The sequence below is a fragment of the Pinus tabuliformis genome, chromosome J (assembly GCF_031772625.1).
Source record: "Pinus tabuliformis cultivar Carrire ecotype Pingquan chromosome J, CPIR1, whole genome shotgun sequence".
NCBI lineage: Eukaryota > Viridiplantae > Streptophyta > Pinopsida > Pinales > Pinaceae > Pinus > Pinus tabuliformis.
The window spans coordinates 341,183,241-341,327,419 of NC_142295.1; the positions used below are offsets into that span (position 1 = coordinate 341,183,241).

General features: G+C 36.7%; 1 pseudogene across 1 annotated transcript; it reads left to right on the plus strand.

The window, feature by feature from the left end:
* Window positions 1–49,305: 49,305 nt before the first annotated feature.
* On the plus strand, window positions 49,306–100,610 carry LOC149227134 (putative LRR receptor-like serine/threonine-protein kinase At1g56130; annotated as a pseudogene). Its single transcript, XR_016248312.1, has 11 exons — window positions 49,306–49,327; window positions 49,521–49,565; window positions 49,871–49,932; window positions 92,356–92,741; window positions 92,989–93,187; window positions 93,583–93,732; window positions 93,854–93,972; window positions 94,543–94,753; window positions 94,845–95,067; window positions 99,818–99,968; window positions 100,062–100,610. The product of XR_016248312.1 is annotated as a putative LRR receptor-like serine/threonine-protein kinase At1g56130 (transcript).
* Window positions 100,611–144,179: the final 43,569 nt, after the last annotated feature.

The following is a 144,179-nucleotide window of genomic DNA, read 5'->3' on the forward strand; positions in this document are numbered from 1 at the left end:
TGAAGATAGTTTAGTAATAGCTTCAAGTAATTTGGGCACCTGGACTCATCCAGGGATGCATTGATGCATCCGACTATTCAGTGATACGAGATGCATCGAACTGTTTATTGAGTGAAAAGTGGTTGATATCGGATCAATCGGATTTATCCAGGCTTTGAGGTCATCTAGGCATTCGATCCTCTAGGGGTGCACTCACTAGTCACGTAGTTGGAAGAAGCAGATGTCGAATTAGCTCAATTTATCCAAGCCTTGATGACCTTAGTACATATGACACCTCCATGTGGCAAGTGACAATGATATGGAGATAGATGTAAAGTACACATGGTGGCAGTGATGATGTCACACGCTGAGGTATGGACACGTGGCTAGTGGATTTTGGATTTTTGGGTGCCCAAGTGGCCCTTTTCCGAGTGACACATGGAAGTGATGTGGCATAATAGGTGGCAAGGAACTGACGTGAAAATGAGGTAGCAGTGACCTGACGGCTGAGGTGGTAGATTTTTGGTACTTGTGCTAGAGAGAAATTTTGCAAGGCTCTATAGCATTAGGAAATTTCATTGATAGGAAGTCAAGCAATAGTTGGAGCTGAGGTAGAAGGCGGTGGTTAATAGACAAAAGATTTCAAAGCATATGATGATTCTATCTATTAGACCACTAATTGAGGGTAGACAGGGCTCAATCTGGGGCAACATGTGGTGAGTGATAAATAGGGATTTCCCCATCATATGAAGTAGGTAAATTTGACGAAAGGTAATGGTTTTATCCATCCAAGAAATGTTGGAGGTAGATGTGACCAATGAGTGGTGACTAGTAGCCAAAAGCTAAAGCCTAGGTGGTGGGATTACAAGTGCCAAGTTTCATGTCTCGATCACATGGGGATTAAATGCTAGCAACAAAGGACCTATTGGAAATTATCCACTTCCCGTCAGTGAGGGAACATGGCATTGTAAATGCTCGATCTAGTAGCAATTAACAAAGTAATTTTTGAGAAAATATGTTGTGGTCTGTCAAATGATTGAAAGCAGAGCCCCCCCTTTGTTATAGTTTGGATAGTCAGGGTGGCCTGAAGTATTTTCGTCGTCATTGGTTTTGGTCGAGGAATGAGATTTGTTGGCACATATTAACAAGGTGTGAGTTATTTAATTGCATATATGAAACTCTAGCCCCCCTCCCCCCATTTTGATAAAGCACCACATAGACCAGCACAATCAGAGCCACGTTAGCAGTATAGACTGCTGATTGGGATGTCAATTTTTTACAAAAATTCGCCTATTTGGGAAAGTGAAAAAAACATGATTTTGGGAGCATACAATGTCTATTTCGCATGAAATGAGTTGCGACACATTTAGGATGACGAGCACTATGTGGTTGTTCAGGTTCCACACTGATCCAAAAACTTTTAATTTTGAGCTACTTTTTGAGCACCTGATCATTCCTCCCCACTGGAAGCCTTTTGGACCCCAAAAGGTCACTTTCAGTTGTTCAGAAGGTGAGGGTACAGTTCCCTCACCTTTCCAATCTTGATCCATTCATCACCGACTTGGAACTTGTGATCTACACGATGCTTGTCGTGCTTTGCTTTGTACTTGCCTTTGCTCTTTTCAAGCTGATCTTACACTGTTTGATGTACCATTTGGAGTCATTCAATGAACTCCTTGGCTTTCTCCATGTTACTGTTGGTGCACTAAGATGTCTTTTTACAAACAATTTTAATTCCTACATTAATTCTCAACCCGAGGCAAGTCTTTTTATTTCAAGAGTATCAACACTATATATGCAGTGAATTCAGATGTTAACTAATACAACTCGTTGCAACTGCTAATGACTATCTTCTTCAAAATCAATCCAATCAGTTTTGAAAGAAGTAATTCTGAAAGAAATTCATAACGCGTTCTGCAATCCTACTTAACCTATCATGGAAGCAAACAAATCTGAATACAACTTGTAAAGAATCATAGTTGGCAGTTTTAACTAAAATTGAAGCTAACTTGCCCACGCATGAAAGAGAACTGTAATAATTATCACTAATGGTAATTGAACAGCAAATACTAAATAAACAACAAATCCTAATTAAGCAACAATTCTGAATTGAAAAGCAATTCCAAATTGAACAACAATTCTGTATTTAACAGCAATTCCGAATTGAACAACAATTCCAGATTGAACAACAATTTCAAATCGGACAACAATTCTGAATTGAACAGCAAACGATACAAGAATATCAAACATTATCTAATAGAAAATGACTGTAGAAGCATAGAGCGATTAATTCTATCTCTGAAATAACATTACTTGAAAGGAACGACGATCTGAGATAGAACTATCATAACTGATTCAATCGAAAGTATTACTCGCATATAACACACAGATCAATTTAAATCTCAAATGAACAAAAAATGAAAACTGAATCGTCAATGTTTACAATAGTTAGAAGTAATATTAACTTAACATTAACAAGCAATCAAGAATGAAATAGAAAATATAATGACACAGGTGAAGCAGTAGATCTTCTCTTGACCGGGCCCAAAGTCTCCAGAAGTCTCCGCTAAGAGGTACTCAGAATATAAAGACGAATTAAACGCAACCTTTCTTCATTAATGTAAGTAACCAAGTTACAACATGCAAGATAACAGTATTATATGTCAAAAATAATAGTTACAAACGGTGTAATTTTGAACTTCTTGCAGTTTTTCCTTTCGGCCTTATATATTACATTTAAAAAATAAATAGATAAAAGAGAATCCTCGGGATCAAGGGATCCTGAGGATTTCGCTATACTTGATTTGATTCTGTCATAAAATAGCCATTGGTTTGCCCGGCCTTCTGCTGTCCTACCTTGCCTCTGACGCTGTCTCTTTCCATTGTGAGATGTTTTCATTCTATCAATTGGGCAGCCATCGCTCAATTCATGACTTCTGCACATAAAGATAGTAAAAATTAGTTTTTCCTACTTAGATTCATATAATTTGTTACTGGTTACTTTTACTCGACTTTAGCTATTATTTCCTCTACTTATATTCATAAACAGAGATAATCATGTGAGGATGAGTGCTAAATAAAGCGATTATCAAGGACAAAACATACCTTTTTCTTGACACAACATACTCCACAGCTTACCTTGTTGCATGACCTCATGCAATTAAATAGTTGAGGTGTAGTTGTGTTAGGGAATAGGTAGGATATACCTCCTCCTTATAATTTCTGAAGCCACTTTTCTTCTTTAGTATAGCAAAAGCCTGGGTAACATCTTGATCCTTCAAGGTGTAGTCACAGTGATACTTCTCTGGACGATACCATATGATTGGAGTTCTATACCGACATCCTATCCATTTAGGTCCCATGGTTAAGACCATGTTACTGTACTTATGGAAACGAGAGGAGGCAACTTTAAAGTTTCGGTATCCAAATGGTTCTCGATTTCTATCAGTAATGCTGGAGACTTCCCACCTTTGTCTGGCTGCAGACAAGGCTTCCTCCTTAATCTCTCGGAAGTACTCCTTTCTAGCTTGTATAATATCCATGTGAAATGGCCCCAATTGCCCCACAACACCATCTCTCTTCATGAATTTCTTGTGTCTAACTGAGAGATGCAGGGGTTTGGTAGGTTCCCCTCTCACTCAAGGTCGATTCATTCTTCACGCTTCCTAAAAGTATTGTGAGCCTTGGCCCACTTGAGTTGATTTGTAGTAAAATAGATAAATGCCTGGAGTTGTACATCCCCTATAAAGGGGCCATGGTTGCTGTCTTTGTCATCATCCAGAAAGAAATTGTGCATATAAAGTTCACAGAGGAGGCGATGTACCTGCTCGTCTCGTTCTCTGAAGTAGTTGACAAAGTCTGGGGTAGTTTTGATTTCCACATACTTCCTAGCCTTAACAGCTTTGCCTTTTAGCAGAAGGTATCTCTTCAAGAGGAATAGGGCATAATTTGTAGCAGGGGCTCTACATGACAGGGTATCTGAATAAACAGAGCAGACAAATTCCAACTGCTCTTTAGCTTTTTTTAATTTATCCCATGCTTTCTCAACCTTTTTCTGTTCAGCCTTGTACTAAGCAAAGGTCTCATCCTCAGTCACTGTGAGTGCCTCGAAATTTTTCTTCAACTCTTGATGTATCTGTAGGGGCACTACCTCCTCCTTGTGCTAGGTTAATTCCTTCAGAACCTTCAGTAGTTCATTCTACAGTCTGCTAATAAATGCCTCCCTTACTAGGGGAATATAAGCAGGTGTCTCCTCTGTTTTGGCATCATTATCTTGTGTCTCTATAGGCTCAGTTTGGACAGCAGCCTCGACTTCTTCTTGAGTTATGCAACAATCAATTGGGATGCTTCCTTCAGCATCAGTCTAAACAACAATGTTCACAATAGGGTAGTCCGTTTGTGTCTCCTACGTACAAACACAGGGGTTTTTAGTCTGCATTTTAGTGTCCTCTATAGGATATGGCTCTGTCTAAGTTTCCTTTGGACAGATCAAAAGATCCTCAGTTTGGGCTTCAGCATCCTTTCCAGAACAATGTTCTGTCTATGTGCTTGTGGTCTGTTTTTCTACTTTCAAATTCCTGGCTCTAATGGTTTCTCTTAACTATTGTCTTAGATTCCCAATTATTCGCTTCTATTTTCTATATTTTTGTAACATTTTTCTGAGTCTATCCTTGTAGGACTTCTTTATTACAAGACTTCCTATCGGCGGTGGTGCAGCTACATTTTCCTTAGGTTCCTGCTCGAGTGGCATTGTGTCAGCATCAGGGAGGGTTTCAACTGGAAATGTATCTCCTGGTGGAGCTTCACCTTCTAATTCCTTTTTGTCATGAATTTTCTCTTAGGAGACTCCAATACAATGGTGTCTCCTGAGCAGTTATCATTCTCCAAGTTTTCTTCTGGGTAGGCCTTGTACTCAGGGGATTTAGAAAAAACATTATTTCCTGGTTGAGTTTCATCTCCTAGGGTCTCATCTGCAGGATTTTCTTCAGTTGGGGGGTCCACTGGACTAATGTCTGCTGTCTGGTTTTATTCTCTAATAGCTTCCTCTTCATGCATCTCAGCTTAAAGGGGTTTTTCTGCAGAAGGGACTGGTTCCCTCTGTTCTTAGAAGAAAATTAGTAAATGGCAGGGTTTGATCACAACCAAGGCTATCAGCAAAGGCAGACTGGTTGGGGGTACAGTTCTGTCCTTCAACATTCTCAGATTGTTCTTTTCCCTTGCCAAACATTCCCATGTTTTCCAATACCCTGACCACCTCTTCTTTATAATCTCCCAAAGGGGTATTCTGCGGACTTGGAGGTGGTGTGAGTGATGGACCGTCCTCATTCGTCTGAAATGGGTTATGCCGCTGGGACTTCACCCGTGCAGAGCATCTGTGTTTTGTTGGGTTCAAAGGCACATAGGAATTTTTCCTCTTCCACGTCCTTCTTGGACCTTGGGTTCTAGGCCCTTGCTGTTCTGCTACTGGGTTTTCTGGAGGTGGGACCAGTGTAGGATTTACAATATTGTCCCAGGTTAACTGTTTCTGGGCTAGTCCATGTATGATAAGAAATTTAAACAGTCCATGATGATTGATGAGCGATATCATGCAATAGAGAATTCAAATAAAATGGCTTTACCACATCCTGGCGACCATGGCATCTGATATATTGTTGCATGATGACTGCCAACTCCTGCCAAGGCTGTCTTAACACTGAAGGGTGAATCCCTTTCCATGTTCGTGCTAATTGCTCATCCAGGTCCTGGGACACTACAACCACATTGTGCAGAAGGACGTGCTTTACTGTCCATTTGGTTCCCCCAGCCGGAATTCCAGTGACTTCGGCTATGCCCACTTTAGAGACTGTTAAATCCCTGCCTTTTACTGTGGTGCTGCCATTCTGCAAGAATTCAAGTGTCATTTCTTTGTGATATCCTTGCAATTTATTCAGATATTGCAACCATCCTGCACGCTCGAGAATTGCCCGAGCCTGGTTCGATACCTTTAGTACTAAGGGCTCATTTCGGATAGCTCTACCTCCCATGGCTGCTATGATGTTGTGACCGGTTCTCTTGTATGGACTTCTCATGCTCTTTCACAAATTAGAACAACAACAAAGATCGTTAAAGCAATTAACATGAAAAATGACGTTGATTTGGGAATTAGCAGCATATACAGTCAAGTCATTTGTCTCATCAACCATTTTTTACGCAGGCCCATAATTAACTTGCATGCCATCCATAATGTTCGCCGTCATTTCTCCAATCGGAAATACCTTGCTAATTATTACGCATATTTAATCATCATGTAGCCTCTACCCAAAAATACATTTAATAATTATCATTCAATTATCCATAACTGTTTCACATGTTGTTCACACACAAACCATCCCCCCTCCAATGGGAAAAAGGACGTCCACATTTGCCAAGCATGTGAAAATCAAGCACATGAATTGAGGACTCATAAATGTAGACAACCAATCTAGAAAAGCGGCGCAATTTATGGCGAAGCAATCAAAGAAAGACATGTATCAGAGGTAAAAATGGATGAAAAAGTTAACAACATGTATCTACATTATTATGTGAAAAGATGTTTACCACAAGCGGTATTAGTAATGGACGCATAATTGGCGATAAGCAGTAATGACTGTCATGGATTGATTGGACAAATATATAATATAATGAATATGTGACATAAGTTACCATTCATATTGGCTTGTAAGGGTGTTTTTCAAATGGGAAACCAACTTAGAAATTAATCCATAGGCGGCAATATAATAGAGAGCATTTGGCAATGCAAGATAATACTCCAATACCATAAGCAGAGCCACTGCTGCCAGCAGGCATTCATAGCCTCAACATGGTTGCTTTTCAACCCCACAAATGAGCCAGATTCCTCTTAATATGTAGGCGATTCTTCTTTTTTTGCCATAAAGAGACCACTATGCTGGCATGGTGACCAGATGATCATAGTGCCATTCACCAAGATATAACAAAATGATCAGGCTGGCTCGTAATGAGACCCCCTGTCCTTCTGACAGTTTGTAATCATCAAGAAGGTCATTACCTTGGTTTGGTAGCCAAAAATGGAATGTCACTTGTTACATCTTTATGATCATGGTAGGTTGGCTCATGATGAGACCCCCTATCCTCTTTAAGACAGTATTTATTTCTTTTGCATATTTCTTTAGTTTTATTTTTCTCATCTTTTGATGTTTTTATAAAAAGAGGGAGGCTCATTTGCTCCTTAAGAGTCAGGGATGGTGTAAGAAGTAAAAAGATGCCAAAGAAAGGTTATACTCTTACCCCCATCTCATCATTTCGAAGGAATTTGTCCATTTGAAAGTGTGGTAAATAAGCCAACATGGTTTGAAATAATGAATCATTTTATGATGTGTCCAAAAAAAGATGTCTAGCCAGTCATTATAGAGATGCACCATATCAGCTTTTGGATAAAGATAACCATCAAGAGGCTTCATAAATCATAATAATGTTGATATTACTGTTTTTCTTCATGTTAGGCACAAATCCACTCAAATAGTGTTTATTCAAAACATAAAAGAAAAGAAGATGGAAATGACTGGCAATGAATCAAATAGAAGAAATCACAATTTGTCCTAAAATAATCATAAAAGTGTTGTTCAATTGTTTGAACGACAATCGTTCAATCATTTGGACAACAAAATCGAAAAGAAAGAAAAATTGTTGTTCAATTGATTAAACAACAATTGTTCAATCATTTGAACGGCAAATATCAATAAGAAAAAAATGCAAAAGTGTTGTTCAATCGATTGAACAACAATCGTTCAATCCTATGAATAGAAAAACTTGAAAAATACAAGCACAAAAGTGTTGTTCAATCGATTGAACAATAAATGTTCCATCGTTTCAACAACAAATATTAATAAAGAAAAATGCAAAAGTGTTGTTCAATCGATTGAACAACAATCATTCAATCATTTGAACAACAAAAATTGAAAAACATCAAGAAATGTTGTTCAATCGATTGAACAGGAATCATTCAATCATTTGAACAACGATCCTTCAATTGTTTTAACAACGAAAATATAAAAACGCAAAAGTGTTGTTCAATCTATTAAACATCAATCATTCAATCGTTTGAACAACGAAAATATAAAAACGCAAAAAGTGTTGCTCAATCAATTGAACAACAATCATTCAATCGTTTGAATAACAAATATTAATAAAGAAAAATGCAAGTGTTGTTCAATCGTTTGAACAACAAAATAAAAAACGCAAAATTGTTTTTCAATCATTTGAACAGCAAAATCAAAACACAAAATGATGTTCAATCGTTTCAACAGAAAAATCAAAACACAAAAAAGTTGTTCAATCGATTGAACAACAATTTCCACACATAAAAATAAATGTTGTTCAATAGATTGAACATCAATTGTTCAATTGACTGAACAACGACACACACATAAACATAAGTGTTGTTCAATTGATTGAACGACAATCGTTCAATCGATTGAATAACACTTACCAAGCACTAAAAACAAGAAAAATTCTCATATTTACATGGTGATACCTAACTGAATTACAATTAATCAAAAAGAATATATACATTATTTACAATTTTTTTTTTTAAATCTCAATTTTTTGAAAGAAAAGCCACAGGGTCATCACTCTCTGCTGCTAAGATTTGCATGGAGGGGTCCTCGCATACCTGCGGGCAGAAAGACTCCTTGGTGAGTGGTTTGTGGTAGATACGCACTCGATGCCCATTCACCTTAAAAGAACGACCAGAATTGTCAATGGTGGTCAAAGTAAGAGCGACATTGTTATGTACTTCTTGAATCTCATAAGGGCTGAGCCATATTTTTTGCAACTTTCCCAGGAAGTCCTGGAATCTGGAGTCGTAAAGGAGTGCCCAATCCCCTTTTTGAAATGTCTTCTTTTTTATGAGATTGTCATGCCACTTTGCCCTTTGTTGCTAAATAACTGCAGTTCGTTGCAAAGCTAGCAGTCGAGCTTCATCTAGTTCGTTGATTTGTTGCAGTCCCTTGGTTTGGGCTTCTATTTAATCCAGCCCCACTTCCTGAGTCGTTCTTAGAGTATTTATTGCAAATTCGATCAGAAAAATAGGTTCTTTGTCGAAAACAAGCTGGTACAGAGTGTATCCAGTGATATTCTTCCCAGTCGTGCGATAGGCCCACAAGGCCTTTGGTCGTTTAATAGCCCAGTCTCGCCGATGTGTTGAGACTGTTTTGGTCAGAATCGCTTCAATAACTTTATTGGTGCCTTTGACCTACTCGTTCGCCTATGGGTGATACGGGGAAGTGATACTATGTGTAATGTGATGGTTTCTAAGAGTGGCAGTAATCTTGTGTCCTACGAATTGCCTTCCCCCATATGTTATCACTTCTCGTGGTAAACCATACCGCACGAATAACCCAAAGAGGAATTTAATCATGGTTTCCTCTGTGGCTCTTGGTAAATCTATTGTCTCCACCCATTTCGTCACATAACCTGTGGTAACCAATATGTAGGCTTTATGACTCGATGGCAAATGGAATGGGCCAACAAAGTCCAACGACCATTGTTCGAAGGGTTCTATGACTAGTTGGGGTTGCAACGAAATTTCATCATATTGGCCAGGTTGGCCCATCCTTTGGCAGCTATCACAAGCTTGGGCATATTTCTTAGCATCTTTAAAAATAGTGGGCTAATAATAACCCATCTTTAGTACTTTATGCCCTGTCCTTCGATCTGCAAAGTGACCCCCGCAGGGCTCATCATGGAAAGCTTTTAGAATGTCATAAATCTCATCCTCACGAATGCATTTGCGTATACACATGTCGGACCCTGTGTGAAAAAGATATCCACCAATCCAAGAGAATCGAGTGTTGTTTTGAACGATCTGTTTCGTCTCCCTCGTTGTCAAATGCCGAGGCAGCTTCCCTACTACCAGATAATTTGCCACATCTTCGTACCATGGCGTCTTGACTGTCACGACAAACAAATGTTCATCTGGGAATTGGCCGTCCATTACCAGTGGATCATTTATCTTTGGGATTCGAGACATAAAATCAGTAATTAGGTTTTCTCTCCCCAATGATCCTTAATGGTGATGTCAAATTCCTAAAAAAGCAATAGCCAACAAGTCACTTGACCATTTGTGATAGGTTTGTTAGCTAAATATCAAATGGCAGAATGGTTAGTATATAGAAAAACTTGGTAGCTAGTTATGTAATGTCTAAATTTATTTATTGCATAAATAATGGCTAAGAATTTTTTTGTTTGTTTGTTTGCTTTTCTATTACTGTATAATTAAGTTCTGTAGGAGTGAGATTTTTGTTAATATAATATATAGCATAAGGCTTCGTGTCCTCTTCCTAACCGAGGACAATGCCTATAGTTGCATCTGATGCATTCGTGGATATGTGAAAAGGCAGCTCCCAGTTTGGTCAACGTCATATTGGTGCCGTCGAGACTAGCTTCTTTAAACCTGTAAAAGCTGTGTCACATTTGTCAGACCATTTGAAATCAACATTTCCAGTTAATGCATATAAAGGTGTAGCAATTTGTGAAAAGCTTTTAATAAACCTGCGATAATATCCTGCGTATCCTAGGAAACTACGTACCTCTATTTGAGTATAGGGAGTAGGCAGTAAAAGAATTACCTGAATTTTTGCTGGGTCTACCTTTATCCCTGCCGCAGAAATATAATGTCCCAAGATTACACCTTCGGTCATCATCATGTGACACCTGACATTGCTTAAACATAACCTGGTTGCAATGCATCGTTCTAAAATATTTTCTAGTGTTTGCAGTGCTTGATCAAATTCATCCCCGTATGGAGTAAAGTCATCCATATATACCTCAAGTCCATCGTTTATCAAGTCAGCAAAAGTGCTAAGTATAGCTCTTCGAAACATGGTTGGGGAATTTCATAAGCCGAATGATAATACTTTGTAATCGAACGTACCCCAAAGAAAGGTGAAGGTTGTTTTATCTTGGTCTTCAGGGGAAATCGGAATCTGATTGTAGCCATTAAAGCCGTCTAGGAAGGAAAATAATTTCTTCCCTGTCAAAGTATCTAGGACTTGATCGATAAATGGGAAAGGGAAATGATCTTTCTGTGTTGCCTTGTTTAGTTTCTGGTAATCTACATAGATACGCCATTTCCCATTTTTCTTGGGGATGACCACCAATGGAGAGCCATTTTCTATCCAAAATAGGATAAATGAAATTCACATCCAGCAACTTCTATAATTCTTCTTTCACAATATCCTTAAGGTGTGAATTCAATCTCCGCTGAGGTTGCTAAATAGGTCGAGCATCCTTCTTGGTATAGATGTGATGAGAACATAGCTGTGGGTCTATACCCTTCATATCAAGATAATCCCAGGAAATGCCCCTTTATATTTTTGCAGGATCTGAATGAGATTTTGTTGCTGATCATTGTCCAAGCTATCATTAATGTTCAAAACTTTTCCTGGTTCAATTTCCACTGGCTTGTTGTTATGAACATCAATCGTCTAGATGTGTTGATCATCAGTTTCCTTCAAGGGATCTTTCGATGCTTCATTATCAAGGATTGCTTTCAGCATTTGACACTTTATGTTTCTTACATCAGCTGGTTGATTGATAAAATTGTTGATAATGTCATCTTCAGTCTGATCTTTGAATTCTAGTGCCTCTGCTACTGTGAGTGGTGAACAAATGCTTTCTTCCAGGTATGTTGGTGGTTGTTTACATATTTTTACAATGGGTAGACTTGGTCTGGTAGGGGGATATAGAACAAGGTTTTTTATAGCATCCCCCTTTGCAATAGTCAAGCTGCCCCTTGGGCAACCTATATATGCGTCAGCTGTCACCAGCCAAGGTCGGCCAGTATCAGAGGGTTCCCATCCAATTGACTCTTCAGGTATATAACATGAAAATCTACTGGATATTCCCATGAATCAACAGAGACTGTGATATCTTGTAGAGTTCCTTTTGGCCTCACCACCGAACGATCAACAAGTTCTAGTAAGGTGGTGGTTGGTTCCAAGGCTGTAATCCCAAGTGCTTGACAAGTTTCTACTGTTAAAATATTAATGGTTACACCCATATCAACTAGCGTATTGGGAAAAGAGCGGCCATTTATCTGAACTGTCACTATGGAATTTCCAGGATCTTCATACATTACCATATTTTCCTCTCCCAAGAGTAAATCAGATAAGGTTCCTACAACATGAATGGTGGGTGAAGTTTTTGCTTTCCTCATAGGCTTCTTTACACATAACTCTTTAATTGTTTTAGTATAGATGGGAATGTGCTCAATGGCTTGGAGGAGCGGAATTTTTATACAAAGATTTTTTAGTTCCCCTACAAGATCAAAATCTGGGTACGCAATTGGCTTAGGTATTGTTAACCTTTCAAGGAACGGGGGAGAAGTGACTATGAGTTCCTCTGGATCTTTCTACTGATCTGTCTCTTCTCCTCGTTTCATTTTAGTGTCAATTACAGGTGTTGGTATATGTACAGGTGGTGTTTCAATCTCAATTGATGGTTGATCCCTATTTTCCTCGGGGGTGATGATATGTCCCGACCTCAATCTAAGTTCATTACATTATTTTTTCTCAATCTCATAGTCTGAGCTTTCTACAATTTACACCATCTGGATCAGTATTTTATTGGGATTTAGATTTGGTTGGGCTGGTAATTGAGGGCATAGAAGAGGCTGAGTATTTTGTTGTAATGGATAAGGAACGAAAAATGCAGGTTGAGGTTGGGGACCTACCCCCATAGGAGTGTTGGATATTCCCAAAGATCGCTGCCAATTTGTAGATCAATTCGGGTTTTGAGACGTGGAGGAAGATCACTGGGATTGATAGGGATTGCCTAGCCAAACAGGAGTAAAAGGAGAATTTTGCCAGCCATTACCCGGAAAGGATTGAGTTGACCATGGTGTCATAGGGAATGGTTGAGGTTGTCAACTCGAGTAGGTTGATTGACCTTTCCATGCCACCCCAGGGTTCTGCTGTTGATTAAACTGTGAAGAAGGAAAGAACTGGGATGCATATTGTGACATACCTAGAGGTTTGGCCTACCACTGTCGACAATGGTTCATTACATATACTGGCTCTGTCTCTTCCTTTGCTTCTTTGAAACTGCTTTCAACCCCGGGAGTGATGGACACTATTCAGTGGCGTGATCCTTGGTAAAGATAGTGCATGTCTGAACCATGTCTAGTGGACACTCTCGTTGGTTGTGCTTCTTCCGACAGTGTGGACAAAAAACGACCAAGTTTTGTTCTACTAAAGCTTGTTTTTGTTTAGCCTGCAGGACGTCCAACTACATCATGGGGGTGCCCAGGATGTTTGTTTTGAAATCTTCTACGAGGTTATTGATCTCCATTCATGTTACTCCTCCACTGTGTGGTTTGCTTCCCCCACTCATGGGATCTTGACTTGCTGCTCTTGTGCGTGAGCTTCCTCGTGAACACTCGATACACAAGCGAATGATTTCATCATAACCGTCTTGAGAAATATCCCCTTTCCCCATTAAATTTAGAGTTTCTAACCATTCTTCTTTCATTCCTTTAATTAAGATAGCTCTTAGGAATTCTTTTGGTAGGGTGGTGTGTGGAGATCTCTGCAAGTTATAATGAAACTGTTCGACGTACTCTTCTAAAGTTCCATTATCTTTTGCAGCCATCTTAAAGATTTCATCCTTTAGCTCCCTAGTCTTGCAAAAGTCTTGGTATCTGGTGAGGAAGGTAGTTTTCATATCATCCCAAGAATTAATAGTATGCCCACCCAGACCCATGAACCATCTTAAAGCTGCTCCTTTCAAAATAGAAGGGAATAGTTTTAGCTCTTGGGGGTCGGTGGTGTTGTCATACCCTCTGCAGAGGACATCAAATTCAAATAGGAAGGCGTCAGGATCCTCTGTGATCATCCCATGAAAAGTTCAAATGCTCTGCAGAGGAATAGCCTTCATGGGGGCATTGGCCACTTGGTTGACTATGGGGTATTCCAATGTTGAGGTTTGACCTTGATGTGGTTGGTTTTCCATTTGGTCAAAGATGTGCCAATACTCTTTAGGAATTTTAGGGGGTGTTTTTCGAGTAAGCGGGGGATTAACAACATGAGATGGCTTTACAACATTGCCTAGATCTTGGATCACAAGAGACCCTTGTTCAGACAGCTGAGGTCCTACCTTAGTAGTTCCACTGGTTTCTCCTTCTCTTAAGTTACAAGATTTTCCCTCTTGTAGAGAATCAGAATGTAGGCTTACTGTAGCTTGAAGACTCTGTTTAGATCCTCCAATTTGGCTTTGAATCTTAGCATGAGCTGCAGATGGTGAGCCTGTTGCTTGAGGGATTATAGTAGGAATTTTTCCAGTTACATCCCAGAATCCTACTGATGCTTGAGATTCTTCTTTTCTCACAATTTTGTCTATAAAGGTCATTCTCCCAAGGTTCACCGATCCCTTGGGTTTGTCGATTTTGGATGGGGGTTCGGTTCTTTTTCTATTTTTCTATTCCTAGTCATTCATAAAAACCAATTCATATTTAACCTCTAAGCTTTTGCTAAAAAACGAGTTGGTAAGCAAGCACTTTACTTGCTAGGTACGCAGGTTCTTACCTCCCGTTTTTAAAACCCAATTCTTTTACAGCAAGATAAAAATTGAAATCACTTTGGAACAATCTCCCTGGCAACATAACCAAAATGTTGGTGCACTATGATGTCTTTTTACAAACAATCTTAATTTCTACATTAATTATCAACCCGAGGAAAGTCTTTTTATTTCAAGAGTGTCAGCACTATATATGCAGTGAATTCAGAGGTTAACTAATACAAATCATTGCAACTGCTAATGACTATCTTCTTCAAACTCAATACAATCAATTCTGAAAGAAATTCATAACGCATTCTGCAATCCTACTTAACCTATCATGGAAGCAAACAAATCTGAATACAACTTGTAAAGAATCACACTTGGCAGTTTTAACTAAAATTGAAGCTAACTTGCCCACTCATGAAAGAGAAATGTAATAATTAACAGTAATGGTAATTGAAGAAAAAATCCTAAATAAACAACAAATCCTAATTAAGCAGCAATTCCGAATTGAAAAAAAATTCTAAATTTAACAACAATTCTGAATTGAACAACAATTCTGGATTGAACAACAATTCCAAATTGAACAGCAATTCTGGATTGAACAGCAAATCTAAATTGAACAACAATTTCGAATCGGACAACTACTCTGAATTGAAAAGAAAAAGATCCAAGAATATCAAACTTTATCTAATAGCAAATGACTGTAGAAGCATAGAGCGATTAATTCTATCTCCAAAATAACATTACTTGAAAGGAACGACGATCTGAGCTAGAACTATCATAACCGATTCAATCGAAAGTATTACTCGCATATAACACACAAATCAATCTAAATCTCAAATGAACAAAAAATGAAAATCAAATCATCAATCTATACAATATTCAGAAGTAATATTAACTTAACATTAACAAGCAATCAAGAATGAAATAGAAAAGATAATGACATAGGTGAAGCAGTAGATTTTCTCTTGACCGGGCCCAAAGTCACTAAGAGTCTCTGCCAAGAGGTACTCAGAATATAAAGACGAATTAAACGCAACCTTTCTTCATTAATGTAAGTAACTAAGTTACAACATCCAAAATAACAATATTATATGTCAAAAAGAATAGCTACAAACAGTGTAATTCTGAACTTCTTGCAATTTTGCCTTTCGGCGTTGTATATTACATTTAGAAAATAAATAGATAAAAGAGAATCCTCAGGATTAGGGGATCCTGAGGATTTCGCTATACTTGATCTGATTCTGTCATAAAATAGCCATTGGTTTGCCCTGTCTTCCGTTGTCCTGCCTTGCCTATGACGCTGCCGCTTTCCATTGTGAGATGTTGTCGTTCTGTCAATTGGGTAGCCATTGCTCAATTCATGACTTCTACATAAAGATAGTAAAAATAAGTTTTTCCTACTTAGATTCATCTAATTTGTTACTAGTTACTTTTACTCGACTTTAGCTATTATTTCCTCTACTTTTATTCATAAACAGAGATAATCATGTGAGGATGAGTGCTAAATAAAGCTATTATCAAGGAGAAAACATACATTTTTCTTGACCCAACAGTTACCATCAATAGAAACATCATTCTTACCAAGATGATACAACACATTATGATGCAAATGGTAAACAAATTCCTCTACTTGTTTCCCTTGACTCAAGCTTGAATTTACATCTTGAAAGTATGTATTTTGCTGATCATAACTTTCATGTAAAACAAAATGATGCTTGAGGGAAGCAATTATACAAGCAGTCGGCCTAGAAAGCATATCAACAAACTTGTCACTTATATCTTTCTTATTCCTTTTGACCAAGTGGAATAATAGAAGAAAACCCATCCAATGAAAGTGTCTTTGTCACTGCAACTTAATCACTGCACCATTGAAAATTTCTGAATGAAATGAAATGGGCTTACCATATGTCATAAAGACTGCGACCATGGCATAGTCGCATACATCAACCTGAAACTCAAATGACTTTTTCAAGCCTAAAAGAGCAAGTATAAAGGATGAACTAATCTTTTGTTTCAAAGCATCAAATGCCTCTTGTTGTTTTCCTCCCCACTGGAAGACCTTTTGCACAAATGCCAAAGAATGAAAATGAGCTATAATAGAAGAAAATTTAACAAAAATTTTCCTCCAACATTGGGCTGCTCCCAAAAAACCTCTTATCTAGATGACTATCTTGAGCATTGAGCAATCCATAATGGCATCAATCTTGGAGAGGTCTAACTTCAACTCACCTTCTCCAATATTATGGCCCAAGTACATCAAAGATGTTTTACCTGACTCATACTTTGACATCTTCAATAACAAATGTTCTTGACATATGACATCAAGTATTTATTTCTCACACATGACATGTTCATAATGAAATTTTTTGAAAATGAAAATGTCATCCAACTACACTATCATGTCTAGAAATGGCTTCAATACATCTTTCTTCATATGCATGAAAATAGTAGTTGCATGGAAAAGACCAAAAATCATAACAAGCCATTCAAACAAACCTTGCCTGGTTTTGAATGTCATCTTCCATATGTCTCCTTCAACAACTCTACTTTGATGATAGCCACTCCTTGAATCCCATTTAATGAAATTCTTTCCATTCTTATTGGACACCAAAACAATAGGTGCACCACATGGTGAAGGAGATGGTTGGATGATCCTTTTGTTCAACAACCCTTGGATTTGCTTTTTTCTTTCTGCACTTTCCCTCCTTGACGTCCACTGCATGTCAATGTTAGGAAGAAGACACTTTTGCTGCAATGGTATTTCATGTTGGATTCTCCTCTTAGGAGGAAATCCCTTTTCTTTCTGAAACACCTCATCATCATGGTTTAAGTACATCAACCAAATCAGTTTGCAATTTTGAATTACAACCATCAAACGCTTCATAATCAACATCAACATTGGATTTGATCATAAGAAGCACTAAATTATTGCTTGAATTCACTAGTCTTTTCATTTGCCCTGCATTAACTAATGAAAGATTTAGTTTCTTGCGATGAGCTCTCACAATAGACTCCACACCATCTTTGAACACGTGGTACTTGTTTTCATGACGATAGAAGATTTCTTTTCTATCATGGAGGTAGGGACTACCCAAAACAATTCCTGAAATATCAAGTGGTATAATATCTAATTCATTTTCGTCAATGAATTTTGCTATAATTGCAAACCAAAGAATACATTTTCTTGTAACCTGTAAGTTTGTGTCCTTGGATATCCAACCCAATGGATATGGCTTAGGATGTAAAATGGTTTCAAGATTAATTTGCTTGACTACGTCATGAGATATCAAGTTGGCTTGAGACCCACTATCAAATATTGTGTCGATTTTTGTATGTTTTGAGATTACCCTCACATGAAATAATTCAATCCTTGTTTCTTCATTTGGAGTGCTAGTGTGACAATTTGATATACTAGTGTTAGCAATGGATTTTTTTCCTTTTATACCCATGGCTGTAATTTTAGTTTCATCACCCGAATCGGATCACAAATCCTCTTGAATGATGACAGCTATCTTTTCTTTTCCTTTGTTGTTGAATTTCTTAGGCCTCATCTCAGGATGAATCTTTCAACAATTAGCTTCATCGTGACCCTCTTTGGAACAATGTTTACATATTTTTTTCTCTCCTTCCGTTTAAATGAATGCATTTTTCTTTCATTTCAAACCCTTTTCTTCGTCTTTACCCTTGAATGGATTTTTACTACCCTCTTCTGGAGTATTTTTCCCTCTTGCCTCAAGATGAGTGTCTTTCACACACATCTCATCTAGATTATTGGGACTAAACATAAGGATAGTATGCTTAAGGTAATTGTGTAAACCCCCAATGTACTTTAGTAACGTGTCTTGTGATTGCAAATCTACACCTAACATTAGAGACCTTTTTCTGAATTCTTGGGTGTAATATTGCACATTTTGACCTTTAAGTTGTCTAAAGTTCTACCAATTCATGATGGCTTTCTGCATATATGTTAGAGGGTAGAATTTTCTTTTAATTGCAACAATGAAATTATACCAAGAAATTGAGATCTTACCATGTTTTTTTATCACTTTTTGTGTCTTTGATTCCCACAATATTGGTGTTGCACCCTCCAACCTCAAGGAAGCTAACCGAATCTTTATGTCATCTTGTTGAAGGTTTTGAATTCTGCAATAGACCTCCAACTGACGAACCCAATTGTCAAGCTTCTCTGCATTCACTTCACCATTATACATGGGTAGTTCAAATTTAACAGGGGTGATTTACTAGTTCCTTTTGAGTTATGTTGGTGAATATGAGTAAGGATTGTATTGGTGGAAGAGCGTGAAGATGCCTATGAAGAAGAAGATGAAGAAGATGGTGGAGAGGGTGGAGGTTTACCTGCATTTCCATTACCTCCTCCTCCTGAAGAACCTTCTCCTTTGGGAGGCTTGGAGCTGTCACCCTGCAGCTTGGTATTCCTCTCTTCATACAGGACCTTCACCATCTTTGTCATATCGAAGAAAGCCTTCCTAAAGATCTTGTCATCCTTTGTCATGTGTGTAGGATCTCCTTCATGAGACATGCTCACTGAAGTCTCAACTGCAACTTGAGGAAGAACTGGTGGTGGAGATTGTAGCAACCTTGCACTCCTTCTACTTGACCGAACTCCAGGGCTTTCAACCAGCTTCCCCTCTCCTCTCTTGAGCTTCAACCTTGTAAGCATGACATTCACTTGCAAACAATTAAACCCTTCTTGCATAAAGAAAACTAAGAGCTCTGATACAAAAACTTGATCTGATTGGGAAAATTAGTTTGTTGTACTAAATTCCTTTTCAAACTATGTTAAAAGTGCTTAAGGATTCATGAGGTTAATTGCAAGTTTATAAATGAGTTTTTTAGTGCTTTTATGTAAATTTTATGTGCAAATTAACATAAACAAATGATTGTACAACAACATATAACAGACATAAACATCACCATAAACAGTATCACAATAGCACATGATGAAGGAGTTCACCCCTCTTGGGCTACATCTCTTTGGTCTAGCTTCCAATGGCTTGACCCTCTCTATTATGCTAAAAATGTGAATACATTAGTTTATAATTCTCAGAAAGCTTTGAAACATGTTCCAATGGCTCCAGAATGCCCAAAAATGCCTATGTAGCTCTTTTCTGCTCCTGATTTGGTCAAAGGCTGAAGAAGTTATGGCCTTTCGCAATCTTTTGCTAATCGCACTGCAAATTCCCCAAAATATGGCATCATCCTACAATTTCACCCCAAATCGCACTAACGAAGTGACAATTTTGCTGAATTTCGGGCAAATTTGTCGAACGCTTTAAATAGCTTCCAATGCCTTAATTCCAAAAACATGGCCATATGGGGGCCACGTGCCCGGGGCTAAGGCCAATGGCACGCCCCCGCTAGATGGGCCCCCCCGCTCCTCTTCAATGGTGGTCGTGTGCTGGTGGTGCGACCAAGGGCCGACCCCTCCCCCAAAATGGCGTGCATGTCATAAATAAATAGAACTTGCGAACTTAATACATTAAATTCTATTGCAATGGCGCATTGGTGTATGGCTATGCTCATTCATTGGTCCTCACAGGTTCGACCCCTGTTGCTGTTGCTCAGACTTTGACCCATAATTTTGGTGGCCTGTGGGTTGCCATGTAGCGCCCTTTGGCTGGGCCACGTGTTAGCCCATGGTTGGCCACCAACCAACCGATAATAATACGCTAAATTGCACTAATGAGAAAATGCCACTTGTCACAAGATGATTTGTTGAGCTCGTTAACTATTCAAAGCACCACATAGACCTGCATAGTCAGCGCCACATCAGCAATATGAATTGCTGACTGGGATATCAAATTTTTACAAAAATTCACCTAATTCGGAAAGTGAACAAAACATGATTCTGGGAGCATACGGTGTCCGTTTCGCACGAAATAAGTTGTGTCAGATTCAAGATGATGAGAAATTCGCGGACGTTCAGGTTTCACATCAATCCGAAAACTTTTAATTTTGAGCTATTTTTTGAGCACTTGATGATTCCTCCCCCCTGGAAGCCTTTTGGACCCCAAAAGATCACTTTCAGCTGTCCAGAAGGTGAGCGTATAGTTCCGTCACCTTTCCAATCTTGATCCATTCATCACCAACTTGGAACTTGTGATCTACATGATGCTTGTCGTGCCTTGCTTTGTACTTGCCTTTTCTCTTTTCAAGCTGATATTTCACTATTTGATGTACCATTTGGAGTCGTTAAATGAAATCCTTGGCTTTGTCCATGTTACCATCAATAGCAACATCCTTCTTACAAAGATGATACAACAAATTATGATGCAAATGGTAAACAAATTCCTCTACTTGATTCCCTTGACTCAAGCTTGAATGTACATCTTGAAAGTATATATTTTGTTGATCATAACTTTCATGTAAAACAAAATTATGCTTGAGGGAAGTAGTTATACAAACAATTGGCCTGGAAAGCATATCAACAAACTTTTCACTTATATCTTTCTTATTCCTTTTGACCAAGTGGAATAGTAGAAGAAAACTCATCCAATGAAAGTGTCTTTGTCGCTGAAACTTAATCACTGCACCATCGAAAATTTCTGAATGAAATGAAATGGACTTACCATATTTCATAAAGACTACGCCCATGGCATAGTTTCATACATCAACCTGAAAATCAAATAACTTTTTCAAGCCTAGAAGAGCAAGTATAAAGGCTGAACTGATATTTTGTTTCAAAACATCAAATGCCTCTTTTTGTTTGCCTCCCCACTGGAAGACCTTTTGCACAAATTCCAGAGAATGCAAATGAGCTATAATAGAATAAAATTTAACAAAAAACTTCCTCCAACATTGGGCTACTCCCAAAAAACCTCTTATCCAGATGACTATCTTGAGTGTTGACCAATCCATAATGGCATCAATATTGGAGAGGTCTAACTTCGGCTCACCTTCTCCAATATTATGGCCTAAGTACATCAAATAATTTTTACCCAACTCATACTTTGACATCTTCAATAACAAATGTTCTTGACATATGACATCAAGTATTTCTTTCTTACACATGACATATTCATAATGAGATTTTCTGAAAATGAAAATGTCATCCAATTAGACTATCATGTTTAGAAATGGCTTCAATACATATTTCTTCATATGCATGAAAGTAGTAGGGGAATGGCAAAGACCAAAAAGCATAACAATCCATTCAAACAAACCTTGCTTGGTTTTCAATGTCGTCTTCCATATGTCTCCTTCAACAACTATAATTTGATGATAGCCACTCCTTGAATCCCATTTAATGAAATGCTTTCCATTTTTCTTGGACACCAAAACAATAGGTGCAGCACATGGCGAAGGAGATGGTTGCATGATACTTTTGTTCAACAACCCTTGGATTTGTTTTTTTATTTCTGCACTTTCACTTCTTCACATCCAGTGCATGTCAATGTTAGGAAGGAGACACTTTTTCTGTAATAGTATTTCATGTTGGATTCTCCTCTTAGGAGGAAATCCCTTTGCTTTCTGAAACACTTCATCATCATGGTTAACTATATCAACGAAATCAGTTTGCAATTTTGAATAACAACCATAAAATGATTCATAATCAACATCAACATTGGGTTTGATCATAAGAAGCACTAAATTCTTGCTTGAATTCACTAGTCTTTTCATTTGCCTTACATTAACTAATGAAATATTTAGTTTCTTGCGATGATCTCTCACAATATACTCCACACCATATTTGAACAAGTGGTACTTGTTTTCATGACGATAGAAGATTTCTTTTCTATCATAGAGGTAAGAACTACCCAAAACAAGTCGTCAAATATCAAGCGGTACAACATCTAATTGAATTTTGAGCTATTTTTTGAGCACCTGATCAATGTGTTTGACCAATGATCTCAAATTTTCCTCAAATCTTCAAGAGTTTGAAGAGGAAATTCGAATTTGAGTCTTGGAGGCCAAATGTGATTGTCTTGGAATTTTCAAATATGCCTACACATGTCACAAAACTCATCCAACTTTTATATATAAGTGAATACATTTTACTTTTCTAATATTTAACCACAAATTCATTCAAAATACCAAAATAAATGTATTGGAAAATAATGTGTCTAAACCAATATTTAATTATGAAGATGGTCTTACTGCATGGTTATAGAGTTGCGAAATATGACAATTTCTGAAGCAAAGTGAAAGAAAGGAGGGTGAAATGAATGAAATTTTGGAAACCCAACACATGCTCTTTCCCTTTTTTATATAGTTTGATCAAAATCAAGCATCGTATCCCCTTCTTCCTATAAGAGTATGACGTATGGAAATTTTTGGGATACATGTAATAACCAACTCAAAACCAAGGAAAATTGAATGGGAGTCAATAGAATGTTTTAAGTATGGAGAGGATGTAGGCAGATTGCTCCTATCAAGATCATCTAATAGAACCCATTTCCCCAAGAGTGGAAACACTTGACTAGAGTACATATGATGGACACCAAGATGAAACAAGGAAAAAATTGTAACATTCAAGGACCATGATTCATTATCCGATTTCAACCCATTATCCTTGAATACCAAATACCTTAAAATTAAACACTTTATATGAAACTATGGCTAAGGTACCTCATGTGTGTTTGGTCACCATCATCATCAAATGAGTGAAATGATTAAATGAGTGAGTTGAACATGATGTACAAGGAATTTGTAATCAATTGTATATATAAAATGTTGTCATCATCATTGGGTTCACTATATACAATGTGGATCTTCAAACAAAAAATATTCTCTAGTTATCCCTAGGTTAGAGGGGGTAATAGGGGAGATTGAACTAACATGTTGTAAATTGTAATACATAAGACCAAGTTTCAAACATGTTCACCAAGCCCTCGGGTAAATACAAGTTCGAAAAGTTAAATGATATACTTTATGTGGTGGTCAATATAACAATTAAATGTGGTGTTAGAGTAGTTTTAATCAATATATGGATCATTATGCAAATATTGTAATAGTCCAAGTTCTATAGTTACACAACAAGAAAAACACAGAAACAAATGGGGAAAATGTTTTGTAAGGTTTAGGTGGTAAGCAAATAGGTGAAATGTTAAGAACATGAAGATTGATATAATATTTTAATTGTGACATGCATAATTTGCTACCCCTAATATTTGCATAAAGGCAACCACATTTTTTTGTCAAATTATTGCAACACCATAATTGATCATGTGCGTTCTTTGAGCTTATGTTAGATCCCAGTGTTCCATGATCAATTGTGCCTTCAAAAGGGATTTTGTGATGTATCATGATGAGGAAAAATTTGTGATGATGTATCAATTATATTTTCACTGTACCATACTTATTAATCTATGTAAAGTGGTCTTTTTTTATACATAGGTGGCTTATCTAAACCCTTGTGGTTGGTCATGGCACAACCTTCTATGTTCCATTTCAAGGCTAGTCCTTGTTGGTGTGGCTATTATAAACATCTTATAAACATCATTTATGATTGAGGTGGGTCTATGGGGGTCTTCGGATGTCTATTGAGACACATGACGTAGTGTTCCTCTAGGTTTTTTCATTTTACTCTTTGTGAAGGTTGTGTTAGATTATTATAAAGGATTTTCAACTAGAATCACAATTTATGAATATAAGCTACACTTTGAACTAGGTGATTATTTCCTTAGCACTTTGGGTTATTCGATATATATTTGGAATTTTACATCATGTGGAGCACTCTACCCCTCTACATTTTTCTATGCATTTAGATTATTGAGGGGCCCTCCCTGGAGAGCTTATCCTATTTGAGGGATAATTATCACACATGTTGGACTATGAGATGGTGACTCACCATCACCATTGGAGACTTCCATTATTGTGCACATATTTGGATGCATACATCACCCATTTTGAGTTATCCCCTTATTCACGAGGCTAATTTCATTCTACCTTGGACTTGGAGCTTGTTTAAGAAGGGATTTGACCCGTTAATTTTTGGAGATGACTATTGTCATCCATTGATGAGCGAGTTACACTTTGGAGACTTTAGTTTTAGACTTGTAGGATATGGAGGAGTTGTCCACCTTTCTGGAGCCACAAGTTCCACACATGCAATCTTGGATGCCAAGTTTTCTTCACTATTTCACTTTTTAAGTGTACATTAACACTCGAGGGAGGTTGTTAGACCTCATTTCTTTCTTGCATACTAGACATTGGAGAGTTGACCTAGTTTTCTTCAAGTTTTGATGGAGATCTCTTACTGTAAAAACCCTGGGTACGAATTTCATGTAATAAATTTAATAAATGAAAAAATAAGACCAAGGTCATGGGACATGTATTCCAAGCTGAATGTTGGGCAAAAACATCCTAGTGGGTGTTCATTTGGTTTATTAAGGTTAAGGAAGTTGGAAAAGGAAAACAGGCATTAATTGACATTTTCTTCATGAAAATAAAGAAAAATACAAGAAAAGGAAGGTGAAAGGTCATAGATGTAGATGTGAGAAAAATTGAAGGAAAATTGAAGGTAAATGAAGAAAATAGAGGCCTCAATGATAAAAGGGCTTCTGAGGATCATTTCATGGCCTTTTGTCAGTTTTAGCTTGGAGTTCTCTCACTATTGTCTCACTCTCTTATAGGCTTGGATAGTTAGAGTTTTCTTGGAGCATTGTGGCTTACTTTGGGTTTGGAGAAAGAAGGCAAAATGAAAGCAGGAAAGCACAAGGGGATAGCGAGATCTGTGCTACAACTAGATTTCTTTACAACTAGATCCACTTTGGACAGTTCCTATGGGGAATATTATTGTAGCATTATTGCAGTGCCTATGGCAACCAAGTCTTAGCCAGTGATGATGCTCAGAGAACTATTTGGAGGAAGTTTAACTCCTATGGTGTACTAAACATTTTCAACATATTTCAGAATTTGTATCAAGAAAAAAGAATTTTTGAAATGTTGATGATATACTTTGGATTTCTAAAATATTTCAAAATCCAAATTTGAAAAAGAGAATTTTTGAAACTTTAATGGTGTAATTGAAAGTTCTCAAATATTTCAGAATTTGCACTTACTAAGATAAATGCCTTCTCCAAAATTTAAAAATATATTTATTTTAAATATTTTTTTCCAGAATTGACAGATTTACATTTGAATATTTATCTGTGTTAAGGTTTAACATATATGTATCTTATGGTTTGATAGATGTGTATCCTAAAAAATATTTACCCTGGTTTTTTGGTAAGAACCATCTCTATAAAACTATAAAGTCATTCTCGCCCATATGGAGTGACGTAAAGGCAAGGCCAAGACCAAGCCTGTGATTTAATGATTAATGTTAATAATACTAAACATATTCCTATATAAAGCCCTCTCTTTGAGTATGCTAGCAGAGTGATAATGCAAACTTATGAGTCACGATTCTCGTGACAATTTTGTTTCAAAGAATACTAATGAAAATCAATTATGTTTCAAAGAATACTTAAAAAAATGGAATCTGTAATTGAGATAACATATACTTAAACAAAATCACCTTTTCAAAAAGAGAATTTAAGGATTTTAAAATGATTTCAGATGCTTACCATGGCTAGAAGGTGCAGGGGTAGGTGTAGACTTGACAGGTGGAGGTGGAGGTGGAGGGATGGAAGGAGGTGTAGGTGGAGGCGGAATTCAGATTGCTCCATGGAAATTAATAAAGAAAATATATACAAAGAATTTGAAAGGCTGAAAGCAAAGTTGCAAGCTTCTGAAATAACCATTGAGGAACTCCAGAATGATGTTTCATCACTGGATAGATAGGCAGAAGAACTATCCATGGAAATGGAAACACTAAAGAGACAACTCGCAAAGGAGACTAAACAGGGACAAGAATTTGCAAGCAAAATTTCCTCTCTCAAAGTAGAGCGACATAACATGAAACTAGAAGTTGAACAACTCAAGGGTTTAGAACAAGGCAATGAAAAGCTTAAAGTTGCAAATAAAGCATCAAATGAGATGGATAGTGCCAAGTGTATCATAGAGGAGCTTGAGCAAGAGATATACTATGAGAATAGGTTAATATAAATCTCAATTTGCAGCTATAGAAGACACAATAATCAAATTTCGAGCTTTTTCTAGAAGTTCAAGATTTAGAAGTGTTATTACAAAAGAAAAGTAAAGAGATTGAGGAGATCTCTAGCAGATCTTGTGATGTTTCAAAATCTAGTGAAGATAATAAAGGAAGGCAATTTGGGGATATTGAAATGGAGTGGCTAGAAACACTATCATCTTCAAAGCAAAAAATCAGAGAGATCACTAACAAAATTATCCACAGTAATAGTGGAAGAAGCTTCCAATTCCTGTGAGGTGACATGGAGACTTTAGAGATAGATTTTTAAGAGGCTGAAAAATAAAGTAGAAGATTGATGTGTAACTTAAAAAATGAAATAGATACAAGAAACAAAATAATATCGGAGCTTGAATATGGTATGCATAATTCATCCAAGACAATCCATCTTGTCAAAACAAGTGAAGATAATCTAGAAGATCAAAAACAAAATGTCAAAAACCTTACTCTTGACTTGAAAGAGGATGAAAGGTTGGAATACAACCACCCATTCAAGAAAAATGCTATATGTGATAAACAGGCTTTGTAGTATAAGATTTTGTAGCTTGATGAAGTACAGGTTGAACATGAATAGGCAATTAGAGGAGGAAATTAGGATATATAAGCTTGACATTGCAGACTTAGAATCTCAACTTGCAATGGTTGATGAGGAAGCCCATGAACTTAGAGAGACTAACCAGCATCTGAAAGAAAAACTTGAAACTTTGGAGGCAAAAAACCTTGAGTTGCAAAATTTCCTCCATGCAAGCCAAGAAGCTATATGTGATATACAAGTTGCTGGATAAGATTTTTCAACTTGATGAAGTATAGGTTGAATTGGAAAACATGAACAAGAAATTAGAGGAGGAAATTAGGATATATAAGCTTGACATTGCAGACTTAGAATCTCAACTTGCAATGGTTGATGAGTAAGCCCAGGAACTTACAGAAACTAACCAGCATCTGGAAGCAAAAATTGAAATTTTGGAGGCAGAAAAATTCAAGTTGCAAAATTGCCTCCATGCAAGCCAAGAAGCTGGCAAGCTAGCACAGGAACAGATTGGGGACCTAATGGAAGAAATGTCATTATACTCAAGAAAAACTGAATTTGAAAACGAAATAAGAGAAATCTTAGATAAGAAAACTTATGAAGTAGAGGGTGATCACAGAAACAATGGTAGCACACTACTACATCTATAGGAGAAAAATGATCAACTTAAGAGAATTTATGAGCTTGAGACAACTAAATCATGATGAAGAAAAAAGTGGATCTAAAGAAACAACAAAAGAAAGAAGAGAGGAATTGATGAGAATGGAGAGGAAGCTTGCATAAACACTTGAATTAGAGGCAAATATTATTGAACTCTCTAGAGAGGTTGAAGACTACAAAAAAGCATGGGACTATTTGGTAAAAGAGATGGATCAATTAGAGCATGAATTTGAAGCACTAAAATAGGAGCATGAGAAGTGTTCATCTAAAAAATTGGAGGAACAACTACAAGAAGAATTACAAAATCTCAGAGATGAGCATGCAACTTCTTTTTCAACCATAAGTTTCGTAGAGAGTAAGGTTGAACAATTATAACAGGAAATATATATAAAGACAACAAAGTTTGCAACAAATTTGGATGCATTGTTGCAATCTAAAAGGGAACAGGAACAAAGGACCAAAAGAGAAGAAGAAGCACTAAGAATGACTCGATGGAATAATTCTACTACAACAGAATGAATTCGGGAAGAATTTAAGAGGCTTTCTAAACATCTGTCATCAACGTTCGATGCTAATGAGAAACTAGCAACACAAGCACTTAAAGAAGCTTTTGAATTCTACCTACAGAAAACCAATCTGCAAGAATCACTGAGAAAGGCTGAAGAAGGGATTACATCTATGAAAAATCAATATCAGGCAATCTGCAAGAACTTATGAACCAATTAGGTCTCTCAAATAAAGAGAGTGAAGCATTGTCATCAAAGCTATAAAACATGTTGGATGAGATTGAGAAACAAGTGAAGAATGAACTTAATTATAGGAGTTAGATTGAAGAGTTTTCTCTGAAGCTAGCCACATTACAAAGTGAAGTTCAAACCCTTATGAATGAAAAGAGTGAACTTACTCAAAAGGCTCATGAGTATGAGCATCTGAAAGCTGGCCTAGAATATACTAAAATAGGCTTAGATGCAACTGAAATAGCCTTAGATAGTTCCAGAGTAGAGAAGATAGAGTTAGAGGCTACTTTACAAGAATCTTACCAGGAAAAATTCAAACTTGATAAAGAGCTTAGACGTTACAAGAAAATTTGAGAAATTTAGAGGTAGAATTGAAGGAACAAAAATGTTGCAGGGATGATCAAGAAACAATAATTTCATCTCTTGAGTCCAAATTAAAGGAGCAGACCATTACTGGATGGAACTCCAATAAAACCATCCACATAGACTATTACACCTAACCCAATGGGACTCAAACTAGGTGTCTATCGACATGGAACTAGCTAATGACTAAAAACATTGGAAACAACCCATTTAGCTAACCCCTTGGGTTATGTTAGAATTAAATATAACAACTAACTACAAAAAAATATGAAATTTTCCATTTTGATTGCTTTATCGATATTTTCCAGAGTTCACTCTGATTTATTTTTATGAGAATATATTTCATCTTTACTAGAAGATACCTCTAGTTTGAATAATGTATACTTATTAATGTCTTGAATTAATATCTCTCTAATGAGAAAAATATTCTTGATTCATCTTATCAGTCTAGCAGACACTGATTCCAAAAATGGCATATAAAGAGGCATTGGATGCATATGACATTAATTACATCTTATCAGTCTGAGTAAATAATTATACCTAAAGGGCATATGATATACACCTAACTACCAACCAATGAATATAAAGAGGCTAATCAATGGTGTAGAAGAGTCAATGAGCACCTAATATTTTGCATCAACTCTATTTGCTACAATAGCTTCCCTAGACAGTGCTAATGGCAATGGCTCATGCAAAGATATCCCAACACAGTCACCAACAGGAGATCGATTAGATGCAATAACTTCCCTTGAAATAGAGGAGGATGAAGGTGAATCATAAAGAGAGCCTGATGTATTCCTCTGCAGAAAAATAGACCTAATTAGGGGAAAAATCCTAGACCCAGACAATGGTAGAGCAGGACGATGCAACTGCTCCTGAAAATGATGATTGTGACTAGAACTGAAGCTCGAACAAAATTCTGCGGGAAAATCAAAAGAAACCCATTGTGATGTTCCTCTACCCCAGGGTTCATAATGTTGGTGTTCAACAAAATGGCTACTACTCTCTTTCTCTCTGGGTGAGCATATTTCTCTTGGATGTTGAGTGTTGTTGTTTCAACTATTGGGACAATGTTATCTGCTTGGACCTATGTTGTGTAAATGCTCTGACAACTGTGATGTTATCCTGCTTATCTTTACATTCTCCTTCTGCTGGTGTCTGTGTGCAAAACCCAAGTTGGTGTGCCACTAAAATCCCACAAAAACCAATAAAATTAGCATATATAAATCAGACATACTAAACTATTTAGTAGTAAGGCAGAGAAACAAATGGAATACATAGAACCATACATGTCAAAGAAAAGATGTCCATTGTCGCCCAGGTCCCATACTCTTTCAACTTTATATTGACAGTTTAGAAGATCTCATTTCAAATTGATACAGGTGGTTCCCTTCTCTATGGGATTTCCAACCGGGATGTAAGATCACCTCACTTCTCTAGGTGCAATTATGGTTGAAGTTTCCATCCACAATTTATTAAAGGAATATCTCATACATCGATCAAGGTAGTTGTAGGTTGCATTATAAATATTTCACCTTTGTAATGAAATTTTCATGGAAAGTATGAGAGATTATAGAATAGGATTTTCATGTGATGAGTTTATACACATCTTAAGATTTTGGGCATATTTTTATTTCCGTGTATCAGAGAATAATAGGTTGCCACACAAAAATCATGTCCTCCTAGCTATAGCAAGGACCTTCCACAGTTTGAGGGGAACTCTTTTTCTACTGCCCCACATGTCCTGGCATTTATGAAGCATATATGGGAATTGATGGAAAGACATGAAAATTTCATGATAGGTTATTTATGATTTCTTTAGGACAAGGGCATGGTGGCTAGCTGAAGCATTCTTGCATCCCAAACAACATACACTCTCTCAAATCTCTAGTTGAAATCTTCCTCAAGCATTGCCACCCAAGGTTCAGAAATTTGATGGTACATATCAAGAGTTGTTGACAACCCTATAAGAGGAAGGCCTCCTTGGACTTTTTGAAGGAAATGATAACATTGTTGGGGATGAAAGTGGAGCATCTATGGAAGAGGGATTATGCTCAAAATTTGAATATGAAAACACTATATATTTGTAACACGAACAACCTTGTGGCAACAATGATAGGAAGGAGGGCCATTTTAGCATCTAAAGTGATTGCTTAACACATAAATGAGTACCACCATGAAAATTGTGATGGCATTATTACACCACCTTCAAATGATAAATGTGTCACTCTTTCTGGTGAGGATTGGCATAAGGTTGGTGATGTTTTTATTGGCTTCCCCATAGGAAACAATGTTGTAGATACAGAAGAAGAAAGTAGTAGCAGTTTTGAGATGAATTTGGCATGGGATTTATGCTCAAAACTAAAAACAAGAAAACTCCCTTCTCTTATGGCTTATGTACATGATAGTCATAATAATGAAAACATAAGCCTGGACACTCATAATGATCCTATCATCAGTATGGATCAATCATCAGAGCATATATTTTGAGACTATGTCATGTTATAACAGTGTTGGACTAACCTCCCTAGACTTGTCACAAGAATTGAGGATAGAATATCCCTCCGAGGACAAGAGACTTTGCTCCAAATATGACAACAATAAGAATTTTGCACCAAACATTGGAATTTCTGATAATGAGTATCAACATTACACAAGTTATGAAATCCTCGATGATGAATTTTTTTCTCTAGAGGAACACAAGTATTTCTGTTTTTCACACCATTTTCCCCAAGTCTTCAACAATGAAAAGCAAAAATCAACAGTCCTCTTATCCCTACAATCAAGACCACAAACCTTCTTTAGTAGAGCAAAGGCGTAAGGACCATATTTGTGAAGAGTCAAAGGAATTATCTAGCAACATAATAGAAGCCACACCTCTTCACATTGGAGCGAAAAACAAAAAGGTGCCCCCTAGGTATGCATATTCGAAATCACCGAATTTATGAATATCTACGTAGACTTTGGTATGTACATTACTGATCAGTGAAATTATTAAGAATGGATTGTTCTAGTTTTGTAAGGCACTTAAGGCCCTCCTATTGGAAACTATATCAATCCTAGAAAGGATTAAAACCCTTTGTCTATAGTTCGAAATTTGTGTATGGTTCTGTGCATAAGCCCTAGAAGGACAATCTCAAAAAAATCCACTCATATGCATTAGTTGAAGGTCTATGTTGGGCATTAGTCCTATTTTGAGACCACTATCAAAGGTTACCAAATTTTTGAAGTTCAAGCTACATGAAGAAATTTATGAGCACATTTTGCAAAGTCAAAATCCAAATTGAAGAAGCTAAAATTCTGAAGTCTCAAGTCTATCAATTTTTTTTAAGAGAAGTCGAAATTGTGAGCATGTTTGTGACTAGTTCAAGTTCATTTCTAGTAGCTACTATTAAAATTTTTATTAGGAATATTACAAATATGCAAGATTTTACTCTCATCTAAAGATTTAAGATTCTTGTCTCTCAGAGCATATGACATGTGTCTAGGAAATGCTTTAATGAATCTATCAAGGATGGTATCATCAATTGGTCTATATAAACTAGGTGCTTCCCTGAGTAGATTATCAAAATGATGCATGAGCTCTCTAACATTTTCATTGTCAGTTTTTCTAGCCTCCTAGAATTTGTCAAGGAGCATAATTCCTTCTTTTACCATGGCCCATATTTTGTTGAAGGCTTGGTGAAATGTACCCTAGTTCGTAAGACTACCTTGAGGAAAAATAAGGTACCAATCCCTAGCACATCCTTCTAAGGTCAAGGCAAAAAGCTTCATAATCACATCCTCATCTTGGAAGAACCTAGCACTAACATCCTAATATAACTAATGAATATGTTTTTTTGTAGTAATAGCATTAGTATGATTGAATTTGGGTAATAATTCCTCATATTTATTAGGCAATGAATGGGGAGCACCAGGGAATTTACTCACATCCAATGGCTTGAATGCTGCAATGAGATAAGACTTGTTCATGGTTGTATCCATGAATAAGATTCTAACAACAAGAGCCTTTTGAAGCAAGAAAGATGTGGTAGTGTCAACAATTGTTTTATGAGTATTTCTTTTCTTTCTTGGAGCTATGGTATCTTCAAAAGAACTACTAGTGGAGATAATAGGATTTGTTTTGGAAGTTGCGAGAAGAGAATCTACATTGTCATTTTTAAATGTTCTCTTAAAATTTATTGAAGCTCAATCTTTAGATAACAAGGAGGTTGACTCAAATCCTCCCCGACAACAGTGCCAAAGATGTTTCCTCAAAATCTACAAGGCCTTGTGAGAGTGCTCACAAGGCAAGGCCCAGACCCTACTACAACAATGAGGTGGCTTCCATTTCCACCTTAGCACTCCACCTCTTGCTATTTAGTGGAATTTCACCATATGGTGAGCTTCCTAGTGTAAATTACTCAAAGGTATTCTATGTTGATAGAATCAAGGTGATATTTGAGAGGCTTGATCAAGGTAATTCTCACTTGGAACCAGGAACAATTCTTCGTGTAAGGGAACAACGTACATATGAAGAAGCCTAGGTAGTGGTACTTGAAGCCTAGGGTTTCAAGATGTAGCTCAACAATGGTACATCTAGGCATACAAGCACATATAAAGGGTTTGATTTGAAAAATATGATCAACCAATGGAGCGACAAACCTTCAAATAGCTCTAAGTTGAAGGATTATATAAAATTAGGGTTTTTGTAAGGCCTTAAATTACCCAGGGTCGATTATGTCAACCCTAATGAGGCACTTTTCACCATGCAATATGCTAGATTTTAATTTTGTGAGTTCAAGCAAGGCAGGAGAATTCCAAATCAAATCCAACATTCCAATAATTCAAGCCCTAGTTGAATTTGTCCTTAGCTCTAGCCCTAGCGACTTGCCTTGAAGGTCCAAAAATAGGAAAATAAAGGTAAAAGATAAAGTTATAGAGTTTTTTATTATCAAGAGGGTTTCCAATTCCTTTTCCCTACTTGGGTGATGGAATCTTAGAAACTTTAACCATGGAAATATCAAATCCTTGAAGGAAGTAAGGGGGAAAACCCTAGTTTTCACTTCATAACCCTAGAAATCATTTTATAAGGGGAGAAATTCATTAGAAAAATGCTACATAGGAGCTTCTATAGGGATTTCAAGGAAACAATATTAAGCATGCAATAATTACCAATAATTTCATGTAAACATATTAATTTAGACAAGGAAAATAGAAACCCTAGCAATATTCCATTACATGCAAAACCATAAAAGATATTCAACAAAAATACTCACAATATATCCAAGAACATGTCTTATTTCAATCCCAAAATGATGTCTCCACAACAAAAACTAGTCTCCAATAGCCAAAATCCACATAAGATCACATCTCCACAAGTAGTGAAGTACAAAAAGCAAGTCGAATATATTCTAGAGAGGCTAAATTCCATAAATGTGATGATGAACAAATGATAGAGGTGATACTCTACTTATATGAGGTTTATCACCTCTAATTAATGACTAAAATACCCTACAATTATTTTTATTTTTTAGTAGACATAAAGTAAAATTGAGTCACAAGCCAACCCACTAGCTCAACAACAAAATATTCCAATAGAAACCCACATGTGTGAGTTGTAAACCTCAAAAAGGGATGATATCACGCCCGTATATGGCTCCAAATGCTCCATCAATGCAATGTAAGGGCTACAAAGGTCTCCAAGCATCATGATCATCCTCCATTTGAGGAAAAATACTCATATCAAGCCTCAAAGCATCTCCATGTCTCCAAATCCAGTTGTGGGTTCCCTACTTCATCTCCATGGGTGCCAAGTAGACAATATGGTGCTCTCTCTCTCTAGAGTTGGGGCTCCATCAAGTGCAAGAAGCCCTCTTCAATCATCCTAGGGGATAGTCATCATCATTTGTTGGGGTCTATATCAAGGCATGCCCATCAAGTAGTTTCAAGGCCAGCCTGAGGGCATACTAGGTCTACTAGTACATCATCAAGAATCTTCCATGCTAAGTAAGAGAATCTCAACATTCTAGTATCTGGGGGTGCTATGGGGTATCTATCAATTGCTCAAGTCAGAAAAGTGGCCAACACACTACTAGAAAGGGGCAATGCTATAGTCACCAGATCATCATACTCTTCGGGAGTGTAGTATGGTGTGGGAATCATGTGGAGTAGAGTGCCCTCAAGTGATTTGCTACTCTAGAAAACTTGGAAAAGCTATCTCAAACTCAAATTCAAAAACCATCATTCATTACAGACTAAGATCATAAATGTGTCTAAGTGGACCATGCTTAAGTGTTAAGGGAATATTAGTACTTCAAACTAGTGTCACCTTCAAATATCTAACTAGACCAAGTCTCGTAAAAGGGTTCCCTAACTTTGTAGGGGTGGCTAAGTATTCAACTCTATTAGGTGCTTCCAAACCCCAAGGGGAGTTCGAATTTCCAAGGTCAACCCTTCAATCCATAGGTGTTAATGAGAAGACATGACAATGGAGGGGAAGGACTTCATGGCCAAGTGCCATGGACAGGGCACTAGCTAATGAGAGTCTATATCCTGAGTACATAGGCGTAATGGAGGGATAAATTGTAGCACGAGTCACCCCTCACAACTTGGTTTTTCCACCCCTCTAATGTGCCTTTTACTTCTTTTATATAATTCGTTTTAATTGATGCATAGCTCAAGTATCAAATCTTGTTCTTTATGATGTAGTATTTATTTCACCTCTTAAGATGAGACAGTTTCTCGCTCATCAAGGTTGGGACATGCAAGGGTTCCTTTCAATGGATGGATCATCAAGTGCTCAGGAATAGGGTGATGGCTAATGAGGGGGGATGAAATCATGCTAGGATTTTCCCCACATGCTAACTTATGTCTCAACCATCTTTTATATTTTGACTTTTGTTTTTCTTTCATTGCAGCCATCTCATTATTAAATGCTAGAAAAAGTCAGCGATCTTCTTTCTTGTGACTAACAAAATAGATCAAGGTTTCCTAGAAATCTAGTGTAATATTCCTAATGGAGAATTTATAGTAAATACCAAACATGTCCTATGCTACAACATTAACATTTCCACCCAAGCAAATCTTCTAATCAATTTAGAGCTCACCAATAACTGTTTCAAGTAAATTTTTCCAAAAATATTTATAAATTCTCGTTGATAACTTTTGACAAATAATTTGAGCGCAAACTCAAAAATTCAATTCCTATAGTTATCACAGGGAATTTGTCAACAATTTATGTGCAACAAAGATGAGGAAAATATTGGTTTCTTATTGTGAGCAAATGCCAATTTTTATAACATCATTGTAGAGAATACACCTGGAATTTGATGCCAATGGGTTGGACTTTGAAATGATTGATCTGGAAATATTTTTTGAGACCAACTCATCCCATCCAAATAGGTTGTTAATACACACTACTGCAGGGATGATTTTTAATTGTTTGACTCTAGGAAGTTACACAATGGTAATTTTGCATAACTGAAATAAACCCCTAAAATGTTGTAGGTATTTCTTTAGAAATACATTGCCAACCAAATATGCATAATGGGAATTAAGAACATTCTACATGCTGTTCTGATATACATATTAGGGTAGAATTACATTAAAGACTAGAAAAAGAGACCGATGTCAGATTTAAGAAGAGATGGACCTTACATTTAATTTAGCCTTATAGACAAAATAAAGGAGGTAAGGAGAATCTGAAATAATCAGTGAATTCTTAACGCAGTGGATAGTCCTGTATTGTTGGAAATATTTCTGTGTATAAGGTGGAAGAAAACCCTCCTAATCTCTGTCTTCCTCTTCCACAACACGTATAGAACTCCTCTAGTGAATCTGAGACAGTTTGGCACTGATAAGGGAGATGTATGCACAGGTAATGGGTTGATATCAACTCTCACGCCCAACTAGAAGTATCATGGCCTGTTTGGTTTCAAAGCAGCCTCTCCACCAAATTTCGTGGCTAGAACACATCCAATGCTACAAAAACTAACACAGATAACTACAAATATTGGGCGGGGTCCTTGAGGAGTCCACTTCATGGATCAATACGTTGCTACAGGGGCCCATAATATTCAGTAGAAGGATGGATCAATGGCAGTTGATGTAGTAAGTACCAGAGTGACAGTTGCAGACTAGTAGCACTTAGGTGCTGGGGAGCGCAGTGCAGAGTTGACAACAATGCAGAAGTGGTAGAGTGCAGAATCAACAGTAGCACAAATTCCTTGGTGGAAAGTGCAGTTGCTAGTAACGTCCATGACTCGGAAGCTAGATGCTATTGGAAATAATACTGAGAGGGGGGGGGGGGGGTGAATCAGTATTATCAAATTCTTATCAATCTATCTTCCTTATTTATACTTTGAATAATTCTTCAAATATTGATCATTACTTTGTATGTCAGTATCATAAAATAATGAGCAAGAACAAGAAAAGCAAATAGTCACACAAAAGAACACCATATATAAGGTGGAAACCCAATGTGGGTGAAAACCACTTGCTGCAATATGTCTCTATCTTCTTTCAATTAGAAACTCCTTTTACAATGATTTTGTACTGGTGCAGTCCTTTACCAGTACGCAGGCTACAACCTGCAGAGAGCTACAACCCTCTCTCGTTCTCCAGCTTCTCCTGGAAGGGAGATACAACCCCCTTAGCTCTTGTACTAGACAAGATACTAGTACATAGGTGATGGCCTACTGAAGGCTACAACCTTCTCTTTCTTCCAGGGACCACGTTTCATAAATTTTCAGACTGGATCCATGAACATCAATCAATCATCAAGTATATCTGCATCAAACAATCTCCTTTTCCCAATTAGCACTGAATCAAGTAAACACTTCTCTGACAGTTGTACCCAAAACACAGTAACAGTAACCACACACCAAATTCTGAACCTAGAATACTGCAACAATAGACAGAGGCAGCTAGATCATAATTTAAAGATATACGCTACTTCAACAACCTGAAACCTGCGTGCAGATCTATAAAGGATAATTCCTTCTTTCAAATATTCAGACACTAATTAACCCAAATTGTCAGATTTATAGATCAAGCATGCGCCTCATATAACAGATCAAAATCATGCAAAGATACTATTATTCAAGCATAAAGATTATGACCCATCAAAAGAACTTATCCTTCTTTATGCGCTAAGGTTCCTCCTTCATTCAGATCCAGATCTGCACCATAACCCAATCACAAATATTTCAGATCTAGCACTTATTAGATATTCAATTCATTCGATGATACATTGCCAAATGATCTCCTTCCTCTTTTATAGTCTTAGGCCTTCCACAATACCACGGTCCAAAACCATAGGATCAAAAAACTGTTGGACTAATACCATGAACCAACCATGAAAGTGCGTGAGATCAACACTTTTGGATGCAATACCACGAGCCAAAACCATAGGATCAAAAACTATAGGACTAATACCATGAACCAACCATGAAAGTGCGTGAGATCAACACTTTTGGATGCAATACCACGGACCAAAACCATAGGATCAAAAACTGTCGGACTAATACCATGAGCCAACCATGAAAGTGCGTGAAATTTTCTCTTCATGAAAGGAACTTTTCTCTGCATGAAAGTGCGTGAACTTTTTCTCTACATGAAATAAACTTTTCTCTGCATAAAAGTGCATGAACTTTTCTCTCCATGAAATAAACTTTTCTCTGCATAAAAGTGCGTGAACTTTTCTCTACATGAAATAAACTTTTCTCTGCATAAAAGTGCATGAACTTTTCTCTACATGAAATAAACTTTTCTCTGCATAAAAGTGCGTGAACTTTTCTCTACATGAAATAAACTTTTCTCTGCATAAAAGTGCGTGAACTTTTCTCTACATGAAAGAAACTTTTATCTTCATGAAAGTGCGTGAACTTGCTGCACTATAATTTATCATCTGAGATGAGTGGGTTGCCATCAAGTACAACATATGTATCATAATGCCAACAGATGCATCATACTGAACCCATTTGATTAAGTGTTTGGATGCTTTTCAGTTATAGATGTTGCAGTTGTAGCAACAACAAATGAGAGGCAGTTGCAGTGCAAATTCAAAGTTGGAAGCAGTATGGTAGTGTTAGTGGCAACACAGATGCAGAATCAGATTTGCGCAGTAGTTGGTGGGTGGAAACATCCAAACATCGAAAGGGTGATATGAGATGATAAAGAGACAGAGTGTTGTGACAGGGTGTGCAGCACTAGAACACATTCCTAACTAAGTGGGAATGTCATTTTTTGTAGCATCAGATGTGTTATAGCCACATAATTTGGTGGAGAAGCTAGAATATATGAGATCTCCAATACCCAGAAATCGTTTATGGAAATTCGACCTAGAAGTGACTTCATTAGATTATTAACCAATTTTGTAATGTTTCCCATGTCTAAACTTAGGAAAATTGGTTAATTAATCAGTATTAATTAAGTCAAGGTGATAATCATCTAGAAACTCACACGGATCAATCCCAAGATGATCCTAGCCATCGATTAAGTTTTAATATTGGTCGTTGGTTCTCCAACAATGGATTATAACACTTGGAGAATACACTTGAGGACACCAAAAATTCGATTTCCTTGGCAAATTGATTTCTAGAGTAGTGACAATCAGCTGCTGAAGAGTCAAAGATTGAAGCACTGAGTGAAGGGCAAGGATAGTGAGCCCAGAGGAAGTTTTCAAGATCCAGATAGGCCGCAACAAGAGGGTCGAGTTATTCCCAATGAGGTAGTGTAGAGGACTGCACATTTGCTTCATATTAGTAGTTCGATTTAGCTGAGGAAAAATTCATTCTCAGTTTTAGAGGTTGGGCAGAGGTTCTAGAGTGTCAGAGAGACAATTTCCTCAGGAGAAGCACGCAGAATGACTTCATGAGAGACTGGTTGGAGGCTTGACCTCATAGAGGCAATGCAGAGCAGCGCAAAATTTGACGCAGAGGGTCCAGGAGGCTGAGTTTTCTGAAGGCAATTTGTGTTGGGTTTTCTTGTGGAGGAAGGGTAATTCCCTTCAATAATTTTGCCCATATTTTCTTCTTGTGGATTGCCAGTTTCACGCATCTAGATTGTACTCAGATTTCACTACTGCATAATAAAATAAAACGCTCATCTGCTGCACCAATTTTCTCGCATTGGGTTTTTTCGTGGACTTTTGTCCAAAAACAACGGTTTTATTTTTATGTGTGTGTGCTAGTATTTTCTCAGTTCCAATACTATTTTATTTTCCGCAGTTTTATTTGTGAATATTGTAGTGTGTTGATTTCGATGTTGTCGTAGCAATAAACTGAATAATTAAATTATCAGTCAGAAGAAATAATACACGTTGCTGCAATAAGATTTCGATTTTCAAAATTTTCACATGCCCCCCATAGCCTATTGTTGGGAGACAACTAGAACAGAGTTGGCGGAGATCATAGTGATAGCCCATGCCCCGAGCCATTGTTGCGGTGCCTATACAATCTGAGGGACAACAGGAATCATCCTTCTCCTCGGCACACGACCTCTTTGTAATTCACCCTGGTTTTTGTTTTTGGCACAAACACTGACTACAACTTGGCACTAGGAATAGCACGGCCTCTTGAGGAAAATAATATTGATGCTTAGCTCTTGATATTTGCTTAAGAATGATTCTCTTCTAGCCCCTTGAGAACTTTCCCCTTTGGTGAATAATTGAACTCGGTCCTTGATATTATATCCTTGCAAATGCAATTGCAGAATTTGAAATTGTGAAAATTTGGATGCCCAAATTTCTATTGCAGCAATTGATTATGATTCTTCTATTTGTTAATTATTGAAAAAAATTATTTATTGTTTCCTGTAGTAAACACCGAAACTAATACACTGTCGCCTTCACCATTTAGATAAAATGCAGAAATAAGAAACTGAACAAGAAAGAGATGCACAACACATCTACACAGTTATTTTTAGACAAATGTCCCCAAAAAAACCGAATGTGGGAAAAGCGGTGCAGAAGCTGAGAGTTTATATTATTAAGCAGTAGTAAATATGAGTACAATTCATTGGATGCCCAACTAGCTATCCGATACAGAGAGAAACTGGAAAAAAGGTTAGTGAGAGAAATCTCACACTGTTCTGGGGCTTGTTGACTGACCCCACGCTACCTCTGTGCAGCTTAGCCCTACACAGAACTGCGTCACTTTGGTTGGGCTCTGTGTCAGTCCCTCTACTGACCTCCTGCTGACTGCAAATTCGATCTCAAGGCCTTCCGGTCTCACACACTGGCTTCCTGCACTTAATCTCGTCTCTCCTAGATGGAATTCAAACTCCCTCTGAAGCTCTGCGCTACCTCTGTGTGGCACTACGCTGCCTCACTGAACTTCTCTCTACCTTCTCTGCCCTGCACTCCCCGGATCTGGAAAGCTTCCTTCGGTCTACTATCTTTGCCCGTCACTACAAGAAATCACTTCTATCTTCTCTCTAGAAATTACTGTGCTTCCCTCTCTAAGAAATTTGATCTCTTGATCTCTCCTTGATGTGTTCTCCAAGTGCCCCTCAAGCCTCTTCTTATATCTTTTTGTTGGACAACCAATGGCCCAAATTAACTTCTAATCAATGGATTAGATTATTTTGGCTTGATCCTCGTCTTCTTCTAGAAGTTTCACCCACAATTAGATTAATACCCTTTAATTATTTTAATTTTCTAGTTTAGACTTAGGGTCCCATTAAAAATAATTAATTATTTTAATAAAATTGTCTCCGGGTGGAATTTCCCAAAACAATTTCTAGGTTTTGGAGAATGCATGGTATAAGCCTCCCTGAGAATTTTGAGACTTAGATAACATCTAATGCTACCATAAATAAACACTCCCTCTTAGTGAGGAATGTGCTTTAGCAATGCAACTTGCTGAAGCATCACTCTGTTCTGTAACATCTCCTTCTGTGTTGCTGATGTTTGACATCCTGTCCACCAACTATTGGGAAAATGTTTCATTTGTATTGCTGCTTACCCTACCACTGTCAATACTACATCTGCATTGCAACCTTCTCCAACTATTGCTGCTACTGTATCAGCAATGGATAAGCATCCCAAATTACTGAACTAGTGTTCAATATGATGCATCTTATTGTTGGAGTCTGACTACTACTAGTCTCTACTCTGACCCTCTGAAGCTTTTGCACTGCTGCTGACCTCTTCTCTGTGCCAACTGCACTGCTTCCAACTCTACTCTGCGTTGCTCAGTCTTTGGCACTCCTAGCCATTGCAACTATCACTCCGACACTCCTCTACACCAACTGACACTAGTCCATCCTACTACTTCTGCTTTGGGATTCACGTAGCAAGGAATTGATCCGAGAGGTGGAATCCTCAAAGTTCCTGCCCAACCGCAGTCCTTTCAAACTACAACGCTAGATCACACCACCTCCCTCCTGGAGACACCTTGACTGTCATGGAAAACTCATCCTCCTCGATCTTCACGGCTGCAACCTTCGAATCATGATTCTCATCGTTTTCCTTCTTCCTTAGAGGACACTGTGTTGCGTAGTGACCGAATTCACCACACCTGAAGCATTTTCTTCTTCCGTTGCTCCTGCTGCCACTAGGATGTGAGGGTTGCATTATCTTCCCTCTCCTTGGGCTTTGACCCACTGTTGTTACTTCCGTCAAGTTTACACTTGACCAAGTGTCTCCTCAACTCCTCTTGCTTAAGAGCTGCCCACATTTCATCCCAATTTGGCAAAGCCGCCCTGCCCAGGATGCTCTGGACAAAGACTTGCCACTCCTCAGACACTGAATTTAGGGCTAGTCTTACCATCTCAAGACCTTAAGGTGTTGACACCATAGCCAACAGCTCATCTCGGGTCTCTTGAAGCTTTGCAAGGAAAGGATCAATGCGTTCCCCCTTTTGCATCTCCATAGGCCTCATCTTTTGCTCCAAGTACATATTCCATTGCTTAGAAGATCCCTGATATAGCGTCGACAATGCATCCCACATCTCCTTGGCAGTATTTCTACCATCAATGTGAGAGAATATATGATCCTTCACTCCGTCGAGGATCATTCTCTTTGTCTTCACCATTTCTCCCTTGTACTTCTTGAGCGGATCTAGATCTGCGGGCTCGGCTACCACGTTGTCGACGTATACTTTCAGAAAATATTCATCCAGAAGGCATGACATCCTTGTCTTCTAGATCACATAGTTGGATGCCCCATCCAACCTATCTTGATCTCTTAGTCCACTGGTTGTCATCCTTGCCAAATGAAAAAAGTTGAATAGCTTCCTCTCTCCTTTGCTCAACATTAGACTGGCCTGCACACTCCTTGTTGGAACTTGTAGATCTGCCCGTCTCCGTTGCTACTCAGCAAGTGAGAATTTAGACTCCTTGGCTGGAAGTCCTCTGAGGAAGAATTCCCTCAACCGTGTCTCTCTCTTTCCTCTAACGTCTTTCTTCCCAGCAATTGCTTGCAATAAACTGCGTCCCACCAGAAACCCCTCTTTTCTTAAGATTTTGTTGCGTTGCTCCTTCTGTGGCTAACATATTTCAATCTGGAAATCCTACCTCTCTGTCGACTCACTGAGAGAGAGATTTACCATGAAAATCTTCCCCCCCTGGCCTGACTACGCAAACCTCAGGGGATTCGAATTGTTGCCTCTGTGGGAATTTCGAACTCCCTTCCTCCTCCAGCATTGGGATCTTTCGACACTTCTCTCTTGTTTCACCTGCACCTCTGATACCATGTGAAAATTTGGATGCCCAAATATATACTACAACAATTGATTGTGATTATTCTATTTGTTAATTACTGAACACAATTATTTACTATTTCGTACAGTAAACACCGAAACTAATACACTGCGGCCTTCACCATTTAAATAAAATGCAAAAATAAGAAACCGAATAAGAAAAAAATGCACAACATATCTACACAGTTATTTTTGGACAAGTGTCCCCGGAAAAACTGAATGTGGGAAATCGGTGCAGCAACTCAGGGTTTCTATTATTAAGCAATAGTAAATCTAAGTACAATTCGTTGGATGCCCAACTAGATATCCAATACAAAGAGAAACTATCGAAAAGGTTAGTGAGAGAAATATCACACTGTTCTGGGAGATTCGATTCTGATCTGGGGCTTGTTGACTGGCCCCATGTTACCTCTGCACAGCTTCTGTGTCAGCCCTACACAGAACTGCGTCACTCTGGCAGGGCTCTGCGTCAATCCCTCTGCTGACCTCCTGTTGACAGGAAATTCGATCTCTGGGCCTTTCGGTCTCACACACCAACTTCCTACACTGAATCTCGTCTCTCTTAGCTGGAATTTGAACTCCCTTTGAAGCTCTGCACTACATCATTGAAATTCTCTCTGCCTTCTTTGCCTTGCATTCCCCAGATCTGGAAAGCTTCATCCAGTCTACTATCCCTGCCCCTCACTGCAAGAAATCACTTCGATCTTCTCTCTAGCAATTGTTGCGCTGCCCTCTCTAAGAAATTTGATCTCTTGATCTCTCCCTAATGTGTTCTCCAAGTGCCCCTCAAACCTCTTCTTATATCTTTTTGTTGGACAACCAACGACCCAGATTAAGTTGTAATCAATGGATTAGATTATTTTGGCTTGATCCTCGTCTTCTTCTAGAAGTTTCACCCACAGTTAGATTAATACCCTTTAATTATTTTAATTTCCTGAGTTTAGACTTAAGGTCTCATTAAAAATAATTAATTATTGTAATAAAACTGTCTCCGAGTGGAATTTCCCAAAATGATTTTTTGGTATTGGAGAATGCATGTGTCTAAGCCTCCTTGCAACTTTTGAGTCTTAGAGCACATCCGATGCTACCATAAATCAACAGAAATGATATTCCCCCAAGAGATAACTATGGTGGCACTCGAAGTCCGCAGAAATTAGCTTGAGTTTCGCTTGAAACTCTTGAACTTGTTTGAGCTCCTTTCAATTGCCAATGAATAGATAGAATAGAAAAATTTACAATTGAGTTCCTCCTCCTTTTATAATTATTCATGGAACCTTCCTCTAGCTTCTAGATTATACCTTTTTCCTTATTATTTTATTGGTGGGAGCCATTCTCCACTTTTTCCACCATTTAAATAAAATAATAATTTTTTTCCATTCCAATAAAATAATAATTTTCCTCCCTCTCCAATAAAATATTATTTTTATGCCATTTCATTAAAATAATTTCTCCTCTTTTCTCCCAAAATAATATTTTCCCCTTCAAATATTATCCAAAATTTGGCAAATCTCCTAAGTGATTTCTACATGCACAAATTTTAGAACATTACATGTGGAGGAATTTTAGGGTTTATCAACATTTAATCTCAATGCATAGGTAGGGCTTGAAAGGCAGATTACAGAGAAAAAGGAGAAGATGAATAATTGATGCACTCATATTGCACCACAGGAGGACAATGATGCTCCCAAGACAATGGAGTTATCAAAAAAAGGCACCAAGCTCTTATACCATGGATAGGTTGGGGATTACATAACTCCATGCATGGTAATTTTATTAAAATGAGACAAATGTATACACAAAATTGACCTTTTGTTTCATCTATCCACAAGTCTGAGGATGGTTGTTCCTATTCACCTATGACTCTTCATTTTCTCTAAGATTTAAAAAATTACAATGCAATATTACCAAGATTTAGGTATCTAACGTATATGAAATAAAAAAATCCAAAAAATCCCTTGCTAATTGGTGTACTCCTTGTAGTAGTAGTCCTGACTCAATACTTTCTAATCACTTTGTGCAAAGAGGAACCATCCTTCTTCATTGGAAACAACACTACAGATGCAAAAGGATTCTTACATGGAATTATATGACACATATCCAATATTTATAAGACTTTCTTATCCTTGAATAGCTTAGGATATCTAAAGGGAAGAGAAATGGCTAGTTTCAACCTTGCTAACAATTTAATGACATGGTTTTGTCCCCAATGTAGTGGGAATTAGAGGTGGGTCCCAAAATAGGTCAACAAACTCATTAATTAATTGTTGCACCGGGCCTTTTGTATTTCTATTTTTTATGCTTCTACCTTGAAATGCAAGCCCTTCATGGAATTACATCGAAAAATGAAACAAAAGTCACCTTGCGTAAGATATTTGGCCATTTTATATTGAGATCAATCGATATGGACTTAGTTGTATCCTTCTAATTGTGACAAGTTGTTGTCCTTTTCCAAATTTCATGTACAACTAATTAAGGTCCATCTGGAATTCACTAATAGCATCAAATTTGGTTCTATGAAGTTATGAGTGCTACTCAATGTTATCAGAACTGGTCTGGTTATCGAACTGGTAGACCCCCCAGACTGGAAACTAGTCAAAATTGGACCATAACTGGTAAAAAAACTAGAACAAAAAATCAATCAACCAAAAACATAAATTATTCAAATTTTAAAGAAAAACATATACATTCATGTGCATCTATATGAATCCAGGATTCTAAACTGTTTATACACAAATAAGCGAAAGCTCTCATTTATATAGTATGTAAGGATGCATATAACCAAAATAACACGGAGTACAATCCATCTTTGAGCCGAAAATACATCAACCAACATGCCCTAGATGGCCTCTAGCATCCAAAAAAATCATGCCACAACAAATATCTACCTATCATCAAAATATTTTCCTATATTAAGATCTTCATCATCAATATCACCCTCTAAGCATTAAAACATGATAGAAAAAGCTTAGCATGTCAAGTCAAGATTTTGTTTGAGTGATGAATACATTTTTTGTAGGATCGTGATACAGGAGTTCAACAACCAATGCCACTAACTTCAAGGTACATAGAGGGGTTGGTTCTTTTGATTAAATGCTAGTTCTATACCCTCGTATATGATGAAATCCAATGGAAACATTGTAATCCCCCCAATCCTAAAATCTTAAGAAATTGTTAATTTTGTTGGATTTTGAGCGGGATCTAAAATTTGACTTCCTCCATATGAAATCCAATAAGTTTGTAACCACTCTCAAACATCCTAAGTCAATTAATGGTAATGCTACAAATTTAAGTAAAAGTGACATTCTCATTTTCATCATTTCACATCAAGAATTTAACATTACCATTAATTGCATAGCATTAGTAGGGGAATATGGTCAAATAGTAGGCTTCCTCACTCATAAATCATTGCTTTAAAAAAAATGCATTCAAAGGGTTCTTCATAGCATTGTACAAAACTAGTTGGTTCGGTACCAAATTTTCTGGTTTAGTGACAAAGGGCCAGTTCATTACCAAACTGGTCGGTTTAGTGAAAAAAGGCAAGTTCGCTACTGACCCAGCCCAAAACAGTCTGGTTTACTGGTCTGAACCAGTTTTTCCCTCCAACCCATGAGACCTATTGGTTTTGACCGGTCTAGTCTGGTTATGATAATATTGGTGCTGCTATAATCAATAAGAGTAACCGCAATTCTTTCCTTTTAAATTTCTTTTTAACCTAAAAAACTAATATTGAATAATTCCCAATGGACAGAAAGGGACAAAATTGGGTCCTCTTTTTGTTTTTTCTCCTGAATTTCTGCTGCCTCCTCTTGATCATTCCCAACTACTTTTGGTTGTTCTCTGGATATACATTCTATCATGTGGATCATGCTAATAGCTCTATCCTTGTGCCCTTTGAACCAATTCTCTTTGCAATTAAAACAAAGTTGTTTTCAATATAAATTAACAATGATAGTAGAGCCTACTACTATACATTTAAACTTTCCAACAATATGTTTAAAGGAGAAAATTTATCTTCCACTTTATCTTTGAGGTCTACCTTCATTTTCAAAGGAGGATTCTCTTGACAAGTGGTTTTTGGAAACTTGTAAATACCCTTTTGCTTGTTAAATTCCCTACTCAAGAGTGGCAGGCTGGAACACTTTGACATACACCCAAATGGACTCTTTAATATGTGGATATACATGGAAACTTCATGCCCAGGAGAAATATTATCTACAAACAAGATAGCTCAATGAAACTCTGTAGTAGTATCTTATGGTGCCTTGTTGCTTCATGATTTAAGGGCCAAGTAGGATGCAAAACAATAATAAAATGTAGTTACAAATTGGTTCCTAGTGGTTATCTTTTGTTGATCTCTCTCATCCCGTGAATCAAATACAAATCCATCAAGGTGAAAGTTGTAAAATATTTTTTTTTGTTATTAACCATGGGGTTCAATTTGAAAAGACGAGAGAGTTACTCTATCCAAGACATTGGTTTGATATCATTGCTAATATGGCCAAACATAGGAATGGGGATGTAACTTTTGGTTCATCCTTTTCTCAATTAGATTGATTCATATGATTGCCCATTTATTTTGTATAGTTGTTTGAAAAAGGCATAAAATCATGATCATGATAGCCATCCTCTCTTCTCTAATTTCAGTGTCTTCGATGGCCTTGTTCACCACTTCTTTCATCTCATCATTCCCTTCGATCCATCATTACGATCATTGAACAAATGGCCTAATTTGTTTTTTCTAGTGTCTCTTATTCACCCATGTGATTTTTATGGCTTCTTCTGCAGCGAGTAAATTATTTGATTTTCAACTATTTTCAATAGCTAAAAAATAAGCCATTGTTGGTGTTTCCGCATGAAGCAAAGAAAGTTCTTTGATACCATTATTATAATCTTACTTGAACACACTTCATAAACAAGGAAAGAGTAGGAAAAATGAACAATTTTTGTCCAAAAAAAGAGCTGAGAAAGGCTTAAAAAAATCAGCTAGTAACATGTAGTTGTGACAAAAGACTTAAAATGGTACAACATATAATGACATGCCATTAAAGCAGTGGACTAGTACATGATGTTGTATTATATAATGATTTACTTATCACAATTTAGAGTATTCTGACCACCATTCTAAAAACTATGCAACTAAATGTAAATGACAACGTTAATTTTCCAAACACAACAATTTTGTTGATAAAGGTACTCTTCAACCGTATATAATATTAATTTGCTAAAAAAAAATTAAACTACCTACCACAAAACATCTGAACATCATAGCATTTGTTGAAACTTACGTGCCTATTTATAATTTCTTGTCCCTCTTAGTCTGATCCTTGCATATGGGATAAGTGGCTTTACCTGCATGCATTATATTTAACATTCCAATTGCTACCTGTGTATCAATTCCTCTTATAACTTACTTTAAAATGAATTTAAGGCAATTAATGTCTCACCAACCATGACTTAGCTAAAACCTTAATGACTAAATGACGTACAAACAACTAGAATAAGTACATACAACAAACATAAAGCTCTAAAGACTACATAAGGTACCGATAAATACATGATTACGCTGAGTGCAACTGAGTAACATAAAGTATATTATCTTTACGCATCATTACGCTCATATGCATATATTCTAAGATAATATGCTATTGTTTATGGAATCTTAATTTTATTAACAATTTTGGCTTACTATACTTCTAATGTCTTGTATACGCAGAGATCTATCTTACAACCAGTTTTCTGGATGGCTGAACAGTTTGACAGTGTATGCAAATAGGAGTAATTTCTGATATGAAGTGATCAGTTGAATTTTTAAACTAATTTGATATAACTGTCCGTTATTATTAGTAACTTCCTTCTTCACTAGTAAACGTCAGTGTCTATCGCTGGGTAATCAACAAGCCTTTTTCTATCAACTACATTGCACAATTTATAATATGTTATATCATGACATGCAGGAATCTGGTAGGAAATTACTTCGCAACAAATGAAATAGATAATAGGTAGCCACGCCCTCTTTCTATCTCATATTTTATTTAAGAGCAAAGACAGATGAAAAATATTGAGTTAATATTGAAAAATATTGTTTGATTTCACCAGCTAAAGGGGAAAAGGCTAGAATTTAATAGACTACAAAATCATCGGTCTAATATTTATTCAGGATATAAGCAATTGGGCATGAGTCTGAAACCTGTGTCCTAATATCCTGAATTTTTATCGGTTATATTTTTTAGAATATTAAGTGGTGTTTTTTTCGACTATAATCATAGTGAATAATCATCATAATTGGTAATTACCGCTCTTACAGATTTTCTGGGAGAGGATTAGGTTGCCTCCAACGAACCTTTCCTTGCAACGGAGCTCCACGTTGTGAGTTATTTTAACTGCTTCCATTTTGAGTACAAAAGTTGCATTTCACATAGGGTCATCTGTTTTATTCCTATGCGGTACTGTGTATATAGGATCCTGCACTTGCAAATTTGGGGTAACTGTTCCTGTAAAGTGGGTTTTATTAATGAAAGCAACAACTTCAAGGTTTTCATTTTTTTGTTCTTTTGATTTGTGCTATGTTTTCAAATGCATATTACTTTTATTTATAAAATTGCTTTTTATAATCCAATATAGTGAATATTTCCTTCCCATGACCCATTAAACCTTTGATCTTCCTTGTTGGTCTCCATTGCGAAGATTCAGCAATGAGCTGTTTGCAGAATTTGATACAATTTTCAGAATTGTCCTCCATTTTGATAGCTTTACCTGTGACCATAATTAATTTTGTTATACCCTTATCCTTGTCTTATAACTTCACATGTTAATGTTGATAATAGATACTAGCAATAAGACTCTTCCCTAATGATTCCTAAATAAGAGAATCTTCCCTTTGGTCATTAGTGATACCATTTATTTAAAATGTTTTTCTAAAACTTAGTCACTCTGCTATATTTTGTGGAAAGATGTATAGAAAGGAAGAGAGAAAGAAGAAAATGCTTCATACACTCTTGGGGCATTACACATCTTTCTCATCATTAAATAAATTTTACATAAGTCAGGAATTTTCCAAAATCACTTAAAATTAACCACTGGTAAATATATCTAGGATTTTCATGATTTTTAAAAAATACCTTGACTAATAGTGTCTAAAAATATCTCTCTAAAAGTGACTCGGGACTGACAACTAACTATCTGACTACTTCTCTTAACAAGAGATATCATTCTTTAACACTCCCTCTTAATCTCAACTAATACATTCACTAGTATCAACAACTCCCCCTTAATTACGACCACTACTACTTGTTGGTCTCAACTAGGCTTACAATACTTATACCATTTCAAAATTTGTTTTACTTCTGCAAGTCGATGCACAACACTACCTTGCACAATCTTTTCTTCCTTTTGCTCCAAACTTTGTATTCCACATACCTTTTACTCTTCTTTAATAGTTCCTTGTCTTTAGTGCCGTCTTTATCTAGTTCTTTGTCTCATATACTTTTACCTTGGCTACTGTTGACTAAACTTTTCTGTCAATTACTATAAGATCGAAAACAACATATTCATGTTCTTTCATCTTCTCTTCCACTACCACAAAGTCTTCAAGAACTCTGATGGTTTCCTTGATTTCTTCTATTGAATTTTTTGTTGTAGTTATTGTAGTTTCTCCATAACCACTTTCCTTTATCATGCTTGGTGTTTGAAAGTAGCTCTTCAAGAAACACTAACTCGACTTCATAATCAAATTCAAGACTGTAAAGACAATATTTAATTTCATCCTCACATGTGTATCTGCACACTTAGCTTCACTATTTTTACCATGTTCATGCATAACATATTGCACATAATCACCTTTTGCTTCCACAATTTCTTCAACTATATTGTTTAGGATAATTGTAGTCTCCATGTGTTGTATACCTTTTTCTACATCTGTAAAGACAATATTTAATTTCATCCTCACATGTGTATCTGCACACTTAGCTTCACTATTTTTACCATGTTCATGCATAACATATTGCACATAATCACCTTTTGCTTCCACAATTTCTTCAACTATATTGTTTAGGATAATTGTAGTCTCCATGTGTTGTATACCTTTTTCTACGTCAGAAAACTCTTCCATAGCTTCTCTTGTTACCTCTACAATATCAAATTCTCTTGCTTCTCCCATTACAATGGGAAATTCATTAACAACTATAATATTTTTTGACTCATCTTGATCTTGATCAATCTTGCTTCCTCTTTCACTATATGTCATTTCTAGAATATTCGAAGCTTCTTGGGATGTGTTTGTTGCTATAATCTTAGGAAGAATACTTTCATCCAAACCTTGGTGGTTGAGAAACAATGTTGTTGCATCATACTTCTTGTTCACAAAGAGTTGATCCTTTTGATCTTGTGTCATAGCTTCACAGACTCCCTGACTCAAGGGTTCCTCAAGCCCATTTGAAATAATGTTCCATAAATTATACATTTGTAATCTAGTTCTAATTTTAATAAGCCCAAAATTCATAATGTTAACCAATGAAAATAGGTGATAGAAAATAAGAACATTGAGAAAATCCATACTAATAAGTTTTGGCAAATAAAAACCCCTAAAAAAATCCATATTGATCTTTCTCAAGAAACTTAAATACCTTTCAAAACTTTTTTTTTAATCCTTGACTACCCTTTTCATTATATTTTTTAAATAATAATTAAAAAAGACTAGAAAAAATCCCCTGATTGAGATTTCACTTTTTCTTGTTTATCCTTTCTTGAACGTATTCTAAAAGGTTCTAAAATTTTAACTCAATGATTAACAATTCCATAACCTCAATACATACCAAGTATTTGTTTATCCTTTCTTGAACGTATTCTAAAAGGTTCTAAAATTTTAACTCAATGATTAACAATTCCATAACCTCAATACATACCAAGTATTTGCATGACTAAGCGTATTACCTAAATCCAAAAGAAATCCATTACATCCCTAATGCACCGTTAACTCTTTACATTGGCTACTTTGAAAAAATGGGTGGACATCTTGCGGAGTTTCCAAACTCTATCATATAGTACCCGTTTATGTATATACACACCAAAATCTATCATATAGTACCTGCGTATATATATATATATATATATATATATATATATATATATCACACAAAGATAGTTCAGCAATGAATAATGGCTCACGGCAACGACTAGGGAAAATTCATCTACCTACGTACAACGACTTCTTTATGGCATATGGCAGCTTTGCAAAGTAGCAGTGGTAGCTGGGAAACAATGGTTCTACTACAACAAATGCCATAGGGATCACTCACCAAAAAAAGTGTCAACCTTTTTATGTAGACCTCACACTTTGAAACTCAAATCTTTTATTTAACGATCTTCATGATTTTCTCTCCACTTTGCGAAGAGTCTTAGACCTGCTTTGAAATTTGTTTTCTCTTGGATATGCTCTCCACTTTGTGAAGAGTGAAAAGTCTTATGTTGGCTTTGATACGAAGCAAAGTTTTATAGGGAGTTAAAAACTGAATGAGGAAAAAGTTGTCATACACCCTTGTGGCATTATATGCCTTTCTCATTATTAAATAGATTTTACATAGACCAAGAATTTTCTAGAATCGCCTAAGATTAACCACTTCTAAAGATATTTAGGATTTGCGTGAATTTTCTAAAAATGTCTTGATTGATAGTGTCTAAAATATTTTTCTAAAGTGACTTGGACTCACAGCGAAGTGTCCAACTACTTCAATTAACAAGAGATATTATTCTTTAACATTTTAGACACATGCTAATAGATAGTCATCAACGCCGATAGGATCATCTTTTAAGCTATTAATATTATTCGAAATGACACAAACTCACAATGATGTAAATTCAAATTTGAATCAAAACATGGACAATATTGCAATACCTTGTACTTTTCTCAATTGATACTTACAAAGAGTTTGCAACTATTATAGGCTCCAAAAGAGTGGACTTCAGGGATTCTTAAGATTTGCTAAGCCATGAAGGTGAGGATAGGGATTATATTTCAATCACATGGTTGTAGTCTAAGTTATTTGGTTTGCCCAATTTAACCCTTGAATTTCAAATTTTGGTGAATTTCATATCCAACCAAATATATATACAATTTTGACTTGTGTCCCATTGTGTGCTTTCTCCTTTTGCCATTTCATCTCTCTTGTTCACTCATATGCACTTATAAATTGTCATATCCCACGGGATTTAGGGACTCCATGTTTTGGAGAATTTAGCATCTACGGATAAATACTAATTCCCTAGATAAGTAGCTTTATCTAGAACAATAGTTTAAAGTGTTTTAGACTTTTCCTATAAATAATAGATAAGATGAGAAGATATAAGGCCTACCTGTAGTTTCGCTTTCCTCTCGTCTCCCTTGTATCGATGCCATCGCTCCTTCCCATACTTAATCCACTTGAGAAGTACCATGTAAACACAACAGAAGACAAAAATCGATCAAAGCATACGATCTATTGAATATAAGTGAATGGAATCAGATACAATTCACACATATAAGCATTATGAAACAATACAAACATATGGGAAAAGGTTCAAACACTTTATTAGATAGAAGAAGGAATTACAACCATCGGTGTCTGATTCAAAGCCATTCCTTCAGCTTGGATCCCATCCACATCACATAAAAAGCATGACAAACTTGTAGCATCACAATACTTGCTTCAAAGCCAAATCTCACAGCAGCATTATCTCCTTACAATTCAATATAATCTAGCCCCTGATCACTTAGATGAGTGGTCAATTTATAGGAAGATGAAGGAGGTTTTGTCATTAATGGTGGCATTAAATGGCCTTCCATACTTAGAATTAGTTCCATGGAGGAAGGGATGAGAGGATAACATGCACCTTAACTCATTCCTCATCCATTTTTGAGCTCATAGGAGTTGATAAGTGAGGGAAACTTCTAGATGACTCCAAAAGATGAGAATATTCCCCAAACCCTATGTGAAATTCGCTCATTCTCGCCCAACACAGGTGAAAGGAAGCCTAAGTGCTCTATAAAGCACCCTGGCAGTGGACTTAACTGCTTTGTAGCGCACCTTCATAAGGGCTTACCTGCGCTGGTCCCTCTAGAGGCTATTTCTAGATGTCTTCAAGTCATGAAATTGTCTGGGAAGGAGGCATTCAAAGGTGTGACTTGCTTAGGGCATGAAGCAACTGAAATTAGTGTTTGATGAGCCCTAAAACACTGATCTGGATGTTGGGATTTGATGTGCCAAAATGGATCTGTAACAATTGCCCCCTAAAGCATGAAGTCAAAAAAATGCCAATGTCGGATGAAATGCTTTACGATGTGATGATGAGGTATCAAAGTGGAAGGTGACTTGTATCAATTACAATACACATATCATGATATTTGATTTTACATGAATTGCTGAGGGAAGGCATACCCACGCTTAGCTTATAAACTTTCATTACATGTACATAAATAGTCGTCTATAGATACAGGCCCATGATCGGAATGACCATCAATGTAAAGCCATTGCACATATGATTTAGTACTCCTGAAATCTCAGCCCGGATGGATGAAACTAGATCTGAGGTCTTCAATCTCGTTCAACCGTTTGCTCAAGCACGAGTCTAACCATGTGAATATGTGATCTAAAGTCGAACATGGGAAGACACCATCTGATTACCAGCCAATGATGTATGTTGTTAACAAATGCGGGAGAAATCACTGATAATGATAATGATCCTCAAGGTACTGCAGTACATTCTGCATGGTGTTAATGGATGATTTGATGTTGAACACCATACAAAGTCTTTCGGTCGAAGGCCATTGATGCATGCCTATCGCCGGAAGCGAGAAACCTGCCATTGATGCATGCAAGCTTCAAGGTACTGAATGGGTGTTTCTAAGTCAACTTCTTGGATAATGAGATGATGTCGACAAGAAGTGACTCGTCAAAGGAGGGCCTCGATGTATCCCACATCAATGACATGAAACAAGTGTAGTGATTTTTGAGATGGAATTTGACTAACGACACAAGGTTCAAGAATGGCGGTCATGAGAGTGAATGTTTATGGTACTGTAAAGGATGACTTCCCTTGAACATATAGGTGACACTGAATGAATTGGTATCATTGACCCAAAACCAAGGTAATGGATGGTATGATAGACCATAGGTATGATAACCATCAAGCAGATAACCCAACCCAAATAGTCTGAATGAATTGGCAGCATTGACCCAAAACAAAAGTGAAGGATGGTGTGATAGACCATAAGTATGATAACCTTCAAGCAGATAACCCAACCCAAATAATCACGGAGATGAAGTGAAAGTGTCATGTTCAAAAGCGACCTACTACCATAAAGTGGTTTTCCCCTTTTTCCCATTTTCCCCAGTCATTGTTGACCAGTACCTCTTTATTTTTATCAAGCTTGAGGAGGATAACATATGCTTGTTGTATAATTTCACCCTTGGGGCGAATCCATCACTATTTGATGTTTTAACGAGTCTAGTGAAGGTGAAACTCGATCTTGTCGAGATGGACAAGTTTTTCGCTATTTGATGTTTTAACGAGTTTAATGACAAAGATAACTTGGTCCTTTTCATGTTTAGAGAGTTTGAAAAGAGACAAAAAGAAAACTCTGCAAGTTCTTTTTCGTAAATTAATCTCTCAATCCCGAAAAAGCATAAAATAATACAAGAGAGATATTGTTTCCAATCTGTTAACGAGCTGGAAAGGACAAGCGCTCGGCAATCTTTTCATGTTTAGAGAAGAGGACTCCACTTTGAGGAACGAGTGGTGTCTAGGATAGCAACTAGTTCTGGTGATGTTGGAACTTCTCAAAACATGTTGATTTATGTGAAGAGGCTGGCTAATAAGACCACTCAATTGCAATTGTTCCTCAAAAAGGGTAAAACAACCAAGTGAAAGCATATGATCGACCAAAGGGATGGTGGCGATGGGATGAAAACAACCAAGGCTCATCTAACGAAAGAGGCTAATAGAACAACAATAACGAGGGTTAAAATGGAGATGGGTTCATTTTTACACAAGTTTGAACCATAGGGAACTATGCTTGGATTCAGTTTCATGTTTACACAAGCTTGAAACGAAAAACTATGCTTGGATTCAGTTTCATTTTTACACAAGCTTAAAACGAAGAACTATGCTTGAGATTGGTTTACATGCCCCTAGCATGATGAAAGGGAGAGTCTCCTGTAACCAGATAGAAGTCGCTGCGGTGAAGCAGGATAGATATCCAACACCTTTTTGGCTTCGTCCAGATAGGGACAAAGATGAATGGGGTGATTCCCTTCACATAACCTACAGGGAAACTTTACCACCAGGTGCATGCCCCCAAGCTTCATTACATTCACCTAAGTATACTACTCGTGGCTATCAGGTGGATGGAATGAAGGTTCGTTTACGAGATCAAGTGAAAGACTCGACTGGGATTTTACGAGATCTAATCAAAGACTCGAATTGGGACTTTTCTCCAGGGGACCTTGTTTCATTTTTTAATGAGCTTGACACAAGACAAGGAATTCTGCTCAGATTCCTTGTTTCATTTTTTAACGAGCTTGACACAAGACAAGGAACTATGTTCATATCCTTGGTTTCATTTTTTAACGAGGTTGACACAGTAAAAGAACTATCCTCGTAGACCCTTGTTCATGACTCATAAGAGGTCATGACTTCCAAGAGGTTCTCATCTGATGGGAGAACAATTCTCTGGAAAGAGAGATCTGGTTCCAATGCCCCTAGTACATAATGTACAACATCACTGAATTGATCGCCAGTTGATGTAGGCGTGGAACTGGTTGCCACATAATTAACCTGTGGCGGGGATGATACCATTGGTACAAAAGGACCATTTAGGGAAGATGGTTGACTAAAATCCATATTTAGACCGGGAAATGAAAGCGGGTCAACGGTGACAATTCTGCCTTCATGCGGGAAACACATCACTCGAAAGAGTGCAGAAACAATAGCTCCCATGTCATAAACATAGTCATGCCCTAGAAGTAAGTTGTAATCTAAAGGGCCTGGGACTACCATCACATTCAGATAAAAAAATTTTCTTCCCAAAGTAATAGGCAACTAAGGGAGGATCCCTAATGGTTGACTGGTTCCTCTGTTAAAATCCAACATATTCTGGGTAACAGGCACAAGTGGCGGTGAACCGAGTGCTTGCCGAGCAGTTGAGGAAAGGATACTCACTGATGCACCCTCATCTATAATAGTGCCCGATACAATCATATTACAAACTTGTACTATGATGTGGAAAGGCACATAAGAAGGAAGATGGAATCCTGCCAGTCAATTCCAATCAAAGGAAGTGACTAGACTACTTGGAGGGGGTCTCGTAAGAACGGGAGAATTAACCCCTTGAGTTACGAGAGCGGGAGGATTTTCCTCCTGTCTTGATGTAACAGGAGGATTGCCCCCAAGCTCATTGGAATCTGAAGAAACAAAAAGAACCTGAGTGGCATGATATTCACTCTCTTCGGGAAAGGTACGATTAGCTGAAGGTGAAATCGGGTCAACTGTTACCTTGACCTATTGATTTGGGTCAAGTATAGACACATAGGATTCACTTTTAGAGAGAGTGGGTTTGACCGACGGTTGATTTTGGTCCATCAATTCATGAACTAGTGAAGGACTTAGGGAGAGTTTCCTGTAACCAGATGGAAGTCGCTGCGGTGAAACAGGACGGTTATTCAACACTTTTTTGGCTTCATCCAGATAGAGACAACGGTGAATGGGGTGATTCCATTCACATAACCTATAGGGAAACTTTACTTTACCCTTCTTTCCATGAACTTTACTATCACTAGTTGATGGTGTGTCACCAGCATGATCTCCAGAAGTCGATGACACATGATGATGTGAACGAGAAGACCATTCTTTTAAGATCTAAGGAATATCAGGACAATTTCGAAGAAGATGGTCTCCCGCACAAAGTTTGCATGGATATCGAAATTTGTGAGGCTTGATGGACATTTTCTCATCAGATGTTGCATTCAAAACAATGGTTGCTCGGTTTCCCCTTTGTTGAATTTGCTACTTCTTCTTCTTCTTCCCTTTCTTCTTCTTCTTAGCCACCTGGTTACTAGTATCAATACTTTCACCAAGCGAAGAGGAAGAAGGGGAGGAAGAAACAACCGAGGAAGAAGGCAAAGGGTCAACTTTAGGATCAACTAGAGGTAGATTTTGTCCAGTTGGAGGAGTACTCAATTGCAGAGAAATCACGAAATTTTGAACCAAGGAGGTTGGAAACAACCATACTGGCAAGCCAATGGTAAATCCCAGAAGGGACAGTGTAGCCATATATGGAGCACCAATATTTCCAAAAGAAGGAAAAATATTAGGATTCCCATCAAAAGAAATTCCTTGATTGGTGGACTCCGGATTTGTTGCCATATGTTTCAACCTAAGATCGACTAAGGAGTGAGCATGGAGGATGTTATCTGCAGTCAATTAATTTTATTTTAATCAAAGTAACATAACAAAAAAAAAAGGGGATAATCTAGGCAAAAGGTTTACCAAGCAACTATGAGCTGCAGAATACCTCTCGGCAAACCGAGAAGTACGGGTAGGCAATCTCCCTGAATGTTGTGTTCAGTGTATCACAGTTTACAAGGCGACCGACTCGGTTAGCTAAGGATGGATAGCAACCTAGTGTTGTCCTCCCATATATACCCGAAAGTACGTGGAGGCCTAATCTGTATAAGCGCTGTCTAATGCAAAACCGCACAGTGAGAGCATTCCCATATACTTTACGTACTGTAACACCGCCCTATATACCCGAAGGTACGTGGAAAAGCTACGATATACTCACGTACATGGAATGAGGTATCACACTCGGAATGTATTGCAGACAAGTTAGTGGCAACTGCTTTGTTTTACGATGCCATAACACATCTCTAGCCTAGAACCAATAAATGTTTTTCGTTAGGTGACAATGCTCCATTAGGTAAATTAAGATAAATTTTAAGTTGATCTTCTTTAGAATTTTCCTTTCGAGGTTCACCACGTGATATATTTTTGCAATTCCTAAAATGCAACTAATATGATAAGCATTCTTTCCATTCAATTTAACAATGAAAATCCTTAGCTAGTGGGGATAGAGCAATCAGATTTTGACAAAGAGCAAAGAGCACATCTAATGCAATTTCCCTAGCTATTCCTTTCAAGAATTCACAAACTACAATATGAACGATGCAAGTTTTTCTTTTTGAATCCCTTAATGTTATGATGAACAAAAAGGAAATATGCACATATAATCAATCAATCTTTAATAAGAACGAATACTTTGATGACAGTTTTGTTTCGAAGGAAAAGAAGACTTTACAACACTTTCTTTCGAACAAAGATTAATCAACTATATTCTAACTTTGACTATAGACTGATAATGACAAAGAAATTTTTAATCAGTCAAGTCAAAGTAGGGCTAGATAAGGAGATAGAAATTTGTTCTCTGAGACATGACATTCATTGATCAATCAACATGCAAACACATAGAGAAAAGTTGGCAAAAACACTTTCCAAAGGTGGGAATTCGACCTAAGGTTGATTAGCGCAGGTCAAAGAGCGCCTAACTGCACTGTAGAGAACTGTCCCCTGACCAAGCCTGCGCTGATTTCTGAGAGGCCACTCAAGAGTCATCTAACATCAATTTTTGACCAAAATTCAATGAAAAGAGTTGAAATACAGTTAATGAACACAAATAATGTCTACAAGGATGTCTTAGGAGGTGGATAAGCTACTAGGAAAGAGGATTCTTCCCTAGTGGATTTACCAATTTGTTTTGGAGAATTTAGCATCTATGGATAAATACTAATTCCCTATATAAGTAGTTGTATCTAGAACAACAGTTTAAAGTGTTTTAGCCTTTTCCTATAAACAATAGAGAAGCTGATAAGATAGAAGGCCTACATGTAGTTCCACTTTCCTCTTGTCTACCTTGTATCGATTCCGTCGCTCCTTCCCGTACTTAATCCGCTTGAGAAGTACCCTGTAAACACAACAGAAGACAAAAACCGATCAAAGCATACGATCTATTGAATATAAGTGAAAGGAATCATATACAATTCATATATATAAGCATTATGAAACAATACAAACATATGGGAAAAGGTTCAAACACTTTATTAGATAGAAGAAGGAATTACAACCATCGGTGTCTGATTCAAAGCCATTCCTTCAGCTTGGATCCCATCCACATCACATCAAAAGCATGACAAACTTGTAGCATCACAATACTTGCTTGAAAGCCAAATCTCATAGCAGCATTATCTCCTTACAATTCAATATAATCTAGCCCCTGATCACTTAGATGAGTGGTAAATTATTGGAAGATGAAGGAGGTTTTGTCATTAATGGTGGCATTGAATGACCTTCCATACTTAGAATTAGCTCCATGGAGGAAGGGATGAGAGGATAGGATGCACCTTAACTCATTCCTCATCCATTTTCAAGCTCATAGGAGTTGATAAGTGAGGGAAACTTATAGATGACTCCAAAAGATAAGAATATTCCCCAAACCCTATGTGAATTTCGCTCATTCTCGCCCAGTGCAGGTGAAAGGAAGCTTAAGTGCTCTGCAAAGCACCCTGGCAATGGACTTAACTGCTCTGCAGCGCACCTTCATAAGCGCTTACCTATGCGGGTCCCTCTAGAGGCTATTTCTGGATGTCTTCAAGTCATGAAATTGTTTGGGAAGGAAGCATTCAAAGGGGTGACTTGCTTAGGGCATGATGCAACTGAAATTAGGGTTTGATGAGCCCTAAAACATTGATCTGGATGTTGGGATTTGATGTGCCCAAATGGATCTGTGACACTCCAACAAACAACACTTAGATACTTTAAGCTCATTTTGGGATAGTCATGGAATTTGATTCAACCTTACTTAGGAAATCATTATGGCCATTAACATCTCAAAGAAAATGACAAGGCATAGATGTTTTGGTGTCCTACACTTACCTTGGAGTTGTACTCTTTGGCCCATCCTTCATGACACTAGGAGTAGAATCAAGAATGAGTAGAGGTTACGTGACATTAATAACCTTGGAGAGACAATGTTTCTATCTTCAACGTTAAGACATGTGGGCTAAGATTCACCTCTTTCATACTCTAGTGATGCCTTCCCTCCTTTACAACTGTGAGGTTTGCATCCCATTCCTAGGTTAGAGACACATAAAGAGTGTACTCATTAGTATATTTTATAAGCATATAAATGCAAAGAAAATAGTTCAACATTCTAGCATCTAGTTTGATATTTTTGTTGTCCCACTCCTCACATCCACGATTTTCCATGTTCTCACTGTGATAAAAAAAGTTTTGATGCTTGGTGAACTTCCACTCAAGTTGTAAATAATATATTGATTAAATCATGGATTTGATGCATGGTGGACTTTCACTTAAGTTGTAATAGGTATCATGGATTTGATACATGGTAGAATTTTTTATCCTTAATCAAACTTGTTGGAAAAGGGTTTGTAAATAGTTGGTATGCTAGAGCATCCTCCATAATTTAAACATGGATAAATTGGAAATCTTCTCCCTTAGATTTGTTAATAAATGCAAGTTAATTTACAATGGGATATTATATAGGATTCAAAGCTAATATCTATAAAACCCACTTTAATGCCACATGAATTGAGCTAGGATAGCTTGCAAATCCTAAACTTCATCATTACTTAAAAAATTACATGGATCTCAATGATAACCCCCTATGCACTCCTATATATATAGTAGACTACAACCACCTTGTATCTTAAGAGTTCCTCTAGCCTAGCTTTATATTTTTCTCACATTGGATATGCGTAAAGACTTTCTAATCCTTAATTAATCTTGTTGGAAAAGGGTTTTATTTTGTATGTTAGACTCTCCTCCAACATTCAAACATGGATGTCAGAAAGATTATCCCCTAGTGTTGTTCATTGATGAGATCCAATTCAAAAGGGGATCTTATATAGGTTTCAAACATAAGTTTGTAAAACCTGTTTGATTTCCAATTGAGTTAAAAGAGCTTGTAACTCTTAAACTTCATCACTACTTCCACAACTACATGCATTTGAAGGAAACCCTCATTTTCACTCCTATATATACTAGACTACAGCTACCTTGTAGCTTAAGAGTTCCTCTAGCCCAATTTTATATTTTTCTCCCATTTGATATGCATAACGACACATCATCACCTCCAAAGGTAGTATTTCACTCGTAGATTGTGTATGTAGGAACCTAAACAAAGGACAAGATCATCTTTATATGCCTTATTTATTATGAAATTGTGGTTATGTTCATTACTTGTTCATGAACTTATAGTACAAGATTATCACAGTATGAGGAAATTCTATCAAAACCGATTCACCCTAAAACCTATAACCAAAATTAAATTGACCCACTTCAAATATTAGAACCTAGAAAAATCCAATTTACCAAAAAATACATAAAACATTTAATATATCTATATATAAACCCAAACCATTAAACTCCAAATATGTAAAGTGCTCTAGTATATATAACATTGTAAAGGTGAATATAGAAAAATGATATAAAGCATGTTAGAATAACATAGAAATCTCTTTGATGTCTACTTGCACTCTACAACCCAATATGGAGGAGATGTTGTAGTCTCCCTAAAATGAAACATTAGATAAACAAATAATAATTATAATAAAATATAATGTGGACTCAATTACAAAGTAATAAAAATAATAATTCATTCAATTCAATTTGTTATATTGTGAATTTGTTTTTATTAGTAAAATTTAAAAAAACCATAATATACATATCATATTAAAATAAATTTAAATGATAATGCTTCATATTCATAACTATTATATTTCAAAACTTGATATTGAAATTTTCTTGAAAACAATTGCTATTGATATCAAAAGTTGTCCAAATAAAAGAGGAAATTACATAGCCATATATTATATTTCAAGACCTTTCTCATGACATGCGGCATGCCTCTTAACTCATCACAATTGAGGAGAAACTAATTTTTGAAGATATTCATTTCTATATATTTAATATCCTACCTTTGCCTAAGTCGGCCCAGCTAGTGGATTGGTCGACCTGACTCTGAACCCTAAGGACGCCTCAAATAAGCGTTATGTGGAGGAGCCTAAGTACTCATTCGCTCAAGCAATTTGATTCTATTTTTAGGTCAATGAAGGAATAGGTATGAGGTTCATACCTCATGAACCAAGTAAAGTACAGTTCATTTGGAAGCCGATTTGGAAGGGTTTTGGGTATAATTCTTCAAAAGGGTTTCCGATCTATTTGAGGCATGTTGAGGTTGAGTTCTGTTGTTAAGCAAGCTGAGTTTAAATTTCGTTGAGGAGCTCTAGTTCTGGTGTGAAGGAGAATGATTTCAAGGTTTATTGGACTGAGTTTTGTTGGAACTATTCTAGTTTGAGCCCAAGTTTTTGTTGTTGTTTGAGGCTAAGTTGTAGTCCTGGTTAGAGGCCAAATTATAAGACTTGTTTTGGTTGGAGACCAGGTGTTGGAGACCAAGTTATAATCCTTTTGGAGTAAAAATTATAGTCTGAGTTGGGTACAAGTTGCCAGGAGGGAAACCCTTCTTTTGAATAAGTTCTAAGCCGAAAAATTGTATGTTGAATAGTAAAACAATTGTAATTTGGTGCTTACTGAGGATTGGTATCCTCATCTTCTTGACAGGTTGAAGCTTGTTATTTTTGTAAGTTGATGCTTATAGAGGATTTGGCTTCCTCACAATTGGTTGTAATAAATTGAAAATTGTTTGAAAAGCATTTCTTCTTCAATTTTGGATTTTGACCTTAATGCTTCTATTCAATCATTGTGTTGATGATTGATTATGTGCTGATATTTTATTTTTAAGATTAATAAAGTGAAAAAGTTTAAAACTAAGTGATATTATTGATTCAACTCACTCTCAGTATCATTGTGTATTTTCAATACTTGGTATCAAAACAGGCTTCTTCAAGAAGAATCTAACATCTACAAGAATATTTTACAGGGGCCATGGCTAGTGAAGAAGCATCAATCAAAATTCCTTTCTTTGATGGAACATTTTTATCCTTTTGGAAGATAAGAATGAAAACCCACTTGATATGGCAACCTGTTATAAATGGATATAAGGTTCCATCGTCTCCTCCAACTAATCAAGATGGGAGAAAGGCTTTGTATCTAATGCAAAAGCTATGAACTCCATTTTAAGTGGCTTGTCAGAATGAGACTTTGTTAAATTTATGTAGTGTGAATCAGCTAAAGATATGTGGGACAAACTTGTAAGCAACTATGAAGGAGATGACAAAGCAAAGAAGGGAAAGATTCAGACTTTCCTAGACAACATGAAATCCTAAAAATGAATGATGAAGAAGATGATGCTACTTAATTTATTTAAATAGATGGAGTGGTTAATTGTCTCAAAGGACTTGGTGAAAAAGTTGAAGAAACAACAGTTCAAAAAAATTTGAGGTCTCTTCCTCTGCATTTTGATGTCAAATTCTTTGCCATAGAAGAATTAAAGGATTTTGAGAATCTAAAAATGGACAAGCTTCACAAAATTATCATTACATATTAAATGAGGCGATAAATTCATCACATAAGGAAGAAAAATTTAAAGCATCTAAGAATAAAGAAAATGCAAGTCTAGTGACTGCTCCAGTGACGAATCCAATACAAAAATGGCTTAGCTAGTTAGAAAACTGAAGAAAAAAAAAATCCCAAATCCAAAGGTAATTTACCTCTCATCTATTTCAATTTTGGTAAGATAGGACATTATTTTGCTAATTTACTTTCAAGAAAGATAGTGATGATGAGGAAGAACCCAAAAGAAAAATGTCTTCAAAGAAAATCTTCAAAAAATAAAATTCTCTACTCCCATGAAGATAATTATTTCTTTGAAGAAGAAGAATATGATTATAATGATGATAGAAGAGAGATCCTATTTTTAGCTACAAATGAAGAATCCAACATAGACAAATTAGAAGAGAAAAAACAATAGAAGAAGGAGTTGAAGGCATAGTGGATCTTGAAGCAGAACTCATCAATGCATTAAAAAATATTGATAACCTCAGGAAGAAGAACAAAATATATCCAAGGAAATCATCTTCAATAAGTCTGAAAAAGAGGAAGAAAAAAGAGTGGAAGAAGTGTTGAATATTCTAATAAACGAAAAGGAAGAAAATTGTGAGAAACTTGAAGCAAAAATTTTCTCATTAAGGAAAGAGATAAATAAGGTCAACAACATGAAAAGCTCTCAAACCCTGGATGCTATTCTCAGTATTCAAAGTCCACCATATGACAAGACTGGTATTGGTTATATGGGTGAGAATTCATACAAATAAGATGCAAATCCTAAGTCACCAAGAAAGGAATTTGAAGAAAAGCCTGAAGGTTCCAATCTTGGCAAGAGCAAGGACAAAAGTAAGCAGTAGTCTAGAAACACTACTGCACTAAAAAGTTATGTTGATGTTCTCAAGAAGTCCATTCACAATGCAGGTAGAAATATGATAAGGGACAAGGAACATAAATATTCTCCAAAGTAGATCAACTCTAGAAGAACTATTCCATTAAAGAAAACATACATAGCCAAACATCAAAATATTTTTCTTGGTCATTGTCTTTTATGCAAAAAATTTGGACATCGACCAAGAGAGTGTAAATATTATAATATTTTTAAAATAGGTTCTCATCAAACCTATAGGAATAAGCTTGTAGACAACATAATCAAAGATAATTATGGATTTAATAATAGAAATAATAATTCCTTTGCTCCATTATCCAAGTATACTATAGAGTGTTATAGATGCAACAATTTTGTACATATAGCACGAGACTGTCCTACAAAATCAAGAAAAGGGTTTTGGAAGAAAAATCAGGGAGAACCACCAATATAAAAATGCGAACTAGTTATGTAATGCTTGAAACAGTCAAATTCAGTGGTATGTGATAGCAGGTGCTTTAGACACGTGACCAAAGATCAAAAAAATTATTACTCTAAAAGAAGAAAAAGGAGAAAATGTGAGTTTTGGATACAATAGATTTGCGAAAATCAATGGAAGAGGTATTGTAAACCTTGAAAAAGGTAGGACTAAAGTGCAAAATGTTTTGTATATTGAAGGACTCTAACATAATCTTTTAAGTGTCAGGCAAATGTGCGATCAAATTATGATCTCACTTTTCATACTAAATATTGTGAAATAAGGAAAACTAATTCATTAAGATTAGTGGGAAGAGTGATAAGGACTCTAGGAAATGTAACATTCTTGATAAACTCAAGGATAAAATTCTACATTGAAAAAACATATGAGAGTTGGTTATGGCATAAAAGGCTAGGACACTTGAGCTTCGATAGCGTGGTAAAAATCAATAGAACACAAGCAATGAGAGATATGCCCATAATCTCGAAACCAAAAAGTTTCATCTATGAATCTTGACAACATGAGAAATAGATACAAGTGAGCTTGAAGTCAAATGAGTGTTCAATGTCAAGACCACTAGAACTTGTTCACACAAATCTCCATGAACCAACAAGAACACCAACCCTGCAAGGTGAAAAGTAAATTATGTTGTTTGTTGATGATTATACTAGAATGGTTTGGGTTGCATTTTTTAAATAAAAATAAATAACACTAGATACTTTCAAATTGTTCAAAGCCTTAGTTGAATATGAAAGTAATATAAGAATCAAATGCTTAAGTTAATATATAAGAGATGAATTTACCTTGGATGATTTTAATGAATTCTGTGAGAAATATGGAATCAAAAGAAAAGTTTTAGTTGCAAGAGATCCACAATAGAAAGGAGTTGTGGAAAGAAAGAACAAGTCAATGCAAGAAACATCAAGAACAATGTTGTTAGAGGCTAAATTAACATATAAGTTTTGGGGAGAAGAATTTGCAACATCAGTTTACATCATGAACATGAAAAAATCTGAGTTAACATCGACAAGACACCATATGAGTTTTGGAAAGGCAATCCAAACTTTAGTTAAGTATTTCCGAATTTTTGGAAGAAAGTGTTATATGAAAATAAGTGATGATAATTTGGGAAATTTTGATTCTAGAGTGGACAAGGGAATCTTCTTTGGATACTCAATAAGAAGAAAATAATAAAAGTGATACAATAAATGGCTATACAAAGTTGTGAAATGCATTGATCTAAGAATAGATGAGGCTTGGACAAAGAAAAAAAACAGGAAAAACAAGTGAGAATTTAGAAGATACCGTCTACGTGGACCAAGAGAGATTAGTACAAAGGAAGAGAAGGAAAAAGAAGAACAATCTTCATCCAATACAACTTTTAAATTTGTGCAAAAACATCACTTGGAGAACCAAATTATTGGAGATGTTGATGTAGGTAAACAAACCCAAAGGAGAATGACCAATTCTCCAAGAAAAGTCAAATTTTCCTTGCAATCTAAAATAGAGCCAAGGGGATTTTCACAATCAAGTAAGGTGGGTGAATGCTATAGAAGAAGAATTGAATCAAACTCTGAGCAAAATGGAACCTCGGAACTTGTTCCACTGTTGAAATATAAAAATGTGATTGGGACTAAGTGGGTATTCAAAAATAAGATGAATGAAGAAGGAAAAATGATTAGAAATAAGGCAAGAATTTTTTGTAAGGGATATGCAAAAATTGAAGGAATTGACTTTGAGGAAACGTTTGCTCCAGTTGCCATATTAGAAGAAATATGAATGTTTTTGGCATGTTCAAAAGACTTCAAATTTTATTAGATGGATGTTAAATCATTCTTTCTAAATGGATATTTTAAAGGAAGAAGTATACATTGAACAACTATAAGATTTTGACTTTTTCGAGAATAAAGATTATGTGTGCAAATTGAAGAAAATTCTTTATGGGTTAAAACAAGCTCCAAGAGCTTGGTATGCCATGCTAGACCATTATCTTCAACAACAAGGCTTCAAAAGAGGGGCCGTTGATAATAATCTCTACATCAATATGTAAAAGGACAACTTAATAATTACACTTGTATATGTGGACAATCTCATTTTTTGGAAGCAATAACGATTATATGAGTCATGGATTTACTCAGGAAATGTCAAATGAATTTGAAATGTCAATCATTGGATAATTATCCTTCTTCCTTGGACTACATGTTTCTCAAACCGATGAAGGAATATACATTGACTAGACCAAATACCTTAAGGAGATGCTCAAGTGGTTTGGAATGGAAGAATGTGCACCAGTCAGTATCCCTATGATTCCCTGAAGAAAGTTGAGTAAGGATGATGAATCTCCTTATGTCAATTCAACTCTTTACAGGTTTATGATTGTGAGTCTACTATACTTGACAACCTCGATACGAGACATTATTCAGGAAATATGAATGACTGCATGATTTCAATCAGCGCCAAAGGAATCACATATGCAAGAAATCAAAAGGATATTTCGATACTTAAATGGCACACTCGATTTTGGGCTTTGGTATTCTAAATATACAAATTTCACATTAACAACATACACATAAGCTAAATGTTAGCTTGTGTAGCATTGGATGGTGTTCTAGTATCCAGACTTTGTGGAGAGGCTAAAACACATGAGTTCACCAAAACCCAGAAATCATTTCTGGAAATTGCACCTAGAGATGGCTCAATTATATTAATTGATCATAATTAAAATTTCCTAAGTCTAACTTAGGAAAAATGGTTCATTAATACTAATTAACCAAGAGAGATGAGAATTCTCTAGAAACTCACACATATTGATTTGGAGATGATCTCAACCATCGATTAAGTTTTAATCATGGTCATTGGAGTCCGAATTGGAGATTATAAGAAAAGGTCGATGGTAGATGGAGAATACACAAGTGCAGATACTAAGTTACCAAGGCAAGTCAAATTCCTAGTATCAGGAGTGAGTCAGTAATGGAGGTCGAGCCAGTGGGTGAGTAGAAAGTGGCAGCAGAGGTCAGTAGTATCTGAAGGAATATTTTCCAAGTCTGGAGAGTCAGATTGAGGGAGTGCGAGTATGCCCAGAGGGTCTGCGCAAGGACTCTGTAGGCAGCAACAACAATGTAGTTTGATCTAGATGGAGGGGCAGTCAATTCAGTAGCTGGAAGTCAGGATTTTGATCCAAAGGGCCAGTGAATCAGTTCTAGAGCTAGAGAGAAGCAAAGTTGCAAATTTTAGAAGTTTCCATAGGCAGTAGCAGCGATTCCTATGCAAGCACTACGCAAAGGCTGATGTAGAGGGAAGTGAAAATTACTGAGGGGCCAGTTTCTGGAGCTGAGATTAGATGTAGGGTAAGGAAAACTCCTCACAATAAATTTTGTAGTGATTTTCTTAGATTGGATTGCCAATTTGGTATTCAAATTATTTTACTCAGATTTTCTGCTGCAAATAATAATATAAACCCTCAGTTGCTGCAACCTATTTTCCCACATTGGGTTTTTCTAGGAACTTTTGTACAAAACTAACGATGTCATTATTATGTGTGTGTGATAGCATTTCTCAATGTCCAACACTTTTATTTCCTGCAATATTTTATTTATGAATATTGTGGTGTGATTAATTCGTTGTTGCCATAACGATAAACTGCATAATTAATTTTATAGTTAGAATAATTAATTCCAATTGCTAAAATAGTTGAAATTTTCACATGGTATCAGAGTTGATTTGATCGGGAAAGAAGCTCAGAAGAAGAAGGAAGAAATCGTCCAAATTCAGAGGGAGTCTAACAGTTCGACTTTCATATTTGTGCAAAAGTTGGCCATGCAGTTCGATTTGTTGGGCAAAGGGTTCAATTTTTCTAGTGCAATTGGTAGGAAAAATTCGTAGAGCCCAATAGCAATTCTAACAGGAAGTAGTGAAGCCGAGAAGCTATTTCGATGAAGCAGATCATTATTTTCGTTGAGTAGTTTTTCTTGTCTAGGTACAAACGGTTTTGCAGTAGTTTGCTAGAGCAAAATCAGTGTTGGGTGGAAGAGGAATAGCACAAAAATTTGTCTTCAATAAAACCATGGATAGATTTGATATTCAGGAGGCTTTAGAATTGTCTTCCAAGTTGGAGGACGAATTTGCTTGCTTATCAGGCTCAACTTGACAGGGTGTCTGGGATATAGACAGTGGAGCGTCAACTCACATGAAAAGGGTTAGAGAATATTTCTCTAGCTACAATGAGGAGTAGATGGACTTCAAGATTACAATGGGAAACAAAACGAAGTGTACTCCAGCGGGGAGGGGCACCGTCGATTTTCAGAGGGAGTCAGGAGCAAGTACCAATGCTATAGATGGATTGGGTATGAACTTGATTTCAATATCCTAGCTACAGGATAAGGGATATGATGTCCACTTCATAGAGAAGAAGGTGTTTTTCAAACACCCGAGATGGAAGAGGGTGAGATAGATTGGAGTTCGAAGCAACAGGTTATATAGGTTGCGACTTGATTATCCAATGGCTCTAATAGGCAACAACAATTTCAGTGGGAAGGAATTGAATGAGATATGGCATAGGAGAATGGGACATTTACACCAGTTAGCACTTAATATAGTCAAGGATATAGTAACAGGGGTTCCAGAACTTGGCACAGAACACGATGATGTGTGCAAAGGGTGCATGCTTGGAAAATATGCTAAGGCAACATTCCAAAGAAGTGACAGCAGAGCAGATGGTGTGTTAACACTTATACACTCAGACATTTGTGACCCAACATCCACTAGAGCTCTCAGTGGGGCTGAATACTTCATTGCCTTTATTGATGACCATTCCAGGAAAACTTGTATCTACTTCTTGAAGACCAAGGATGAGGTCTCTGATCATTTTAGGGAGTTTAAGGCTCTCGTAGAGAATGAAACATGGAAGATGATCAAGGTGCTTCACTCAGATAATGGTGGAGAGTATATTGATAAAGACTTCATATTTTTTTGTGCGAAGGAAGGAATCGAAAGAGAGTGGACAACTCCATACAATCCACAACAGAATGGGGTAGCGGTGCAGAAAAATAGAACTATAGTTGGGGCTACAAAAGCAATGTTATATGACTAGGATTTTCCCAAGTTTTTATGGGCAGAGGCATGTAACACAATGGTGTATATTCATAACAATACTCCTCATAAGCAATTGGGGAGGAATACACTAGGAGTCTTCATATGGAAGAAGTTAGTCACTTCAAGATCTTCAACAACATTGCTTATTGCCATGTTCCAGATGGGAAGCGCACAAAATTGGATTAAACTACAGAGAAGGGGTTCCTAGTTGGGTATAGAAAAATCTCAAAGGCATACATGATCTGCATTCCTAGCAATAGGAATATTGTAGCGAGACGGGACGTAAATTTCATGGAGGACCGAGCTTTCAAGAGATCTCGTGAGATGCCTGCAGGTGATCAGAATCAACTAGTTGAAGCTCCATTGGTCCAACAACAAGGGCAGCCACATGGGTAGCCAGTGGGATGATCACAGGGATCTAGTACAGTGACTACTACTAGCATTTCCTCAGGTGTAGGGGATCCATTGACAGAAAATAGAGCATCAGAGGCAGGATAAGGAGGATTTGGTTGAACCTCCCACCACTAATGGTCAAACTAGCAGAGAAGTTCATCAAACATTGAGATATGCGGAGGAGTTCATTGGAGTTGCTAAAACGAACAAGAGAGAGTGCAAATGGCCTTACAGGTACCAAGCATTGGTGGCTCAAGTTGCAGAATCTTCCAGCTTTCAAGAAGCCACACAGCATCAGGTATGTGTAGATCTCATGGTATAGGAGTACATCTCTATCATGATGAATGATGTTTGGGAGGTGGTGTTGAGGCCTGAGGATGGATCAGTTTTAGGTTCTCGGTATATCTATGAGATCAAGTACGATGCAGATAACAGCGTGGAGAAGTCCAAGGCTAGATTCGTAGCAAAGGGGTATCCACAGAAAGAAGGGATAGATTATGAGGAGACCTTAAACCCAATTTCTAGATACACTTCTACCCAGTCAGATATATCCCTAACAGCTCAGATGGGGTGGAAGATTCACCAAATGGATGTCAAGGCAACATTCTTTAATGAGGTGATAGAGGAGGAGGTGTACATAGAACAACCACAGGGCTTCGAGACTCATGAGAGGCACACTCATGTGTGCAAACTGAAAAAATCTCTATGCAGGATCAAGCAGGCTGCCAAGGCATGGTACGGTTGGGTTGACAACTACTTGCAGCAGATGTGATTCTTCAAGAGTGACGCAGATACCAACCTTTACTATTTGTTGGTAGAGGATGAGCCACTCATCCTAGTGTTGTATGTGGATGATCTCTTCTTGACATGGTCATTAGGGCTCATAGAGGACTGCAAGAGGAACTTGGCAACAAAGTTTGATATGAAGGATTTAGGGTTGATGCACTATTTCCTAGGATTGGAAGTGTGGCAGAAGAATGGGAAGATCTTATTTGGACAAGGAAGATATGCTACAGATATTCTGAAGAGATTCAGAATGTAGGATTGTAGACCCATGTCTACGCCCATGATCACCTACTGGAAGAAAATAGATGCATCAAATGTCAAGGATGTTGACCCCACCTTGTATAGAAAACTCATCGGTTCTCTCATGTATCTGGTCAACACTAGGCCGGATATTTTCCTCGCAGTCAATACCTCAGCGAGTTTATGGTGGAATCGAAGTGGGTACATTAGACACCGACGAGGCACATTTTGAGGTATGTGCATGACACAATAGAGTATGGGCTAAAATAAACCTGAGGGGATGATGTCAGACTATGTGGGTTCACAGATGCAGATTGAGTAGGAAGTTCAGTGGAAAAAAAAAGTACCTTTAGGTACTACTTCAATGTTGGATCAGGGATGGTTTCTGGGTGCACCAGGAAGTAGAAGTCAGTAGCATTGAGCTTTGTAGAATCAAAGTAAATGGTAGTTAGCACAGATACGTGTGAAGCTATATGGCTTCGGAAGCTGCTGGTAAGCTTGTTCAGGCAGAGGATGGAAGCGACCAATGTTTACTATGATAATTAGAGTTGCATCAATATCTCTGAGAGTCCATTGTTTCATTATAGGTCGAAACACATAGATATTTGATGTCATTTCATCAGAGATTGTGTGCAGTGTGTCCAACTACAGTGTATTTCCACAGATGAGCAGGTTGCAGATATACTTATGAAAGCTCTAGGGAGAGCTAAGTTCATCTATTTAAGAGAAAAAATGGGTATGGTGGTGAAGCTATTTCAGTAGTAGGGACATAGTATTTTGGATGCTTCTTAGTTGTAGTAGTTGCAGTAGCAACAAAAACCATTGGGAGGGAGTTGCAGTGCAGATGCAAAGTTGGTAGCAGTATAGCAGTGTCAGTAGTAGCACAAATGCAACATTAGAGTTGCGCAATGGTTGATGGGCAGTGGTAGACATTCATAGTGGCCAAACATCAACAACATATAGAGGATGATGCAGAGACAGGGGGTTGTAGCAGTACGACACTAAAACACCTTCCTCACTAAGAGGGAGTGTTAGTTTTTGTAACACTGGATGGTTTTTTAGTCTTGAGACTTTGTGGAGAGGCTAAAACACATGAGTTATTCAGAACCCATAAATCGTTTGTAGAAATTCCACTAAGAGGTGGCTCATTTTATTAATTGACCATAATTAAAAAATTCCTAAGTATAACTTAGGAAAAATTGTTAATTAATAGTAATTAATTGAGAAAGGTGAGAATTCTCTAGAAAATCACATGGATCGACTTGGAGATGATCTCAACCGTCAATTAAGTTTTAATCGTGGTCGTTGGAGTCCCAACTGGAGATTATAAGAAGAGGTCAATGGGTAGATGGACAACACATAAGTGCAAATTCTCAATTTCCTAGGCAAGTCGAATTCTCAGAAGTAGGAATGAGTCAACAATGGAGGTTGAGCCAATGGGTGAATAGAAGGTGGCAAGAGAGGTCAACAGTATCCATGAGTCAAATTGAGGGAGTGTGAGTATGCCTAGAGGGTTTGTGCAAGGACTGTGTAGGCAATAGAAACAATGCAGTTCGATCTAGATGGAGGGGTAGTTAATTTAGTAGCTGGAAGTCGAGATTTTGATCATAAGGGCCAGTGAATCAGTTCCAGAGCTAGAGAGAAGCAAAGCTGCATATTTTAGGAGTTTCAAAAGGCAGTAGTAGCAAGGCCTAGCTGGAAGTCAGGATTTTGATCATAAGGGCTAGTGAATCAATTCCAGAGCCAAAGAGAAGCAAAGCTGCATATATTAGGAGTTTTCAAAGGCAGTAGTAGCAAGTCTTGCGCAAGCACTATGCAGAGGCTGACAGAGGAAAGAGCAAATTGCTAAGGGGCCAGTTTCTAGAGCTGAAATCAACTATAGGGTGAGGAAAAATCTTCACAATAATTTTTCATGTTGATTCTCTCAGATTGGATTGCCAATTTGGCATCCAAATTATTGTACTCAAATTTTATTTTGCAAATAATAATATGAACCCTCATATGCTGCAACCAATTTTCCCACATTGGGTTTTTCCAAGGAATTTTCTCCAAAAATAACGATGTCATTTTTATGTGTGTGTGTGCTAGCATTTATCAGTTTCCAACACTTTTATTTTCCATGGTATTTTATTTGTGAAGATTTCAGTGTGATTAATTCATTGTTGTTGTAGCAATGAACTGCATAATTAATTTTTCTGTTAGAAAAATTAATTCCAGTTGCTACAATAGTTGAAATTTTCACACTAACTAGGTAGGTCGTGTTACCACTCAAACTAGCAGAGGACCTAAAGGGGAAAATGCTAAACCAAGGGAAACAAATGGAGACATAGCCCACTGTCACCTCAACTAAGGCTCCCTACTATTTACAGGCTTCCACAGATGGGAGAAGAACCGATATATATGGAGTCACAAATGAAGAATAAATCAACAAGTGGATATAGAGTGACTCAAATAATCCATTTCCAGAATAGGTTGAAGAATATAGCTCACTTTCTTTCTAAGCAAGTTACAATGTATTCTAGGAGAAGGATGGGAGGATTTGAGGGTTAGGTTTAGGGAATATGACTTGTGAAAGAGTTTCCCAATCCCTAAAATCCTTATTTAAATTGGTATCCTGGATGGTTCTTGAAGATTTGTCTTTTCAAAGGAATGGGACCACACGGGGCCAACTGGACCAAGCCTAGGTTAGGAGGTAAGAGTTTAGCAACCAATTACCCAGACAAGGAGGGGGAAAGGATCAAATAAAGGATTTTCACTTAAAGGTGTTGAATTGATCCTACGAGGCACTATCTTTAGGAATACCAGGGAAAAGTTTAATCTCGGAGCTAGGGCTTGGCTTTTCTCACAATGCCACTGTCGGAATGGCTTCAAAATTGAAGGAGGCATTGAGGAGACACTAACATAGGGTAGGCTAAGAGTTCAAACTTTTTTGAGGGCTATTGTGTCAGGAAAATGATGCCCTAGGTGACCCAACTTAGCTAGACCTAGGAAAAGGTGAAAAAGAATTGATTTTGGGTGACCATCCCTTGGTAGATCAGTGCCTTATTCTTGGGAGAATGGATTCTAGGATAAATATGAATGAGGACATTGTTTCTTAGTCAAGGAGGCCTTAAGACTACCTCACTAGCCTTGTAGGGTAAGGGAAGAAACCTTACAAATTTTATACTTTGACTTGCAAAATGTGATGGCTTATCAAGATGAATTCGTTGATAGAATTATCCCTAGAAAATTCCATTCAAATTACATGTCCCATACATTGTGAGATGTTATATAGAGACAATTCCACAATTTAAGCAGTAAATGCATGCATCAATTAGCCCTAAAAATAGTCAAAATCCCAATCCAATGTATATGAAAAAGTAAAACATGAATAGAATTAAAATCATGTATTTACCTGTAATAGAACATATCCAAACATCCACAATTTGACAATAGAGAAGCTCCAAGATAAGATAAACCAAATCCAAACATCAAAATTCATCCATAAAGCTTCAATTCATCCTCCAATAAAAAGTGTGAAATTCTCAAGAGAGAGAAGAGATCAAATCCAAAGTGATGATGAGAAAATGAACACATCTCACTTGTATTTATACACTAATGGGGAGTTCGAATTAGTCTCCTTGGCCTACATAAGCCCCAAAAATAAAATAATGTGCTAATAATCTAACTTTTGGTGACAAGGACACCAAACTAGCTCACAAATGAAAGAATAAGCCTCTTAATAGGCTAGATGATGAATAATACATGTCGTAGGGCCCTCCAAGAGGCATGATGAGGTCCGTAGGTGCCATATTGAAGAATAGGACCTCAAAAGTAATGGCCAAGGGGTTGGCCCCTTGTTCTCCAAACAATAAACCTATGGTGCTCCCAATGGGTGTGGGGGCATAATAATAACCTCATAGGTCTCCAAATGAGTTGAAGATGCATGTAGATCATCTGCAAGGGCTCTGATAATGGTGTAGGTGATGCCACATCATCCTACAAGTCCTGGGTCAACTGCCAAGTGTATGGTACATCTGTGGGGCTGGCTGGGCAAAGGTGCACCAGGTGCATCTTCCTTGTCCAATAGGTGAATCTCGAGCAATCTCTAAACATCCTTGGGGATCCATGGAGTATTTTTTACTATTGTGGAGGCACATGGCTCTCAGCACACACCCTACTTGTTCTAATTTATCCCTCTGGAGGATTAGGACCCCGTATAGGGAGAGAAACCCAAGATGGAGATCATTTGCAATCATTCATAAGATCCAGTACGTCCCCTATCCTTTCAACACGAGTCATTAGAGAAATCGAGTAAATGAGATTACCAACCATGGACCACAGGTGGGGACTTCATAATGGCATGCCCTTCCTAATGGTCTTCGGGATGTGCCAAGGTCTCCTACACTCCAAATGGGGTTAACCAAGTATCCTATTAGGTGTTTTCTAGTTCTAAAGGGGATAATATGTTCAAGGTACCTCCTTCAAAAGGAGGTGGCATGTGACAGATAGGTGAATGAAGTAGGGGATGAGAACGGGCAGCCCTGGGCCACATGTTGGGTACAAGCGTAGCTAATAAAAGGGAAGCCAACACTTGGGTTTATAATGTATAGGAAGAGAAATCGTGGTACATGAGGTGCCCCGGCCTTGATTTTTCCACCCTTTTTTATATGTCTTTTTCATTTTGATGATTTTATTTGATTAACTGCTTGAGGCTCAAGGGGTAAGAGCATGATGCATAAGATATAGCAATGAATACCCCCTTTTAAGGTAGGTCTTTTCATTTCCCACCAGGGGTTGGGACAATCATGGGTTCCTATATGATGAAGGAGGCTCATAGAACATGTAGGAACCAGGGTGATGACCATGATGATGGGGTAGAGCTCATGTATTGGCTCTTTCCCACATGCTAAATGTGTTTGTTTGAACCATCTTTTGCATTTTGTGGTACATTTTCCTATTGAAAATGGCCAAATATGCTTTTATCTTTCTTTTATCTACATCAACCTCTAGGGCATCGTTCCATGCCTGCCCCAAAGTATGTGCAAGGGGAAGGAGTGAGCCAACCCTATGTGGACCCAGTGAAGGAAAGTGGACTCAAGTGGGAGAAATTATGAATGGTGTAATAATGAGTGGAAATGGGGTAATATAAGCGAATATGGGAGTGGGACCACGCAACCAAAATCGAGGTTTCCCGTGAAATACCATCCCTAAATCCAAATGATCAGTAAAAGAGATCCCACAAGACTAGAATTCAAGGTTAATATCCAAAAGGGGTCTAGGGGACAAGAGCACAGACGTAGCCCATTCTTTCCACCGAATCCCCCCATTGATCCATGCCCAGAAGTGTCCATGATAAGAAAACTACAATACTCAATTACCAAATGACAAGGCATACCTTTAGGTTTGGGAGGCTCAACTTCAAGCATATGATAATGGCATATGGGCGAGGGACCACATGGCTAGCTTAGGTGACGGAGAAATGGCACAATGAGCTAGTTGGTGGCTGCAAGGGGATGCTAGTTGTCGGTTGAGGACTATCTTGGAGAAAAAAATTATCTTAGGGATATCACCCACAAAATGGTGGGTAACATCTAGCTCCAATTGGGACATGATCTCTCAAGGAAGTGGACGAAGCTACTCAAATGGGAGGCCACGAGAACTCCAACAATCTCTTGGTTATCATAGACTTGTCACCTGCACATATAATATATGAAAAACATGAGGCAACATGATTGCGCGGCATCTCATGATCGCACATGCGAAATGTTAGGCAATAAAATCAACATAAAATAAAATATGCAAACATGCATCTATCTACCATGATAAATATCAGATGACGTTAATTATAATGCAAAAATCATCATTAAATGCATCCTACTCTACCATGCATATGATATAAGCTCAAGTCTCAAGGAAGGAGGTGATACGACTTAATTTGACTGGACCAGGCCAAAGTTGGTCATTAAGTTTTGCAATGTAGTAATAATCATCCCCAGCCTTTCCATGAATCCTAACAGGTATGGGATCTCTATCAACCAAGAATAAATCCCCACCCTTATATTCTTTCTTTGGTTTCCACATTTTACTTGTTTTATAGATTGGTCGCTTGAGGATACAGACTTCTTGAGTCAATAGAATAGGAGAAGGCTTCTCGATTTCACATGTTTCATAGTAAGGTTCATGCTTGATCACATGAGGTAAGTAGGTAGGTTCCCTATAAAGGATAAAAGGGGTGCCATCAAATTTCATAATAGTGGCATATGATAAATCCATTTCAACATGCCCCCCCAATGGTAGCCCCCCATTTCCTAGATAATAGCATCCCCCACAGATAAGGAATATCAATGAAAATAACATCCATGAGGGATATATCGGGATTCCTAGCTAAATAAACCGTAAGGTCCTTGATGATACCTTCCACTTCCACATGTTTGGAATTAAAACCACACACCTTCTTGTATGGTTGAGTGATGTTGAGACCCAATTGCTTCATAAATGTCAAAGGCATGATATTTACGGAAGCCCCTGAGTCTAACATAAAATTGTGTAAGAAGAGGTCATTAATAGCCAAAGTAAGCAAGAAGGGCTCATGTCTAAGGTTTCGGTCAAGAATATGAATGTTTTGCAATTCTTCACGTAGTTCTTCTTCTTAAATTCCAAGGGACTTCTTAATTTGTTGTTGTTTCTCGGGAAGCTTAACAATCTGCTTCAAAGGAATGGGTATAGTCATTCTCCCCATGACAACCCCTATGTCGATCTCAAGTTTAACCTCTTTCCCTTTTTCCTTCTTCTTGATGTATTCTTTCCTTGGAGGATCCTTTTTCAGATTGGATTTAGTTGGGGGATCCTTCTTGGGAGGAATTTCAGGGATAAATTCTTTAGAAGGGGCTTGCTAAGGTTATGGACCTTCGTCAAATGGTTCCTTAGGAGTTGAGGGGTCTTTTCCCTTTTCTTTTCATGAATATTGGACCCCTTTGAATATTCCCTGGCTATCAGAGTTAAGAATGGATTCTTCCTTTTCCTCTTTAAGGGTGACATTACTAATGGGAGGATGTGTATACGACCCCCCTAGCAAAATGTTAAAGATTTCAGATTCCACAAGGTTGGCCTGCTCATCAATTTGTTCATCCTCACTCTCTTCTCCTTCACTTTCCTCATCCTCAAATGAAGAGTCTGGCTCAACAACACTAGTTGGAGCCAAAGTGTTTGGAATTTGAGAAGAGCTTGGCCTATCTTCTTCATTTTTCTTTTTGGGAAAATTCTTTCCTTTAGGGATATAACTAGATTTTTGGGCCCTTTCCATGGTGGTGATTTTGTTCATGATAACCGTATCACGTGCATTTTCTTCTTCGGTGAACTTTTCCATCCTTTTGAGGATGGCAAGGAGAGTTTCCTCATGTTGATCTTTGTATTTCTCCTTCTTAACTTCAGCTTTAGCTCTATGGTGGCCATTGATATCAATCTTTGAGATTTGTATGTTCTCATCAACTTCAATTGCTATCTCTTTAGCTTCAGCCAAAGTGGAAGGTTTTTTATCCCCTAACACATAGGTGAAATAGACACCCACCGCCTTATGAATTTATCAAGGATATTGGCTTCAAATGGCTTCAAATGATCAGGTATATATTTGACTACCTATCAAAATTTTGAATGAATTTTCACACATCCTCCTTTCCGTTGGTTATTTGGTAGAATTTTTAGATATTAAAGGTCTCTTGGGCATTGCATGACCACATTTTCATGAATAGGTCTTCAAATTCATTGGTGTATTGTATGCATGCAGGGGGGAGGCTAAGGTACCAATCTCTTTCTTGTCCCTCAAGGGATAAAGCAAAAAGCATCATGAGTCTATCTTCATCATAGATCATTCTGGGGGACAACGTTCCAATAGAATTCTTCAATAAAACCATGGGCAGTCCAAGTAGCATCCCCTTCGAATTTGGGTAACCATCGGTTATATTTTTCAGGTAATGGTTTGGGATCATCACTCAATTTCAAAGGGGAAAAGACACTAACCAAGTGTCTTTCACTCTTGGTCATTTTAGGTTGATCTTGTTTTGGGTCAATGTTAGAACCAGATAAAATCTTTGGGGATGGATCAATGACTTGCATCCTCTCGACAACAACGCCAAAATGTTACTGCTCAAACTAGCAGGGGACCTAAAAGGGATCCCTAAAGGGGCAAATGCTAGACCAAGGGAAGAAAATGGAGACTTAGCCCATTGTCACCTCAGCTAAGCCTTCTTGTTATTTACGAACTTTTATCGATGGGAGGAGACCCAGTATATATGGATTCAGAAATGAAGGATAAATCAACAAGTGGATATAGAGTGACCCAAATATTTTTTTTAAATAATAATTATATATTTTAAAATTTTAAAATAAAAATTTTTAAAGGTATAAAATATTTTTAAATAATAATTGTATATTTTAAAATTTTAAATTAAAAAAAAAAAAAGTCTAAAAAAAAATTAATATAATAATTATTTCAAAAAAATTTGTTTTTAAAAAAATCGATAAAAAATATTTTAATTTTTAATTTTTTTTAAATAATTTTTTAAAATTTTTAAATTTTAAATTAAAAATTTTAATTCATTTAAAAAAAAATTAAATTTTTTTTTAATGATTTATTTATTTATTTTTTTTAAATAAAAAAAAAAAAAAGTAAAAAAAAAAGTCAATAATAATAATTCTTTTTTAATAAAAAAAATTGTTTATATATATATATTTGGGTTTTTGGGTTTTTTTAAATAATTTTCAATTTTTTTTGGTTTTTTTTTTTTTTTATAATTTGAGTTAATTTTTGTTTTTTTAATATTAATTTTACTAGTTTTTTTATTTTTTTCGTTATTTTTTTTTTTTTTTTAGTTTTTGCTAATGTTTTTTTTCAATTTCTCTATTTTCACTTATATATATATATATATATATATATATATATATATATATATATTCTTTTATGGTTTATGAGATAATTTTTTTTAACATTTTTTATTTTTTATTTTTGTCTTTTTTATATATATTTTTATATTTGTTTTTTTACGTAATCAATATTTTAATCTTAATTTTAGTAGTTTTTATTTTTTTTATTAATTTTCTATTTTTTAAATCTTGTTTGTTTTTAATTTTAATTTTTAATTTCTTAATTTTTCTTAATTTTTTTTTTTACTTAATTTTTAGTTTATTTTAAATGTTATTTTTTCTTTTCTGTATTTTTGTTTTTTTCTTTTGCTAATTTTTATTTTTGTTTTTTTTTCTTTTGCTAATTTTTTATTTTATTTTATTTTTTTATTTTTATTTTTTTTATGGTTTAGAGGATTTTATTTTATTTTATTTTTTATTTTATTTCTTTCGATATTTTTTTAACTATTTATTTGTTTATATATATATATATATATATATATATATAGTTTTGGTTTTTTTTTTTTACATTTTTTATGATTGATTGATTTTTTTTTTTTTTTGTTTATTAGTATATATTTTAATTTATGTTTTGTTATGTTTTTTAACTTTTTTTTGTTTTGTGTTTTTCATTGTTTTAATTATTTTTATTTTTATTTTATTTTATGTTTTCATTATTTCTTTTAAATTTTATTGTTTTTCGGAGTCATGATAAAATATTTTACGCCATTATTTTGAAATGTTGAAATTTTACTTTTGAAAAAAAAAGTGTTTTCCCAACGTTAACACTTTTCATTTTGAGGGTGTTTTTTGGACAATTTTTGCACAAAAATTTGGTTTTCACCACCATTTTTAAAACATGTTGAAAATTTACCCAAGAAAAAAAAAAGTGTTGTTCCAGCATCAACACTTTTCGTTTTTAGCACTGTTTTTGATGTTTTTTCAAGGTTTTTTGGCCAGAGTTCCCGTTTTGAGTTTATAGTTCCTGTTTCAAAGTTTACATTGTTGAATTTTGGCAGAGGCTAATTACGCACATTATGCATATAGAAATGCATAATCTTATCTATCCCAGGAATTACTATGACCCGCCTGGTCAAACCTTCATAAGCTAAGGTTAAGACCCCATCCTTTAACCTTCATGTGGAAACATTTCATTAGACTTTCCATAGTCTAACCCTTCATCAATATTTCTATTGGAACTTTATAACTACCCCTTTCATCATTTATGGCAACCTTGGTTAATCCTTTAACCGCACATATTAACCAAACCCATTCTATAAGCCAACTCCTCCTTTATCGCAAAACCTTTCAACTCAATAGATCATGCCTTCAGAACTCCTAACTTGTGATATGTGATTGCCTTTCCCCACTGTTGATTTCATTCATCAGATTAATGGCTCTCACAATATCGCAACACATCAACATGTGCTTCCATCGCCTTTTGCAAGCGACGTACGACAACACAACCAGACATCAAATATATCTAAAGCCGCACCTATAACCTCTTTGGGTCTGCCTTTTCCAATTTCTTTTCGCTTCAATCTCCGTCGTCGATCTCACCCTTGATCCAACGGTTGTACTTCTTCCCGATCAACAGACTTTCTGGACGCTTTATAACCGTTGATCAAGATCCGCTTGATCCGACGGTCCACAATGATATCGGGTGGACCATTTACACGACACTTAACGCCTTTTCAAACCCGATGAGAATTATAAGTCCTCAATCTATAAAAGTTCGGGTCCGCCCTTATAGTTAACGCTTGATCTCTTTACGGCCCGATATCCATTGGATGACGAGGCTCTTAAATCCTACGATCTGTGGCCCTTTAACTAGCACATAGGTTATCAATCAGCTTAATCCCACAGTTGACTATAATGTAAACATTGACTTTGGTGATCGACAGTCAGGATTTACTACGGGACTTCAACTATAATCAAAGGAATTTGTTCTTTCCTACCCCCGCTACTCTTTACTTTGGGTTTGTGCCGTTTCTTCAATGTCCTTATGTGGACTCGGCTTTCTTTAGGGTTCCAGCCCTTCGTTGTTCCGCCACAACTCTCTCCTTAACTTAATTCCACTCGCGCCTTTATGCTCTTTCACCTTCACTGTAACACTAAAGGCTCTCTTCTGTATTGTCCATGTGTACAAAGTTGTAACACAAGTTCTATGGTTCTCTCCTCGAACCTCTTGTTGACTAACAATTCTACCCAACACTCCTTTTGCTGGAACTGTTATCTCTAAGACAACTCTACCCACAATCGCAACTGTGGAGCTGCCTCAACAACTTCTACCCAACCGCAGTTGGAAGTTGTTCTGTTACGCTTCTCTATATTTCATCTCTGTTCTACACCTGCAACATAAGTTACGTAGAATCACTCTAGCCACACACATATTATAATTCAATTACACAATACACATTGTACAAACTCTGAATCGAGTTGTTTGTATTAATAAATGAGTATTTACACGAGATTCTCTCTCCCTAGCCTGATTATCTGATCAGTGGCCTTTCTTCTCTTGCTCGTAGGCTTACAGTCTGACTGACTGACTCTTCTAACTACTCTCTAACTACTAACTAACTAACTTTCTCTCGCCTTTTAGGCTTACCTTTATACCAAAAGGTTCTGTTGAACTAATTCTAGTTCAGATCCTTAATTTGTTGAATTAACTCCTGAAATTCTTCTAAATCCACTTTTAACTCCTACTTATCCCTAAGATTCCTCTCTAGCTCCTTGAATCATGAGACCTATAAGAGTTACAATTGATTTCCAACTCTATCATCATCATTAATCACTCATATTCCCCTACACTTGAGACCATTTACAAATATCCTCACACTTATCTAATTAATTCATATTCTAATCACTCAAAACATTAATGATTACATACATAGGAATCCAACTTCCTTGAAAACACAAGACCCCTAAGTTAACTAGACTATGATGAAATTGTTGAGCTGAATGCTCCTACATCAGACTCCCAAGGTTAAAATAATCATGATCTCCTAATCACGTGCTTTTGTCCTTTGTCTCCCTAGATCCCATACTTTGTTCTGTAATTTTCCTTTGGTTGTTGATGTTGTTTGTTGTTGATCTCTAGGTTTCCACACTTTATGTTTCTTTTCTTCATTAGCTATGCTTTCATAGTCTGTTGTCTTTCTCTTTCTGCTGCTCCTTGGTCTTCTTACTGTTTTTTTCTTTTGAGGAACCTTCATCATCAATCTTCTTATTCTTTCAATCTCTATGTCCAATTTATCCTTTGACTGATAATTACTTTGCCAATTGTTGTTGTACTCTGTCCACTCATCTTCAAACTGTTGTTTACTATCTTCTCTTTGAAGTTGTTGGATCCTTACTACCGCCCTTTCATCCTTACCCTCTTGTTTCTGTCCAAACAACCTCTGTTCAATATTTGTAAATTTACTTTCAAAAAGTAAATTTTTCTCCAATTTCCCTTGTACTTGATTTCCCTCAAATACTTCACTATGTTGTTCATCAGTTCCAACATATTTTCCTTCTTCTTCCTTGGCAATCCTCAATAATTGTCCTTAACTTTCTTGACTGATTCTAACAATCAGTTTAACTTCTTCAAGCATAGTATCTTCATGCTTTTCTTTTTCCTCATCAACATGTCTGTCCTGGGAACTTCCAGTCTTCTTCAGTTCTAAAACTGACTCTTCAATTTGAAACATGTCTGTCTCATTTTCAACAAATCCTGTAATCATAAAACAATTATTAGAATTAAAAATATAAGGCCTCATTACCTTCTCCTTCTCTGGCAACACATCAATATGTTGCTCTGATTTCTCCTCCTCTATCAGCACATCATTATGCTGATTTGAATTCCCAAAAGAATTCATGAGACTGTCAGCTAGTCTCTCCTCCATACCATCTTTTTCAATGATCTCTCTGTTTTTCCAACTCCCTCCTGTGCTAGACTCTTTCCTCTTCCTCTCTTGCATATCCTTTGCAATCTTCATCAGGGTCTTTCTTCCTTACTGGTGCTTTCAGCCATTTCTCTAGTAGCTCCAATTCTGTCTCCCATTCACTGATCCTTTGATGAGAGTTTAGTCCTTCTTTGTTGACTGCCTCAACAGTTTCCCTAGTTATCTCCACTGTGCCTATCATCATGATGGAATGATGATCCTTTACTATGTTCTTAGCTAACATAGTTTCTTCTTTAAATTTTCCTTTAATCTTCTGCTGGTTACCTTTTACTTCTAGATCTTAATCTATTTTGAAGACATCTTTAAAAGGTTTATTTTCTCCTGCAATACCTGCAATCATACACAAACTATCAATTCTAAAAACATAAGACCTTGTGGTCTCACTTGATGCTTCAGTCATCATATCTCCTTGCTATTCTGAATCCTTCATATGATTCATAATATCTTCCACAGATCTCCAGTTTTCATCTTCACCTAGAACTTCACCTTGTTCTGTTCCACAAATGGAAACTTCCATTCTCTACTCAGCTTCTCTGAGTTCTTCCACTAGGTTCTTCACTTGTCTCTGCCATAGCCTTCTCTGTAACTTAGACCATTTCACTGCCTTTTTCTTCAAGACCGAACCTAATCTCTGGCTTTCCTCCAATATCCTTCGTAATGCATCGAGTTGTTCTTTTAACTCTGCAATCTCCTTGTCACGTTCCTCTTGGCTCATCCTCTTGCCATTTACCTTGGCATCCTACTTCTTCACTTTACTTCTACTGTGGTCTTCCTTAGAACCTATGTTATCTTCGTTATGACTATCAGTAGTCATCTTCTCCATCTTCACGAGTTCCTCACTCACTTACTATGAACTGCATTAAAGCCTCTGCAACAACAAGTCCTCCCTACTGCCACTTACCTCACCAAGCTTTCCTTTGTACTTGGTCATTTGGCAAGCACTTGGTTCTCTATTCTATGGAACCTCTTTGAGCACTTCTCTCTACTCCTTTTAGGCTTCAACTCATCTACACCTTTTAAAAACACAATTGTCCTCTTATACTTCAATTACAAATGAAATACTAGGTTCTGACCACCTCTTCTTTCACTCAGAAAGTCTTATCAGCTTTCTTCATCCCTTAGCAATTATACCCACATCCTTTGTGGAATTGCCTTTGTGAGCTGCAACAATACCTCTACAGTAACAAATCTCCTTCTTGCTACACATGCCTCACTAAGCTTCTCTCCTTTGAGCTCAGTATTTTAGCATTTCTTTGGTTCTTTCCTCTGGAACCAATTGAGCACTCCTTGCTCTAGGTTGCTGCAATCTTCTCACCTTCCTTTGTTGTCACGTGTGTATCAATGATATTCAAACCAAAAATCATTTCCAAGCTTTCAAAAGCTTTCTTCTCAACTTCCTTCTGAGAGCACTCTTATCCTCTCTGTTCAACCTTCAATTGGATTCTTCAAGTTCACTGCCACTACATGGCTTCACAAGCAGTTTCCATCCATTCTTCACATTTGAGTGAACCTCTGTTTTCCTCAAGAAAACAAACATCACTATGTTTTCTTTATGCTTCTGCATTCTCTTCTTAAGAGTATCACTTACTCTCATCTTATCTCATGCCTTTTACTTATCATATTGAAATAACCTAATCTCCTCTTTCTTTTGCAATCACATTTGTATTCTGCACAATTCTGCTTTAATTAAAAATAGCTTTAACTAGCTTTGATACCACTCTAACGCAGGGTAAAACCCGCATTACCCACAGTATGCATATAGAAATGCATAATCTTATCTGTCCCAGGAATTATTATGACCCGCCTGGTCAAACTTTCATAAGCTAAGGTTAAGGCCCCTTCATTTAACCTTCATGCGGAAACATTTCATTAGACTTTCCATAGTCTAACCCTTCATCAATCTTTATATCGGAAATTTATAACTAAACCTTTAATCCTTTATGGCAACCTTGGTTAATCCTTTAACCATGCATATTAACCAAACCCATTCTATAAGACAACTCCTCCTTTATCACGAAACCTTTCAGCTCAATAGATCATGCCTTTGGAACTCCCCACTTGCGATATGCGATTGCCTTTCCCCACCGTTGATTTCATTCATCAGATCAACGGCTCTCGCAATATCGCAACACATCAACTTGTGCTTCCATCGCCTTTCGCAAGCGACGTGTGACAACACAACGAGACTTCAAATATATTTAAAGCTGCGCCTATAACCTCTTCAGGTCCGCCTTTTACAATTTCTTTTTTATTCAATCTCCACCATCGATCTCACCCTCAATCCAACGGTTGTACTTCTTCCCGATCAACAGACTTTTTCGATGCCTTATAATTGTTGATCGAGATCCGCTTGATCCAACGGTCTACAATGATATCGGGTGGACCATTTACACGACATTTAACACCTTTTCGAACTCGATGAGAATTATAAGTCCTCAATCTATAAAAGTTCGGGTCCGCCCTTACAGTTAACTCTCGATCTCTTTACAGCCCGATATCCATTGGATGACGAGGCTCTTAAATCCTATGATCTACAGCCCTTCAACTAGAACACAGGTTATCAATCAGCTTAATCCCACAGTTGGCTATGATGTAAGCATTGACTTTGGCGATTGATGATCAGGATTTACTACGGGACTTCAACTATAATCAAAGGAACTTGTTCTTTCCAACCACCGCTACTCTTTACTTTGGGTTTGTGCCATTTATTCAATGTCCTTCTGTGGACTCGGCTTTCTTCAAGGTTCCAATCCTTCATTGTTCCACCACAACTCTCTCCTTAACTTAATTCCACTCACGCCTTTATGCTCTTTCACCTTCACTGTAACACTAAAGGCTCTCTTCTGTAGTGTCCATGTGTACAAAGCCGTAATGAAAGTTCTATGGTTCTCTCCTCAAACCTCTTGCTGAGTAATAATTCTACCCAGCACTCCTTTTGCTAGAACTGTTATCTCTAAGACAACTCTACCCACAATCACAACTGTGGAGATGCCTCAACAACTTCTACCCAACCGTAGTTGGAAGTTGTTCTGTTACACTTCTCTGTATTTCATCTCTGTTCTGCACCTGCAACATAAGTTACGCAGAATCACTCTAGCCACACACAGATTATAATTCAATTACACAGTACACATTGTACAAACTCTGAATCGAGTTGTTTGTATTAATAAACGAGTATTTACACAAGAGTCTCTCTCCCTGGCCTGATTTTCTGATCAGTGGCCTTTCTTCTCTTGCCCATAGGCTTACAATCTGACGCACCGACTCTTCTAACTATTCTCTATCTACTCCTCTCTAACTACTGACTAACTAACTTGCTCTCGCCTTTTAGGCTTACCTTTATACAAAAAGGTTCTGTTGAACTAATTCTAGTTCAGATCCTTAATTTGTTGAACTAACTCCTGAAATTCTTCTAAATCCACTTTTAACTCCTACTTATCCCTAAGAGTCCTCTCTAGTTCCTTGAATCATGAGACCTATAAGAGTTACAATTGATTTCCAACTCTCTCATCAGCATTAATCACTCATGTTCTCTTACACTTGAGACCATTTACAAATATCCTCACACTTACCTAATTAATTCCTATTCTAATCACTCAAAACATTAATGATTACATACATAGGAATCCAACTTCCTTGAAAACACAAGACCCCTAAGTTCACTAGACTATGATGAAATTGTTGAGTTGAATGCTCCTGCATCAAGTGACCACATGGATGGCTCAGGTGGCAGAGAAATGGAAGAATGAGCTAATTGATGGCTGCAAGGGGCTGGTGGCTATCGGCTGAGGAACATCTTGAAGAAAAAAAAATCTCCTAGGGATATCTCCCGCAAAATGGTGGGTAACAAGTAGCATTGATATTAGAAAAAGCACCAGTGATAGTGCATTTTTCCTAGGAGATTTCCTTGTATCTTGTTCAAGCATAAAGTAATCACCAATTTCTCTTTCAATAATTGAAACTGAATACATAACAACAATAGACTTTGGTACCAAAGTTCTCTGGATGAAACAAACTTTGCATGACATCAAAATGGAATATGATCAACCAATTGTCATTTTCTGCGGCAACTGTAGTGCAGTCAATATTTCAAAAAATCATGTCATGCACTAAAAAGCAAAGCATATTTCAATCAAGTACCATTTCCTCAAAGAAGAAGTCATTGAGAAAATTTTCAAGATGGAATATTTTGGCACCGAAGAACAATTTGTTGACATATTTACCAAGCCTATTCCTAGAGAAACATTTGAATATCTCAGGGAAACATTATGAGGGATCTCTCCTTTATCTTAGTAAAGGAAGCACAAAATTAAGGGGAGCAACCTTTGCTATTGATTTCAAAGGGAAATAGAATGCATATAGGGGGAGAAACTATCAAAAAGAGTAGATATCAAAGTAGTACCATCAATTAGAAAGGGGATATTGTTGAGAATGGTTGTGATTGATGTTAAAGGATATCCTAATGAATAGGAAATTACATAGTCAAATAGCATATTTAGAGACCTTTCCAATGATATGTAACACACATCCTAACTCAACACAGCCGAGGAGAAATTAACTTTTGAAAGATATTCATGTATATATAGTTAATATCCTTCATTTGCTCAAGTCGGCCTTGCTCTGGACCCAAGAACACTATAAATAAGCGTTATGTGGAGGAGCCAAGACACTCATTTTCTCAAGCAATTCGATTATGTTTTTAGGTCAACAAAGGAATAGGTTTTAGTTTCATACCTCATGAACCAAGTAACGTAAATCCGAGTTGGAATCGAAGCCAAGTTGGAAGGGTTCCCGTTCTGTTTGAGGCATGTTGAGGCCAAGTTCTATTGTTAAGGAGGTCGGTTTCAGAGTCTATTGAGGAGGTTGAGCTCAGGGATTGTTGGACTGAGTTCTATTAGACCTATTCTAGCTTGAGGCCAAGCTTTTGTCCTAGTTTGAGGCTGAGTTGCAATCCTAGTCATAAGTTGAGTTGTAGTTCTGGTTAGAGCCAAATTATAAGACGTATTTTGGTTAGAGGTTGAGCTTGTTGTAGACCAAGTTGTAGTCCTTATGGATGTTAAATTCTAGTTTGAGTTGGGTACAAGCTGCAAGGAGGGTAGACCTTCTTTTGAATAAGTGATAAACCTAAAAATTGCCTCTTTAACAATAAAACAACTATAAGTTGGTGATTACAAAGGATTGGCATCCTCACCACTGGTTGTAATAAATTCATGACTATTTGAAAAACATTTCTTCTTCAAATTTGGATTTTCATTTTATTTCTTGTGTTCAAACATTGTGTTGATGATTGATTATGTGATGAGATTTTATTTTTAAGATTAAAATTGACACACATACACCCATAATGAATCAATGTTATTCACACCACATTTAAAAATAAAAATAAAAAAATAAGTTAATGAATTTCTATGTATATAGAGATATGAATTTATTAAGAACCAACTTAGATCAAACTTAACCCAGTTCTAAAGCACATCCACATTAATTGGAAATGAATGAAAACTAAAAAAAACATATGACAAGACAAAAAAATTGTTACATAGAAACCACACTTACAAAATTGTGTTTTGATATTTGAAATCTAATAAAAAGTTGGTTAGTGAATGATTTTATTATCTTTTGCAATATATATGTTAAACTTTATAATTTTAAGACTTTTTCAAAATTATATTATAAAATATTTTTAAAATGAAAAACTCATTTCAAGATAATTATATTTTTATGAAGAAAATAATTTATTTATGTAGTATTAAAAGTATTTCTATCTAAACTTTTTTTTCTTTTATACAAATGATTAAGATTATGTATTTTTTCCTTGTATTATTTATACTAAAAGTGTTTCTATCTAAACTCATTTTTTTTCTTTTATACAAATGATTAAAATTATGTATTATTTATACATGTGATTAAGATTGTGTATTTTTTTCCATGTATTATTTATACATGTGATTAAGATTGTGCAATGAAGTTTATACACCCAAATTAACCATATTACTTATACAAGTGATTAAGATGTGAGACAAAATATATATGCAAAAAGTTTCATATATACAATATTATCATATAAATAAAATGTAAATCTAACACTACAGGTACTATCCAAACATACTTACAACATTAGCTGGTTTTAAAACAATTCACATTTATAAAATAATTTAAAATACTTTCTTTAAATAAAATTAACATTCATTAATATTTTTCTTTTCTTATATAACACTTGAATTTCATCTATCTTTCACCAAATATCAATTCCTATTGGGTTACCCTACTTTTTCCTTTCCTATCTTGTCTTATATGACACTGAATTGAATTTCATCTATCTTTCACCAAATATCAATTCCTATTTGGTTACCCTACTTTTTCCTTCCCTATCTTGTCTTATATGACACTGAATTTTAATGGGCATAAACAGTTAGAAGTAACCTAATTACATTTTATCCTCCAGATCTATATTCTGGCATCTGTATTCACCTTGGGTCGGAGATCAAGGTTTTTGAGATATCATCCTAGTCTGATTGAAAAAACGACCCACAAAACTCACACTTTGGCTCCCCCTTTTGCAGATTCCCGCTTTGCTATAAATTGTGGAGGCGGACAGAAGATTTTTGCTATGGGAGATGCTTTTGAGCCGGACAGCGAATCACTTGATAATACGTCATTTTATGTCAGCAATACACAGAGGTGGGGAGTGAGTTATGCTGGACGTTTTATGGACTATAGTAATGCAACTTATACATCAACCAATCAGTCTCAATATACAAAGACATTAAACTCAGAACTGTATGAGACAGCACGCTTATCTCCCAGCTCACTTCGATACTATGGTTTAGGGCTCGAGAATGGACCATATACAGTAAAGCTACATTTTGCAGAGATACAGATTGAAAATTCTAATAGTTGGAAGAGTGTTGGAAGACGCGTTTTTGATGTTTATGTTTTTGATTTGAAAGTGTTATTGCTACTCTCCCAAAAAAGAAAAAGAATGTTTTTATTTACGTAAACCATTGACGCACTGTTTACATTAGTTTATGGAGAAATTGTAGTTATAGGTATTTTGCCTTAAGCAAATGATCTATATATAGATTAAAAATACCATTCTAAAAGTGAAAATGTATTATTTTATTTCCTCCTGTTACTAACTACGATGTTTATAGCTTAACTAAATAGTATAAATATTATGTACGTTGATATTGTAGGGGCAGAAAGTGTTAACAGATTTTGACATCCGAAAGGAGGCAGGGGGCTAAAATATAGGTGTTGTTAAATCTTTCAACATGACCAATGTGACAGCAAACTTCCTCGAAATTCCTTTTTTCTGGGCTGGAAAAGGAACTTGCTGTATTCCAGCCCAAGGAACCTATGGACCATTAGTATCAGCTATAAGTGTTACGCCAGGTGATGATAAATTATGTGTTTCATTAAATTAAAAGAATTTAATTTCTTTCAGTATAAAACAGCACTTATATATTTATTTTTTGTATATGGGTTTATAGTAGCCCGGGATAACAGTTTCTACCGTAGCTTTTTGGCAATTTTTGGACAGATCTACGTATACGAATACATGCTGGACATGTGTAATTTTATTTCTGATAAGGAAAAAAATAAAAGTAAAAATAAAAATATCTAGATAGAACAGTTTTCTAGCCTGGATGGGTATAATGAACTAGGCCAAAGATGGTTGTACTAAAACATTCTTATATTAACTTTCAAATTAATTTTCAATTATGAAATTGCAAATGCTTTGTTACTTTCAGCTGCCTCTGTCACTTCTGATTTTAAAATGTGTGTAGAATTCAATCCCAAGAAGAAGAGTAAGACAGGAATGGTGATTGGAATCACAACTGGGATTGTTGCGGCTTTCATATGCATAATTTTGTTTTCTCTCCTTTGGAGGAGGAGAGTTCAGAAGCCCCCAGCAGCAGATGTTGAGGAAGACAACGGTATTGACAAAATATTCGAGGACTCGTGCGGGGATAGTTGTCCTAACATTTTATGGTTTAAAAGTTGCAATAAGGATTTAGTAGTTTTTCTGTTTTAACGACGATTTCTTCTTTTTGTCAGCAATAAACGATATCCGTTCAAGACTGAAAATTTTCAGCTATGCGGATATGAAAACTGCAACAGGAGATTTTGCTAAAGAGAATAAGTTAGGTGAGGGAGGATATGGTGTAGTTTATAAGGTGGCTTAACATTCTTTCCATCTATGGTATTGGAAATAGTAATTTCTCTCTTTTATGTAATGCAGGGAGAGTTGAGTTAAGTTAAGAAAAGCAAATAGAGTTTAATATTATTAGAATTCAATTTTAGTGTGAGTTTGGATGAAGTTTTAGTTGAGAAAAGTTAAGTTAGTTAGAGTTTGCATGATTATATATTTAATAAGTTTGATGTTTATATATTACTGTTTGGGTCATTGTAATGGAAAGCACCAAGAGATAGTTAGAATTTGTATGATTCTTTATTTAGTTAGTAAATTTGGTGTTTATATAGTAATGATTAGGTCATTGTAATGAGAAACAAGAAAAGAGATGAACCCCAATTCTGTGTGGATGTAATGTTGAACAGCTCACATTTTTGTATTTTGTTCTTTCCTTATCTGCCTTTCAACATTTTGCACTTGAAATTTACCTTTTCTTCCTGTATTGTTGATCTTTTCTCTTAAATTTGTCTTGTAACTACTGTCATTCTGTATTTTTTGTCTTTTCTCTTAAATTAGTCTGACTAACGGTATTCTAAATTATGGCACCAAATAGGGCACTCTTTCAGATCGTGAAATGGTGGCAGTGAAGCAACTCTCTTCTGAATCTAGACAAGGGAAACGCGAGTTCATAAATGAAGTTGCTGTAATATCTGAACTGCAAAATAGGAACCTTGTAAAGTTGCATGGATGTTGTCTAGAAGCAGATGATCCGCTCTTGGTCTTTGAGTACTTGGAGAACAAGAGTCTCGATCAAGCTTTATTAGGTAAGTGCATCAGTTACTCTGAATTGAAAATTTTCATTTTCTGCTCATTCACCACATAGCAACAAATACGCTGGCATCTTGTATGTTGCAGGTAGTAAGGAACCTCATGTACAACTGGATTGGCCTACTCGATACAATATTTGTATTGGCACTGCACGTGGACTCACTTACCTTCACGAGGAGGCAAGTACTCGGATAATTCATCGAGATATCAAAGCCAATAACACTTTGAACCCTAAGATCGCAAATTTTGGGTTGGCTAGGCTATTCGATGACAAGAAAACTCACATCAGCATCAGAGTTGCCAGAACAATGTAAGATTGAACTGGAAGCTTTGATTTTGGTTTGCTGACCACTATGAGAAATTACGTTCACCGTTAACTGTTAGAAGATGTAACTTTTGTGTCCACAGTGTAAGATTTTTGAGATACACAAATCTAGATCTGCAAAACAATAACAAGCTTGCAAGAGAAGGAAGGAAGCGAGCAAGAATTGAGAAAAGAATGAAATTGATTCTACAATATTAGTTTTATAATAAATACATAAAAGCAACTAAGTTAAGCTTAGTTGTACATGCAATAACTAAAGCTAACTAAAGCTAAGTGTGCTTTATCTTATGTTAATGTGTACATGTGCCACATGCAAGCAATAAGTTAACTGAAGCTAATCTAGGTGCATGTACACCAACACAGCTAGTCTAAGTGCATGTACACCAACACCCCCCCTTAAGCATAACTTAGGTGAGTGTGATGCAAAATGAATGAGTCCCGGCAACACGGCCATTTTAGGTACCCATATACAATGCATAAAAAAGGAGGAAAGAGGGAAAACCCAGTGGGAAGAAAACCCCCCCTCAAAATATAATGCAAAAGTAGAGAAAAGACAACGGCTAGGCAGTCGTGTCCTTCACCCCGGGACGATCTCGCAGGAAGTGAAACTTCTGCTCAGCATGTTTTCTTCCAGGTGTCGCAAATCCGCGGCCTGACAGAGCGCGAGCAAATACGTGGAGACCATGAGATTGAGTATGTCGATTGCCTCGGCTGATTTGCGGGCTATAGCTGTCCACCACGGTACGAGTTCGAATCCACTTCTGCCCATATTTGGCAACACAGTATCCGTCTGTAACACCGCGCCCATCTTTGGATTTAATGGGGACCAGATTCTTGGCCCCGAGAATTCCCACTTCAAGAACACCGATCGGCGGCTTCCAGAGCTGCTTGGCCGTGGGCCGGACATCGTTAGTGAGCTGCGCGGCCTCGTCGAGAACATGGTAACCCCCATCGAAGCAGAGGCGGAGATGAAGCCTGCCTTTGAATTTGTTGTCGCCACCGCCGCCATTTTCTACCTGCTCTTCTTTTTTTTCGAGATTGACCCAGCGGGAGCTCACCTGCCTGTTATCCGTGCGGCGCTCTATGGCGTTGGGAAGAATTCGAGCATGCCCAATTGCTTCCTCCTTTTCTGGGCCTACACGATCTTCGAATGTCAACACCAGATACTCCTCGAAAGGCTCTGCGGTGACGAAAATAGATCTTCGTTCCAGAATGGGCTGTGGCTTCGGTTCGTGGAAACTCTGGTTATGTAAGACTGAGAGCCCAGCTCGGCCTTCATGCTGAGCTCTCCATAACGGCTCTTTTCTTTTGGTTGAACGTCCTGTGCCTCGATCACGTTCACTCGCAGATACCAGAGCTTGGGCGAGAGGTATACCTTAGAACGAGTATGAACCAGGAGCCCGCATGTATCAGACTGCCATGCCTCGGGGAAGGCCTCATCGACCTAGGTGCCCATACACACAGCCACCATGACATCCCCTTGCACTTTGCCTTCCCCTCGCATGTCCGCCAGTCGGTACCATTGCGGAGCCAAAGGGCTGTCCGGAGGCACTCTGGTAGGCACCTCTTGGAGATCGAAAGCCACAATCCCCAGAAAATCGTCCTTCTTCCCGACGTCTGCGTCCCACAGGCTAATCTCAAGCATGGGTGAGTTGAGCTTCTCTTTACTAATTGCGAACACTTGATCCCAATCGGGATTCAGGTTGTTGGCAATTGTTCGCGTGTGGATGCTGTGGTTCCCCATTGTAATCCTCGCATAAGGATCCGAGCTTCCATTCAAGTTCTTGGCAGCCAAATTGCGGGCCTTGATAACTCGAACATGCAGATATGGCATCTGCTCGACAAGATCGTAGGTGCTCGTCCTGTCGCCACTGATGGCTCCCAGAGATCGCGGGTTCAAGTCCTTGAGATCATAGTCCATGGAGTAACGAGAATCTTGAGGAGGGTGATGAAAAACGGGCACCATTTTCGTGGCCACAGGAGGCTCTTCAGCCAGCTTGGGCTCATCTTCCTTGACAGGTATTTCATCACTTTTGGGCTCCTCGGGAGCCTTTGCAGCTTCATCTTCAGGCTTCTTATCCTCCACAGCTTCAACCTCTGCTGCTGGTTTTTCTGCCTCAGCAGGTATGATCCATTCTTGTGGTGCAGAATGAAGAGCAATCAAAGCATGCCCATTACCTCTTGGATCTGGTGCTTTTTCTCCAGACTTCTTCTTAGCATTCTCAGGAATGTGGTCTCCAAGATTGTGTTGCTGGAGTGTCTGCGCCATAAGATCTATAGTCTTCTTCATGCATGCAGATTCAGGATGAAAACCACGGTGGAAATAATTGCACATTGATTGCCCTTTCGTTCCTTTCCTTTCCTTTGAGCCAGATGATCCATCAGGGGGTTTGGGATGTCCTCCCTTTCTTGGATCAGGATCCTTCTTCCCTTTTCCTTTCTGATGGTCTTTGGAATTTGCCTTTCCTTTTGCATGCACAGTAAGTGCATGTGCTTTGGAATTTTTAAGTGTGCCCATTTTGATGAGCTTATCTTGCTCATGCATCAAAGACTGAATAAAAGAATCCAGTGAGGGCATCTTCCAATCTGCACCAGTTGCAGATCTGACTGTGTGGAATGTAGAGACGAATATTGCATACTCTGGACCATGTTTTGATAAAATGGAAAGAATCAACTAATTTTTTTGCTTGGATTTGTCGATCCCGCATCCTTTCAGCTGAACCAACAAGGCTTTATACCTTGTGAAAAAATCTTGAATGTTCTCAAAGTTTCTCGGATCTAATGAGTTTAACTCATTTTCGAGAATGTGACCTTGCATTCCATCCTGTTTTCCAAACAATTCTTCCAAAATTTTCCATACTTCATTTGGAGTTGAACATGATTCAACATGAAATAGCAGTTCCGGAGAAATAGATAAACATAGGATGCCGAAAGCCTCGTCCATGCAATTGAAATATCTTGTTTTCTCCATTGCCGATGTTGGTTCAACTTCCGTTCCCATGGTTATTCGAAATAAGCCTCTACTTCTGAGATGAAGTTGAATCTTTGGCTTCCATTCGAAATAATTATATGGAGTGAGAATTGCCGATTGTGGAAACTCCAATTTAGACTCCATTCTTTGTTGTTGCTTCAATCTTCTGAACCTGTAAATAAAATTGCTTGTGCACTGATTACAAATCCCTGTGCTCTGATACCATGTAAGATTTTTGAGATACACAGATCTAGATCTGCAAAACAATAAATAAGCTTGCAAGAGAAGGAATGAAGCGAGCAAGAATTGTGAAAAGAATGAAATTGATTCTACAATATTAGTTTTAGAATAAATACATCAAAGCAACTAAGTTAAGCTTAGTTGTACATGCAATAACTAAAACTAACTAAAGCTAAGTGTGCTTTATCTTATGTTAATGTGTACATGTGCCACATGCAAGCAATAAGTTAACTGGAGCTAATCTAGGTGCATGTACACCAACACAGCTAGTCTAAGTGCATGTACACCAACACACAGCAATAAGGTGCTTTACAGTTTGAATGAGGGATATTTTTCATGTGGGTCTATTTTTACGTAAAACTGAAAAATAATTTTAATTAAAAGAAAATGGCATGGACAAAAAGAAATAGGCAATTAGTTTAGTTTCTTACTTGATAAGCATTGGGTGAATTCCAACTATTACCACTATAACCTCCATAGCGTACTTGTCATATATATATATATATATATATATATATATATATATATTAGAGGAATAGGCAATTAGTCCAGTTGTTATGTGAACAACATTGGGTAAATTCTAACAACTACCACTATAACCTTTACCCGTACTTATGTCTCTTCAGTGTTCACTTGTCTGTATGCACAAGTGAATAGGTAAGATTTGAACCACCTACCTCATTGCACATAATACTTCATTTACACTGTCCCATGGCCTTGAGCTAAATAGATTCAATTTTTATATATATATATATATATATATATATATATATATACACACACATTGTCTTGTGGCCCTGAGCTAAATAAATTCAATAATTTATTATTAAATTTATATATATATATATATATATATATATATATAAGTGTTGTCTAAAGTTTTAGAGTTTTTTTTGTGGGAATTTAAGGAAACATTTTTTAATTAAATGGTGATATTTTATGGTTTAAATGTGTTTTTGACTATATATGTGTAGTTGGCACCTTGAAATTTTTCAGATATTGAGATTCAGAAAATTCACAATTCAAACTTGTGATTCCAACAATTTCCTGTGAAATAGAAAAGTAAAAAAATCTAAAATATCTAACAAACTTGTAAAAGATATATAATTAGTATTATAATAAAATATAAAAACCTTTTTCTAAAATTATGATTTCATTTAAATCTTAATGGTTTAAAATTATATATATTATACCGCCCCTTAGGTTTTCAGATACATGCTTTTTGATTAATTTCTGACCTCAATCATTATAACCGGAGACCTCGTCTTTGTTCTTACCAAATATTCTTTTATAAATAGATAAATAGATTAATTAATTATATATATAATAATATGAAATTGGAAAATTATGATTTCATTTCATTTTAATGTGTTAATGGTTTAAAATTATGTTTTGTTAGATATCCAAATTCACTCCAAATATGCAAAAGTGTCATGTCTTTTCTGTGTTCACATGGAAATAACTATGAATCTATATGTACTTTTGCCAACTAATAAAATAATCTAATTCAAATCGTGTTTGAAGTGGATATCTGTCTCCGGAGTATGCTATGCGGGGTTATCTTACAGCAAAGGTAGATGTGTTCAACTTTGGGGTAGTTGCTTTGGAACTTGTCAGTGGCAGAAGCAACACAGACACAAGTTTGCCAGAAAAAATGGTTCATCTTCTCGAATGGGTATGTACACTTTCAAATTCTAATATGTAATCCATGCAATTTTAATTTAGCCATTACTAACTGCCCACTTCTCAATATCGCATGGCTTTGCAGACCTGGCATCTTTATGAGAAAGAAAGGCCGCTGGAATTGATGGATCCTGAGATAGAATCAACATGCTCAAAAGAAGAAGTCCTCAGAGTGATTGAAGTAGCCCTTCTTTGCACTCAAGCTGTGCCTACAATGCGTCCATCGATGTCTCGAGTGGTAGCAATGCTGACTGGTGATGTAGAGATCATTCCTGCTGCTTCTCGTCCTGCTTACATTAAAGATTTGCAATATAACGCTGCCATTGCCGGCAGTGGCAGTACACCTGTCGTAGCAACACCACCATTGTACAACAGCGTAGAGAGCTCATCAATTTAAGCCATGACAGCTTGGCCTCGTCTTCAGAAGATGGAGAATGTATCTCTATCAAAGATTGATAGTGATAGAAAAGGAGGCCGATGAGAGCTGACATGAGCATTAAGATTATGAAACGTAAGACTGTTTGCTGGGAATTGTCATTATAGCTTTAAAGCTCATGGCATTTCATTCTGTTATTAGTTTAAGCTTCCATTTTTGCTACATAGTTGTTAGGGTATCGTCTATTACGTGAGTTTGTGTTACATATATGAGACTTCCAGGCCATATATTATAGCGAAAAAACCATGCATATTTAACACAATGAGGGCTCTCCGTTCACAGATTTGGTTATGTTTGCATTCATCTATATTTTTTAAAACATAGACATGTATATGCAAAAATGTGACCAATTCGGAATGTAAAGATTAAAATATCTCACTTCAAATAGATTTTGATGTTCGTTTTCTTTGCGGAGATACTCAAACTCGCGCTTGCCTTTTGAGCAATACACGTGAATGCAGTTGGAAATTTCTGGTAATTTTGTTCATGACAACTTTAGTTGGGTATCTATTCAAGATGTAAACTGCGCAAGTGACAGCTTCTGCCCAATACTCATGCGGCAAGTGCTTTGCCTTTGGCGTATTTCTGACCATGTCAAGAATGGTCCTATTCTTCCTTTCAGCAACACTGTTTTGCTGAGGTGTATACCTCGCAGTGAACTGCTTTTGTATGCCATTCTCTCTGCAAAAACGCAAGAAGTCTTTGGAGATGTACTCTCCTCCTCTATCTGTTCTGAGCACTTTGATATAATGCCCACATTGCTTCTCAACAAGAGTTTTGAAGTGGCGGAATTTCTCAAACACTTCACTCTTCTGTTTTAGCATATACACCCATGTCTTTCTGGTGTAATCATCAATGAAAGTTAAAACATATTTATTTCCGGCAAATGATGGTATTTGCATCGGTCCACATACATCAGAGTGAACAATTTCCAAGGGTGCTTTTGCCCTTATACTCTTTCCTGTTAGAAAGCTTTCTTTGTGTTGCTTGCTCAAGATGCAGCCTTCACAAAGGCTGTCCGGTTTCTCGATCAATGGCAATCCCTTTACCATTCCCTTTTTGTGCAACAGATTCAAGCCTCCGAAATTGAGATGTCCAAATCTCAAGTGCCACAACGAATTCTCATCTTTCACTTGTTCCTGAAAGACTTCTTGTGTTACAGCTGCAATAGTTCTTCCTTCCTTCAAATCTGCTCTGAGTTTGAGAGGAAACATTCTATTGCTGGTCATCTGCACCTGTGCAATGATCTTCTTACTTGGAGGTATGTCTCTGATTGTACACATATCATCTTTGAAGAACACATTGTAACCTTTGTTAATGAGCTATCCAATGCTCAAAAGATTACATTTCAGACCAGGTACATAGTATACCTCTGGCACAATCATCTGTTCTCCATTTCTTGCTTGGATACTGACTCTGCCCTTACCCTTGACAGATATCTTACTATCAGTTCCTGTTTTTACCTCAGATTTCACATTTTCATCCAGATTGGCAAACATTGCAATATTTCCAGTCATGTGATTACTACAACCTGAGTCTAAGAACCAAAAATCTTTTTGTTTGTCTTGTGCAATATTACATGTTAACAACACATTCTTTGGATTCTTGTCTTCTTCATTTGCAAAATTAGTATTCTGCCTACTATTCATGTCATTTTGTTTTTTCCTACATTCATTGGCGTAGTGCCCATATTTCTTACAATAATGACATTGGACTTGGGATTTGTCATACCTTTGTCCATGAGCTTGTTGTTTGCTTGAACCTTCATCTTGGTTCTGATTGTAGCTCCTTCCGCTTGTGCTTGCAGGATTATTTCTGTCTTTGTTTTGGCTTCTTCCACGACCTCTGTTATTTGCTCTGCCTTGACCTTTTCCTTGGCCAAAAGACATCTGAGTCTTGAATGCTTGCTCAAAAGAGGAGTCTGTTCCTCTACTCAGTCTGTGTTCATGAGACATAAGTGAAGCACTCAGTTCATCTACTGTGAACTGTGAGAGATCCTTTGTTTTTTCTATTGCTACTAAATCAACTTCAAACCTTGAGGGTAAGCATCTCAAGATCTTCTCTACATCCTTCTTTCTTCAAGAATCTCACCATGAGATCTTATCTGGGTTATCAACCCAATAACCTGAGTGAAGAATGAATCTATTGTATTAGATTCCTTCATGCTGAGTGTTTCAAAGTCTCCCCTCAACATCTGCAACTTTGCAGTCTTCACCTTCTCCATGCCTTGATAGGCAGTTTTGAGAATATCCCATGCCTCCTTGGATTTTGTTGCTGCTGCAATCCGTGGAAAAACACTTTCGTGTACTGATTGGAAGAGAAAAAAGAGGTCTTTGGCATCCTTCTTCTTGTCGCTCTTCAACTGGTCTCTTTCTGCTACTGTCAAAGCAGCCAATGTTGTTGCATCTGCAGGTTCAGCATAGCCAGTTTCAACCAGCTCCCATATTCCTTGAGAAGCAAACAATGCTTTCATTGTTATGGACCAATAACTGTAATTTTTCTCATTAAACTGTGGCAGTTGGGAATTTGTCAAATCAGTTCCAGCGTCTGCCATCTTAACCTGTATAAATAAAGAAGAAATATTGTCTGTATAATTAAAAACGAGCAAAAAAATTTCTCTGCTGGAGAAAATCTGCTCTATAAGCTTCTTACAACTCCTACAGTGAAAAACAAACTCTGTTTTTGACTCACTGAGTGCCTAGACTAGCTCCGATACCAAGTTGGAAATTTCTAGTAATTTCAAACACAAAAGAAATTGCACAGAGAACAACGCTCTGTTTCAAATACAGGATCTTAATCATAACAACAACAACAAAAAACACTGTTACAAAATAGTCTTCCTCTTTAGAGGGATTACAACAGGAACGCTTCAGTTCCAGAAACTAATTTCACTTTCTCGGCACTGTTGTGCGTTTCAGAAAATTACAAAACTCTCTCTCTCTTGCTACTACACTGCTGTGTCTGCATCTTTATAGTGCATTACATTTTTTGCCTTTTTTAGTGCCCGAAGGGGTCATAACTTGTCTACCAACTGCGTTAACTTCGCTGATGGGATCTCTTGCTGTATTTCTTGAGTCGGTTGTGTAGAAGCCCATAATCTCTTTAATGCACCTGCACGTGGCGCGTCCTTCTTGGTCTCGACGATGCTGTTTATTAAATGTTGTAGCTGAGCATTCAATGTCCAGGAGCTGGATCTGATCTTCCTTCTCCTTTGGGAACATAAATAAGTAAATGGCGAAAAGACAATTATGGCGGTGGCGTGAACAAGGTAAGAACAAATAATGGTCGTTGGATCAAAACGTATGGACGGCTGAGATCAACAGGGCAGAAGGCGCGATCTGCAATGGCACAGGTCGCATCGCAACATTGCGGATGGCTTATCGCGCAATGGCTTAAGGTTTGCGATCTGCGATCTGTAATCTGCGATCTGCAATCTGCGATGAGATCGCATCGCAAATAACACAGGGACGCAGCGAAGGGTGACAAAGAGAATGTGCGATATGCGATCTGCGACGTGATCGCATCGCGGGAAACTCAAATGGAGGTTTTCCGGAAATAGAACGTTGCGGTTGCTGTCGCTCCACAGCAGTTTAAATTATCATTCCAACAAATGCAGGAAAAAGTGAGAAAATGTTCAGGAATGAATAAACATTGAATGAGATACAATGATGATGGCGACTGAGTTGATATATTTGATTTCTATAAAAGTTAATTAGATCTATAACATATATATATATATATATATATATATATATATATATATTTGTATTTTTGAATTTATGAATTTATGTAATTTATATATATCTATATATATTTTGCATTTTTGAATTTATAAAATGGATTTAATGTTTTCAAAATTTATTTGGAAATTTGGATAGTGTGTGCTACAATGCTTAAATTTGTTGTTCTAACATATTTTTTCAATTTCAAACAAAATTCACCAAAAAATATACATAAAAATATGCACATTGTAAAATAATAATAATACCACTTAAAATATTTTAACTATGATTTGATTTATTTATTTTCAATTTATTTATATAATGTATACATAGTTTTGTTTAATCATACATAATATATACACCTTTAAATACTTTACTTGAAATATTTTATTTATGAATTATATTGTCCACATTAAAATTTAATGTTTTTTCTATTATTAATGATGATGATGATGATGGTTAAAGTCCACTGAGACCAAACTTTGGTTTATCAGACCTAAAGAAACAAATTATAATATTTTATTCCTATTCTCAAAAAGCTTGGAGAGAAGCCTCCCGAGCTCACTGTAATTTTGACAACGTAAAAGGCTAGGAAGGTCAGTGTTGCAACAACGATTTTGAAACTGAGATCTAATGTGGTTGTATGCGGGGCACTCTAAGATGAAGTGATTTTCATCCTCGATGTTGGTATTCTCACAGAAATGGCAGAACCTTTCCATCCATGGTGTTTTAGGAACTGCCCAACGACCCTTTTCACTATGGAGCTCAAGAGAGTTCGTTCTAATCTTGCCTATATTAATTTTCTTCTTTGAGCGAGTTAAAACAAAGAGATACTTTTGATCTTCTAGGGTGGGTTGATGACCTTATCTTTTAGCTACTAAATCTTTCTCACACCACATTTTTTCTTTGAACTTAGAAGTAACAATATTTTTAATGTTATTAATGTTTTGCAATGCAACATTCTCGTCGATCTCCCAATGGTTTAACCAGGCCTTGGTGTTTTTATACCAACCTCGTTTGAGTCTTAGGTGGTTTTGGCTAGAATTTAAAGCTAGCTTAGGAAGTTTATGGTCCCCTATGTTATTGAGTTTGTGCTTGTACAACAGAAGCCTAGTCATAGCTAAGCTCTCAATAGAGGAAATACCCACTTCTATCACGAGAATAGGATAGGGTGTGTTGCTTTTAATTTTGAGGAGAATAGGATAGGGCGCGTTGCTTTTAACATTAATATATTTATAAATATATTTCAATATTATTATATTTATGAATATACTTCAATATTAATTAACCTTAAATACTAGAATAATATTAACCTTAAATATTAAAATATTTATCTATTATTCATACTGAACTTTTATTATTAATAATATTTTTTTAAATGCGATATTAATAATTAAATAAATTATATATATATTTAGCTATTTAATTGCATATCTTTTTAATTATTCCTCTTGCAATGAAATATTTTATTATAACCAACATTAAAATATTTTTTCATTTATTTTCTCTGTATATATGCATGAATTTGAAATTAAAATAAATTAGTAAACATGCATATTTAAAAACTTTATTCAACTAATGTATTGAAATATTTTTAAAAAGTTTAAGTCATGTGCTAGAATATTTTTTATACAACTTTCTCACAATTAAAAAAAGTTTTTTTTTAAGCTACTTTATTTCATTATAAAGTTGATATATAATTATGATATTTCATATGAACATTTAAATATTTAATTTATGTCGAGAGTGAGTAAGACATATTTTCATTTTTTATTTTTATTATATCCCACATTTTTTTATTTAGAGAATAGTTTTTTAATGGACACATGTGAACTTGAAGTTGAGCACTGGCGGAATTACACATCTCCCTCATTCTGATATGTAGAATGACCCTCCCAGCTCAAAAATTGCACATTAATCTATGTATTTATAAATGACATCAATTGTTAATTTAAGTTTTCATTGTTACATTTAATTATTAGATGTGTAGTCTAGTTCATAAATGGCCAATTTTTTTGGTTTGGGCATTTTTTCTAGTCAATTTTGGTATATATATATTTTAATTATAAGTTTAAGTTGTTTAATCAACAAAGTTCGATCATGAGTTTTTTAGGATGTTAAATTCATTCCTACTAAGAAAGTCATTTCATCCATTAATTAGACTACCCCATTACTAAATTGTGGATAATTCACTCTTGCATTATTTTTTTTTATTTAATTATTTTCTTTTAAATATTTATTTATATTTAGAATAATAATCAATAAATTGAGAGGATAAAAAAGGAAAGGGAATGATAGAAAATCCTAGTAGTCAATATAGTTTAAGGAACATCCATTACTTTAAGTGAAGGCAAGATGACGTCAACGTTGAAACTAGGGTTTCGTGAGATCTTCTCTCTACATCCTCTGCTGTAATCGAATGACACCCCCATGGGGGGGGCAGAGGCGACCCCTTATTCAAATCCGTTGTTGGTCGCTCCTCTCATCAACAACCGTGTAAGTCTAGTAGTCAATCGTCCTCTTCTCAAGTGGCTCGACAACAACCAACCCTAATCCACGTTCACTATCAAGAATTTCCCCTAAACTGCAAGAAAATTAAACAAAAAAAGGTTCCAGTGGACAAACCTTCACTAAACACATCCAAATTTTTAGTTTGGCATTTTCTTGAGGTTTAGCAAGAAAAGGGTTTGGTCAAATCCATATAAATGCACAACTTGGCCTAGGAAGTCTATCTAGGAACAAAAAATCTATTCATCTCACCTACGAGGACATTATCTAGGAACAAACAATCAATTACGAGCAAATCCCCTTCTACTATAGACACTACCATGCGTATGGGCATATATTGAAAGATTTCCCAAAGAAACCCTCTACCACAGATATGGCACATCCTTCGAATGCTTAGTCGGTGAATAAAGATGGTTTCACCACTATTGCAAGTTGAAAGAAAGAAACCAAAAAGAAATGGGATCCTTCTTCATCTCAAGAACAACCAGGGGTGAACATATTCCCCATCCTTCAGCAAGAAGACAAGGAAAGACCCCAGGCCCAAGGGGAGCCAAACTATGAAAAATCTTCAAATCACGCTTCAAAAGACAACCCTCCACTCTTAGATACATCACCAACTTTGAAGACTCCTAATGAAGAAACACCAACCCCCATGGAAGAGGAATATCTACTAGAGAACATGGATCCAACAACCATTCTTGGCGACCAGATCCAACTGATAGAAAGAGAATATCTTCGTCATGAGGATGTGCTTCTTCAAAAAAATCAAGGTACTTCTCCTTCTCCCTCCCCTCATTTTCCATGCAAGGGATAAAAATAAATGCTCCTCGAGATAATTCTCTCTCTCTCTCTAGGAGACCAAGAAAAAGGGTCGCAAAACAAATAGCTAACTCCTTTACGATCTTGGTGAATTTTTGGTTAATTTGGGCCATGTAGGCCCAATGACTTCCCTTTTCCCCTCCATCACCAAATATGCATGATGAATATCATCTCTTGGAATGTGAGAGTATTAAACGAAAAATCTAAACATCAGATCCTTAAGAATCACATCTCTAAAGAAATCCAAACATTCTTCTCTTTCAAGAAACCAAATGCACCCATCAACACCTCTCAAGGATTATCAGCTCTATCTGGAGGTACTTGCAGGTGCTTCAAGAGGGCTTTCCATTATTTGGAACCCAAGGCCGTGACCATCATTGATTCTTTCTCTCTCTTGTAAATCTTATCGACCAGATTTCAACTCGCTGACTCTTCCCATTTAGGTATAATTTCTAATGTCTATGACCCCATTATCCCTTAGGATAAATGAATGTTCCTTACCAACCTATCCTCTATTGTCCGTCTGGAATCCTTTGACTAGTGGATCTTGGGAGGTGACTTCAATCTAATCCGATCTCTGTAGGAAAAGAAGGGAGGTATAAGATGTTTGGAAGAAGAAGCCACAACTTTCAATTATTTTATCGACTCAACAAATCTGGTGGATATCCAAACTTCTATAGTATTTACACATGGAATAATAGAAGAGGGGGGAAACATCAAGTTTCTTTTAAGTTGGACCATTTCCAACTTTCTGAAGCCTTAGTCATGTTTGGTATGCATATATGTGCTTTAATACTTCCAAGCTTCGGATCGAATCACTGGCCCATCGCTCTGTAGCTCGGCTGGTCTTCCTCTCCAAAAAATCAACCCTTCTGATTTGAGGCCTTTTGGGTAAGGCATCCTGATTTCCTTGCTAAAATTTAATCTTGGTTGACAAAATTTGTAGTCATTCAAGGTCAAATAATGTATCGCTTCCTGCAGCAATTAAAGTTCCTCAAGGCAAGGTTGTGAGAATAGAATAAAAAGGACTTTAGCCACATCTGGGAATACAAAGCAAGGGTCAGACTTCAAATGAAAGAAGTCCAATAACAAATTATCAATGAAGGTATTACCAAACAGACTAAAGATCTAGAGGAAACCCTTCGACATTAGCTCCATGAAAGAATGGCTCAGGAAGAGATCTATTTTTTTTTCTTCAGTAGAAAAAAAAAACATCTTTCATCAATAAAATGATTACAATAGCTTGTTTCTAATTTTCTTCCTCCCCAAATAAACATTTTAGTCATAGATTTATCATTATACCTCCATTCAAAACTTAATACAAAATTCTACTTACATATCATATCCCCAAAACCTAGTTATGATTCCACTTAGAAATCTATTAGTATAACCCCTCTGATTGTTTCTATAGTATCTATGTCATTGCCTCAATAAGAATCATTACAACTTCAAAATTCATATTATCAATTTGCTATGTTACAAGATCTCTGTAGTTCTTTCATTAACTACAGAACCCTGTAGATATGCATAAAAGTGAATCATACTTGTTTCTACAGCAATTCCCATTTTTTAAAACATGACTGCAACCCCATTCTATTCAAGGTACACATGCCTGAATGTGATCTGACGAAAGGACTACTCTAGAATCTAGATGCGCCTCATCCATGCAATAAGAATGAAAGGATTAAATTGTGAAGATCCCTGTACCCATTCGATGACACTTTTTGTGTCCTCGAATATATTTAAAGTCTCAATACCCAACCATTTTGCACATAGTAATGTCCCCCACGTTCTTCTCGATTGTTTGTGCCCCTTCCTCCTTCCCACCAAAATTGGTAAAAATGTACCAGGTTCTATTACAATATATGCCCTGCATCCACATTTCCTTTGTACACGCCCCATCAAAAAACCCAGCTGGGAGCTCACTCCAAATGTCGATATATTTGTTGGTACCCGTTGGGGAAATTATATGTGTTACAATTCCAACATTAAATTATCAATATGGGGTTGTAAGACTTAGAGGCGCAAGCAAAGGTAACGCAGGATCAAAGCATCTAACCTAAATTAACATCAAATTCCTATTTCTGAATTAAGTACATAATGAAAATTAACAATTTTAATCTCAATCTAATTAAAGTAAATCAATCAAACTTAATCACAATGGAAGTAAAACTTAACTGCAATTCAAACAATAAACTTTAGAAATCTAAAATCAAACAAAACTAGTTATCATTCAATATCAAATTATTCTAATTTCAATCTTAAACAAAACTAATTCTAATTCAATCGATTCTAAACTTAAGGAAAATAAACAATCCAAACAAGACTGATTCTAATCCCCGGGTGCATGAAACAAGCAAAAAATAATTCAAACTAATCTCAAAACTAAGCTACAACCATCAATATGTGGTCATGTCATTGTTGGTCATTCATATAAAACATAATATTTCCGGACCTGTTTAAGTAGATAATGGCGAGTTAATAACCAAAACTCAAAAATAAATGGAAACTAGACTTACCAATGAAAACTTAAACTAATTAATCTCCAAACTACAATTCCTCCTTACACATTCAAACTCATTCTCTATTCTTCTAAAACATAACCAAACTTCAGAAGCATTGGAAATGAAATCAATCACTATTCGAACTATGATCACACATCCTAACTCACACTTTGTTTTTTTCTTAAAGAGACATTTGTGCTATCAAACAGAAAGAGAACCTTTAATTACAAAATTCTATCAGTTGGGCTAATATTCAAAAAAAAATTGTTTCAAATAACTTGACATACTTTATACTACTCGCACTCATGTACTAGCAACAAATAGCAAGAAGTCGCAGGTTCTGTAGTTAACAGTGGCAATTAAATATGCAAAAAATCCTATTTCAGTCCTGTACCTTACTGAGTTACTGCATTAATCATATTGCAGTTCGTCTAACTCAAAACAATATATTAATCTTCTCGCCACATGGTAATTAATCTCATAATTCTCTACAAGAATTGAATTGGTTGATACCTCCACAAGTATTACTTAAGCACAAAATGGAAACCTCAATGAAATCCAACAATGCTACAATCATCAAAGAAGCATTCATCCTTCAAACTAAGAATATAGGGCTCTAAATATGAGACACAATTCACACTATGAATTCAGATTTTTGATTCGAAAACCAATCCACACTGTAAATGTAAATTCTAAAACTTAGACAAATGAACTAGTTTCCAGGCGTGGTGGGCCCTTACCACTCATGGAGCTAGTTTGGACTAAATCAATGCCTAAATATTAAGCAAAACCATAACATTTATAGAGAGTTCATGGCAAAGTCAAATTGTATTAAGATTCAAATCATAAGTTCACTTGCATACATTCCTTCAATTTTGTTTAAGGTAAAACCTAATCACATCAATCATTTGTTTCCTATTCACACCTTGTCTCCCCGCCCCTCCCCTTCCCACAGGCCATGGATAAGCCATTTATAATATTTACAAGGCGAATCAATCATTTTCCTTAATTCTAGAAAATTGCATATTTTTAACAAATTGGCCTCAAAGATATTGGCATATCTTCCTAACCATGGCGAATTTTGGAAAAAAGTTTGGAGGGAACCTGATTTGCCATATTTTCAAAAACAACCTCTCCTATATTTGTCTCATTCAACTCCATATCCTCGGAAAGCGTGCCCGAAGTTGATTGTTTGGCTCTTTTTGCAAGATTCTAGAATTCTGGAAAAACAATGTTTTTTTATGAAACTTCCTTAAAGAAACACATGTAACTTTTGAACCAAAGAGAATATTGATAAACGGTTTTGGTTATAGATAATTTTCTACATTGGTAAAAACCCCATTTTCTCATATTTTCCTTATTCACCTCCAATTGCATGAAAATCGAGGTCAAACTTGGAAGTTTGAAAACTGTGCATATTTTGAGCAGATTTGTTGATTTTCTTCTAGAGACCCACATGTGCGACCTGGGTGCAATCCAACTCATGGGAAGGTGTTAGAACATCATTTTGGACAATAACCTTCCTCGATTTTCCCCGGAAGCATGCCGAGATGTCGAAGCTCCAAATTGGATATTTTTACCTATAGGAATTTATTCCGTACTCAACTTATAACAACTAGTTTAATTGACTTGTGAAGAATTTCGGCAATTGAACCCTGTAGCAAATTAAATTGGCAAAAAAATTCATTAGTAAATCATGACAAAATCATCTCTAATCATATAAAAGCATAGAAAACCAATGATAATCAACCACAAGGTGTAAGATGTGATTTGGCAACAAGTAGAGGAATTATGGTATGGAATGAATGTAAACGTATAGGAATTTATGTTATGAATGGAGGTAATATATAGCAAAAAAATGGGCATATTTGAGGCCCAACAGTACCTCTATGTTATTTTTTAATAATAGGTCCAATCTCCCCAAAGTATGCAACAATCTTTATTATTGTTTCCTCGATATCTAGATCTCGTTGTTCAAATTTATTGAATTATTTTTTATTTTTTTTTCTTTTCTTTTCTGCACCTTCGTATCCCCTAGAATATATATAAGGTTAATGTAGAGTGTTTCTTATGTGATATGTATTGTAGGGATCAGGAAGAGATCTTATACAGGAAAACATCAAGAATAAAATGGCTAAAAGAGAGAGAGCGCAACACCAAATTTTTTCACAAGTCCATGGGCAATTACAGGCACCAGAATGGAATCTCTAGAATTTGCAACCAAGATAATCACTTTGTAGAAGATCATGAGGCAATGGTAGCCAAACTCACCCAAGATTTTAGCTCTCTTCTCAAAGAACCCATACAAGATAGAACTTAGAATATTCCTAAGTAAAATCACCTTTCAAGAAGTAGAGGAAGTAATCATGAATGTGCGAAATAATAAAGCACTAGGACCAAATGATTTACAACCAAATTTTTCCAATCTTACTGATCCATTCTCAGTCAATATGTTTGGCAAGTCATGGAGGATTCTAGATGTTCTAGTTTTGTTCTATATGCTTTCGATGCAACCTTCATTTCTTTTATGCCAAAATCCCAACAGGTCACTTCTCCTTCAGACTACCATCCCATAGCTCTTTGCACATTTATAATTTTGAAAAATCATCTCAAAAACCATTACCAATCCCCTCAAGCTCATTCTTATGGGTATTATCTCTCCTAATCAAACTGGGTACATTGAAGGAAGACAAATTTTGGATAGTAGCATTCTTGTCCAAGAACAAATTCACTCCCTACAATCATCCAAGTAGCTAGGTATGATCATTAAGTTGGACATGTTGAAGTCCTTCGATAAACTCAACTGACAATATCTCTTTCATGTTCTCCGTGCATATGGTTTTCATGGAAAATGAATCTCTTGGGTGCTGTCTATAGTCTCTAAAACCTTATTTTCAATCATTTTCACTGGGTTCCCCCTCCTCCACTTTCCCTTCCTCTTGTGGTGTTCATCAAGGAGACCCTCTCTCTCCCTACATATTTTGATTAGATGTGGAAGTTTTAAGCCACTCCATCAAGCATGCCCTTGCTCATAATCATTTAAAGGGTATTCCACTTGGTATTCATAATCTTTGTTCTACTCATTAACAGTTCGTTTATGACACTCTCCTCCTGGGGCATCCCTCCATCAAAGAATATAAAATATTCAAAGACATCCTTGACACTTTTGTTGCCTCTTCAGATATGGATATCAATAAAAGTAAATCTCTAATCATTTTTTTTAATACTCCTCAAGCAATTCAACTCTTCATTTCACGCTTCGTGGACTTCCAAAAGCTCTCCCTTTCGTCTAGATATCTTTGAGCCCCACTCACTTCTCACCCTCTCATAAAGATTGTTTGGGAAGACCTTCTACTAAAATTTGAATCTAAGCTCTCATGTTTGACTTTTCATGCTTTAAACTTTGTTGGATGATTTATATTGCTAAAACTGGTTCTTCAATCTCTTCCCACTTATCTTTTGTCCACTCTTGTTGCCCCTAAATTTATTCTAAATAAACTTCATAGCCTCCAACGCTCTTTCCTTTGGGGGGGAGCCAATCTCCAAAAAAAGTGGGCTTTAGTAGCCTGGAAAATTATGCCAGTCCAAAGTGGTAGGAGGTCTAGGACTCATGGACTCATAAAACCTCAGCAAAGCTCTATGTGCTAAGACCTGGTAGAGATGGTTAAAGGCTCCCTCTGCTCTCTGGAGCATACTCTTTCCCAACAAATACTCTCCCCATACCCATCCATCCAAGCCATTATACACAACTAAGTTTCTCACATCTATAGCAAGTAAGGGTTATGGATTATAAGGAAGTGGACCAATTATGGTGCTTATAACCAAAATAACACTAAGTGTAATACATATTTGAACCAAAAATGCATCAACAAAGAGGCTCTAGATGGCTTATATAGTCCAAAAAATATGATCCTATAACAAATACCTACATATAATCTAAATTATTTCCTATATTGGGATCCTCATTGTCAATATCACCCTTTAAGTATTAAAATAAGATAGAAAAATCTTAACATGTCAAATTGAGATTTTTTTTTTTTTAGTGATAGGGAAGATTTTTATTAGGGCCACCAACATTAAGGTACATAGAGGGCTTTGTGCTCTTGATTAAATACTAGTTCCATACCCTCATACATTATAGAATCCAAAGTAAACACCCGCAATTCCCCCAATCTTAGAATCCTCGGAACTGTTAAGTCTCAAGGATTTTGTGTGGGATTTAAAATTTTACTTTCTCCATGTGAAATCCAATGAGGTTGGAACCACTCTCAAACATCAAGAAACAATTAATGTTAATGTTGAAAACCTAAGTAAAATGATATATTTTTACTTAACATTACCATGAATTACATAACATTATTAGGGTCCTAGAGTTGAATGTTAGTCTTCCCAATCATAAATTATTGCTTTTATGAAAATTCAAGGGGGATGCCCATCCATTTTTGAGGGGGATCACCTACAAGCACCCCTTTTTGGGAAAACCATCCCCCACATTGGGGAAAATATTCTCCAGGCATCCCCTCCTCCGAGGAGTATGGAAAATGTAGGGAGTATGACCCCCGCCATGGGGGACATGCCCCCATGGAAAACTATTATCTATCAAGAAAACTTATTTTTCATCATTCTCTTGTTGAGCAATTAATGCATGGAATTAGAAATTTTGACTACTCTCATAGCCATAAGATGATATAGTGACATAAGTTTTAGACTATGTGCACTATTCCAAGAACAAATTTTCATCCTACTCATAGGTGAGGGGTGGTATTTATAAGTTTTTATTTGCGTAGTAGATGAAGTGTTGTTGATTGTCATCTCCTTCATAAATTAAGACTCTAATGATGGTAAATTTGGAAGATGACTTGTAAAGGGTATAATCATTAGTGAAAACAGGAGGACTAATCAATGGGGCTTTTGATGATGCACCATTTAAAGCATAGAATGATGATTATTGATATTTCTCATCCCATTGGAATGGAAAATCCTAAAAAATGATATGTAGAAAATTGTGTGCTAAAGTTGTGTAAATAGGGACAAAGCATCACAAGAAATTGACCTTGTCTTAGAGGCTTCACAATTGGCACATAGCTTTTGGGTAGGGGGGTCTCTTGAATGGCTTGGAACTTCAAGGGGTTAACCATAATCCCTTGTTGGGAATCCAAGAATATGTCTAGCGGATACATAAAACATGTACTTGAGTGAGTTCATGCAAAGCTTGTATTATAAACAATGCTAGAAGACCATGCAGAGATCCTCAAGTATTGAGAATGCTTTGTGGAACATGAAGTGAGATCCTCTAAGTAAGAAAGTATGAGATGAGCCAGATCATGACAAATGTAGTTCATGGCTCACTAAAAAGTAGCTTTGGCATTCTTGAGTCTGAAGGGAATAATGCGATAGGTGAAGGTGCCCAAAGGAATGGTGAAGGCTATCTTGCATTGATCCATATGGGAAAATTGAATCCGATTATATCCTAAGAAGTTGTACATGAAGTACAATGCTTCATTTTTTGTGAAAGCGTCAATGACCTAATCAATAAATCAAATATGAAACTTTTCTTTCAAATATGCTTTGTTCAGATCTCTTAAATCAATGCAGAGTCAAAAATATTTTTGATAACAGGGATAGGGTTTGAAACCCATTATGTGTAAGAAATGGAGTAGGTGAAGCTTGATTTGTGTATATTATGAAGTTCACCTTTGATAGCAATGAATTTAGATGGGTGCAACAAGTCATTAGGGGACTTTTGAGGTCTAAAGTGGGCCTCCTAAGAAAAATGTACAACCAAAATAAACTTTATAAGAACCAATAGGATTCAAGATGATGATGTCAGCCATTGGGGATGATTCACCATTTTTGGAGTAAAAAAGTAAAAATAATAAAAAATAATAAAATAATAAAACTACTTTTTCAACTAGTATTTTCAACTTATCTCCCTAAGGTTTTACTCAAATTTTGAGCAGGAGTACTTGTTGGATGCAAAATTTAATTCCTCATCCAAATAATACCTATGTTGCATACTTTTGATGGACCCTACTACATGAAAAATGAGAAATACATGAAAACACATGATTACAATTACATTTTTGATGTATTTCTCAGTTTTCATGTAGCAAGGTCCATTGAAAGTATGCAACATGCATACTCCTTAGATGAGGAATCAAATTATGCATCCAACAAGTGTTTCCGCTCAAAATTTGAGTAACCCTATAGGGAGATAAGTTAAAAATACAAGTTGAAAAAATAGTTTTTTCTTTCTTCCCTCTAAAATTTGATGATGTCATCTAATCTTATTTTATTATTTCCACTATTATTTTATAATTTCCTTAGGAGGCCCATTTTAGACCTCAAAAATCCCCTAATGGTAGCTTCTATCGAATTGGAGAAGCATTGGTCCATGTTTCAATGTGGCATTCCATAATGGTGGGGTTTAGTCCAGGAATTTTTATGTATGACCAAGAAAAAATATCTCAAAATTCTTGAAATAGATTTGTATAGGACGCAACCTCTTCTAGTGAATAAAGTGCTCCCATCAATAATTCTTCAACGATGTGAGGTTTAGTAGATATGTCGATCTTGATAGTCAATGAGATGTTATCCATATTACCTTCTTCAGAGGCATATGTTGCAAGAATATGAGTTTTAAACCAATTGACATGGCTTGAGGGAATGAAATATTTTATCTCCATCACACAAACGTCTACCACATGTGGTACGGGAGGTCTGAATGGTCCTTTAGGTAAAAAGGATTGATGATGCATGTCATCCCTAAAGTGCTCAGGTTCTATCATGACTTCAAGAATGTCTTCATCTAAATGGAATACCTCTAAAATAGATGGTAGTGTTTGAGAAGAGTCATGAAGCAAAGGAAGACATGTAGAGGCATTTCTTCCCTTGCTCCCTGTGAGAAGGCAATTTGTACATCCAATGTTTTTATTGTTGTGGGAATATACACGGATTCCACTAAATATTTCCTTATACTCTTGGAGGAATTTGGGACTCTAAGGGAGTCAGTTAGGTCTTCATGAGTGTTTGAACCATATCATATTGGGTAATGGTTGATACAAAAATCATTCTTCATATGTAGTGTGCGATGATAATGGGACAAAGATAAGTGAAATCATTTTTGTCACCATATATGGTTGATGGGGCATCCTTAGGATCCAATGTTAGTGGGAATTCCAGATCTAAGATGGATGTATGATGTGATGCGACTAATGCATCTTGATATTAGGGGAGATTAGGTCAATAATGTGTATAGTGATTATGTTGAGCGAAAATGGTTCATAGGTGCTTATTTCACAAGTATTTAATGCATGTAGGTATAATTATATTAAATGATGGATTGGGGAGAAAAAGAGGTTTCTATGTGGCATGCATAAAATTCTTTGACTCTATATGGGAAAGACATAGGTTGGTAGGGTGACCCTGAGTGTTGCAAAGGGTGCAAGGGGGGATAACCATAGGGGTGGAATATGTTGAGGAATTTTTTTTTCTTTTCCTACTTTCCCCTAGTATGTTTCTTAGTGCCATCTAGTGTCCTCTTAGAATTATGTGGCTTGGTGGGAATTTGGTCTATGGATGACGAGGTGATATGAATGTAACTAGTAGGCATGGCTGCTAGCATGAAGAACACAACAAGAGGTGTTAGATACCATACGTGAAATGCCGAAACCATATTGGGAAGGGTTAATGTGGCCATCACTCAATGTGATGCAAATCCAAGTGGTGGGTACAACAAAGGTGTTTGAGTGATAACATAAGAGATGAATGGCCTATCATTCATGGAGGTCATATCTAGTTATAACATAGGTGGTTGAGTCTCTTGAGATGATTCTATGGGAGAAATGGTAAACACAAAAATAGGGTAGAGCTAGAACTAGGCATCATGGGAGGTCTCCAAGGTATGTACAGTGGAGAAAGGAATATTTAAAAATTATAGGTCCTACTTCGATGAAGAAAGGTACATGTTTCTATTGCGACCCAACAAATGGTAACATCCTATCTATAGAGGGTGGTGGTCGAGGCTCATAGTGTGTTAGTTGGTCTATGGTGATGATATTCCCACTATGGGGAACACTCATTGTACCAAAAACTAAGGAGGCTACAACCTTCATAGCATATATGTAACTTCATCAAGAAAAAAAAATGTTATAATCCAAAATAGTACCAAGAAATTCAATGTCTATAAGGATTTATTTCCCTACAAGTTCCACAAGTACATTTTGAAAGAGGCCAACAAGTTGTGAAGGGAAATCATCATATGCCCTCAAGGTGATGGATAAAGTATCGAGTTCAGGAGCTTTGCGTTTCTGCCACACTATTTTAGAAATGATGCATGTATATGCACTTTTATAAATGAATCCAATGATGAATGGTAAAAAGTATCTAAAAGGTAGCAAGTGATGGGAGTCACAATTCCAAGTTGTTAAAATTAAATGTGATTAGATAGAAAAATGAAAGGATCAATCGGCCCCAATGTTGAGAGAAATTACTTACATTGCATTGGGTAGGTTTAAAGAACATCCAATGCTAACATGGAAACATGGGATTTAGCTAAATCATTAATGATGCTAAACTATGCATCACTTTTACATTATGAGTGGTGTGCCTTAGTGGTCCTTTGGTCAACCTTGAAAAAGGATCAATTTTCGGATGTGGAATCACCAAGGGTGCACTGGGAGTAGACAAAATATCATTGTTCAAAGATGGATTGGGATTAGGATGTGGGATATAATCATTAGGGTGGGTTTGTAGTAACATACTTGTAGAATTCATATCGGTGTCCCAATTTGTGGTGTTTTGTGAATTTACTAGTACAAAATTATTGAAATGGGGAGCATTGGTCTCTTATTGGTTGGCTCTCATCTTTTGTTAAGTAAAGGGAGTCTATAATACAATAGGTTTATGCTTTATTCTTGGTTATCCACTAGGGCCATAACTACCCATAACCTCCTTCATATGCTTGAATTTGGCAATATGGGGGTAGTTATGAATGTAATGGCCATACTCTCTACATAATGTGTGAAAGAAGTTAGTCCAAATATCATTGTTCTTTCCTTGTTTCTGCAAATTGTTAGGACCATGGTTAGAATGTTGATTATGGTTTTCGTCATTGCTTCCACCTTATAAAGTCTATTGTTGGAGGTTTCCCCCATGTTCCCAGTTTCTTTTTTCTTTTTCTTTCCTTTCTTTTTCCCACTATTTTGTTGGGAAGGGTTGTTGGCCATATTGAATTGCTAAAAGGCCTATTGTTATTGTAAAAAGGAAGGTTAAATAAATTTAACACTTGCATCCTACTGAGGATGTTGGTTTGTAGGGTTAGATTGGGGTGGGAAAAGGAAATGGAAGTAAGGTTTTCCTTGTGTAAGATTCCTATATGAAGATTGGGATGTAGACATCCCGTAAGAATTGTGAAAAGTAACTTTTGCCCTACATGGGAGGAACACTTGATGTAACATGAGAGTTTTGATAATAGCCACCCATTATGGGTGTAGGTGTATATGGTACCACACCCATGGCCAAAAATGTGGGGTGGCCCATATGGATTTCCATGAATATTATAGGGAAATTGATTCCTACACTGAGGGTTATACTAGGTAATGTACTTGATAAGCTCATCAAAAAGATTTGATGCCCTCAGTTTCTATTTGTTGAAAGGTTAGGGTTGTGGGGAATAAAATATTAACATGTAGAGGAATCCCAATTGCACATAAATTAGATCAAATTGTTGAGCCTTTCTCATGGCTTGTTCCTTGTCTTGAGGCATAATGGTTGCGACATATATTTCTATGACAGGAAAAAATGACTCGAGGAAAAAGTATAAAAGACGTTATTTTGGAACCTTCACTTTGCAGGTGTTGCAACATATTATCCATTCATGGATATGATTTGTTATGTGGGTAGATTATGTTTGTCTAAACTCTGTTAAAAAATATAGTCCAAAGTCATGACAAGCTAGTAGCTGCAAAAATGTGAGAAAAGTCTTTGCCATGGATTCAAATGTAGGTCGAGGGGATAGTTAAGATGCATTAAAAATCATCAATTGTATTGAGTTGTCAATGATACTTTTTGATGAGTGCCACAAATGAAATGTAATTACATGGTTAACAAGGTCCTCTCCTAGCTTACCATAAAACTTTGGAATATTTGAAAGTAGTTTGGTTTCCATTGTGGTCCAAAAGTTTTTATGCACTATGGGATCATTTCTTAGCTTCAACAAATGTTGAAGGTTCAACAAAGAAACAAACAAGAGATTAGGGGTTGGATTTGGGTTTTGCATGACTTGATATTGACAAGTGTTGGATGTGGGGCTACCTTGATGTACCATGGTACCTAAAAATGTTGTACCTAAGATAGGTGAACCTAACATGGTTGGACCAAATGATGCCCACTGAGGTGAAGATCAAGCAAGTCCTAGAACTCCTACCAAAGGTGGAAGGCATTGGATTTGATGATACCACCAAGGTCTAAATGGTCCCCTACGGTTCTCGATATGTTGTGTGTATTGTGAGGGGGATTTTGAAACATGCAGAGGCAATGCATAAAATAAAGAAAAACAAAAAGTTTATCACTTAATAATATTTCATATTTGTCAGCATACCAATTTCAATGATTGCTAAAAGGGGTAATAATACATTAAATACTAAAAGAGTTAACATCTTTCCTTAGAGAGTAACTGGGCCATCAAAAGTTTTCAACAGTGGGGAATGATTCCATCGAAAAACAAATAGTGAATGTTGAAAGCATGTTTATAATGAGGAGTATTGGGGCACCTCATGAGAGAGTTGGAAACACGTCTAATATCCATTCAAAATCACCTCTAGGTGTAGTTTCTACCCACAACCACCACCTTGGGTGGATGCCCTAAGTTTTTGCCACTAAGTTACCTTCATCCAATGTGGATGAGAGAATCCCAACTTCTGTGTATCAACCACCAAGTTGGAGCTTCTACAAAGAGTTGGGAGACTCAAGAGGTCTCCCAAGATTGTAGTTCTAAGCCTTACCCCCTACATGAGTTTCTTCTCACCACCATAGCTTTTTTACATAGGATGGTAGAGGATTTAAAGTTTCCTAAAGGGAAAACTTCTATGTTTCAAACATAAAATGGCTAAGAGGGATTATTTGGATTCCTACCTTAAAGTCTTAACATAAACTATAAAATTATTTTATGGCCCCTCGATGGGGAAGGTTAATTTTTTAAGTTATATTTGATTTTAAGTGACTCGGAGTTGGGGTTGCTGACTTAAGCTCATTTTACATTTGAAACATAGAAAGTTTCCCTTTATGAAACTTTAGCATGTGAAATGACAATATTCTAAAAAACCAATCCAATATTTTGATTCACCTAGATCTCAATGAGTTAAAGTGGAAAATCATACTCATATGAAGAGGATCTAAAAGAAGCTGAACTTGTGGGGTGATGTGTGTACATAGTGACAAATATGTGAATTACACTATGTTTAGCTCAGCTACCGGAATTAACCAAGATCTTTTACTTCTATGATGTTAGAATAATTGCATGTGAAAGAGTATGAAAACCACATGTGCATACTTTAAAGAAGAGGAAACATAAAGGAAACCATCAAATCAAAGAAAAAACACAACTTGATAACGGATTTCACCCAGTGTGGGTTACATCTCCAGGCCTGGTGGCAAGAGTGGGGAGGCCACTTCATTAGTTGTTGCAAGAAGGTGATGAGTACATGATGTAATCTCTATCAATACAAGGATTAACCCCCTTATCTATATTGGCATGTCTCTCCACGAGACGCTCTCCTACAAAGAACTCTCACTCACAAGATGTTCTCCTTAAGCATGACAAGGAAAAATCACACATAAAGTAGCATACAATGATCCTCTCACAATGTGGCATACATGGATCTCAAAATAAAATCATCATCTAAGAAAAAATCAAATGAACACATGGAAACAATGCACCTTATACCTCCAAGTATGGCGATGACCTGAAAATCAGCTACTCAAATGAAGAAATAGCTTGTGACATCACGTTCCTTACGGAAAACCATGAAATCTGAGCATAAACACAACCCCATTCTATCACGGACATATCCGGGCTCCCAGGGAATATTTTAGATTCCTCACAATATTCTATTTTGACAACTTGCGAAAAATATGTTGCTCGGATGAAGAAATGGACTGCAACATCAAACTGCTGGCGAAAAATTGGTTCAAATAAGTATCAACTCGACATCATTTTGACGCCTTCAAAATTCTTCCCCCAGGGAATTTCCAAGATTCCTTAAAGATTATTCATTGAGAATATTCTTTGAAATATTCCGTAACATATTCTCTAACAATATTTCTAGAATCTTCTTGAGATTCGTGTCTTCATTCGTTGCCTATGCCCTCATCTCTCATGTATTCTCCATGGTTCCCTTTGAACCATTTGAATGGAATTTATAAAAAAGTGTGGGGGTGAAGAAGACAAAGTGTATGGTTGGAACAATGATTGGCATAGTCATATTAAGTTACTTGTTGTTGGGGTAGTTTTGGGTTCAAAACCCACAAACTCCCAATTTTGCTTTAATATGGTTTTAAAGCCCAATTTTGGTTTTAATGTAGTTTTCAAACCATATAATATATGGAAATCATATGTACATATTGTAATGACTCCCAAAACCATGTGAATAAGACAAAAATGGAGGTTGCACCATCCTAAGGCCACTTGGGCCTAATTTGAGGTGCCATGTGGCACCATGTGATTGGGCCATGTGTCAGGCTTTCATTGGTCCACATCATATGCCACTTATATCACTTAGTTTCCATGTGTCGACTCATGGTGCTACGACATCATCTGCTTGAGGGTCCACCTAGTTTGCTGAATTTTATGCCACACGTCATTTGTATGGCCTACCATGTGGAAGAATGTTGACTTTGACTTTGACTTTTTCCCAGTTTAACTGAAACTTTGACTAAGCATAACTTTCGCATACGAATTTGGATTGAGGTGTCATTTACTCTGTTGGAATCAAGAAGACGAGATCTACGCTCTAGTCTTGGTTTCGCTGAAAACCAAAGAATTTGATTTTTGAGCCTTTCTAGAGCCACCTAGATCATGTCAACATGTGGATATCATTTGATATTGTTGTCGTTGCTACAACAACCTCCAAAATTTTGCTACATTCAATTTTTTTAGCCTATTGTTTGTCATATTAAGTTTCGCTTTTGGTCACCATTGATGTTTCATGTTACTCCATGTGTTTCAATTGTCCTTGTTCTTTCCTAAGTATCGTTGCACCATTTAGAACATCCATGATGCACTTCTCAGTCTTAGTACAAATTTATTCCCAAAATGACACTTTGATCATAGCCACACATACTTTGTCCATTATCCTTTGAGAGTGTTTGTAAAATGGAATTTTGATGTATACTTCTCAGTATTGGGTTTTGTGTAAGTTGTATTGATGAGTTAGTATGTGTTGCACTTGTTTTACTCTAAACTCATTTTGTTTTCTTGCACCTTACCCTCCATATTTAGACAAATCTTAGTTTTCACAAAGCTTACCCATGAAGCCTAGGAGAGTGCATAGTGCACTCTCAAAGCTTAGTCAGACCCCCCCTTGTTTTTTGAGGATGTGCCCTGCGCCTAGGCTAAGCATTATCTCTCTCTTGGGCACACAACACACTCTCAAGCCACAAGCTCTCCTTGTTCTTCCAAACTACGCCCTTGTAACAACCCTGGGTTAAAGTTTCATGTAATAAAGGATAATAAAGAAAAAATAAGACCAAGGTCACGGGACACGTATTCCAAGCTGAATGTCGGGAAAACATTATAGCGGGCATCACTTATGGTTTATTAATGGATATGGAAATTTGCAAAGGAATTGGCAAAGGCAAAGAGGCATTAATTGGCATTTAATTATGAGAAATAAGAAAAATATGAGAAAAGGAAGGTGAAGAGGTAAAAATTTGCATGCAAGGGAAATTAGAGGAAAAATGAAGGAAACATGGAAATCAATGATAAAAAGGCATTAGAGAAACAATTCACAACTTTTGTCTTAGATTTTGTCAATTTAGATTTTGGCTCTCTTACACTCTTGCACACTTAGAGCATTCTTCGAGCACTTGGGCATTCACTTGGATTTGGAGAAAGACGGGCAAGCAAACAAAGGAAGGAAAAGGACAAGAAAAGGAAAGAGAAGGAAAGAAAGGAGAAGGTTGGATTGACATCTTCAGCAAGAGGATTTTTTAGGTAAAAGGTTGCATCTATGATTTCCTTGCTAAAATGTGAATGCATGGTACATGCATTTGTTTATTTGGTTCATTTTTTGTCATTGGCATGGGTTTTGCTTGGTTTGACATTGGTTTCAACCTTGCCTTGCCATTTCTTGGATAACCATGGTGTGATGGGATTCATTCTTGGTTGAGCTTTGGATTGCCTAAATGTTTTGGAACCAGGTGAGGTGGTCTCAAGAAAATTCCAAGGGTTGCGGGTGGAGCTATTTTTCTCCAAGAAGCCCTCATCATGTGGGTGGAGAAAAACAAATTCCTCAAGGTATGGTGAAGGAATTTTGAGGCATCCAAGCTTGTTTTGGTTTTGTGATCTCGGGACAAGTTTAGCTGAGATCATGGTTATTTTAGGGTGGAGGTGGTTTAACCTATGGATTATTTGTTTGGCTGTGTCTTGGTTTATCCCATGAGATCCCACATTCATGCTTGGAATATGGCACGTGGGTGATTGGCTGAAAGAAAGATTTGGTATAGTTGGGTGGTATGTGGAAGTCCCTAACTTGGTTGGCTTTTCAAAAGTTAATATATGATATTTTTCCATATTACGATCTATAAGAAATTTTACTTGTTATTATGTGGATTTTATGACTGATTTGCAAGGAAAATTTTAAGGACGGAAAATTTTCTTGAAGTTTAAAATATTGGCGAATCTCACTAATCCCTAATATGCAAATTATAAATGTTTATTGATATATTTGTAAAATTAATCAAATTTATAATTATTTTATATATAGTCTCTATATAATGTTGGCGATTTTTAAGGTAAAATAATTTTATATTCTAAAATTTGGGCGAATCGTCTTTTATAAAATTGGAAATTGGCGAATCTTTTTTGTGGAAAAATCATGGAAAATTAGCCCACTGGGCGAACATTAGCCCCTAAAATTTTCCATGCTGATTTGTCATGGTTGATATTTTGGTTATATGTTGGTTATAAGCATGGTTCCATTATGTGCTCTAGCCATGGCTCTTGTTCATGATTTGATAGTTTATTGAATGGTTGATGAATGCATGAGCTAACAATTTTTGTTGCAACTAGCTTGATAGGGCATTAAGTCTTCTTGGTGATTCTCAGGTGAAGTTCAAAAGTTTATGATCATATATGAATTCATGACCTGTAGCTTATATGTTTATCACATGTTTGATGAAATGTCTATCATGGCTTAGGCATGGTTAGGTCAATTTCTTGTTTAATTTTTGAATGGTTAGCATTGTTATCATCTTTTTTATATTTCTGGAAAGCTATAAAAAGTTCTGGCCAGTGGTTTAGAGGTTAGACTAGAAAAGTGGCTCAGACCTCGGAACTGCTGGCACAAAACTAGAATTTGTGGGTCATAACCACATGGCAGAAGGCTTTTGAGTGTGTTTATAGCCTCATAAATTCATGTGTAAGGTGTTATGGGTGTCGTTATGGAGATTATCTTGTGAAAAAGAGTTTCAGCTGAGGGATTGATCACTTGGGGTGGTTTGCAGGCTCCTGTGTGGTCTATAGTCCCTAAGGGCTTGATGTAAGTTGTCATTTATTTGGCCCCACTTCCATAACTGGAACTTTGAGGTCAGGTGATATCATAGTGAAAATCAGTTTATATTTACCCAGGAGAGCTTGTAAAAGTGGGTAAATATGGGAAGAGGTGTTATAGCCCTTCTTGAACCATCTCACATAGATGAGTGCATAGCACACCAAAAGTGGTCATTATAACTTCCTTAATCCTTGATATTCTGCCCTCAGTTGAGTGCATAGCACACCAATAGTGAACATCAAGCCTTCCTTGATCCCTAACATTGTGCCCTGCACCTTCTTTATGACTCATGCCTCCTTAGTTGAGTGCATGGTGCATCAAAAAGCATCATTAAGCCTCCTAGTCCCTTGAGACTATGCCCTGCACCTTCCATCAAGCCTCCTCTTCCCAGTGGAGCACAAAACACATTCTTAGTGCTCAACACACAACCCTTGTCTCTTGACTGTGCACCCAAAAGCTTTCCCTTCATTTCCCAAGCACATTGTTGATTCATAGTTGGAAGGTTTGAATGAAACATGATAGAATAGGATATTTTTCAGGCTAATCTTTCTTGTCATGAGTGTTCTTACTGGAATTTTTTACTAGAAAAACATGGCAAGGAGGCATGAGAATATATGTAAAAGGAAACAACACAAAGAAGCATTCAAAGACAAAGAATGTGTTATTGTTACAAGTGAAATAACACCATATTCTGATGACCAAAGTGATTCATATAGACTCCATGTATCTCAAGACTCTTTGGAGGGTAAATGGAAACAAAAACAAGGAATTTGCATCAATAATTGAAGACATAGGTGGTAGCATTGTCATCTCTTAAGAAATTCCAGTCACAAGTCACTATGGTTCCAAGTCATCAATGTTAGTGACTTGTCTTGTTTTCGCCATATCATGATGTGGAAATAATGATGTAATTATTGTAAATATAAATATGTGGATGTCTAAGAGTCATGTATGGTCAAAAGAGCCACATTTGGAAGTCTAAATGTCACATGTAGAATTCAAAAAGACATAAAGGAGTCTAAAATTCATGTTGAAGTTCAAAAGTCATTTGGAAGACCAAGGGTTATTTAGAAGTCCAAAGGTCATTAGAAGTTGAAAAGTTATATGAGAAGTTCAAGAGTCATGAGGATATGAAGATTCATGTCTCTAGTTATAAAATAGGTCTCATTACTAAAAGGGAGGACTTTTCACCTTGGCTTCTCCCACAAGGCATTAGAGAGATAAAGATATTTCCTTTGGAGAGCAAGTGATGGCTCTAATGCTCCACTATTTGGAGCAAGTGGTGTTCATTGTACTCATGTATCTTGGAAATTTTGCTTAATACTTGAAGCCCATTTGGCCAACACATTTTCATGCATAGATCGAGGATTATTTGACTATATTATTTTATTTTTGTCGGTTTATGTTGGCATTCTTATGTACTGAAGAAATTGAAATATTTCGGTGGAATTGGTGCTTATCTTATTGAAAGTGTGTTGTGGTAGTTATAATGATTGTTGCATTTATGTGAACTATTTTTCTTGATGTCTAACGATTATTTCATGCATATGTTCATGTGTCTTCACTAGATCAGTACTAATACTTGTCTCTTGAGGAATCACTTTTGTTCGTTTCAGTGAAAGAACCCTGATATATTTTACAACTAGACATTTAACAAGGCATAGTTTCTTGCTCATTCAAAAGTATGTGTGTGCTTCTCTCTCATGCTAACTGCTCAAGCAAAGGAAAATATTTAAGTAAATGGCAGTTGGGCCATTATCTGAATGTGACTCTATACCAAACAGTGTGAGGTATAATTGGGCTTTCATGTTAGGGAGATCCCCTCTATGTTGGTGGGCTCCAATACCGTCAACATTTTAGCGCTAGAAGGAGGGTGGCCACCTTTTTATGGATGAAAATTTACCTCACCAGAACAATGAAACATTTGTGCAAGGCAATAACGGTTTGAGTTCAATTCCAAATATATTACTAAAATTGGAGAATCTTCTCATCTTGGTCTGAAACAAACTTTTGAGCTTACCTACAATCTAGCCAATTACTTTTCATTTCACAAGAGCTCTTGGATTACTTCTTGTTGCCCATGAACTTCCTCATATCCAAGAAAGAAAGAGATAACTTGTATTGGTGTATTGGTTTCATCAGTGGAATATTTGGTTATTGTGACCCTTGAAGTGTTAGCAAGTTCTCAGAAGAACAATCAGGTTTTGTGGAAGATATGCAAATTCTAGATATGTGATTCATGCCCATGAGATTTCCTATTCTCTAAATATATTGGGGAAGGTAAGTATGATAATACAACTTAACCTTTCTAAGGTGTATGATAATATCAACTAGGAATACATGGAGGCTATTTTAATGGCCTTTGGATTTGATAATAGATGGATCCACTGGATAATGGCCTTGGTTACCTCTCCTATCTTTTCAATTCTACTAAATGGCGCTCATGCAAAACCATTTTTCCCTTCCTGGGGAATATGCCAAGGTGATCATATGTCACCATTCCTGTTTTTCATAATGATGGAAGGCTTGGGCAGAGAAATTTAAACAGCTCTCGTGGATGGGGACATTAGGGGGCTCTAATTGCATGAGGGGTGTATAACTACCATGCACCGACAGTTTGTAGATGATACCATGTAACATGGTATACCTATAGTGAAGGAAGCTCAATTATTCAAGTCTATCCTAGACAATTTTGTAGCAGATTCAAGTATGGAGATAAACCACTCCAAATCTATGATTTTGTTTCTTCAACACACATATTGCTATTTAGAGAAATTTGACTGTTATCCTAGGATTCCAAAGGAAAAGCCTTCCTTCCAAATATTTGGGTATCCCTCTAACTATTCAAGCCTAGAAGAAATTGAATTAGGAAAAGGTTGTTTCGAGCTTGGAGGATAGGGTTAAACGATGGACGTTTAGAGCATTGAACCTTGAAACTAGACTAGTCCTTACTAAATCCATTCTGCAAGCGATTCCAAGGTATATGTTATTAATACTCCCAACTTCTAAAGGGGTTTTGAAAAAAATTAGAGAAATTCAAATCATTTTTTTATGGAGAGGAGTTGAGGATAAGAGGAAATGGTCGATGATAGCCTGGAACACTATATGTAAACCAAAAGGTTTGGAGGGCTTGGGCTTACAGGATCCAGAGAAGGTCAATAGAGAAAGTGGAGTTAAAATTTGGTGGCACTAGCTAAGAGGAGGGTCGACATCATGGGCCCAGCTCTGGAGAGAAAAATATGCCCCCAACTGGTCTCCGCAAGGCCTAGTCCATATGTTGAGGTCTATTCAATGTTTGGTGATATGGAATCTGGCTTGGGAAATATAGAAGTAAGAAAAAACCATTGCTTCTAGGAGATCGAAAATGGAAGGTCAACATTTTTTTGGGAAGATGCTTGGAAAAGAAACTACCCACTTTAAGCAAGGAAGAGTGGTTCCCAATCAAATTATTTATTTAGGGCCAAGGTTGCAATGAAGTGCACCAGTTTTTGGAACAAGGGTGGCATGGTAATAAATGATGAAAGTAGAACCTTAGACTCTTCCAAGAGCCCAACCAGAATGAAAAAGTGATTCAAGGATTAGTAGAGTAATGAAGTAGGAGAATAATTCTCTGTAATGATGACCATGATCAATTAAGATGGGGGGGAAAGGAGGTAGAGAATTTGATCTCAAGGAAGTGAAACTTTATATAGAAGATGCCGAAGGTGAGGCAATTGATCCAGCTTGGAAGAAACTATGGTTATCTCCCCAACGACCGAAAATTAAAACCTTCTTGTGGCTGGTGTTGCACAAGAAATTTCTCACATGGGAAAATATAGTGAGGAGAGGTTTTATTGAATCCTCATGGTGTTTTCTCTGTGAATGTGAAGATGAATACCTAAATTATCTTTTAAACATCTATATTCATAGGTTTTTCGTATGGGATTGGATAGTTTATATCTTCAAGAAAACTGATAGAATTAGGGACAATATAAAAGAGACTATTAGAAAATGGAAAGGGAATTACATAAAGAATGAATTGGTAAAACTCACTTGGTACTTGGTTCCTTGTTTCATTCTTTATTCAGTATGGAAGGAATGGCACCAACAAGTCTTCCAGAACAAGAAGCTCCCTGTAGAATGCCTGGTGGAATCCATTTGATGCCAACTGAAGGAATGATAATCAATAAAGGACCTAGAATATCTGAGAAACAACCATCTCCACAAGAGGTAAAGGCTTAAATATTTTAGAGCTAGATCACCTTGGTATGCAAGTGTCACGGGCCAAAGATCCTTGAATCCATTTGGGCACAATGATTTGGATGCCTCCCCCTAAAGGTTTCTTTAAGTTGATTTTTGATGGGGCATCTAAAGGTAACCTTAGTAGTGCAAGAGAGGGTGAATTTATACGATAATGGAGAGGGAAAATTTGTAGGGTATTTTTTATAAATTTTGGAAACACCTCAAAAAAAGAAGTTGAATTCCATGTCCTAGAACAAGGACTAGAAATTTTTTCTCTAGAAATCATTGTTAATGCTACTATGGAAGGAGACTCGATGATAGCCATCTAAGAATCAAGGCAACTGCAATGTGGCTCATAGGTAAGGAAGGTTACAAGGAGTTGGCATCTAGCACAATTAATCCAACGCATACAACAGCACCTAGTGACTTTGATAAAAGTGGAATCCAGCCGAGTTTGGAGGTCAACAAATGTTGTGGTAGACAGGTTGTCCAATGAAGGAGTTGTCAACATGCAGACGCTTACTAATGTGGCATGGTCAGATCTCCAGGAAGGAAATCTCAAGGACGAATGCCGAAAGTTGGCAGAAATAGATAGCTCCACGACAACCGATAATGAGGACAATGCGGAGGTGGGCTCGGGCTTGGGAAAAGCCCCACCTGCTCACACGGTTGATTAACCTGAGATCATGGAAGGGAGAGGACTATCAAAAAGAGGTGGGACAATGGGAACGTGGGATAGTTGCATGGACAAGGTGGTGACTATAGGAGGTGAATTTATGAACAGCTCCATCAAGGTGCGTCATGCAGGTTAGTCCATAAATGATAAGGAGCTGACCAAGAGATGGGCAGGTACGATACTAGTAGAGAATACGTACGAGAGGCGGAAAATGGTGATTATGAGTTTGTATAATTCATTGAGCCTAGTGAATGACAGGGATATATGTAACAGGCTCACATCGAATGACAATATTATCACTGGAAAATCATAGGGTGCAACGATGGATATGGAAACTACCGAAAAGCCGAAAAGTTAGACTATGTCAATAGAACAGGATTTAAATTATCAGTTGTAAGCTATCTTTTGTGATTTGTGCTTGGAAATTGAGCAGTGGTGGATTAGTAGAGCCTTGATAAGAGTAGTTTTATAGTTGGGGGAGGTTTGAGAGTTGAGAATGGGAAAATTTAGGTATTCGGTGGGCAGGCTGAGAGGGAGATCTAGAGCGGAGGCAAAAGGGGTGGGATGTAGTAAGTGTTCTCGAATGGAAATGGCTATGAGAGTAGCAGTAGATTATTTTCATGCTATAGTTTCACAGAAGGGTAAAGAAGTGTTGGAGGTTTGGGACAACGAAGTTCGCAAGCAAACAAGGGTTCTTCTAGATAATCGAATAAAAGAGGAGGTTGACTAGATCATTCACACAGGTGAAACCAAGACCCGCACAACCCTCTACCAAAAAACCCTAGAAACAACATTTCATATTAAGACCCTACTAGGAAAAATGTAAGTGGAAGCATCGCGAGAAAGGGCTAAAGGTTAGATGGATGCCTTAAGCAAATTAAGACCCATCAACCAATGACTAGGAGGCATTGAATTGGTCATGAAGGGGATGATGAATATCAATAAGTTATAAGAAAGCCACATAAGTGACCTAAACACTATTTTTACCATTTACCTCAACTACATTCATAACATAGACATTACTTTGGGGAAAGCTAAAGGTGCACTGGCCTTCCTGCAAAAGTACAAGGCTTGGGAGGCTAATGGTTATGGTGACCCTATAACAATATCTATGGCGGTGGTTCCAGCGAACGATATGTCTGACGAGGTTACTATGGAAAGAGGTTTGAGAATGAAAAATATTTGTTCGTTTGGTTTAATTTTTCAATAGGTTATTTAGTTATCCGTTTAATTATTCCAATTAGTATTTTTCTTGTAAAATATAGGTTTGTAAATCAAGATTACTAGAGATATCAGATAGGAAGACCTTATAGTGATTGTAGTCATAGTAGCAAGTATTTTCAGTCTTTTAACTAGCACAAGAAACATAAGAACTTAATGGTTTTCTTGGATAGAAGCGGTATTAAGACAATCTATTTTTGCAGTTGGTCTGGTTTCCAATCTGACAGACCAACTGCTACTTTGTACTCTGTTTTGATTAAAGTAATATAAATCCTCTATGATGACTTTAAAAAAAAGATGTGAAATAGAAATTAATAAAATTAATTATATAGTAATGTTGTCAAGGCGCTATTTTGTAATAGGGGTTTTGGAATTTTAATTTAATTATCAATAGTTAAGACATAGATGACGAGGATTTAACTATATGGATAGGGAAAATGTTAGGAGCGAAATTTTCATTAATTGGATAGTTTTTGGACATTTCCTTAAAAAAATAGTCGCTCGTTTGTTTAAAAATTTTCCCATTTTTTACATACATATGATTAAATAGATATTATTCACCAAAAAATTAACAATTTTAATATTAAATTAAATGTTTTTTATCTAATATTCATCCACATTCTATATGTTTGACTATTTAAAACATAATAGTCGCCTGTAATATTATACATAAACATAATATTTGAATTCTTAAAAAACGCTCTTCTCTCTGATAAAAATATTACATATGGAGAAAAAAATTATACATCAAAACTTTGCTAAAGAAATCGTGTATAGCTTCTAATGCATATTCCTTTCCAATAGAAGGTAGTGACCATCAAACATTGAAGATTCAAGTAGAAAACCCCTTACATAATGTTGAAGATTAAATAAATAGTTAGGTTACCAGATTTAAGGAGACACATAATCCCTTTAGAACTTATGATATTCCTTATTACTAATGACCAAAAGACCAACATTTATTGAACAATTTTCATTCTTGAAATTTTGTTTGAAACATCTAATATCAAGAAGATTTGTATTGAATGTAGTCTATTTCATTGAAAACTTTGTTACTTAGTTTCTTTAAGTTAAACTATAGTGTTCCTTCATCGAGACAAAAACACATTTCCTATTAAAAAATATACACTTTTTCACATCTCACATAACCTATATTGTTAAATGGTTCATGTAGAAATAGTCATACAACTAGGAGTAATCAAAGACAAGCTACTAGATTTGTGATACCATCAAAAAAAATTGCAATGTTTGTTCAAAACACATTAAATATGGAACACAATAGATAAATACAAAACCAAACAATAGTCATAGGTTCATAATGAAGGTATTAACAAGCACCCAGTGAAATGGTAACATTTTCAAAGTGATGGGACTTATCAAATATTCACAGATAAATAGTCATGTAAACTCCATCACTATAAATAGAAATTCCTATAAAGTGATGGCCTAATTGAAATAGCACCATTTGAAACATACCACGCATTCGAGAACATAACATTATTTATAATCATGGATGGGATCACATTATTGTTCTAGCCTAAAGCCTCATTTTTCCATTAGAATTATAGTAACTGCATGTCGTACATCTGTCCAGAATAAACATGTTTATTAAGGGAACATGTCTTTGTTACATATCTGGCTTGGAACAAATGGAAGCAAAGAAAAAAATACTAGAAGGTATAAACAAATGAAGCGAAATTGTGTTACATGTTCCCAATTAATCTTGATCGCAAAGAATGTAGTCTCAACCCCTATGATGTAAATTATTTTCAAACTGGCCTTCTCTCTTGTCTCATTTGCAACCATAATAACTTGTGCAAGGGAAGTTCATAGTTTCTTTAATGCATGGATTTAACAAGAGAAATCACACAAACTCTTTTATAATTTTCCAACTTAAATAATAACTAAGTTTTTATAGATGTAAAGCTAGAAAGAGTGAGGTAATTTAGCAAAAGCCACTCCACATAAATGCGTTAAATAGGAACCAATCTACCTTTATTATAGAACCACAAAGTCAGTAAAAGTGAGGTAAATTAGAAAAATTAGCTAATTAGCATAAACTTAGCAAAAACTCAATAAAAATTATAGTTTGTTTGGCTTTAAAAATTACCTAATCTATTTTATAGAGTCATAGGTTAGAAAATCTAGGAAACTCAACAAAAACTTAACAAAATCTCAAAAAAAAATTGTAGTCTTACTTGTAGTTGCACAAAAAAATTTAAATCTATCAATAAATAACATAGTAGAAAATAAAATTTAATAAATAATACATTTTTGTAATATAAAACAATATAATAAAGACAAAATTTTATAGTCAAAAGGTCAATTAATACAAAATCAATGATAAATAGATTGTTATAGTCGTGGCTAAGGACTAATAATATTTTAATTATATATTAAAGAAATTTTTTTTGTAAGTCAAAATTCTATTCATTCATAAAAAAAGATGTACATCAAGAGTAACAAAAAATAGGTGGTCTCACCCCGACCAGGTTTGTTGACCACCGTTTGCAGCATATGACAAAAGAAACAAAAAGGAGACTAAGGACATCTCCGTAATTGACAAGGCTAGAGACACCAGAAGACAAGTAACACAAAGAGAATGCCTATAGTCATGTTAGTCATCCGACGTGATGGATGTTAGGTTGTCCGAGGCTATCCCAAGAGGAGGCGGAGGATGGAAGGAGCATTAGACATGCCCTTCAAAGTGAGCCATTGAGGACTCCAGCTTCTCCAGCTTCTCCGATAGTAGGTTTTGTCCACCCCAGACCACCACCACTCATTCTCGAACTTGGCACTGGATGTAGTGCATTATGTCAAGATGAGGACAGAGTGTCCACCACCTCATGAGCCACCAATATCCCATCCATTATTTTACGCCCTTATACAAAACTGAACTGTTTAGCTCCAATGATATTGTGAAGTAGGGGTTTGAGAGAATATTGTATATTACATTGCAAAGTGAAATTGGCCAAAAGCCACCATTGTCCAGCGTCGCACCCTTGTTAGGGATAAACATCATAAATGTTCCATTCAGACCTGACCAAATCCATTGGGTGTGGTGAGATTGCTATACTAGCTCATGAATCTTGTCTCCTATAAATTTCCAGCCATTTTTGAAGAATTTGAAGGTGAAAGCATCTGGGACAAGGGCTTTGTTTGAAAAAATATCCCATACCACTTCCTCGACTTTTGCCAAGGAGATTTCTCTCATAAGGGCCTCATTTTGATCTTTCAAAATTTATTTTGGAATGAATTGTTGGATCCTGGAGATTGCCTAACTCCTATCATTATTTGGCTCTGTGAAAAAAGTCTCGAAGTGAACAATCAACTCATCTAAAATTTCCTCATGTTTCACCAGCCATATACCATCAGAACCATTGAGGAAGAAGATCCAATTATACTGGCGATGCTTCAACATGGTCCTGTGGGAAAATTTCATGTTCCGCTCACCCTCCTTGAGCCATCAGACTCATGACTTCTGTCTCCACAGGATTTGCTCCTGTTTCCATCGTTGTTCTAGATTAGTTAGGAGTTGTCGCCCGTGGGCTATGCAAGCATATGTTCTCCCTTCCAAGATGATCTATTTATGAATAAATTGCATGTCTTCTTCAAGTCGCCTCTTTTCTCGATGGATATTGTTGAAGTCCAATCGGTTCCATTCTTTGATTTTTCCATCTATTTCTTTTAGACTTAGTTGGAAAGTTTCCATAGGGTTATGACCATTCACCCTGATTTCTTTCCACCATTCTTCTAGCTTAGCGAGGAGGTCTATCTTGTCAACACAAAATTATTCAAAGTGAAATAGATGGTTGTGAGGAGTCATCTGTAGATCGATCTCAAGACATATTGGCCAATGATCTGATCCCAGGCACGATAGGATCAACACTTGAAAAAATAGATCCCGGTGGAGAATTTTATCTTAAATAAAAAAATGATCTAATTTTGAGTCTATCTAATACTTACCTCCCCGCCATTTGTTCTAGGTGAAGGATCCACTCTTAAAATCAATGTCCTTAGTTCCCAAGTCTTGGATGGTTTCCTGGAATGATAGGGATATCGGATCCAATCACTGAACTCCTCGTTTCTTCTCACTGAGATATTTTATGAGGTTGAAATCCCAAACAAGGATCTAGTTGGTGTCCCACAAAATCTCCTTGAGGTGCCATAGACTATGGAGAAAACATACTTTCGTCCCTGGGAGGGAAGGGCCATAAATCCATGTTAACCAAACCTTGTCAGAATACCCTATCCATTTAAATTGGCCCGAACAGGTATGGGGTTGGCGATCCAATGCTCGAAGTAGATGGATCGAGGATCCCAGAGGATACCCAGACCTCTTGCACTACTCCTTGCATCCAGTGCCATGCATTCTTCCAAAGGGTAGCTCTTGCCGGCAATATCTTTAAGTTTTTCTTATGTCACTTTAGTTTCCTATATGAATATTATGTCTGGTTTCTTTGGTTGAATTCTATGCTTCAGATACCTAAACTGCCCCTTGGATTTGACGCCTCTTATATTCCATGATAGCAACATCATTGAGGGGGTGGGGGGAGGGAGGGGTCGCTGATAATACTCCATCAAGACATTAGTTTGTCCTGAGTTGACTAAGATCGCCCCTGCTTTCCAGATCAATTCACTGGTTCGCCTTCTGCCTTTCTTCCTAGAGCCCGGGCTAGAATCTGTTTGTCACGTGGATGTATCTTCATCCCATATAGCTTAAGGCAATTAAGGAGGGGAATTCGTAGAGGCTTGGCGTTTCTCCCAATCCTTGTAGATTTGATGGAATTAGTTCAGCTGATCTTGGGGATATCCATTGATCCATCTTCAACCCTGTTTTGCAAATAGGCGACCATAACTAGCTCATCAGAATTGAGTTAATCCATCTACATATCATGTTCTAAAGTATGGCGTATCTGGATGAGGACTTGTTGGATTTCCTTAGTGTTGTTATGAGCCTCTCGGGTTTTATGTTTTCTCGTTTGTTTATTCTTGGGGTTTTCCTGTCCCAGTTATACTTCAATCGCTCGTTGGAATTGGGACACAACCCCAGGTGTCACTAACTACTCTAATTCAACTGAATCTGCTAAGATAGCGAAGCGGTTTCCTGAAGGGATATTTGGGGCCACCTAGGAGTTTTTGGATAGGTGGTTGGGGGTCACTTGAGGGGGTCCAACCATCCGGTTGGAGGTTGCTTGAGAGTTGCTTATCAAGGCTTGGGATGGAGGGAATTTTCCTGGAGAAGTATGTCACCTCTGAACTTCCTAGAAGTCGTCCGCAGAAGGAGCAACCGCAGGAGTCAAAACTTGCTGAGGGAATTGACGAAATAGATGCCCGTATTCATGGCGGAGTTTGCATTTAAACGGGGTGTGTTCATATTCTAGCGGTTGTGACAAAGTATCATCCTGGTATTCTATTTCCACCGATTCTGGAAGAGGCTGGGATATGTTCATGTACACGCAGATCTGAGCATATGAAGAAAACCTTATGCGTCGAGTGATCTCTAAGACCTAGAAAAATTTGTCGATGGATTTTCCAATTGATTCCAAAATGTCCATCTCCCAAAAATCCTCTGAGAGAGAATACATTGCAACCTTTATAGGGGGAGCTAAGAATTGTTCCTTCTATGGGTTATAGCAGGGTTCCCAGTGCCTCATAAATAATCCCAATTTAAACAATCATAAGCTTTGTAGAGATCTAGTTTGATAATAATACCTGGGATTCGGGATGAGGACAGAGAGTGCACCACCTCATGAGCCACCAATATCCCCCATTATTTTATGCCTTTCTAAAAAACCGAACTGTTCATCTCTAATGATATTGTGAAGTAGGGGTTTGAGCCGTCAAACTAGACCAAAGAGAATATTGTAGATTACATTGCAAACTGAAATTGGCCAAAAGCCACCATTGTCCAGCGTCACACCCATGTTAGGGATAAACATCATAAATGTTGCATTTAGACCCGGCCAAATCCATTGGGTGTGGTGAGATTTTTCTACTAGCTCATGAATCTTGTCTCCTAGAAATTTCCAACCATCTTTGAAGAATTCGAAGGTGAAAGCATCTGGGACAAGGGCTTTGTTCGACGGAAGATCCTATACCACTTCTTCCACTTCTGCCAAGGATATTTATTTCATAAGGGTCTCATTTTGATCTTTCAAAATTTATTTTGGAATGAATTGTTGGATCCTGGAGATTGCCTAACTCCTATCATTATTTGGCTCTGTGAACAAAGTCTAGAAGTGAGTGATCAACTCTTCTAAAATTTCCTCATGTTTCACCGACCATATACCATCAAAGCCATTGAGGAAGAGGATCTGGTTATACTGGCGATGCTTCAACATGGTCCTATGGAAAAATTTCGTGTTCCGATCACTCTCCTTGAGCCATTGGACTCATGACTTCTGTCTCCATAGGATTTCCTCTTGTTTCCGTTGTTGTTCTAGATTAGTTAGGAGTTGTCACTCTTGGGCTATGCGAGCATATGTTCTCCCTTCCAAGAAGATATGTTGCTGAATAAATTGCATGTCTTCTTCAAGTCGCCTCTTTTCTCGGTGGATATTGTCGAAGTCCAATCGATTCCATTCTTTGATTTTTCCATCTAATTCTTTCAGACTTAGTTGGAAAGTTTCCATTTGGTTATGACCAATCACCATGATTTCTTTCCACCATTCTTCTACCTTAGGTAGGAAGTCTATATTGTCAAGACAGAATGATTCAAAGTGAAACAGATAGTTGCGAGGAGTCATCTGTAGATCGATCTCAAGACAAATTGGCCAATGATCTGATCCCAAGCATGAGAGGATCAACACTTGAAAAAATAGATCCTAATGGAGGATGTTAGCATAAAGAAGAAAATGATAAAATTTTGAGGCTTTCTAATACTTACCTCCCTGTCACTTGTTCCAGGTGAAGGAGCCATTCTTAAAATCAATGTCCTCAGTTCCTAGGTCTTGGATGGTTTCCTGGAATTATAGTGATATCGAATCGAGCTGCCGAACTCCTCTTTTCTTCTCATTGAGATATTTTATGAGGTTGAAATCCCCAACCAGGATCCAGTTGGTTTCCCACAAAATCTCCTTGAGGTTCCATAAACTATGGAGAAAACATAATTTTGTCCCTGTGAGGGAAGGGCCATAAATCCCTGATAACCAAACCTTGTCAGAATACCCTATCCATTTAAATTGGACCGAACAAGTATGGGGGTTAGAGATCCAATGCCTGAAGGGGATGGATCGAGGATCCCAGAGGATACCCAAACCTCTTGCACTACCCCTTGCATCCAGTGCCATGCATTCTACCAAAGGGCAGCTCCTGCCGGCAATATCTTTAAGTTTTTCTTATGTCACTTTAGTTTTCTATAGGAATACTATGTCTAGTTTCTATGTTTGAATCCTATCCTTGAGATACTTGAACTTCCCCTTGGAGTTGAGGCCTCTTACATTCCATGATAGTAGCTTCATTGAGGGGGTGGGGGGGAGGGAGGGATCGCTGATAATACTCCATCAGGACATTAGTTTGTCCTGAATTGACTAAGATCGCCTCTGCTTTCCGGATCACTTCACTAGTTCGCCTTTTGCCTTTCTTCCTGGAGCCCAAGCTAGGATATGTCTGTCACTTGGATGTATCTTCATCCCATATAGCTAAAGACAATTGAGGAGGGGAATCCGTAGAGGCTTGGAATTTCTCCCAATCCTTGTAGATTTGATGGAATTGGTTCGGCTGATCTTGGGGGATATCCTTTGATCCATCTTCAATCCAGTTTTGCAAATATGAGACCATAACCATTTCATCATAATTGAGTTAATCGATCTTCATATCATGTTCTAAAGTATGGCGTATCTGGGCAAGGACCTGTTGGATTTCCTTACTGTTGGTATGAGCCTCTAGGGTTTTACGTTTTCTCGTTTGTTTATTCTTGGGCTTTTCCTATCCCAGTTCTACTTCAATCACTCGTTGGGATTGGGACACAACCCGAGGTGTCGCTAACTACTCTGGCTCAACTGAATCTGCTAGGATAATGAAGCGGTTTCCTGAAGGGAGATTTGGGGCCACTTGGGAGTTACTAGAGAGGCGGTTGGGGGTCGCTTGAGAGGGTCCAACCATCTGGTTGGAGGTTGCTTGAGAGGTGCATATCAGGGCTTGGGATGGAGGGACTTGGCCCTAAGAAGGACGTCACCTCTAAACTTCCTAGAAGTCATTTGTGAAAGGAGCTGCCATAGGAGTCGAAACTTGCTGAGGGAAATCACGAAATAGATGCACGTATTCATGGTGAAGTTTGCATTTAAATGGGACGTGTTCATAGTCTAGTAGCTGTGACCAAGTGTAATCCTGGTATTCTATTTCCATCGATTCTGGGAGAGGTTGGGAGATGTTAATGTACACACAGATCTAAGCATACGAAGAAAACCTTCTACATCGAGTGATCTCCGAGACCTGGACAAAGTCGTCGATGGAGTTGTTGATTGATTCCAAAATGTCCATCTCCCAAAAATCCTCTAGAAGAGAATACATTGCAACCTTGATAGGGGGAGCTAAGAATTGTTCCTTCTATGGGTTATAGCAGGGTTCCTAGTGCCTCATAAATAGAGCAACACTATTCATGAAATAAGGGCCATTATCCAGGATTCGCTTTCGGTCTTCTAGATCTTCGAATATTACTGTGAAAAATCTCTTGGCATGTGGGCAAAGATAAAAGGGGGCTTTTGGCTTCCATTTGATCTAGATCCATCACAAGATATCTGGTTCTCTAGGCCAGATACCCATGAATTTACAGATGATTTCATGATCCTACATAAACTGGTGGGATTTCTAAAGGAAGTTGATGGGGATCACCACTTTGGGATTCTTAGTTGCTTTTGGAAGGAAGTAACCTCTCATACGCGACTTCCACTAAGCACCGAGGGCTAATGATTTGGGTTGTTTACCTTTGTTCTGGTCGAAGCTAGATGAGGGGGCAGTGGGTGAACGAAGCACACCGATGAGGATGGAAATGAAGGAGGGGGCGGATACCCCTCATACGGGAGGCCCCATCATGATCCCACTCAGCCTGAAGCTTGCATCAAAGCATGTCGATGGCAATAGGAGCGAGAGGAGGGTCTATTAATGCAGGTTTTAGAGACTAAAAATCATTGTTTTCTTCAATGTCATTATTCAAAGCTCACAAGTCACGTACATGGATGGAAAGATTATATATTACAAATTTAAACTTAATCAAAACATCATAAAAATATGAAAATAATTTTTTTTTCTTTATATTTTTTATACTGGAAATTAAAAATATTTTTATAAATATGTGAAATAAGCATATGTTAAACATTATTTTTTAAAATAATAAGTAATACTATTTTATATTTTTATTATTATATTATATTATTATATGTAAAAGTGTAGCAAATATAAATTAATAATTAATCTATAAGGATTTCTTTTATGGGGTATATGTGTTAATTTGATGTCTAATAATGACATGATATTCGATTTTTTTAGACAAACATTAAGGCATCATCAACCATCCATCCTTGTTTGTATCCTCTTATCAAACCTATGTATGATGTTGGCTAATATACTTGTGCTTGTCATCCAAATTTATTTGCTCATCGTGATTGTGAGACATGTTTGCATGATGTCATGTGAAACCTTATGGGTAGAAGGATGATAGGAAATATGTAGCACAACACCTCCATGTTAGATTTACACCCTATGTGGCTTAATTCCTCACCTACTAATAGTTATAAGAGATCGACACTTGCAGCACTCAATCCCATAACACTAGCCCCTAGCCTTGGGTTTGAGTCTCAAATCCCTTGGGAAGTAGGTTTGAGGGATCATCCAAGAACAATTAAGCACATAGCAACTAGAGAAACATGAGCCAAATCACCTCCACCTTAAGTGTTAACTCATAAGCCTGGTATCTAAATAGAAATGTCTTTCTTTTGAATGCCACAAAAACCAATGAGATAACCTTCTGGTTGTTGAGCCCTTCCAACAAATCTGACATTGCTATTTCCTTTTTATTCGTTCTAGCAAATCATAGCCATTGTTTTATGGTTAGATTCAATGACCGTTGAGATGGTTTGAACCATTCATCAAAGTGCAAATAGTTGTCTTCGGTTCGTGTCGACTTCAATCCCTACCCGATCTTCCATTTTTATCGCTCCATCTACATAATTAGTTATTGAACATTTTGTCTACCCACCAAAATCTTGTACTCAATTGAAACTTTTGAGTGTGTGTGATTTCATCCTAGTAACTTTTCTAGTGTTTTAATTCTTTAAAAGAAAGAGTGAATAATAAGGGTGCAACAGATCATGATTGTGTGGAAGAGTTAAACCTAGAAGGGAAAGAATGGGCTCTTGTTGGTCTGCCCAAAAAAATGGTTTAGCATTTACTTAATTTATTTCAAAACCATTCCTTAGATCATACATATTTTTTGTGTGCAATGCGCAACTTGTCACTACTATTATCCCGCAATGTGAAATATGTCACCTTTTTCTATTAAGCATGTGTCTTACCATGCACTCCTTTAGATCATGATTATATTAACTTATAGTTGTTATGGTTACATCACTATCATTTAAAGTCAAAATAAACCTTCATTAATGCATTTCATAATCGTCAATAAATTAATATAATGTTTATTCAAATGATTTTTTTTGTTAGTATGTCTACAAAGTTCCAAGGAAAATTTCAGGGGTTAATATTTTCCATGTTTTTTTCCAAAAAAAAAAAATCACCAATTTCCATTTTTTTCTAAAAAAAATCACCCAAATATTATAGTATAAAATTATATCACCTTAAAAATCACCAAAAAATATATATAGAGACTATATAAATTTATTATAAATTTGAATATTTTAACAAAAATATCACCCAATATTTTATAGATTTCATATTATGGACTAATGAGATTCACCAAGGTTTCTAATCTTTAGGATAAATTTCCATCCTTATAATTTTCCATATTTACGGAGTATCTGTGGAATATTTTTAGTAGTAATCACAATAAAGGGTTGAGATTTATTTCAAAGATAATTATGCCATTTTTTCTTTTATTTAATTAAGAAATGAAATATATATATCTATATCTATATCTATATATATATATATATATAATGGAAATACATTATGTTTATGCACCAATGTGCATTCAAAAATTGGCTGAAAACCATCCAAAAAGTAAAAAAGTGGACCTGAAACATGCCCATTGGCATGCTTAAAATTAGTCCACCATAAAATGGTATGCATAGAAAAGCAACATTAAATACATAATCTCCCATTCATCTGGGTATTTTATTAGAGTAAAACATATAAAGATAAACTTTGTAACTAGTCTTGTTAATGCTCCAGTTGTAGGCCATCTGTGAAAGTCCTATGATAATATTCTGACATATTTTCACCTAACTTCTCAAATATTTTCTAAGTGCCCAAAAATTGTGAAGCGTCTTCTTTAGATAAGGAACCTATTATGGAATTTCTTTACATGTAAATTGGTGACATCAGACCTAATCAAAATCATGTTTTAATTGAAAAATCTCTTCAAGGATAGGAAACATTATGTGCACATGACATCTATGAATCTCATTAAACCAATTTATAAAAATCATTGAGTCAACAGATATCTACAAATAAAGACGTTTTTTCTCAATAGAAAATAAAAGAAGAATATTGAAGGTGAGTAACTCTGCAAAATTATATAAACCTCTTCCCAAACCGATTTGAAGCTTGAAAAAATGGTTTTCCTGAAAGTATAGAACTTCAAACCCCACATTCGCCATTAAATAATCCCCATCAAAAAAAATCCCAAGGGTAATACTAATCAACTTCTTTAGCAATAATATTACATGGAATATGAATAGAATCTAAAGTAGGTAGAAGAGAGAAAGTTGAAATAACCTGCGCTACCACTTTGTCATGAGTTGAAGACTTATATTGAAATATTTCTTTGTTCCTTGAGATCCAAATTCCCCAATACATGAGTGAAGGTAAACTTCTATTCTTTTTTGTATTTTCCTAATCCCACCACTATTTCTAGGCATCAAGGATAGGCTCCCTAGAAAATTTTAGGGGATAATATTCATAGGTGGGCAAATTTTCCATGGTTTTTCCAAAAAAAAGATTCACCAATTTCCCTTTTTTTCTAAAGAATGATTCGCCCAATTTTTACAGTATAAAATTATTTTAACTTAAAATTTACTTATAAAATCATTAGAAATTTAAATATTTTTACAAATATATCAACAAACATTTTATAGTTTGCATATTACAGACTAGTGAAACTCGCCAAGGTTTCTAAATTTTCCCCGATAGACTCTCTTAGTAATTTT